This window comes from Thamnophis sirtalis, unplaced genomic scaffold, assembly GCF_051295495.1.
Source record: "Thamnophis sirtalis isolate CommonGarterSnake01/CBP01778 unplaced genomic scaffold, rThaSir2_p1.2 scaffold_4, whole genome shotgun sequence".
In the NCBI taxonomy this organism is placed as follows: Eukaryota; Metazoa; Chordata; class Lepidosauria; order Squamata; family Natricidae; genus Thamnophis; species Thamnophis sirtalis.
Genome location: NW_028261384.1, coordinates 81,066,575 through 81,207,106, shown reverse-complemented (window position 1 = coordinate 81,207,106; position 140,532 = coordinate 81,066,575). Strand labels below are relative to the sequence as shown.

General features: G+C 37.8%; 2 protein-coding genes across 3 annotated transcripts; one reads left to right on the top strand and one right to left on the bottom strand.

Moving 5' to 3' along the window:
• Positions 1 to 2,028: 2,028 nt before the first annotated feature.
• On the bottom strand, positions 2,029 to 35,699 carry EXOC3 (exocyst complex component 3). Of its 2 annotated transcripts, none has more exons than XM_014052424.2 (13): positions 35,566 to 35,699; positions 31,910 to 32,066; positions 23,397 to 23,616; positions 22,527 to 23,208; positions 20,117 to 20,234; positions 18,731 to 18,856; positions 16,418 to 16,518; positions 15,837 to 15,947; positions 11,978 to 12,128; positions 10,243 to 10,365; positions 6,322 to 6,483; positions 4,488 to 4,615; positions 2,029 to 2,586 (listed from the first exon to the last, which is right to left on the bottom strand). In XM_014052424.2, the coding sequence occupies exons 2-13, from the start codon at positions 32,051 to 32,053 to the stop codon at positions 2,415 to 2,417; spliced, it is 2,238 nt and encodes a 745-aa protein (XP_013907899.1). In that variant the 5' UTR covers positions 32,054 to 32,066; positions 35,566 to 35,699; the 3' UTR covers positions 2,029 to 2,414. The 2 variants fall into 2 exon arrangements, with proteins under 2 accessions (XP_013907899.1, XP_013907900.1); XM_014052425.2 differs by lacking the exon at positions 35,566 to 35,699 and adding an exon at positions 35,249 to 35,384.
• A 16,096-nt stretch (positions 35,700 to 51,795) lies between these two features.
• Positions 51,796 to 140,117, top strand: COBL (cordon-bleu WH2 repeat protein). Its single transcript, XM_014052405.2, has 16 exons — positions 51,796 to 52,037; positions 75,457 to 75,660; positions 79,403 to 79,616; positions 81,048 to 81,276; positions 83,923 to 83,967; positions 85,322 to 85,407; positions 88,591 to 88,677; positions 90,018 to 90,203; positions 102,758 to 102,872; positions 106,957 to 107,130; positions 125,131 to 125,392; positions 126,986 to 127,086; positions 128,045 to 129,768; positions 130,536 to 130,655; positions 136,578 to 136,826; positions 138,975 to 140,117. Exons 1-16 carry the CDS (start codon positions 51,991 to 51,993, stop codon positions 138,993 to 138,995), a joined length of 3,864 nt encoding a protein of 1,287 aa, XP_013907880.2. The 5' UTR covers positions 51,796 to 51,990; the 3' UTR covers positions 138,996 to 140,117.
• The last annotated feature ends 415 nt before the right edge of the window (positions 140,118 to 140,532 follow it).

Sequence of the window (140,532 nt, the reverse complement as noted above, 5' to 3'; positions counted from 1 at the left end):
CTCCTCCGAATCCCATCTACCGGCCAATGCCGATTGGCTACCACCCGGAGGAGGGCCTTCTCTGTGGCTGCTCCGGCCCTCTGGAACGAGCTCCCTGTGGAGATTCGGACCCTCACCACCCTTCAGGCCTTCTGCAAAGCCCTTAAAACCTGGCTGTTCCGACAGGCCTGGGGTTGACGAGTTCCCGTCCCCGCTCGAACTGTGTGGTTGTTGATTGTTTTTAAATTCTTTTGTAGTTGCTTGTTTGTCACTTTTCCCCTTGTCTGTATTCCCTCCCTTTGATTTGCTAGCTGCCCTGAGTCCCTCCGGGAATAGGGCGGCATATAAATGCAATCAAATCAAATATAGAATATATTATATAGTTAATGTATACAAATAACAAATTTAATTGTTTTATATTTTTTATTACTTTTTTGTGTTAAAATGTTTTTATTTTCCATTTTCCATTTTCATACAGTCACATATATACTGTGCCTAACCGGGGCCATACAACATTAAACAATAATCACAGCAATTCCTCTTGTCAACAATACCCCCAGAAATATAAATAAAATAAAACTCAAACTCAAACAGAAACCCAATATACCTCTTCCACTCTCCATACACCTCTTTCTTCCGCCCCCGTCCAACTTACTATCTTCCCTCCATCATTCCCCTCTACCCTACTTCCCCTCCCCCTCTACCACTCCTCTCTCCCAGTCCACTCCCTCCCTTCCTTCTCACCCTCTCTCCCATCCTCTCTCCCGCCCTCTCTACCCCTCTTTCTTCTATCCCACTCCTCCTCCCCTTGGTGTATTTCTACTATATGTCAATGTATTCAGTTTGTCCTATTTTTACGGAGATATTAAAGAGAAACAGTATACATGTGAAATCGCATTACGTTGAAATCTAACACATAGTATATGTCCATAGTATATTGTTTTTTTGTTGTTTCTTGAAAAACTAATTGACTATGCTTTTGCTAAGCCAAAAATAATAAACCATATTATGATTTAATATGCTAAATTCTCTTTATTTTCACTGAAAAGAAAATTTTATGAGACTTCAAAAATATAAACATAACCCTGGGTCATATTCTGTTGAATCAGAAAATTTTGGGTTAAGACTTATTAATGCATTTTTGTGTAACGATAACCTTTCAACAGCTGAAGACTGCACCTTTAATTTTTAAAAATGTTTAATCACTATGGATAAAGCATTGATCTCATGAGAATGTGTTTTTAGGGGCACTCTGAAGTATTTTAAATTAGTTTTAGGACATTAATTCAACTATTTTATTTCTTGGTAAAAATGAGGGTGAAGAGAGAGAAAATACATATATTGTCCAGATTGCTACTCAATTTTATTACACAAGTTATAGTATTCCAGTTTCCATAGTTTATATCTAATCTTGAATTTGGGGACTGCCTATCCCCACAATGAGTGTCATTTTAGTAAGAGCAGTTCGTCCATTACAAACTATCTAAACAGGTAGTATGCTTCCCTTTGCTGGATACCGTATGTTGAAGCAGAAACTGAGTGGAAATTGATTGGGGGGGGGGGAATTGAGCAAGATTTTGGATTGATATCCTAAATTGTCCCCTCTAATTCTAAACAATAGCATAATATTTATAATTATAGGTAGTCTTCACTTGATTTGCTTAATTTACAATAGTAAAAAGAGAATTTGGGGACCGAAGTTGTATTCACAGCCTTTTGCAGTTATCTCTCTCCCCTTACTTTTACTTGCTTATTTACCTCATACTAAGATCTGAAATAAAAAGTACCTCTGTTCAACTGAAGGAAGTAGCAAGCAAAGGAAAATTGAAGTAAAATAGTAAGTACAGTCATGGTCATGTAATTTTCACTTAGCAACTGTTATGCCTAATCATTGAATTTCTGGACCAAATTGTGATTGCTAAACAAGGATTATCTGTATTACAGTTTTGCACTCTTCTGTTCATTTCTCCTTTCTTTACAGAAATTTTTGTAATAAGTATTTAAATGTTTCACAAAAGACACCCAAATAATCTGCGCACAATTCAAAAATGCAACACCAGTGCTATTCATTTATTAAGCAAACACCTAACAAAATCTTTTTTCAATCCTAATGATAATTTATGTACCCACAAATATTTCTGCTTTCAATTTTTTATCCAAATCAGACGTAAGTCGACTCCTTATTTTTCCTGAAATACACACAAAAATGCAAGTGAGGAGGGATTCGCTAATAATGATAAAAATGCAATTCTAAAACATTATTGGACATCATATTATATATTTTTTCAGTGATTGATATAGATATTCTTATATCTTGTTACAAGTGTTAACATAGGAGAAAAAAAGCTTTGCAAGAAATTCATATTTTCTTTATATGCATTGTAAGCTAAAACATTGCAAATTTTGACATGAAAAGTGTTACAGAATTATTGTTATTACTTAAGAAGCTTTGGAACAGTTAGTGTTGGAACTATAATTTCTTTAAAAAGTGGCACATAGTTTGGATTTGGCTGGCTTGGGCCTTTGTCCAAAGTTTCAATGATCGTCTGCTTCATCTCTCTACTGGCATCTCCTCTCATTGTTAATAAAGCCGCAATATGATCATCTCTGCCAATCAGAATAAAGTAGTGTTAGTAAAAATCCTACTTATTGAAATCAGCAATTAGCATCTTTTCATACCACACATGCTGCATTAAATAATTCTTGTCATCTCATAAAATGAGTTCACCGATCAATTTTTTAAAATCAGTTATATTTAAGAAAGCCTTCATTGAGACAGATACAATGATTAGACTTTTATTAATTAGCCACCAGTTAATCTGTTTATTTCTATACTTATCTTGTATTTCAGGCCAATAGGAACAAGGAAGAATTTCAATCATAGGCACTTAATATTTATTCAATCTTTACAGTTACTCCTCAACCTATGACCATTCATTCAATGAAAACTTAAAGTTATGACAGGGATGAACAAATGATGGCTACAACTGGTTTCAGAGTTTTGGATATCAAAGCACTCCTGCTGTCATTAGATTGCCAGCTGGGAATTTGGCAAATGGTTCATACATTATCGACTCCTGTTAAGGAGTTTCACAATCATGTCATTGCTGGTTTTGCCCTCCAATCAACCTTCTCTGGTCCAATCTTTCCTGAGCCAATTATGTGCTTTTATGTGCCCATTTTCAGCAATGCAAGATTAAATGGCAATGTCCCAAAGTGCTTTTTCAAGAGGCAACTGGGCTTTCTTGCTTTTCTTTGAATACATTTCATTTCTCATCCAAAAAGCTTCAGCTCTGACTGGATAGTGCAGAATAGAAGGATTTATATTCCTTGCAGAGAGCTGATCATCTGCATTCTTTTTAGATAGTCATTGAGTCCATCTGGAGGTTTATCTGTGTCATCAGGGTCACCTGAGTAGTGCAAACAGGTGAGGAGCCTTCTTGGATCTGGTGGAGGGATTGTGTGGTAGACTGGAGATAGATGATGTCGTATCCCTCCTCCTCTGTTGAGAGAAGTCTGTTCAAATTTTGACATGGATGACTTCTTTGATGGGTGGTTTCAAACGAGTGATCCTTTGTCCAAAATATGGACTTTTCTATCTTCAAAAGAGTGGCCTTTGTCTTTTAAATGTAGATGGACTGCTGAATCTTGTCCTGATGGGTTTGTTCTCCTGTTGTACCCTGCATTTATGAATGACCAGCTATCTGCAAGGAGTAAAAATCCTTATATTTCCCCACCATTCAATCATAGCTGAAGAAGCTTCTTGGATAAGAAGCGAAAGGTCTTCAAAGAAAAACCAGAAAGTCCAGTTGGCTCTTGAAAAGCACCTTTGCGACAACTATGGCCTAGATGACTGAGAATCTCTATAGATGTTTAAATGGCAGTGAAGCACATTCCCCAGAGAAGGATAAATATTGTTTATAGGAAAATAATAAACCATTCAGCTACCCATCATACATCTTTCTAAATTTAAATACTAAAAGCATATATACATACATACATACATACACACACACACACACACACACACACACACACACACTTACTTTTTAAAACAAATATTATTTACATGTGGTTACATTTGATTTTATCCAGAAATTTAAATAATGAAAACTGTATTAAACCTCTTTTAGTTTGGGACCTCTTTTAGTTAAAAACTTTATGTAAGAAGAAAAAAAATTAAAGCTAAAGATTTTGTTCAAGGTTTTGTAAAATGTTCTTACAACTGTGAAATTGCAGTTCTAGAAATAGAATAGAATAGAATAACAGAGTTGGAAGGGACCTTTGAGGTCTTTTAGTCCAACCCCCTGCCTAGGCAGGAAACCCTATACCACTTCAGGCAAATGGTTATCCAACATCTTCTTAAAAACTTACAGTGTTGGAACATTCACAACTCTGGGAATAAGTTGTTCCACCGATTAATTGTTCTAACTGTCAGGAAATTTCTCCTCAGTTCTAAGTTGCTTTTCTCCTTGAGTATAATATTGTATAATAATGTATAATATTACCTGATATCAGGATGTTTGCTAACTAAAGTTGAGATTTCTAAATAAAGTAGTGAAGGATCAGTTAGCTTGAAAACTTCTGCAATAGCTTCAATGACATCACAAAGCCCCTCTGTGTCTTCTCCAGATCCCTATTAATCAAACAAATTATTGTTTCACTGTTTCATCAAGGTTGACATTATTTTATTCCAGCACACTAAATATACTTGATTACTATATGGCTATCTTAATAACAATGAGTGACAATAAATATTTATAAGAAAATATTATGTTTATATTAAATGCACAATCAAATATCAGTATTAATTCTGGTTTTCAAGGAAGGAAGGAAGGAAGGAAGGAAGGAAGGAAGGAAGGAAGGAAGGAAGGAAGGAAGGAAGGAAGGAAGGAATCCAGTAAAAGAATAACGCCTTTTCATTTATTTCAATTCATATTATGCACTTTTATTAAGGGGTATAAGATATATCTAAATGTAATGACACAACTTTTAAGCTAAAAAGCTTAAAATTACCCTACCATAACATATTTTGAGATTCATTATTTGGCAAAGTTATATTCCAGATTTGAGAACATGTATTTAACATATGACTAATTATATTTGTTTAATCATCTTTTTAGAACAAGGTGTTTATCTAGAGAAATAAATGATTAAATGTTATTGTGAACCATTGTGAAATACTGAATTCTGGGGCTTAAAATGCTTTGAAAATGTTGTCAAAAATGCTTATCTTTAAGGCACTTGCAATGTTTTTTTTCAGATTCATGTACAAAACTGAAAAGACATATAAACTTCAGAGAATAATACATGCTTTACTTACATAAAATCCAAAGCACTTTCTTTGAATCATATTTGAATTGTGCATAGCCCTATTAGTTTTTTTAATTACATGAAATTGAATTACATTGAAAATAAACTGAAATTGATACATTATAATCTGTAGTACATGAATTAGTACTGCAGTCAGCAGCTCTTCCAATAGTTCAGAAGGCTAGAAAGTAGCCTCCCAAAGAATTGTGCTTGCTAGCTTTCTATGTTTTCTAGACTAGAAAGAACTTGACTAAAGAACTAATAAAAGTGATTCTTCTTGGGAATATAAAGAGGCTCTTTCTAGCCTTCTAAATGATCACAAGAGTTGCCTCCATTCTTGAGATTTCTTGGAAGGAATGCAAGGCACAGCCTTCATATAAAGACCACCTCTCTCCATTTTGCAAGCTGGAGCCCTTCTAATGATCATTTGGAAGCTGCTTTTCCAAATCATGCAATGGTTTGAAATGAGCCTTCCAAACAATCCCAAAAATGATGCAAGGCAGACTTTGTAAGAAGACCATGCTTTGCATCAGATGAGTGCATCTGTCAGCAGCGCAGAAAATATGAAAGTAAGTGGAACAATTTATGTGCACTGCTGGATCTGTAACCAGTTGGGAATGGTGGAGTAGGAAGAATTCCTGGCCCTCTGGCCTATGATAGGCATTTGCCCACTAGTGGGCTCTGTAGCTTGCACCAGACCTCCCCAAACCTCTGAGGCACTTCTTGTGCTCGCCTTAACAAGCTGCACAATTGCTTAGCACAGCTACTGAGAGAGCTGGGATTGCAATTTAAACAAAGTGGTCATATAATGTCTCACTTAATAACTCAGCAAGTGAAGATTCCAGACTAAATTTTGGTTGTAACCAGACATTATCTATAATGAATTTATCTATAGAAATCACACTATTTGTCAACCAATAAAAAATAAAATATTGATATCTATGTATCATTATATTGATGTGGAAAATAATATTTTAAAATGCCAATTATACACATTTCCTTTTTTAGCATTCTACTGATGATACTTACTGCTGCAAGTTTTTTAAATAGAAACCTGAACTGTTTGGCTTCCCTGTTCATCCTTTCAGCACCTTCTTTTCTTTCTTCTGCATTTTTAAAAGTAATACGCTTTAACATTATAGCCTTGATATATTCCATAACAACTCTACGATGGCACTCAACAGTCATTTTCTGGAAAAAAATAGAAAAGAAATCTAGTTATCTAGACAGGATGTTCATATTAAATAACAAAAGTAACAGAAACAAACAAAAATTACCAAAACATCCACATTAGGCACATATGGGAGGCAAAAATAAACATTAATTTAATGACATAAATTAGAGAGATGAAGCTTGCAGACATGTGGGCCCCTAGATAGATAGACCAGATACAATCACTGAGAGTCATTTGGCGGGATGAAATTTCACTAAATAAATATTTATGGGCCAACATTTTAGGTACCACTGCCATTCTTTCATTTAATTTAGCACAGAGGAATTCAGAAGACTAAAAAAGAACAGAGGTGGTTTCAATCTACAAAAAGGGAAAACCTGGATCCAGGAAATTATAGGCCAACTAGCTTGAAAGCAACACCTGAAAAAACATCCTGGAAAAAGTAATCAAGGAGAAAATTTGTGAGCACCTAGAAGCAAACTAGGCAATTACTAGTAGCCAGCATAGGTTTGTCAAAAACAGATTCACTCCAGACAATATTATTACCTTCTTTAATAAAGTGACTAAATTAGTGGATCAGGAAAATGCTGTGGACATAGTATACTTGGACTTTTGTAAGTAAGGCATCTGACAAATAGAGGGCAGTCTATATCTTGATAAGATAGAGCAATATGGGATAGACATATCACAACCAGATGGGATTTGCAGTTGCTGACCAAGCACACCCAGCACATAGTCCTCAATGATACTACATCAACCTGGTGGGGTAACATGCAGTGGGTCACCTCAAAGTTGTCTTAGGCCCAGTACTCTAACTCTTCATCAATCATCAAGATGAAAGAACTGAAGGAGCACTCATTACATTTGCAGATGACATCAAGTTGGGGAGAATTGCTAATATTATGGAAGATAGATTTAGAAGGATCTTGACAGACTTGAACACTGGGCCATAGTAAAAGAAGAAGCAGTTTAATGTAAGAAAAGTAAAGTCCTGCACTTAGGCAGGAAAAACCAAACGTATAGATACAGGTGATACCTGGCTTAGCAGTAGTAACTATGAGAGGGATCTGGATATCCTAATAGACTGCCAGTGTGCAGTGGCTACCAAAAACATTGATGCAATCCTAGGCTGCATCAACAGAAGATAAATATCAAGAAGTTAATATGAAGGTTAGCATCAAGCTCACAGAAGTGATAAGCAAGGCCATATTTGGAATACTAAGTCTAGATCTGGTCATCACAAAACAAAAAATGCTGAGATCCTAGAAAATGTGCAAGAAGAGCAACAAAGATGATAAGAGGTCTGGGCACTAAATCATATGATGAAGTGTTTAGGAGCTAGGTATATCTAGCCTATCAAAGAGAAGGATTAGGGGTGATATGGTATCTATCTTCTGGTATTTGAAAGGATGCCCCAGAGAAGAAGGGATCAACTTATTCTCCCAAGTACCAGTAGGTAGAACAAAAAACAATGGGTGGAAGATTGTTAAAGAGAAATCTAACTAGAAGTAAAGAGAAAATTTATGACAGTGAGAACAATTAATTAATGGAATAGCTTGCTTCCATCCTGGAGGTTTTCAAGAATAAACCACAACTACTTGACTGGGATGTTCATCTGCCTTGAGCAAGAAGTTTGAGAGAAGACTTCTGAGGTCACTTCCTGCTCTATGATTCTATAGCAATTAAATGTCTATCTCATTAATATTTTTGTCATTTGCACATCCAATAAGCATTATTTATACCTCCTTATACAAGTCATTAAAATGTCTAGGAATTGGGAATGGTTCTTGTAGCATCACCTTGTGGCATTTGTCACTTCAATGTGATGAAAATGGTTCCACCACAAAATCGCGGAGGACAAAATCGCGCTCGACGAAAGCGCGCATTTGACGTCATCACAGCGCGACGAAAACATTGCGCTGTGATCGAAAAATGTAAAAATAAAGCTAAAACCTTCCCCTAACCCCCCCAAACCTAACCCTAAACCTAACCCTAAACCTAACCCTTAACCTAACCCTAAATCTAACCCTAAACCTAACCGTTAACGTAACGAAAAACCTAACGCTAACCCTTAACCTAACGCTAAACCTAACGCTAACGCTCTAAACCTGACCCTAACCCTTAACCTAACCCTAACCCTTAACCTAACCCTTACCTTTATGTGAATCGGCTTGCTTTAATTTTAATTTTATTTCAATTTTTAATTTTTTTCGTCGCGCTGTGATGACGTCACATGCGCGCTTTCGTCGAGCGCGATTTTGTCCTCCGCGCTTTTGACGGGTCACGGATGAAAATGATTAATGAACATTCTTTGATTTTTTTGATTCTGCTTTGTAGCAATGTAAAGCTAATGCCATCTTGTTCATTAATCAATTATTCATCAAGTTCTGATGAATGTTCTGTCAAATACTTTACTGAAATTGATTCATTCCTAAAATAGTATTCCTACAATCAAGTAAGATAATTGCTCATGAAAAATGAGATAAAGTGAATTTCACAAGAATAGTCCCTGAAAAAATTATGCTTCCAGTAATTATAGCATTGTTTTGAAGGTACTTTTATTTAATCTGTAGTTTAACCTGCTCACTAAAACAGGGCATGTTATAAGTGCCACAAAATACCTCTGGTGGGAGCTACAAAAAGGGCCTTCTCTGTTGTGGCTCCATCCCTTTGGAGCATCATTCCGTTAGAGAAAAGACTTGTCCCATCGTGTTCTTTTTCCACAAGGAATTGAAAACAGTTTTGTCAGCGTGTTTGGGGAGCTTATTCAGAGTTGACGAAGTGGCTTGTCTGATTCTGTTGTCACTTCCACAGATAAAGATGTGGGATGGGTATACATTGTGGACTTTTAAAGTGTATAAGTTGGGCATCTATATAAATTTGTTAAACAAGCATTATGTTCCGTTCTAGACTCTTCCAGATGGCCGGATTCTATGGATCCCTTTTCTCACCCTTTTTGAAAATAGGGACAAATTTGGATTGTTTTAACATCAGTCAAGCTTTCTCAAATATCACATATGTTGGTTAGACTATCAGGAAGTTCCTTCCCTATCCTAGAACCAATAGACTTAGTGGGATACACATTTCAATTCTTTCAAATAAACAGGTATCTGACAAACATTTTGACAATGTCAAGCTTCAGTATTGTTTCTTCCACCTGCTTTTTTATGAACATAGGCCTTTCTCAGAGAAGACTGAGCTAAAATAGGAGCTGAGTAATTCTGACTTTTCTTTACTGCATATACACAGTCTGGTATTTTCACTGAGCAGATAGTACCATATTTTTCGCACTATAAGAAGCACTCCCCCCCCCCCCAAAAAAAAGTGGGTGGAAATGTCTGTGTGTCTTATAGAGCGAATATTGCAGCCAGGAGAGGGAGGTTGGTGCGGTGGCGGTGTTCACTGCTGCTGCTTGTCACCACCACTGCTTGTCACCGCCCCTACTGTTTGCCGCTGGTGGGGAATGCTGGAGCCTTCACTGCTGATCGGTGGTTGGATTGGCCTCCCGGAATACCACCAACCAGCTGTTCTAGGCAGCGGGGATTGCCACTGCCAATTCCCACTGAAGGCGGGGTGGTGGTGGTTTGCAGTGCATTTTAGGAAAGTATATGAAGGTTTATTTCTGGTAATTATTTTGCTAATTTTAGGGATTCTTTTATTGCAAGATAGAAATTACACAGTTTTATTATTTTACTTGAACATAAAATCAAAGCAATAATAATGTTTACACATTATACTGCAATATTTAAATAGTCTACATTAGACTTAATAAATACCTTCTTACAGGGTTTCTTTATTCTTGCAAAATCATTAAAATAATCTTCAACAGTTACACAGATTGTATCCACAGCATTGGATGCACCAAGCCATTTTTTGGTCATCAATTCACTAAGATGGGGCTTAAAAAAAATAAGAAAACATAAATGTTAATTAGAATAATTTTTAACAGTATTATTCAGCATCATGCCATTTTATACCATCTCAGCAAAGCTAAAATTGTATACTTTGAATTTTTTTAAAAAAACAACTGCATTAAATACAAAAATCTTTATATTTACACTTGGTATACTTATAAAGGAATGTACCAAAATTATGGAGGAAGATCAGTAAATGTTCACAGCCAACATGGAGCCGATGATTTAGTATTTAATATAAAGAACATAGAGTCTCCATCTCATCTTATAACTCTGTACAAATTATTCCACAAAATTTTACCGTCTAGTATAATTGCACTTCCCATATTTAGTTTTCGGCACAAGTCATCCATCAAAGCACTGTATCTTGCACAAAACCCAACAAAAATAAGTCCAGATAACCAGCACTTGGAGTTGCAAAGTCACTACATTCTTCTTCACCTAACTGAAGAGTAAGAATGGCATTTAATTTTAAATATCTTCAGAATCCAAGCAAAGTACTTTTTCAGGATCCAATCTGAGTCAGTCACAGGGACCAGAGATTTAGTCTTCCGAGTTTTCATACTCATGCTGGAGCACATTCTCAGGAAACTTCTTTCTGTCCAGTTCCCTGAGAATGGACTCAGGGATGGGCTCCAGCATGAATCCGAAAACTTGAAAGACTAAACTAGTTCCAATGGCCAACTCAAATTGGATCCTGCAACATTATCCTGGGACACATATTGCCTTCATTCATGAGTACTTTTGATAATGGTCTTCTAGTTTCTTCTTCAACTAAGTGGGAACACCTTTCTTACTTAAGGAGACATTAAGCACCTTACATAATTATGCTGCCTATCACAACTTGGGTGATTTAATCAGCTTTGAAGACCAAGGATGAAGCAAACTAGTAATGGTCTTTATTTTGCCTCCCTCCCTAGGACTAGCTTTGAACAGTGAGTCCATGGTGAGGTAAATCTAAGGCTGTCATCTACAAATTGCAAGGAAAATTATTCATCACAAACCTCCAACCATTAAGTTTCTTCTCTCCCAGTTCTCTGAGGAAGAACATACTGCATGGTTAGAAAACTGTTGTCAGGAAGAATGGTATATTAAACATCCCTATGTTCTCCTGGGTACTGAAACAATATACATTCAAAATGATTGTACTGCCAGATAAGGTTTTTGCTCAAAGGGATGTGATATCTATAGAACATTATCTATTCTGAGTATGCTGTAATTCATATAAATCAGGTATAGCTAATCTCATATGTGATTAGATGGACACCAGGTTGATTTCTTTTAAATCAAGACATTTGTCTCTATCCCATTACAGAAAGCCTCCCCAACCCAAAGCTTTAATCTGAGAAGCAGAAGGGGGGAAGCATGTTATATGATTTAGAAGGGGCAAATCATTTTAAGATATCTATAAGTGCTGTGAAAATTGGAATTTGCTTCTTTAAATATTATTTTTCTTTTTGTCTATTGTTTTTAATTCTTATATCTTTATCTTTTTTACTTTTTCAGTATTTTTTCATAATTACCTTTTAACTTGTAAAACATTTTTAATAAAAAAATTAAAAAGGAAAGTGGGGGAGTGGAGAAGAAAAAAAATAACCTCTAAATCAATGAAGACTTCATCTAGCAGGCTTGAGCATCCTTCTTTTGCAATTTCATCTAAAACTGCATCAATGCATGCATGACTGCTTATCAGCATCTCTTCCATCATAGGGGGCAAATATTTCTTCTTCAAACTGATGATCGACTCCCTTGGATAAGCAAGGAAAAAATATTTCAGAATCTTGTTAAATGTATATAAAAGTTAAATCAAAATATTCTGTGATATTGTCCAATTATAGCCTCATTAAAGTATTATTGTCATCTTCATGATAAAGCTTCACTAAACTATTAATAGTTTCTCAAGAATCAAGCTGATATTACAATATGTAAAACATGATTGTTCAATTCAGCAGAATATATGTGGAACTTGTGGTCTTCAAATTGTGTAACAAGGCATCTTCAATTATTATTGAAGTTTTTCAAAAAATCTTCATCAAGAAAATTAGTAATGATTTTATTGAAATGGGAAATGCAGAGCAAATCTACTCATCACTCCCAGTTTAAAGACATAAGACACTATTTGGTTTATTCTATTTTTGGTTGATTTTAATGTTTTTAACTCTTAATGTTGAAACGTTTAATATTTTTAATATTTCTATTGTTTTATACTATATTTTTATATTGTTGAAAGTGGCCCAAAGCAACTTCACAATGAGATGGGCAGCATATAAATGTAATAAATAAAATTTAAAAAATAAAACAAAAACTAAGAGTTACTCTCACTCAATTACAGCAAGCAGGAGCACCTCATGAACTTCGATTTAAAAAAGGGTAAGATAGGTCAGACTTGGTTAATATTTGAAAAAAAGACCCCTAAGAAATCATAAGACTGTAGAGGATACAATCACCATGATAGTTTAAAGTCATGATGGCCTTTGGAAAAGTGATTTACAATATGTGTAAGTATACAAAAAGTGTCCTCACACTTACGACATTCACATTACCTCCATAGTCGCAAGATTACAATTTAGATACTTGGCAACAAGCTCAAATTTATAACTAATTGCAATGACCTACAGTCATGTGATCATGATTGTGAAATTGGTTTCTAATAATAAATGTCAATTGGAGAAGCTGGATTCGCTTAATCACATGTGATTCATATAATGATCATGTAATTTGCTTAACAACCATAGTAAAAAAAAATCATAAAATTAGGTCCAGTCACATGATGACTTGTTTTACCACCACTTTATGATGCGAATTCTGAATCCTGTGGTCATAAGTCAAGAACTATCTGTACTGTACTCTGTTTTGTTCATTGATTTTCTCCCAGAAGACAGTGACAAACTATTTCCATTTTGTTGCCAAGAAAATAACATGGATGTGTACATGAAATCATAAAAATCAGATTTTATTCCAGGAAGACTTTTCTTTAGTATACTCTTTGTATATTCTTACCAGGGCTGTATTGAAATTCAACAGGCCATGCCAGTGTCTTAATAAAAAAAATAAAGGAGGACTTCACAACAGTAATCACACGACTTTAAGCAGCTAAACAAATACTCTCTTCCTCTTCAAAGCATTTTCATGATTAGAAAAGCTTGAAGCTGAGAACAGTAAAACAAGTTTGAGATGAAGTATGATGAGTACTTTGCAAAATTCTATGAAGGAGGAAGGGCAATGGAAAATTCATGTAAAAGTAATGAAATACATGACTTAAATATGATCCAAAAGGCTCTGCAATGTGTTTTATAGATGATATAGATTTATAGGGGGATCTACATTACACAATATATTGAAAAGTTATAGAAGCTATTATGGGCATAACTTACTATGTTGTTCAATATTTAATAAATATTCCAACAGGTATTATAAAAATTAACTACATAATTAAACTTTGACAGTTTAAAATCACTTGTTAAAATAAATTTTGCATTTGAAAAATTCAAGATCTGCTACTTGCATTTACTTGCATTCATTCTTCCCCCAATTTGTTTTTCCTTTTGTGTAGTCCATTTATTTGTTTACTTTTGTCAAATTTAGGTACCACATCTCACTCTCAGAGCGACTGAGATATGTATTAGATTATTTCCGAACAGTTTTAGTGTATTATTAGCACAGCAACAAAATAATCTAGTTAGTGTTATCAAAACATATTTGTCGACTATGTATATTTTTCTGTCTTCTGGACCCGTGTCCCTCCTGGCTGGTTGCCAACAGCAGTGAGGTGACACATGGCTGGATCCAGGCGGTCGTGACCGCCTCCCTTTGGGAGGGGCACTTCCCCGCCGCACTTAAAACGGCGGTGGTGAGACCCCTCCTGAAGAAACCATCCTTGGATCCAGCCATTTTAAACAACTATCGTCCTGTCTCCAACCTCCCCTTTATTGGGAAGGTTGTTGAGAAGGTGGTGGCCTTCCAGCTTCAACGGGCCTTGGAGGAAGCTAGTTATCTTGACCCCTTCCAGTCCGGCTTCAGACCTGGTTACAGCACAGAAACCGCTTTGGTCGCATTGACCGATGATCTCTGGAGGGCCAGAGATGGAGGCCATGCGTCCATCCTGGTTCTCCTTGACCTCTCAGCGGCTTTCGATACCATCGACCATGGTATCCTTCTGCGGCGACTGCGGGAGGTGGGGGTGGGAGGCACTGTTTTGCAGTGGTTCTCCTCCTACCTCTCGGACAGGTCGCAGTCGGTGTTGGTCGGGGGGCAGAGATCGTCCCTGAGTCCCCTAACATACGGGGTGCCGCAGGGTTCGGTCTTATCCCCCCTACTATTTAACATACACATGAAACCGCTGGGCGAGATCATTCGGAGGCACGGGATAAAATACCATCAATACGCGGACGATACGCAACTGTATCTGTCCGCCCCGTGCCAACTCAATGAAGCGGTGGACGTGATGAACCAGGGTCTTGAGGCCGTTAAGAACTGGATGAGCGCTAACAAACTGGTACTCAACCCGGACAAGACCGAGTGGCTGTTGTGTTTCCCTCCCAACAATTTGGCTGATATTCCAACACTCAGGCTGGGGGGTCAAATTTTATACCCCTCAGATAGGGTCCGTAACTTAGGAGTCCTCCTGGATCCACAGCTGACTTTTGACCATCAGTTGTCGGCTGTGACCAGGGGGGCATTTGCCCAGGTTCGCCTGGTCCGTCAGTTACGGCCCTACCTGAACCGGGAGGCTCTCGCAACAGTCACTCGAGCCCTTGTGATCTCTAGGCTGGAATACTGCAATGGGCTCTACATGGGGTTGCCCTTGAAGTGCATCCGGCGACTGCAGTTAGTCCAGAATGCAGCCGCGCGAGTGATAGTGGGCGCACCTCGGTTCGCCCACATTACACCCATCCTCCGCGAGCTGTACTGGCTACCTGTCGATCTCCGGGTGCGCTTCAGGGTACTGATGACCACCTTTAAAGCACTCCATGGTAGTGGATCTGGGTACTTGAGAGACCGCCTTCTGCCGATTACCTCCCTTCGACCGATTAGATCGCACAGACTGGGCCTCCTCCGAATCCCATCTGCCAGTCAATGTCGACTGGCGACTACACGGAGGAGAGCCTTTTCTGTTGCAGCTCCGACCCTGTGGAACGATCTCCCCATCGAGATTCGTACCCTCACCACCATCCAGACCTTCCGCACAGCCCTTAAGATCTGGCTGTCCCAGCAGGCCTGGGGATAGGTTCCCAATTTACCCGCCCGAGTGTTGACTGTGGAATGCAAGTTGTGTTTTATTATTTTATTTTGTTCACTTACTGTTTGTCTTCTGGTATTGCACCCCCTTCCTTGTGATTGTAAGCCGCCCTGAGTCCCCTCAGGGAGAAGGGCGGCCTATAAATCTTAATAAAATGTCCAAAAAAAAAAAAAGTGGATTTTTTTCAGTTAAAAAAATTTCAGTTAGCAAAACTTACTTAAAAGTCTGACAGTTGTTGATGATAGCAACCATGTATTGAACATAGCATGGATGATACTGACGATTTCTTAAATGCTCTTCTTTATATAAATGTGCTTCCTCTTTATACCTGAATAAGAGAAAGGGAACAAACTCAATGAGAAAAGAAAGTGAAATCTTCAAACTGTTCTCGTTCCTGAGTAATGGAACAACCATTACTCAGAACAGGTAGATTAAGCTTTAGAGATCTCCTGAGGGTTACGTTTCTAGTGTATAGTTTCTGTAAAATTATTTCAAAGATTAAAAGTAAGCAAATTCAGTGGGTTCAGTCATAATTCACAATGAGCTGGAAAACCGTAAGACTGCATTACAATTTGCAGAAAAATCTATACAGGTAGTCCTTGACTTTTGACTGATGGACCACCTCAGGCTTACTTACAACTTGGTTCTGAAGTTCCAATGGCCACTCCTGTCCCCATTGTTATATGACTGCATGTCGGATGCTTAGCAACCAACCCATATTTACAGTTGTTTGTAGTGTCTGTGGTCACGTCACTATGTTTTTACAAGGTTTCTGCAAAAATGTAATAGTAATTTTACCTGTTAAGAAAGGAACTCATTTGTTGAAGGCACAAATGCAGGACTTTTATTTTTAAATCTTCACTTATCTGAGTAGCCACCTGAAGATTCTGTTCAAACATCTAAAATCAGAAAACAATTAGCTAACATTTCAATTAGAATTAAGCATGTTTCCTGGACATTCAGATGAACAATACATTGTTATCCTACCACTATAATTTGAGTTACAAATTTTTGTTTGTGCTACATGAACACATTATCTCCATTTGTAAGTTGAATATGCTGGTATATGAACAATGAAATAGCAATGCCATTTAGAGTTATACTCTGCTTTATAGGGCTTTATAGCTCTCTGTAAGAATCTCTCCAAGAATCTTTAGTAAAACAAATTTAAAAGTTCCAATCTATTTTATGATATTTTATATCAGAATTCATTTCATTTCATTTCATTTATTGAATTTCTATGCCGCCCAATCCCGAGGGACTCTGGGCAGCTTACAGAAATGAAAAAAAAAATTTAAAAAGAATTTTTAAAAACAATGGGACACAACAAAGTTAAAAAAGGAACTCAACTAACACCCAGTCGAAAGGGAGCTGGACCTCAATCAAGGGGTCAACAGCCCCAGGCCTGCCGGAAAAGCCAGGTTTTAATGGCTTTGCGAAAGGCCATGAGAGTGGGCAGGGCCCGGATCTCTGGGGGCAGCTCATTCCATAGGGCCAGAGCGGCAACAGAGAAGGCTCTACTCCTAGGCGTCGCCAGCTGGTATTGTCCCGCTGAAGGCACCTGGAGAAGGTCCATCCTGTGCGATCTTATTGGTCTAAGGGAGGTATGTGGCAGAAGACGGTCTCGCAGGTATCCGGGTCTTAGGCCATGTAGGGCTTTAAAGGTGATAACCAGCACCTTGAATCGTGCTCGGAGACCAATGAGCAGCCAGTGCAGCTTGCGGAGGATAGGTGTGATATGGGTATACCTTGGCACACCCAGTATCACTCGCACGGCTGCATTCTGGACTAATTGCAGTCTTTGAACACTTTTCAGAGGCAGCCCCAAGTAGAGCGCATTACAGTAATCCGGTCTTGAGATGACAAGGGCATGAGTGACTGTCTGAAGTGCCTCCCGGTCCAGATAGGGCTGCAACTGGTGCACCAGCCGAACCTGGGCAAAGGCCCCCCTGGTCACAGCCGACAAATGGTGTTCTAAAGTCAGCTGCGGGTCCAGGAGGACCCCCAAGTTGCAAACCCTCTCTGAGGGGGGCAATTTTTCTCCCCCCAGGGTTAAGGACTGACTAGATGGACTGTCCTTAGGGGGCAACATCCACAGCCATTCGGTCTTGTCAGGATTGAGTGCGAGTTGGTTCACTCCCATCCAGACCCTAACAGTTTCCAGGCACTGGCACATCACTTCCACCGCTTCACTGAGTTGGCATGGGGCGGACAGATACAACTGAGTGTTGTCCGCGTACTGGTGGTATTTAATCCCGTGCCAGCGGATGATCTCGCCCAGTGGCTTCATGTAGATGTTAAATAGGAAGGGGGGACAGGACAGACCCCTGCGGCACCCCATAATTGAGGGGCCTAGGAGTCGACTTCTGTCCTCCGACCAACACCGACTGCGACCTGTCGGAGAGGTAAGAGGAGAACCACCGTAAAACGGTGCCTCCCACTCCCACCTCTTCCAGCCGTCGCAGAAGGATACCATGGTCGATGGTATTGAAGGCCGCTGAGAGGTCAAGGAGTACAAGGACAAAGGAATGCCCTCTGTCCCTGGCCCGCCAGAGATCATCGGTCAGTGCGACCAAAGCGGTTTCAGTGGAGTAACCAGGCCTGAAACCAGACTGAAAAGGGTCTAGATAATCTGCTTCATCCAAGGTCCATCGGAGTTGGAGGGCCACCACCTTCTCAACAACCTTCCCTAAGAAAGGGAGGTTGGAGACTGGATGATAGTTTTTAAAAATAGCTGGGTCCAGAGAGGGCATCTTGAGGAGGGGTCTCACCACCGCCTCCTTAAGAGGCCGTGGAAAGGATCCCTCCAACAAGGAGGCTTTCATGATTCTCTGGAGCCAGCCTCATGTTACCTCCTTGCTGGTCGAAACCAGCCAGGAGGGGCACGGATCCAGTAAACAGGTGGAGGCACTCATCGCTCCCATGGCCTTGTCCACTTCATCAGGGGTGACAAGCTGGAACTCATTCCAGAAAGTCTGAGCAAGACCCTCTCTCGGCATCTCTGCTGGTTCTGTCCAAATGGAGTCCAAGAATATAACTCGCATCAATATCATGCATTTTTTAAAGTTCTTAAACATGACTTAAATTATTTATATGAAAATATTGTTATACCTGAAATACAATAGCTGGGAGTGTTGTTTGATAATATCCATCCTGATCTGCTTCTGGTTCATTTTCTTTTAGCCAGTCTTTTTTATCTGTCTCCAGTGCTTTTCTTAGCCAGCCTATAATGTTGGACTAGGGAATCAAAAGAATGTTAAATCATGACAAAATAAAATTTTGTTAGTACTGAATTGATGTTAGAAATGGTCCATCTGGAAGTTCCCCAGTCCATATGGAGCACAATTCTAATTTTCCGTATCTTCATTTATCTTGTAACCATTTTTATTTGTAAATAGTTTTTACTTGCTATTGAAGGTTATTCTGTTTGAAAGTCCTAATAAGCTCATTTTCTGAGATTTTTCTTTCTGTATAGCTGTATAGCCCTAGCTGAAGCCAGTCCTCTTTCCAATTGTGTATTTGACTTGTTGGCTTATTCCAAATCAAATTTAGCCTCTTTCTGTCCATTTTAGAGAAATATCATGTTGACAAATAGAAGAATAGAATAGAAATTCTAATGGGCCTGAAGAAAAACAGGTTTATCTAAAAGACAAGACAACAGGATAGGGAGCTATATTTCCTGAGCAGAATTTCTAACTAGAACACTGCCAAAGAAATCCTGCTCCTGATCATCTGCAGTATCAGCTAATTTCATTGGACAGATTATGAGCAAGTGCTCTGAGCTCACTAACACAAAACAACGATCACTCATGATTAGGAAGGATGTCAGAGTCACCCAAAAAACCTTTTTCTTTGTCTAAATTCTGATGATCTCTGAAGCTGACTCAAAAGAAACCTCCATCAACACTTGCAGAACTACCATTAAGCCTGATAAGACAAAATAATGGACTGGTAGCAGACCAAAATGCTTAGATATTTGGAGGAATCTAAGTATAACTGGTAAGTGACTAGAAATATATTATTACTTACCAAAGCCATTCCATTTACGACTACTATGCAACATTGCAATGCAAACCAAAACGGGCCAACTTTTGCATTGTGACATATATTTTATCCCATCCAACCCAAATGCCGATGTTTTTTATTATTTTTTACTTTTATTTACTGCTGCAGAAGCCTAGAATCATCTTTCTCCAGAAGGGAGAGCCAATACTAAGAACTAGTTCTCTTCTGAGAGAATAGGAAGTCTATAATAAATCCTGCCTTCTAACAACAGACAAGAATTTCTATTGGTTCACTTATTTGTTGAATGAGAACAGTATTTATTTTTTGTTTGATGTGGAAAAATGTATTTAAGTTTATCTTATAGTTGGGAATATTAGTCTTCCAATCAATCAGGATTTCTTTTTGTTTGTAAGTATATGCAGTTTTCTCTTTTTGTCTGTAAGTTACTGAAATGTCAAGCTGGATGGCATTGAAATTAGATGAATAAATTACCGTAAGAGTTGACATATATGTGCTGAGAAGTTCATTCACGACCTCCTGAGAAAGAAGAGGTTGCAGGAAATTTACCTCCAGTTCTGGTGCCAGTTCCAAATTTCCCATCATTTCTTCACTAAAGTAAAGAGAAAAGATAAATGACAAGTACAATTTTAGGATCAATTTTTCTTTAGTTGCAAAAATGCAACACACACACACACACAGAGAGAGAGAGAGACAGAGAGAGAGAGAGAGAGAGAGAGAGAGAGAGAGAGAGAGAAGGCAAATAATGAAATACTTTTTAAAAGATCTAAATAGCAAGCCTTAAGTACAAATAGTGTAACAAAGCAATTTAATCATCTTTTTTGTGGAAGAGTTAAATAGACAATTGATGCTTATTTTTAATATTTGAATTTTTAATTCTGCAAAGTATAAGTGGGCTTTTCTGAACAATTATTTGTGTATGTGTTTTGTACACGTACTTGGGGGATACCTAATTACATAAATGGAAATTCACAATTAAGATCTCCTTAACTACAGTTAAGATTTAAGAATTTGAAGCCTAGCTGTGTGCATATTAGCAATAAGATGCAAGTTGAATTTGGAAGATCTATTAGATGTGGATTGTAAATAAGTTCTATATTTAGTAATTGAAGAAAGACATAGGAGATGAGTTGGGATTAAAAGAGATTAGGAGGTGGTTTAGGCGAAAAGAAGGAGGAATAGAAGAGACTCAATATGGTTTTATTTCTTTTTGTTTACTTTGGATGTTTTAGTTTTTGAACTATTTTGAACAATAGAAAATATATTAGAATTCCTTTTTTATTTAACAGATAGAATTACCAGTTCTTTGAACGTTTGTAATATTCTATCTCATGGAAAGAAAAAGCAAAGAGCATCCAGTTTTCAAGATCTTATTATGCAGCATTACTGCACATTCTCCAACCTACTGCTTTTTAACACTTGAATGTCTAAAAAAAGAAAACTCATTCTTGTAAATATAAATTCCTTAGAAACAAAATAAACTAAGTACAGATAGTTGTCAACTTACAATATTAATTTAGTGAACATTCAAAATTACAATTACACTGAAAAATGTGACTTTTTACCATTTTTCATATGATCGTTGCAGCATCCCCATGGTTATATGATCAAAATTTGATTGCTTGGCAACTAGATCATATTTTCGACAGTTGTGGTGTCCTGGGGTCACATGATCACCTTTTGTGACTTTTTGACAAGCAAAGTCAATGGGGAAGTCAGATTCAATTAACAACTAGGCTACTGACTTAATAACAGCAATGATTCACTTAACAACTGTGGCAAGCAAGGTTGTAAAACCTAACAACTGAGTTACTTAGCAATGGAAATTTTGGTTGTATAAGATATAATGTATCACTACTCTTAATGTTCCATAAACAGTGAAGAATAACCAAATGATTCTGATTGCATGACTTTATGACTGAACTTAAACAAATCTATTTATGAGAATTATCTTTATTCTCTCAAAATGGGTAAAAAACAATTATTATTTTCATTTTATACTCATCTAAGATAGGCAAGATGATTTGTACTTTACAAAGAATACCTTTCTATGGTATAGTGATTGCTTTGCATGCCAAAGATCCCTTCTTCAGTTCTTAGCATCTTTAATTAAAGAATTATTTATTTGTTTGTTTGTTTATTTGTTTATTAAATTTGTTTGCCACCCATCTAGCTTTGAAGTAATCCTGGGCATCTTACAAGTTTAAAAGCAATAAAACTATTTTAAAAATATGTCTAAAATAATAATAAAATTACAATCCAAAATAAATGTACAATTAAAAGATGGGGAGGGAATGATCAGGATGTGGGGTGAGGGGAAGATAGATTTTCTCTTAATTCATCAATTATCTCTATCTATTGGGGCTCCAAGGCATCTGGCAGAGTCCTTTTTTCAGACCCTTATAGAGAGTTTACCTGGATAAGATGTTCCAAAGGGCAGGAGTCATGACAGAGAAAGTTCTTCTCCCAGAACCCACCAGCCAAAATTTGCTTACCAACGGGCCATTGCATGCCCCCTCTACCTGTGTAGCTGGGCTAGGCCAATCCCATTGGGATGAGACATGGACTGATGACATATAAGGCCAACATCTTGAATTGCACCCAGAAGTAAACCAGCAGCATTGCAACTCGCAGTGATGTAACACGGGCCATTCTAGGGCTGTAGCTTCTGAATGTTCTTCAAAGATAGTCTCAATTTAGTCACTACAAAACTTTCTTACTTTTTAAAAGATTCTGTACTGACCTCAACCTATAATTAAAGATAGCTTTTTAAAAATCTTGTCATTCTTGCTACTTTGGCCTTTGCTGGATATATGGGGCTTGACAAAATTTATTAAAATTATGTAGTTCCTACTAATACTAGCTTAAATAATAACATCCGTACCTTTTATATGTATTTAAAACCCAAGTCAAAAGGCTGACAATTTCATTTGCCTCTAAATCTTCTGAAGCCAGGTCCTGCATGCGTAAAGACAATGCCTGGTGATACATACATAGCAATCTCTTGAAAATGTCATAATGTGGGGGAAAACATTGATCCATAAGATTTTTAGCCACCAACAGATCATCAAGAACGTATTTACGAATTATTTCCAGATGGCGAACAAGCCACATTTTGTCAGACTCTCGGGTGTCTGCTTGAGTGCCTTCAATCCTGGTAACAACAGTTCGATCCAGGGCTTTAAACATTTTTTCTTTCCACTTTTTAGGTCTCCCAGGGGGGATGAATCCAGTTTGCTTTTTCCGATCTAACATACGCCGATCTATCTTTTCTTCTCTCTCAATTATTCTTACAACTGAAACAAGCAAGGTTGGATCTCTACGGACAGTGCCTAGAGACCTTTGAATGACCATCCAGAGTTGCTTAGCCAGTTCTTCAGAAAGTTTTTGCATATCTCCAAAATAAGTATCAATTAGGTTCATATCATGGGTATTCTTGCTATCCATGCGGTACTGTTCATACATAAGATCATCTCGGGAGCACTCCAAATCCATCAATTTTCGATGGGCTTGCAATAATTGTCCTTGCTCAATCAAGTCTTGAGTCTCCTGGACTATCTCTGGAACTGAAAAGAAAAAGAGAAACCATAGATTTAAGTTACATTATATCCCACAAACTTCAGAATTGTAGCTGCATGACAATAGCTGCATTATTATTGTACATTAAAACTTAACATTATTTATATAAATTCAAAGTAATATTGCACAACTCCTTTGTATTTAGTCAGAATATAAGACATTTTAGAAGTCATACCTGAGAATATATTTTTGAGGTTTTCTACAGCAGCTGCCAGCTGACTATGTTGAACTACAGCATCTTTAACATCTTTGAGATTTTCTATGGTGTTGATACTCTGCCGCCAATCTTTGTTGACATCAACTAAAGAGTGCTGTATGTCCTTGACATCATGCAATGCAGTGTGCAGCTGGCTTAAACCAGTTCGAACACCATCAAGTTGTGACTGAATTGCAGCCTAAAAAAACCCAAGCTTGATAGTTAATTTACTCCATTATAGCGATAAATACCTAACTTGCTCTCTAATTATCTTTTTAAAATATTAGTTTTTACATAAAAGACAATTTTATCAATAAAACACTGTTTAATAAAACTGAGGCAGATTCTATTTAAATATAGAAACATAGAGTCCTTGATACTCTACGAACTTGGTTTTTTGCAGTGCATCAGTGCAATTGAAGTTGGGCAATGAAATGTCTGCAAAAAAGCAACCAAGCCCAGAGAGCATCAAGGATTCCACAACCTGTGCTGTGCATATTTTGTTCTACTGAAATATAAAATGCCTCAATGTCCAACACAAATACCATTACTATTTTAATGAAATAATATTAAAGGAGAAGTTGTTATAAAAAATTATTTGAATTTTTCTTTCTGGGGAAGGTTGTTGAGAAGTTGGTTGCAAAGCAGCCCCAGAAGTTTCTGAAATAAATAGATTATTTTTCCAGGCAGAGTTCAGGCCTGGTTATGGGACAGAAACAGCATTAATGGTGTTTTTTGAGGTTCTCTGGCAGGAGTACATGCATCCTCACTCTACTTGATCTCTCAGCAACCTTCAATATCATTGATCATGGTATCCTTCTGAATCCACTTTGGGGGTTGAAAGTGGGGCCACTGGGTTGTCCTGAGTCACTTCCTTCCTCTGTGGTTGCTCACAGTTGGTGTTGATAGGAAGCGAGAGATCTGGCTTTCATTTTCTGTTTTGTGGTGTCCTGCATGGTTCAGTACTTTCTCCACTTCTGTTTAACAGCTACATTAAACTGCTGAGTAAAATCATCTGCCACCATGGGCTGAGATATTCTCAATATACTGATGACACCCAGCTATATGTCTTGACCCATGGGCTTTAAGTAACACTGTGATCTTCCTCTTGCAGTGCTTGGAAGCGGTTAAGGGCTGGATGGGGAGCAGTGGGCTGAAACTGAATCCTAGCAAGACTCAATGGCTTTGGGTTTTTTGGTCCTTGGAGAATTGTCATCTCTGGTGTTAAATGGTTTATACACTGGCACTGCACCAGACAAACCCAGTGTATAAACTGGGAGTTCTCCTGGATTCAAGACTCCTGCTCAAAACCTTTGCACAAGAGTGGGTTGAACACCAGTTATGTCCTTTCTTGGATCAATAATCCCTGTTCACAGTCCTTCATGCCCTAGTCACCTTCCCGCTTGACTAATTCAATGTGTTTTACATGGGACTGCCCCTGAAAAATATTTAGAAGCTTCAATTGGTTCAAAATGCAGTGGCCTTTGTGGTTTTGTGCAGGCCTAAATGTGCACAAGCAAGAGCTACATTGGCTACTGATTTGCTTCACCTTTAAAGCCCTACCTACATGGCTTGGAACTAGGCAGTGGTGGTATTCACGGTCCGTACCGGTTTGGGAGAACCAGTTGCTAACTTTCTGAGCAGTTCAGTGAACCCACCTTAAAGGGGTTAATCCTGTCAGGAAGGAAGGAAGGAAACCTTGTACTGTGCTTCTATGTGTTGTTTCTAGCCTAATCCTGTTTATCTTTATTGCCTTGCTTGAGTGTTTTCAGAAACTACCTCTTCAGTTAAGCCTTCTTACATGTTAATGGTTCTTGGCAGTATGTCCACACTTTCTATAGTGTTAGCGGCTTCTCTGGAGTTCTTTTTTCCCCCTTTTGCTGGTACTTTTATTCCAGGGCTTGACTTTTTAAAAGGGGAAGGTTGTTTTAAGCTTTTTACACTACTTTAGTGATTCCTGGAACTGTCCTTTTGGGGTGTACTTCCAATATGGCTGAATTCCCACTCAACCACTCCTTGCCTCCTCCGTCCCCAATTAAGGGTGGGAGGGGGTGATCATGAGCCTCTTTCTTCCCTGGATCCTTAATCTTCTCTAAATAGCAATAGCATCTAGACTTATATACCACTTCACAATGCTTGACAGCCCTCTATAAGCAGTTTACAAAGTCAGCATATTGCCCCCAACAATCTGGGTCCTCAGATGGAGGGGTCGGTCTAGTCTTTGCCTTCTTTTTTGTTTGTTATCTACATGGCTGAATCACCTCCCAGACACTCGTTGCCTTCTCTGTCCCCAATTAAGGGTGGGAGGGGATGATTGTGGGCCTCTTTCCTGGATCCTTAATATTCTCTAAATAACAATAGCACTTAGATTTATATACTGCTTCTCAGTGCTTTACAGGCCTCTCTGAGCAGTTTACCAAGTCAGCATGTTGTCCCCAACAATCTGGGTCCACAGATGGAGTGGTCTGGCTAGACCTTGGATTCTTTGTTTGTTTGTTAAAAAGGGGGGGGGGATTTGGGAGGCCTCCCCCCACACTGATGGAAAAGCGATGAGGTAATCTTTTTGGACCACCACTGCCTGTCTGATCAAGTTAAGCAATGATGCCTAGAAAAAAAATCTTTTTTAAGCTACAGCTTTCCCTTTTTCCTCCAACACAATTTTTCCTTAAATATGGATGATTTCCTTAGGATATCTTGTGAGGTGAGTGAGACCAACTGTATTTTTTAGTGGTGCAAATTGATCTAAGGATTGCTTCCCCTGGGTAGAAAAGGATGCTTTGTCAGGTCACTGAGAACAGGAATCTCTTGTCTATGAGTATTCTCTAGTCATCCAGGTCATGGCTGTTCCAAAGGTGATTTTTTCAAGAGGCAAATGGACTTTTTTGGTTTACAGAAGTCCAGTTGCCTCTTGAAAAAGCACCTTTGGGATAGGAGTATCTTGCATTGCTTTGGAGTGGCCAAAGCACATGATTGCTCACTGATAGTAAGATTTTTTTTTAAAGGAAGTAGAGGTGCAAATCCTCTCTCCAATTCATTTTAGTTTTCTCTCATGATAACAAGACTTCGTGACATGGCACTAGGCTTGAAGTTTATTTAGATATCTGTGGCATGTATTAATTTTTTTGTGATCCTGACAAGCTTGAAAGGGCAGAGACTTGAACTGGGTCTCCTATGTACTTTGTTAATTTGTCTCTTTAGCTTGGCATTTTGTAGCTCAAATATGCCCTCTCACTTTCTGGAGAGCTTAAATGACCTCTCTGCTAAAGAATTTCACTTTATGAGCAAGAGTTGTCTGCTGATAGTTGTCATTACATTTTAACTATTTTAATTCCTCAAGGTGCTCTGGTACCCTGATGATTTATAACTCCGGGTCACAGGTAATGCTGATGAAAAGGAAAGTATTTAGGCAGAATGGTTTAGGTTACCGTGATGGCTATGACTCATTGATCTTCAGTGTGTATTCCCCCTTTCTAATCTAATGATTGGTATTGAGGGAAGCTTTTTGCAAGCAAAGAAGCTATTTGTATTTTTGTACAAGTAAGAATCCTTGAATAACAACAGTTCATTTAGTGACCATTCAAAGTTACAATGGCACTGAAAAAAGTGAGTTATGACCATTTTTCAAACTTACATCTCCACGATCACATGATAAAAATTCTGAGTTGACTGTCCCACATTTATGACGGTTGTAGTCTTCCAGGGTCACGTGACCCCCTTTTGCAACCTTCTGACAAGCAAAGTCAATGGGGAGGCCAGATTCACTTAACAGCTGTGTTATTAACTTAACACTTGTAGTGATTTATTTAACAAATGTAGCAAGAAAAGTTGTGAAATGAGGCAAAATTCACTTAATAAATTTCTCACTTAGCAACATAGGTTTTGTGGTCAATTTTGGTTGACCACAACCAATTTTTGGTTGTAAGTTAAGAAGAGGTGAGGCCAGGCATGACAAGGAGTGGCATGACAGGGAGGAGAGGGGTGGGGCAGGGCTGGTGAGGAGAGGAGAGGCTGGGTGAGGCAAGGCACCCCACAACGTGAGTGACGTTGTGTTGGCCAGGCACATGACCACCCAGCCACTCCTATCCAGTCAGTCATTAGGGAAGAGACAGTTTGTTAAATTATTTGAATCCCACCACTGGAACCAGGTTATTTCAAGGACCGTCTTTTCCTGGTCACATCTATATGACACACCAGAGCAGGGATGCAGGGTAGGTCCCTTCTACTAAGGAGGTACTTCTATCGGGACTAAGAACAATGGCTTTCCCCATGGTGGCTCTCTCCATAAAGAACAATAGGCATTGTCACAGTGGCACAGTGGTTAGAATGCAGTACTGCAAGCTACCTCTGCTGGCTGCTTGCAATTTGGCAGCTAAAATCTTACCAGGCTCAAGGTTCACTCAGCCTTCCATCCTTCCGAGGTAAGTAAAATAAGGACCCAGATTGTCGGGAGCAATATACTGACTGTAAACTGCTTAGGCATGGCTGTAAAGCACTGTGAAGCGATAAGTAAGTATGCTACTGCTAAGTGCTGTTTGATTCTCTAATTATTGTCACCGGGTCTGTGGGGGATTTATTGCCTTTATTATTTTTTATATTAGGATTTTGCCTTTGTAAGCGACCTGGAGTCTGAGCGAATTGGCAGCCACATAAATTTTCATTCATAAAGTTTTTAATATTATATTTAAGGATTATCATTAAAATATAAAATAAAATATCACATATTACTGATGGACTATAAGATTTATAGTTCAGGATTGAATTGTGGCATCCTTTGTGGTTTCTGAGTGTTGTGATTTTCTTGCCAAAGTTTCATCACCAAACTAGGTAACATCATCAGTGCTAGAAGGAAGTGGGGTTTGCTCTTATTTTTATATATTATTGGCTTGATCTATCAGTGTTGGTGGGAGTAATCAGTATTCAATTAGGGGGATATGTGTATAGGTATTATCATTTTTTTTCTTTTTGATGTACTTTTTAATGTTTTGCTTGGTGTGTGTGTTTGTGTGTGTTGCTTTTTGTCCTTTTTTGGAATCTTGTATTTTATCTCTCTTTTCAATAAAAAAATATAGAATGAAATAAAAGAAGTCTACTAATCACTAACAGGAAGTAAATACACAAATAGAATTTTTCATGTAGAAAAAGTTCATTTAAATTGGATTATTTCATTTACTTTATCAAACTTGTTTTTCTATATTTTTCTGTATATTTGGAAAATATATTTGAAAATACATTTTCAAAATATATTACAATACTTCAAAAGCCCTTAATACATAGATATTTTTCCATATAAATGCTACTTCATTATAGGTTTATTAAAATGTATGTGAATAGACATGCAAGATTTTCTAGCATTCTGCATTTTAAATATGCCACAGAAATTAAATATAAATTGGCATGTTTGTACATTTTGTTTTGTATTTAATTTTCATTTCAGTTAATATCTGAATACTTTTTTCCCTAAAATGAAAAGATATATACTGTATATACTCAAGTATAAGCCTAGTTTTTCAGCCCACTTTTTGAGCTGAAAAAAGCCGCCTCGGCTTATACTTGAGTCAGTGAAAAATTTGCCCGAAATGGAGGAGAAAAAGGGGCGGGGCCATGCCGCTGGGTGACGCTTGTGAATGGCCCAGCGCCCCTGAGTTTCCCCTCCCTCTGTGTCAGTTTGCCGCGCAGCGTGCACCGCACCATCCCCCCTCCTCACGTTCTAATGTAATGCAGGGCTATCTTACGATTCCCCTTCCTCCCCCTCCTGCCGCTCTGCAACGATGTCCCACCTCCTCCTTGTTATGTCAAGCAGCCACATAGCGATGTCCCACCTCCTCTGGTACAGTGATCCAATGATAGGAATCACTGTGCCGTGTGTCATAGGAGGCGGGACATCATCATCACAGCGGGACATCAGCATCATGAGGTGAGTGAAGTATTTCATTGAATACACCGGTATTGTGTGATAATAATTTGTTATGCAGAGCAAATTTTTACAATGGCTACTGTATATTTAATGGGCACAGGCAGGCTGTATATGTTATTCAATGGGCAATGGCATTATTGGTATCTATTTTTATTTTTGAAATTTATCGGTAGCTGCTGCATTTCCCACCCTAGGCTTATACTCGAGTCAATAACTTTTCCAGTTTTTTGTGGTAAAATTAGGTGCCTCGGCTTATATTCGGGTCGGCCTATACTCGAGTATATACGGTAAGTATGAGGGAGATCAGTGTGAATGCTATGTGATTAGAAAAATACTTGCAGCACAATACTATATGGGGAGAGCAGGAATTGATTAAAGGAGTTCAAATTTTTAACAAAATCAGAAATACTAAAGTCTAGGTTCCTCCATTGCAAAAAGAAATTGAATTATAATATCTTAAATAATAATTTATTATGTCTTAATAAACTAGAATCAATTTGTATCCAGATGTATTTTAAAATATAATCTTATTGTCATTAACCTAAGCAAAGTCTCCTTTAATTTCAATTTTTAGATTTTCTCCATCTTTCAAAATTATTTTTATTTCATTTAAATAAATCAATTATTAAATAAACAGTTAATATTACCTGAACTTGCAATTTAATTATTTCTTTTATTTTTAATTTTTTAATTTTAATTATAATAATTTGTATCATAACTTTCGTAATTCTAATTTCGAAAGTTATTCTGATACATAACATAACATTTAACCAGGTATTTGAAGGCTGTTTGATAGATTATTTCCTCTTTTTTGAAACTTGGTTATACAACATCTACAGCCCTATCAGAGGTGGGTTGCTCCTGTTCGGACCAGTTCGGGATAAGTGGTAGTAGAAATTGGGTGTGGGTGACCGAACTGGTAGTGACGGCTGGCTGGCCATACCCCCGAACCGGCCCGCTCTGATGCTCGCCCTGCCTCGCCTTCGACACATGCATCCACAGAACTACCTCCTCCTGCTTACACACTGGTAAGCATTTGCATTAGCCTAGCTACCCCCCCTCGGCCATCATCTCCTGAAGCTACTGGTGTTGCAACTGCCCCTTCCCCTTAGAGCTCCAAGCAGCGGGCGTGGCTGCGTGGGTGAGCTCTCAGCACTTTTTCCACTGGTGTGAAAAATGCTGAGGGCAATCCTTGTTCACCTTTTGCCAGCTGCCTGGAGCTCCAAGTGGCGGGGGGTGGGAAGCAGTGGTAAGTTCCAAGGGTGGTTGGCAAACAAGGTGCAAAGCGGCTCTCAAAGAGAATGAAGCAGACGTGGCGCACCCAGAGCTGCTGTTTCTTCGTAACAGCCCAGGACAGAATAGGGGCCTCTTCCATCCTCGGCTGTTGCAAAGAAGCGCCAGCTCTGGGTGTGCCACACCCACTTCGTTCTCCAGCCCCTTTCCTTTCCTTTGTCAGCTGCTACCGCAAGGGTGCTGCCAGGGCAAGCGATGAGTGTGGGTGGGGCATGGACCGTTCAGAAATAAGGTAAAAGCAGAGACCCTACTGCAGTTGGCAGGCGGGCATTACTAATGCCCCCCAACACCTGGGGATTCTGTGCTTGGTGTGCGCCAGACCAACCGACCACGTCACCTTCTCACTCCCGGGAACCTTTGGTGAATCCACATGACTCAATGGACTGACGCCATAGGAGGGCAGGAAAGAAGCCAGTCTTGGGAAAGACCTTCCCTCCCCCTCCAGAGAGCCCGTGTGGGGAGAAAGGAGATAAGCTGGTTTGAACATGAGTAGGCGGTTTGTGGCCAGTATCTCCTTCCCTCGTTGCGATGGGCGCAGCAAGACATATGTTGTAGCAGCACCTGCGCCATCTGCCTGGGTAAAGACAGTGCATGGGCAGGCAAGTTTTTCTTCCCTCTTTCTCTCTCTCTCTCTTTTCACCCATCCATCTCCTGCTGCTTTTCCTCCCGCTCCTCCCCTGCGTTTCCTGGTCACAAGTGCCGAAGAAACCACGGGGGGTGGTTAAGCAGAGACAAGAGGATGCTTGGAGGGGCTCTCCCCTTCACTCTTGGTGGCAGGGGCTGCTTTATCGCATGCCTCCTTTCTCTGGCCCCTCTTCTTCCTTCGCTTGCCCTGGCAGCACCCCAGCGATAGCAGTCGAGAGAGCAAAGGCGGCGCCAGCCACAAATCACTCGCCCATGTTCAAACAAGCCAACCTCCTAGCTCCCTGCATGGGCTCTCTGGACTGGGAGGGAAGATCTTTTCCAAGACCGGCTTCTTTCCTGCCCTCCTGCTCTATCAGTCTGTAGGGGGAGGGCAAGGACCATTCATAGTTGGTAGGGAAAGCAAGGCTTCTTTGCCAGCCTCCCAACTGGCAAAACAGAAATTTTGGCTGGCATGGCTAAGTGAGGGGGGACATGTGACTGAGTGGGTGTGAGCATGAGTGACATCAAGTTGGCTATGCCCACTCAGTCACATGTCCCCCCCCATAGCCATGCCCACTAAACCTGTAGTAAAAAAATTTGAAACCACCCCTGAGCACTATAGACATAGAAATTCAAGACTATCAATAATATGATTCTATACCTTCAGTCGTGCTTCTACTGAAGCTTTCTTACGGCCTTCTCTTCTGCGATATTGTTCTACTTTATCTAACTGGTCTGGTCGTTGAAGCATCCCTGCTACCCTTTGTACAGCTGTTGCAACTGCTTCTCTGTCAGTCTCCTCCATCTTACAGCAAAGCCTGAAAATGCAGATGCATACATAACTTAAAAATAATGGACAATTGATTCATAAAATCTTTACAAATAACTATATACCAACATACAGGAAATGAAATAATGAAATTAAAATATGGGCTTCAAAACATTGATATTTAAGGTGAATTGCAGGAGTATTTTATTTCAATGACAACTAATGGCACTTCCAAAACAGATTCTAAGACATTGTCAAAAAATTAAAAGAAAAGAAAGGAAAGCCTCTTCTTTTAAGTGAAAGAACGGAGAATGAACAAAATAACTTTTTATATACATAGACGTCAGAAACAGAGAGGGTGGGGATGCCCAATTTATCAATATAATCAAACAGCACAATTAGGGCATATGATTTCATTTATTATGAAGACTTTTCTAAAACAATTGTTTCAAACTGAACCTATGTCAGAGTCGAATAAATTTAAAAAGCTGTGATTTGATGCTAATGCCTTATTATATTGTAACAGAGAGAATCAGAAGTCAATGTTTCTTTTTGTTTCTTTTTCCCTATGATTCCTCACTTCTCCCTTTCCCCTGACTTCTATTTACTTTTGTATTTTATATTTTATAATGCTCTGTAATTTAATTTTAAAAATTTTTTTTAAAAGGTCCCAGGAACATCCCCTCCTACAGTGAAGAATTTATCATTGCCTGAACTCGTCTGACAGTTACCATCCAGGAGGTTTTCACTAAGCAGGAGGGACAAAGATCTAAATAATTGGTTGTTGCATTAATACTAATGAAGACCCTGTCTACTTCCTTGGGACTAAAAGAACCAAATTATTCCCAGATAAGTGAGAGAGACCTTTCCCCATGCATATCACATGGACCTGCACCATACACGGGTTCCAACTGAATGACTTTGTCTATAATTTGCTATATTTCTAATATTCTCAAGCAAAATAAACATGCTACTGTGGCATTCTAAATAGAGGAATTAGCATGCAAGGTACTGATAGAAAAGCACCAGAACAAATATGTCAATGAAGAGTCAATCATCCAGGCCAAAGGTGTCTAAAAGTTGAATTGTGGCAATAGGACCAACTTCAGAGAGCTGATTTGGTATAGCAAGAGTTGGTACATTCTCTGACTCTCTGCCTAACTAATTTTGCTGATGAAGTTGCTTGGATGAGCAACGAAACATCTCAAATTAATGAAGTTTGTTCCAGTTGCCATGATTCATCTTTTACACACCTTTGGACTGAATAATTGACTCTTAATTGACATATTGCAATGCATTCTGGGGATACCGCCCTCCGCCCACTCTTTTATGGCATATTGCAGGGCTCAGTATTCTCTCCACTCCCGTTTAACATTTAACGAAGCTGATAAATGAGATCATAGGTTGAAATATCATAAAAATGCTGCTGAAACTCAACTTCATATATCCACATTTGAGTGATCTGAGTGATGGTGTTGCTAACTTCCCACAGTGCCTGGCGGCTGTAGAGGCTTGCATGTAGGACAATGGGCTATGACAAAACCATGGTAAGACTAAGGGCTCATGGCGATTCAAAATCTGGGTCTTTGACATCTTTAGTTCTATTGCACTACTCCATTCAGAACCAGTTTGCAACTTGGGGATTCTCCTGAACTTACGATTTCTGCTTGAAAATCAGGTCACAATCATGTCTTGGAGAGCCTTTGCATAGCTTCAGTTATGCACCAACTGTGGCTTTTCCTGGATCGGGACCCTTACACTTGGTGACTCATACCCTAGTTATTACTCAACTGCACATCACTGCAATGTGCTTTATGTGGGATTACCCTTGAAGTACGTTTAGAAGCTTTAACTAGTACAAGCAGCATGAGCAATCTTGGGGGCCTATAGAATAGCACATGTTATACTACTGCTTTGTGAGCTGCACTGGCTACTGATACAGTTCAAGCTATTGGTTATAGCCTTTAAAGTCCTCCAAGGCATAGGTTCAAACTACTTGATGAACCATCTCATCCCGCTTAAGATAAGTCTGTCATACTCATCCCAGCAAAGAAGCCTACTGAGGATCCCATTGGTCAAGGAATTCTGACTGAGCCTTCTTTATTGTAGTATCACTCTGCAACATCTTGCTCTCTGGGTTAAGGTTTGCCCCCACCCTTCTATCTTTCCATGAGGCCATGAAGACCTGAATCTGCCATCTAGACAAGGGGAGCCAATGGAGGGAGTACATCATTAGAGATGGCTGCAGACTAATTAGCTGACACCATCTCTCCCCCTGCGCTTTCTGTTCCTTTCTGATCAACTTTTGAATTTCATATTATTGTACTTCCACTGTTTATTCATATGATTTTATTTCTTTACTTTTTTATATTTTATATCTTTTCTTTCCCCATTTTATTTATAAGATGCCCAGTTTATCCCCACAGCAAATAAATTTACCAAACAAAAAATGAACAATGGCAATCAACATAAACTAACATCCTTTAGATATTTTACCAGTACTGTACAATATATAAAGTATCAGCTTTAAAATATATTAATTTGTAAACTGTAGTAACATGTGTTATAAAGTGTGCTTTATTAACAGGTCAAATCCTCCTCCTTGTGCAATCATTTTTCAATATATTCCCTTATTTTGAAATCGTACAAAATGAATTATAATAAATGTGAATGAACAAGCATAAAATAGACCATGTGCAGGAAAAAGCACTGAGGACCAAATTTCAATTAAGTAAGTTGTATAGGAGCTCAGAAAAAGAAATGTAATGCCTTTTAAATTACTGTACTTCCAACAATATTTATACACAATCATATATTTCCTTAAATGTTTATTTAATGTTAATTGGATCTTCCAAATGATCTAAATCTGGTAAATTCTAAATATCAAAACCTATTGAGAGATCCAGAAAAATTAAAGAGGAACCTGATGCTGTAAATTTGTCGGACTATGCTTGGATAGCTTAATATTGCACAACCTATTATTTCATGTTTGCATAAACGCTTTTACTCAATCTAATTTTTTGGGTTTACACATACTGAATGATAAACTCACCATACTGGCAAAACTGCCAGAGCGAGCTAAACTAAAGGATGGTTGGCTTGTTTAAGATTGCATGAACATAGAGTCATCCTAAGACCATAAAAATAAATAAAATAAAAATCCCACGATAAATATACGTGCAATATGTACGCCAGTAATTATTATTTTCGCTGCTGATGGATTGTCCTTACCCTTTTTCTAGCCACTGAGCCAAAAAATAAAAATAAAAAAATATTCGGACCACATCTCACTCTTGACTGAGTATTAAAGCAGCAAAGAAAGAGCTATCGTAAATAGAATAATCGTTTTCTCCCTTTTCTACCCCGCTTTATCTGCTAAAGAAATCTATTTTGTACACAAAAATTGGATTCGGCTCTGATCATTGATCTTACTATAACCTTGAGAACGTTTCTCTATCAAGACCTCAAACAATCCAGGTCCTGAACTTTCAAACGCCAAGATCCATCTCCTTCTCGGTATTACGAGATCAAATCGTAAATGCACTTACCCTGTCAAATAAAAACAGCGAGAATCAAATGAAAGCAACCTCCGAAAGCTCGTATTTGGCTCACCCGGATCACTATTAACTCCCGGAACCCTCTGAAAGACAATTGAAGTGCGCTTGCGCCTCAGTCCTTCAAAGATACTAACAATATTTTTTTTTCACCAACCAGAGGCTCATACGCATGCGTAGGCAAATAGGCAAGTTCAGTACTTAAATACGCCTGCGCAGAATGTTTCAGGCGGCTGTCAAAATTTTGTAATTTTCCTTGGTATTGGAGTGGCAATCTGCAGAGCGGCATTACATGGATGGAAGCAGTGAATGAGTTGAGAGCGCGTTAAGGTCGACTTTAGTGGCCGATGCTGAAAGTTTCCAAAGGTGCAAAGCATTTAAGGATGGTGGGAGCAGACATTGCGCGCGTGACTTTCTCTTGAATTTTTTTTTTAAGCAAAAGTCTCTTGTACGGCAAGAGATCTCCAACCATGATTCAAGAAAAATAAAACACAAAAGGGGGAGGGGTATTTGTAAACAATGCTTATGTTCCATATCCTTACCTGGAAAATATATAACCTCCCTCTTTTACTAAGCACTGACATATAGTGTACAGTCTGGCTGCTATTTGTTTTCAGGATGGGGGTGTGAGCAAAAATCTCAAAACCAATAACAAATGCTAACACAAATTACAAGGCATGAAATAAGAAAAGGCAATATGCCTAAAACTAGTTTTACTTGTTTATAATTTTCTATCTTTTCAAAAGATTTTTATCTCTTATATAGGCTAATGCAGATTCCATCATTGCCTTTTAAAGGTTTGATGTTTTTGAACATCCCACTTCTCATCTTCATATATTTTTGTGATTTGACCTCTTTCATCTTCTCTTTATCATCAAACTCCCCGGGTTCCTTATATTACTGATAATTCACTTTTGAACTGTATTCATCATTCATTCATTATCTTTGCTGCCTTTCTAGGAACATTCATTTTTTAAACCTGCACACAAGAGTTAAGTGATAAGAATAAGTAAATATGGATTATAAAGTGTTAAAATATGTATTATTAGTGATCTGCATACATTCATTCCAGTTATTTTGAACAGAGACTGAAAAAGCTAAAATGGTTTAAAATCATGCAAGTCTGAATTCTGCTAACAAGGCTGTTGATCAAATTGATCTCACTCCAAATATTTAAGTGAGATTCCCCAACTCACCTTCAAAAAGCAAATAAACTCTATAATTAGCAAATAGATATTATGCCTCAATGCATTATGCTTTGCTTTGAAATTTATTATTGATAGGATTTTAGATGAATGATTGGTAGAATATAATTCCACAGCCAACTTTCAGCAATTAAAGGTTGACTCTGAGACTTGAGTAATGTGAATATTGACAAAATAATGATTAAGAGTTACTGGTTGTTCCTTTGTTTTTTGTGTCCATAGTTTAATGTGATCTTCACCTATTTCTTTTTATAAATTCCTAATACCCAGCTCCATCCCAGAGCCTGAGAAAGATCCAGTATGTGAAGGGGTTAGTCCAGGGATCTGCAAACTTAAACATTCAAAGAGCCATTTGCCCCATTTCCCACAAAAAAACCCAAAACACTGGGAGCCACAAAACCTGGGAGGGTGTGACCAACAACATCACTCCCACTCAGTCACATGAACCCCCCGCCACGCTTACCCATGTTTCATGGCTGTGTTCTCTGTAGGAATGGGTCTCTCTCTCTCTCTCTCTCTCTCTCTCTCTCTCTCTCTCTCTCTCTCTCTCTCTCTCTCTCTCTCTCTCTCTCTCTCTCCCTCCCTCCCTCCCTCCCTCCCTCCCTCCCTCCCTCCCTCTCATTTCTGTTTTTCTTTTTCCTCTCCCTCTCGCTTTTCTTCCTTTATTGCCTTTCTTCCCTTTCCCTCTTTCTTTTTCTTTCTCATTGAATACGATATCAAATCCAAAATAAAGTTATTAATTGTGGAAATTGCTTCTCTGTAATCTTGCAATAGCATGTATTTTGATTTCTTTTGTGTTTAACCATATAATACATTATCCAAAATTATAAAATAATTTTATTTTTAGATGCATTTTTTGCCATTTTTCCAATTTGTGACTTCTGGAAAATTGCAGTTTTATTGGCAAGAGATCTAGCTTGCCATTGCTTTCATCATAGGTCTAGAGAGTTTTCTTTCTTTCTCTCTCTCCCCCTTCTCTCTCATTTGCTTCCCCCTTTTTTCACTCTCTCATTCTCTCCTTCCAGCTCGCTCTCTTTTTCTCTCTCCCCCTTCTCTCTCTCTCAGTTGTTTCTCTTTTTCCTCTCTCTCATTCTTTCCCTCCATCCTTTTCTCATTTTCTCTGCCTCTTTCTCCCCTTTTCTCTTCCTCATCTCTCTCTCTCACACACCTGTGCACACAACCTGGATATCCTCCTGTGCCAGGATCCTGGCGGAAACAGCGACTCCTCCTCCCACTGCCACAATGGCGCAGTGAAATGAATAGCTGGCTGTGCTGTGCTGTGCTGCACTGTAGTCACACTGCACAGGAAAGCAGCACAGTGCAGGAGAGTTGGAGCTCTTCCCTCCCTGTATCCAGTGACGGCTGCTCCTCCACATTCCCCTCCTCCCTGAGCTGACATGAAGGGGACCACGGCTGGCACTGAGATGCCCAGGAAGGACTCTGAATGGCAAAAAGCAGCCATTTGACAGCATTGCGGAGAAAATGCTAGGGGTGCTTCAGCATATCTTCTTGGGAGGGAGGGCAGTTTGCAACAGGGAGCTGCAGGAGAGGGCTCTATGGCTGCAAATTGCTGACACCCGGGTTAACCAGGCAGAAGAATCTCCTCCAGAGGGTATGGGGCTTAATAAAGGAAAGCAGGTAGGTATTTGTAATCATCTAGATCTGTGATGACAAACCTATGGCATCAAACGGTTTGTGTTGGGGAACTGGATTGTGTGAACTGAAATTTCCAGGTTTCAAGAGGATTTGCTTTAGTTATAATTAAGTTGCTAGTACAGATAGTCCTTGAGTTACGAATGGAACCTGCCCATTCCATTCGTAACCCGAGGATTTTTGGGAGTGAATCTCATACCTTGAACAAGATTGCTCCCTGCTTTTTCAAATGTGTTGGATTCGTAGTTAATTGAAGAGGCGTGAGGCAGCTGAGGTAAATAGAACAGCTATTTATTCAATAGAACAAGCAACAACAACTATGTACAAAGATTCAGCACCTCGTCCTGCTTGACAGCTATTTATACTAGAGCTGTCAAGCAGGGCGACCAATAAAAATGCTTTGAGAGCCCACGCTCAGCCAGCCGCGCCTTAGCCAATCAGGCATGGCTGAACTGTTGCCGGCTGCCAGTTGCGCTCAGCTGCCCAGCTCTGCCCCCTTGCCCTCATCTGCCTGGCCGCTGATGGGCTCCGCGTCGACGGGGCGGCTACTGGGAGCGGCCATGCCTCTCACCCGACTGCCGGTGCCGGGAATGTGAGCGGGCTTCCCAACTGCCGCAGCGCTGGAACGATCTTAACCAATACATTTTAATGTTTGTTTATTAGTCATATGCATAGAATTTCTCCTTATTTTCGGTTCAGTGTTTTAGTGTTCACTGTTTTTAGAATAGTGTAATTTTAGTTTTGCTAACAATTTGAATGTAGGTCCCTCTTGATCTTGAGTCCCTAGGCTGAAGCCTAGTTAGCCTATAGGAAAATCTGGCCCTGGCTGGCATGGACATGTTGACCAATCAGAGGACACAACACCTGCAAGCTTAGGAAAGTAAATGACAAATGAAGGGAACGACTAAAGGACCACAGCTTTCCCTCCATTTGCAAACGTCAAGGTCTCAATTCACAGAGAAAATAGTCCTAAACTGCGAGATCACATGAGATCAGTAGCACAAGATCTCTTGCTAATGATCTTGCCGTACAGTAGGCCTCTGTTTTCTGCAAATGCACGGAAGCCTGAAGCAATGAAGCAAGCAGAGAATGCATGACAGAGAGAGATCTTCACAAGGTAAGCGAAGTGTCTGTGAAGACCCAACAAGCCTTCACCAAATAGCATCCCTGTGAAGAAAACTGTGTCCCATCCTGACAAGCAAGTGCTTAACTTTGATGTTATCTCTGTCCTGAGGACCCTGCGGAAAGTTAGCATTCACAGGTCTGGATAATATCCCTGGGTGCCTTAGGGAATGTACAGATGAGTTGGCTTGTGTTCTTACAGATATTTCAATCTTTCATTGTAGCAGGCAGTAGTCCCATCATGTTTTAAGCTGCCATTATTTGGCCAGTGCCAAAAAGTCTTCAATTACAGGTCTCAATTATTATCATCCAGTTGTACTTACATCCATAATGATGAAATGTTCTGAAAAGCTGAAAAAGGACATTATTGTATCCAGCATTCCTCCAGCATTTGACTCACTTCAGTTTGCTTACCATACAAATTGCTCTACAGAGGATGCTACTTCTTCTGTTCTCCATCTGAGCTTGGCACTTAGAAGAAATGTGTGAATGCTCTTTGTCTACTTCAGTTCATCATTTAATACAATAATTCCTCAGCATTTAGTAGACAAACTGGGCATTTTAGGTTTTAACACTACTTTGTGCAACTAAATTCTTTATTTTCTTACTGATAGGCCCCAGTATGTGCGAGTTGGGATTAACATTTCTAACACCATTTTCTTGATCTCAGATTCTCCTCAGGGCTGTACCCTAAGTCCAATCCTGTTTACCCATGACTGTCGTGCAAGATTTGCCACCAACCTTATTGTGAAATATGCGGATTACACAACAGTAATGCGTCTTATTCAGGAAGACAATGAGGGAGCTTACCACGAGGAGGAAGAGGGTTTGGTGAACTGGTGTAATAAAAGTCTCATTTTAAATGTAAGAAAAACAAAAAAGATCATTGACAATTTCAGAAAAGGCAAGTACAGCTATACACCTCTATGTTTTAATGATTCAATTGTGGAGGTGGAAGTTTCTGAGTGTGTAGCTAACGAGCAGGTTAGCTTGGTCGCTCAACTGTGAAACACTGGGAAAGTGGGCGCAGCAGTGTTTGCACTTTCTGCATTGCATGGGAACAATACATCTTCCTTCCCCTGTCCTTACCACTTTCTATAGAGGGATGATTGAGAATATCCTGTCGCATTGCATTACTGCCTGAAGCATTACTGCTTCAGGCAGGAAGACGGTGCAGAGATGATGAATGTGGCAGAAAAGATTACTGGAAGTTCACTTTTTTCTATCTAAGGACATAGCTTACAAGCATTGCTTGATCTGGGTCCGCAGTGTTGTCCTCTTCACAACCTATTTTCCTTGTTATCTTCTTTGGAGGAGGCTTTGAAGTTTCCAAAGTAGAACTAGATTCAGTCACAGTTTTGTTCCATATAGTATCAAGCTTATGAACTTCAAGTTTTCTCTTTCCGCTATGTATTCAAAAAATTTATGTCTATAAAATTTCATTTTTAATGGATAACAGGGCATATCTCATCAAATGAGTCCTGGGACTGTGGAAAGCTTGAGACAAAAGCTCAAAAAAAATCCTGCCTTGGATTTAAGGAAGAAATTCTGATATACTTTCAAGTCTCTGTTGTTATATTGCATAACAATAAAGCAGCATTCCTAAAATCCTGATGGCCTGTTTCCTAATCAGCTCAGCCTTGAAGGACTCAGAGTTTCTAAAGAGAAGTTATTCTACACAAGTTCAGTACATTCATACGGGAAAATATATAGAGCTCACTAAAGTTTTTTACAAAAAAAAATCTTATAGTATTTTATGTATCATGAATCTCACTGAAATGAAACATGTCACTAATAAAAGAAGTTTTCTAAAAGGCAAACCAAAGAATCTATTAAAAACTGTATTTTATTAACTGCATGTCAAACTTTAAAGTGTGAACATGCTGGTTTTTTAATAAATCCACGAGCTGAAAAAAAATACAGCTACTTTAAGAATTATATTGATTTTAATTAGTTGACTTCTCCAAACCTTTGTGTGTATTTTTAGGATCTTGCAAAAGATTTTAAAAAGAGGCTGCTTTAATTAATATCAGGCCAAGAAGAAGAAACAAAGAATGTATGTTTACTAACCTGTATATCCTGCATGTTGAGGCAATGCTCTCTTCTATTTTTCCTTTGAAGATGCTATTCTCATAAGCAACTTTTTTTTTATTGTATAATTTTGTGGCCTGGCCTGTCTGACTGGCAAATTCAGAAACTTCTTTAGAACATTTGCAATTAAGTTTGTTTTCACCTGTTTTGATGTGTAAAAGGTTTATTTCAAAAACATAACTGTCCTCTTTGGTCTACGTTCTAGTCACTGTCTGGAAACCAGGAGACTGTGAATTCTAGTCCCACTGTAGCCATGAAAGCCAGCTGAATGACCTTGTAAGTTGTACCAGTCAGTCTCTTTCAGTCCAACTCATCTCACAGGTTGCTGTTATGGGTGAAATAAGAGGAGGAGGCTATCTTATAAGGAAGATGGGTGGCATAAAATTTTAATAATAAATTAAAAAATAAATGTTTGCTACCTTGAGTTATTTGAAAAAACAATAAAGGTTGATACAAATAAGATTTAAATGTTTGCCCAGATCTTCCCTATTACATCAAATTCTCGGTAGATGAAATTCTGTTGTACTTTTAAAAGGAGGTACAATATTTTTCCAAGTATAGTATTTATCATCTTCACATCAGCATATAGAATAAAACATAAAACATGATGTTTTTGAATTATTTTCATGTTTTACAAAAGATTAAAAAAAACAGGTTTAAAATGAAAAAAAAATCGATTTAAATAAAAATTACTATCTTAAAAGAATTATTCAGTATACACAAATGACTATATTATTCCTTTTTGATTAAGCAACATTATGCTGGGTGCAGAAATACTAAAATAAATTAAAGGAGTGAAATAATAAAAAGGAAAGGCAATGTAGGTGAAACGAACCTACCTCCATACTTTTCAGTCTTTTCCATTTTTTCCATTCAGTGTTTGCCCTTGAAACTATCTTGACTTCTACTAGGATATTCATAGTAAATTGTCCTTTGCTTTTCTTATGTGGTTCTCATCTTGAGGATCTCATCCACGCCATCCAACCACAACATCCTTGGCCTTCTCTTCCAAGACTATTCTTCTATAATATACTGTATCTGTTTTATAGGTTAATTCCTCACTTATTTTCTTTGACCAAATAATCCCAATGTACTTCTTTATAGTAACCACTAACTGGTATTCAATCCATTTTAATTCAGGAACCATTCATTTTTAACCCTCTTTAGTTTACACACACAAAAAGCAAAAATGGAGGCTCAACAAGTGATGTCGAGCTAGACTGTCCCCCTCCAAGATCAAACACTACCCTGATGCGGCCATCAATGAAATCGAGTTTGACACCTCTATGTTAAAGCAACAGCGTTCAACTTATTTTTATATTTTTCCTGATATATTCAGTTCTAATTTCCATCTAATAGAATAAATACACTCTGATTTCTATCGTGCACCCTGCACATCTTTCCAGACCCAAGCAACACCTCTTGCACACCCGGGCCATTTCTTTATTATTTGCATACCTCTTTTAATTATTAAGATATTAGCCAGTTTCATTGATAATCAGTGAAGCACTTTTTCTGAAAGATTCTTTTACCAGTTATTTTAAAAATCTACTTCCAAATAAAGCTAAGCCTTGTCCTGTAATATTTGTTTTTCTTTAATAATATTTATACACAGTCTATTACAGCAAAACAGTTTTGTTCCATTCTGTATTAGTAGTTCAGTTTAAGTGTTATTCTCTGTGGAAAGTTATCACCCAGCCCTCTCCCAGAAAAATGAAATATCCTAGGAAATATTGAAATGGCAGAATATTATATTTCCCTGAATGTGAAAAGGAAGAAACATGTTTTAAAGAGAGAATTGCTCCCTGCAGCTTCCTGCCCCCACCCCCTTTGTCAATGGGCCATTAAGAAAGCCAAGCCAGTCCCTTTACATGATAAAGAGTTCTCCCCTTCAGCTCCAGGGGGATGGGATTAAGGCATGATAATATTGGTCCTTTACCCAACTCACCGCATGACAAAAGAGAACTCAACCAAACCAAGCCTCCGTTCTCTTCTTCTCCACCAACATTGAAGCATGTGATCACCTTTTCTGTTCAGGACTCAACCATGTGATCCTGTCCACCATTAAAACCATCTTTCCAAGCAGCCTCCATGTCTCCAGTGTCTTTTTCCCCACTTGGAGTCGAGCCCAGAAGGACATTTCTTTTATTTCTCTGGCACTCCAGAGATGGGACTCCAAGCTAGCCTAACCAATGGATATGGCCCAGGTAAGCTTCCCATGCTGGCACAGACCCCATTGAGTCTGTGGGTGGGCTTTATCTTGGCCTTAGCCATTTGGATCTAGGTTTTAAAGGGGTTTTGAGTTTGAGCTCAAAGGCTGCCTGGAAAGAAGGTGAGTACCTCTAAATTTTAATTCTGTAAAATTTAATTTTAAAGCATGGCAAAGCATGGAAATGTGTGTATGCCTGCATGTGTGTGAGTGATGATGAAATCTTTCTCCCAATCACAGCAGGATCTTGGTTCCTCTGTGTGTTTTACCAAGAGAGCCTGGAAAGTATTAGGGTCAGGCCAGAGCATAGGACCTTCTATTAGCGAAAGGACTGTGTGTGTGAAAATGGATGGAAAAGTGAATGACTTTTTGTTGTTGCTGCTGCTTTTGTCCTCTGAAAGCAAAAAAAGCAAAGGCCCATTGTGCGTAAAGAGAGGAGATGCTGGTACTCACTGCCGAGGGGCAGAGGTCCTTCCTGGATCACCTTTTTGGATCCGGAAAACCTTAGCGGAATTCCTTACGGGGAAAGGGGCTGAATACTTTGTTGAGGGAATTGAGGTCCTTCCCAGAATTTCCACCCCCCAAAAAAAACTTACAGTGGGTCACCTGGCTAGGCCAAAGTGAGTCCTACACGTAAAGGGTCATAGGAAGCGTTAGCTCATAGGTGACAGGAATTTTCCTTGGACAGTTCCTTGAAGCCTGGGATGCCAGGCACATACCTATCTTGGTTGACATGGAGAACCAGGAAACTGTGTGGCAAATGGGCTTTGCTGAAAGATGATACAGGAAAACTAATTTGGCTACATAAAGGTACTTAAAAGAAAAGGGAAAATTTTGGGTTTTCTTTTTTTTCTCTTGTCTGTTTGTCTCTTTCTCTGTCTTCTATGCAACCACGTGGTTTGTTTGTTAAAATTTGTGACTTCCCTCATTTAACAGATTTGTGCTGAGAATGACTAGGATATGTAAACCTGAGAGTTATATTTTCCTCCCTCTTATTTTCTCCTTGTCCTTGTATATATGTGTGTCTGTCTTTGTGCACCCTCAAGATAATTGTAACTATAAAATGTCTCCAATCCAAAAAGACAAGAATTTTAAATTGTTCAAAGAAAGAAAAGAGTAAACTGGCAGAAATTGCCTTCACTCAGTTTGTCGGGCTCAGAAAACTGAGTGAAGGTGGGGGGGAGTCTTTACTTTGTGTTTATTTGGCCAACAAAAACAGAGTAAAGAGAAGTATTTTTTCTTCCTTCCCTCCCTGTACCTTAAAGTAAAAACCCAGAGAATGTTTTAAGTTCATTTACAATAGGTCTCATCCCTGCATGTATTGTGTGTTTAAATGATTTTACCTGTTCATCTCTTTCCTGAAGCATATGAATCCAGACCCCATTTTTCATCTGTGATATCCCAATAATGTTACCAGCAATACTGGTGGGGTTTTGGTTTTTTTTTTCAAACTCTGCCTGCAAGCTATCTACCCTCCCCCTTACCTCTAATCCTCCAACAATGCCTTTTCTGTGGGAGAGGGGACCTTGTTTTCATGTCTTTCTGCCCTGGAAGATTGTACTCTTTGAGGTGAGTGTAGATTTTTCTATACTTTTTTCTTTCCTTTTGGGGGGAGGAGGAGAGTGTTGCTTTGTGTGTGCATGTATGAGATGAGGGAAATTCCTACTAGAGGTTTGCCTTCAACCTGAGTAAAAACCCTCTGCACATCTATTTGGCCAACCTACTCTATTGGTCCTAAAGTAGGAACCTGGCCTCCAATAGGCAGCTTTGATTTAGATTTTGTCAACAAATTTGCTGATTTTCTGGCCACTATCAGATGAACTAAAGAGGAGCTCTACCTGAGTTTCTTCCTCAAGGTGATTGAGGAGTTCACAGAGATACATTTAAAAAAAAGCTGTTGCAGCAGTAATAGTTTTCTTTACAAAAAGAAAAGTAGAACTCAAGAGCCCCACCCAGATGCAAACGATGTGTTAATGAAGGTCTCCATACATCTTGATCTTTGATCTTTAAAAATATGCCAGCGCCTGCTGGGGGGATCCAACCTAGAACCTGGCCAAATGCAAACAATGTGTGAACAAACATCTCTATACATTGACTCTATACATCTTGATCTTTAAAATTATGTCAGCGCTTGCTTGGAGATCAAGATAGAAGAGTATGGATCTTTAAAAATTAGCCAGCGTCTGCTGGCAGGTCCAACTTAGAAAGCGGACACAGAACACCCTAGAGCAGAGACACGTATTAACAATCTAGTGCTTAAGGAGATAGAACAATGGGCATAACTTTGAGCAAAAGTAAGAAATTTAGCAGGTAATAAAAAGGTAAAGCCTGTCTGAATGGGAAGACCTAGGTAATTGGACTTGATTAATTTGATGTAATGTCTATTAAAATTCTTAGATGTGCATCTATACTAATAATATGTAGAATTAAATGGCATTGGATTGATTGTGATAAGTTTGATCAGCTAGCAAATAAGTTTCTCAGCTTGGGCTTGAAGTTGTGGGGAAGGTGAGAGTAGTTAGGATTTAAACTGTGCTCTGAGTTTTCCCATGTTTGGAGAATGAGCCACCTGTTCCCAAGGAAAGAAAATTGAAGATTTAAAGGGACAGGACCTCTCCCAGGCCTGAAAGTGTTGTTCCATGATATTTGTGAATGTATGTGTGTGTGTAATCATTTCCAGACCTGGAGGGAAGTTGAGATCCTTTAATAATAGAAAATGGAGCTCATTAACTTATGTACAGCTATAATTGTAATAACTGCTTTGCATGAAGAAAAAAAGAAATGAGATTTTTGTATGAGAAATTAATTTACACAAGCAGTCTGATTACAGTGCAAATGTGAGTATATTGATGGTAAAAGTTGGTGTGAATGTACTTTGATTCCCTTTCATATAAACAGTAAGTTGCAAGGTTGTTTAATGGTATGTGTGTGTATGCATATGTGTTACCATTTCCAAATCTGAAGGTGAGAGATCCTCTAATAATAGTACAAAATGGAGCTCATTGGCTTATGAAAAAGCTTCCTGAAATACCTATGATTGGTTGGCATGAGCAAGCATGAAGGTCTGATTGCAGTATGAATGTGTGTGTCCCCAATGCCCCAGGGAATGATAAGTGAAGGGATCCAGAGACCTGTGATTGTCTGTGTGTATTTTCCCCCTCTTCCTTATGAGTCATTCTTTGGGGGGAAGCAGGAAAGGGCGGAGGGAGTGTGAGTGTCTGCTTATTTTTATCGTGAGTGTGTGTATGAGATGCCCCCAGTGATACCTATGAAGGCTGTATATCCCCCTCCTTCTTTCCCTCTTTCCTTTTTGGGTCATTAAAGGGGGCTGCTGTTTTTCTGCTCACTTTAATACCCTCTCTCTCTCCCTCTCTCTCTCTCTCTCTCTCTCTCTCTCTCTCTCTCTCTCTCTCCCTCCCTCCCTCCCTCCCTCCCTCTCTCATGATTTCGAGATATTTTGCTGACATTTGTAAATGTTTTAACATACTTAATGAGAATTTGCTTCCATCTGAATGGAATCTGATATTTTGGAGTATTGACTCAAAGTACCTCTTTTTTTAATTGCAATTTTTGGTTTTTTTTTTAAGCTGTTCTTCTTCCCTCCCTCTTTTATGCCTGATTGCATTTTTAAATGCTTATGAGTCAAGGTGCTCTATCCTATGATATTTTGCTTGTTTCTTTGTTTGCAACATAAGTTGTCCCTCTTAGAAATTTACTCATCATTGCAAAAGTGTTTCAATTATAGAGGCAGTGGGAATGTCATGTTCCATAAAATTTACATTGTTTGCCTTCTGAAATAATGTTTGGATTTCCACACTTGGACAGAATGGGGGAAATTCCATAAGAGATTAAAGATGTGTCTGTAAAGAACTATATACTTGGCTTCTCCTCTTCTTCACCTCAGAAACAAAGGACTGCTAACTCAAACCATAACTCTCAAATTGGCTGCTAGTGATTGCATCCTGATAAAACCTGACATGAGGGGAAAAAATTAGCCAAACCTGGGACAGACTCTACCAAGCCTGACTGATTACACTTGCCAGCAAACTAAGCCTAGTACCATCCACCAGATATGAAAGAAAGGACCCTGAGATGGACAAGTAAAGACCTAAAGATTCTTTTCAATCCCCAGAAGACTAAAGACTACGGGAAGGGTGGAAATTGATTATAAAGTTCTCTTTCTTTGTTTCCTTTAAAGAAATTCATTGTAAGGTTTTCTTTCTTATCTCATTTATATTGTAATCAGTTTAATGTATTCATGTAAGAATTGTATTTGAGAATGGCTAACACAGCAAGTTCTGAACACCTTAGATTTCTGTCTAGTGAGAGGGAAATTTTGTCCAAAATGTCTATATTTTCTGTATTGCAGAAGCAGCTACAAACAGAGAGAGGGGGGGGGAGGGAGGGAGGGAGAGACAGAGAGAGAGCTCATTCAGAATTAGATTGAAACTATCTCCTCCACACAAAGCTTCTCCTAGGTTGATTTTTGCCCTAGCAGAAAAACCTAAGCAGTGATATCTCCCTGTTAATCCCATGGAGGTGGGTCAATTCCCCTCAGGTAATTCCCCCACTTAAAGTGTAGCAGAAAGGATCTTCAAAACCATGACTGACTCAAAAATGATGCTGCCCCATCCCTTCGAAATGGGCAGCCTGTAACTTAAAGGAAAAGCATGGCTGTGAGGAATTTTGGGACTTCTGCTTGCTTGAAACCTGTCTGGAAGCTCATAGAAAATGATATCTGATACTAATTGGCATGGAAAATTGGACACTGTAAATTTCTTTCCAGAAATTGTGCCCTGGCTACTAGACCTTCATGGTTGAAAGCTCTCTGGGAGCCACTGAAGATATCCTTCTGCTGTCTCTTTCAATGGCTTTCCACCAGGAAAAAAAAATTAAGTCTCCCTGACCTGACCAGTTTTATTTTTTTCCAAGAACGTGTATGTCCCACTCACATTTTTTTTAAGTAGGGATTATGGGAAGTTATCATCCAGCCCTCTCCCAGAAAAATGAAATATCCTAGGAAATATTGAAATGGCAGAATATTATGTTTCCCTAGATGTGAAAAGGAAGAAACATGTTTTAAAGAGAGAATAGCTCCCTGCAGCTTCCTGCCCCCACCCCAGGGGTGGGTTTCGACCGGTTCGCACCGGTCCCTGCGATCCGGTTGGTCGCCGAACCCGGAGGTAAGTAACTTCTGGGAACGGCGAAGCCCCCCCGCGCCCCCGCACACCCGCGCGCCCGCACACCCGCGCCCGCTCCTTACCCGGTTTTTACGAATTCTGCGCTTTCCATGCATGCGCAGAACGCCTGTGCGATCCTCCAGGAGCAGCTGGAGCATCGCGCAGACGCTAGTACGCATGCGCACGCCATGTGCATGCACATGCGCGCCGTGTGCATGCGCGAGGACGCCGTGTGCGTGCGCGAGGATGCCGCCGGCCTCGTTCCAACCGATCCGGTTGGAACGGGGCGAGAAACCCACCCCTGCCCCACCCCCTTTGTCAATGGGCCATTAAGAAGGCCAAGCCAGTTCCTTTACATAATAAAGAGTTCTCCCCTTCAGCTCCAGGGGATGGGATTAAGGCATGATAATATTGGCCCTTTACCCAACTCACCACATGGCATCTGAGAACTCAACCAAACCTGGATTCAAAGCAGAGCCTAGAGAGCTCAATATCAAAGGCCAGAGAGGGCATAAAACCAGGGACCCAGCATCTCAGCCTCCCTTCTCTTCTCCACCAACGTTGAAGCATGCAACCACCTTTTTCTGTTCAGAACTCAAGCCATGTGGTCCTGTCCACCATTAAAACCATCTTTCCAAGCAGCCTCCATGTCTCCAGTGTCTTTTTCCCCACTTGGAGCCAAACTCAGAAGGACATTTCTTTCAACAATCCATCTGAACCTTTAGTTAGTTTTGTAATTTTCCAAAGTAAATAATCTAATCCAGAGGTGAGTTGCTCCCGGTTCGGTCAAACCGGTAGTGGTGGTGGTGGGAGGCTCCGCCCACCAGAAGCATTGTGTGCATGCATGTATGAACCGGTAGTAAAGCGGTTAGCAACCCACCACTGATCTAATCATTCTTTTGCTGTTTACTCCCTCCCCATCCCTCTATATTTTTAAGTCTTTAAACTTGGATTTAAAACTTATTTTGCTAAGGATTAAAGGAAACTTTCTTGGTACAATAAAACTTGTTGTCCAAAGGTTCCTAATAGTTGAAAAGCAGTTAACAATTCCAAAAATTATTGGAAAAAGAAATATACAAATATAGTGCCCTTTTAAAAGTTTGAACAAGATGGCTTTTGTCTCATCTTCCAGGGCTCTAATGCAGATGACATTGTTGTCTTACAGTCTGCTCACAAGAAACAACTTTTTGGAGTACTTGAGGACAATCTTAGTAATTCCTCTCCTTGTCTGGAGAGGAAGTACAAAGAACTGGTCTAATGGCCAGCTCTTCATTCTGCTGCAGTGATTGCCATTTGTACACAAAGACATTATGGAGGCAATATCAGATGCATCACTACAAACTGGACATTCCTTTATATTATCTTATTTTTCTTAAATATTAGTTTAACTTTATTGATATCCATCCTTAAAAGCTAGAAGCTCAAGAGTTAAAATATGTGCATTTAACTTTACACAGAATTAAATAATGAACTGATTGAGATATTTGCAAAAGATGACCATTATGAGAATATAAGCAATTTTAATGGGGCTACTACCTCTGAGGGTCTTTTATAGCAGCGAAATAACCCCCAAACACCATCACCTTTGTTTATAAAATCATTTTGTAACAAAGACTGTGGCTGTATAAAGACAAGCTTTGATCTTGTTTACATTAGAGGAGGACTCTGAATTTATATATTCATCCCTCCAAAAAAAAAAGAAGAAGAAAGAAAACTCCCCTCCCTCAAGTTTTCATTACAGTAGTTCACTACAGGAATTTAAAACTGCCCTCCTCTTTTAAGGGATGCAGCATTTACGAAGGGAATGGGGCTTCTTTTCAGAAACACACCCTAGGCAGGAATCGAGTTTTGGGATTCTTGATTATGCAATCTAAATCCTTTCTCTGACGGTGGCAGGTGTGCGATCTGCATTTGTTCGCAAGCCCGCTTTTGCTCATAACCACTGACAAAAATGTGGTGCGTCGCCGCTTGCCTTTCTCACTTGACCTTGTAGTCATTCTTCAGTTGCTGTATTCGCTGCTCCACGTCCCCAGCCTTGGTCTAAATTTTCTATATTATAGCATGGTGAGGAACCTGCCCTTTGCACGAGCCAAAGTGGTATTGGAGCTTGAAGCGAGCTTTGTATTGTCGGCGAGTAACTGTAACCATTTCACTACAGCGTGTATTATTCCCAAAGCTTAGCTTCTCTAACAGGTGCTACAGCTCAATTCTCCATTTCAGATCCAAGATTATGAATGCCGGTTCGGCATTATTTAACAGGTCTGACTTTAGAAAAGAATTGATACCCAGCGGAATGGGAGAGTCTGTTACACTACACTACTGCAGCCTAAGGGCTATTATACAAACCATTTGTGAACGTTTTAATGTCACGCACCCAACCTTGTGCTTACTCTTATCTCTAACCGGTTTAGGAATAATTTGGTCGGTACCTACATACGGGGATATGTTCTGGTCCTTTAATAATCAGCAATTGCTCCCGATACGCTAATTAGTTTAGATAACACATCCGGTTCGCTGGGCCTCCGAAAGAAAACACCTGCCTATAAATATTGCATAGCTTCCCTATCTGCCTTCCTAGCAAACGCAACAACAAAAAGTCGTTGTTATCCTGCAAGACATTCAGCTCCCCAACGGGACAGCAAGCTAAGAGATTGCCCTTGTCTGTGCCTCTCTCTCTCTTGGCCTCGGGACGGAAGTTGCCTTTCTAGTTGCTCCCTGGATGCCAGTCGAGAGCCAGCAATAACTTTCCTCTCGGCGCTTATCCTCTTTTTAGACGCCCCGCGTTCCCACATAGGAGAAGGCAGAAAGCTCGGGGCTCAGCTAGAGTGAGAGCCCGGCGTGAATGAAACGCCGCGCGTCAACCAATTGGCCCAGCAGACGCCCACCACCGCCAGCTGCAATTTAATTGAGTTGAGCAGTTTCATTCAAGGCAGCGCAAGAACTCGTTTTCAAACTAACTATGGAGACCGGGGCTACTCAGTCCGGGAACTACAAACCCGCCAGCGGGTAAGGCTATTCGAGGGGAAACATTGTAGACGTAGTTTTAAATAGGAGAAGAGCTGGAGATATGAGAAAGAGCAAAGGGGAGAGGCTTGTCCCGGTTTTTATTCCTCTCGGCTGCAAGTTGCTCAGGGCGGGGTAGAACAAGCAGTGTGTATTAGGGACATTTCGCAGACGGCGTTTTGACGGAGAAAAGCTGCCTTCGGGTCTTGCATTTTCAACAGACACTACTATTTTAAAGGTTAACAAACTTAGGTTCTTAGTTACTCTGTTCTTAATTATCCTCGCAAAAACCACGCGCGTAGGCACGCGAGCCCTTTCCTGACCACAGTACTTCCAACCCGTTCTGGGTTTGTACAACCTAAGCTAACTAGATGGTTAACAAAAGATAGCAATAGGCGACGTTCTCCAAAACGAAGGCGCCAGCGCTCTTCAGCACAGTCAAATCTGGACTCGGGAGGGTCTCTCTCCTGTATTCCTTTACCCCGCCTCTTCAGCTGTTGACAGTTGAAGGTGGAGTTGGAGCCTGGCCGGCGACTGGAAGGGAGCAAGTGGGAGGCGAGTCTCTTGCTTAGTTAAGGCGGCAGGATAAAGTGAAGGGTAGCTCCTTGGGGGCGACGGCTGGGTCCCGGCAAGCTGCTGGGCTTCGCATGCCACGGGGAGCAGAAGGAGCTTTTTGGCCCAGAAGCCGTTTAGCCTCGCCCCTCTATCGCACAGACTAACCAGTGATTGGGGAATTATTCCAAGTTTAGTGTTACCATGAAACCATAGTTTAAAAGATTCCAGGAGCTGCAGTGCAATGTGGCATATTGATTATTGGTGGACTAGGAAGAAGGGAGACTCATGTTTAAATTCATTCTTAACCATGGAAATTTACTAGGTGATTCTGGATTAGCCACTTTGCCTAATTAACTTTACAGGGTTCTTTTGGTGGGGATAACGTTAGAGATTTCCATGCCAAGCTACCTTGACCTCTAAGAGGAAAGATGAAATATAAATATAAAATATAAATACTGTACAGTAGTAGTGCTGGATGGGGTTGATATGGCAGCTGGAGAAGAGTGTAGTAATTATGTTCCTCTGGTGTTTCATAGTTGGAAACATTCCTAAAACTATTAACTCTGTTTAACTTTAAAATAGACATGCTCCATATATTTGGTTTAGTTCTTTTGAAAGGAACTCTGATACTTAAGTCATACAACTATGAGAGAACAGTTGACTTATATTGTTTTATTACAATAAGGTAACAAAAATACATGATTTGATATTGTATAAATGTTAACTATATTGTTTAAATTGTTATACGAGGGCATAAACTTATAATAGAAAATTTTTAAAAGTATGCACTAAATATTTTTAATAAACAGAAATAAATTAGCCAAGCTGAAAGCTCTTTTCCTTAGTTAAGTAAATGAAAGAGTATCACCCATCTACTGTTCCAAACCATAAGTATTTATTCATGGTTTAAAGAAGACATGCCTTTTAATAACCAGGTGTTTAAATGTGAATAGTATTTATTACCTTCCATGTAAAACCATACAAATATGTGACAATGTGAGCTTTGGAATGACTATTTTTAAAACCATAGATACAAGTACTTAGAATAACACCCAGTTTTCAACAATGTGTAGGCTTTCAATCTCTCTGATTTGCCTGTGAACTAAATATTTGTAGTATAAAATTCTAATTAGAATTATAAATTTTAATTCTCAGTTTCTAATTCAGAGTGAAATAAATTATTTCCCCATCTCAGTCTGGTTTATGTACTGTAAAAAAAACTCAAGAAGAAACTAATTTATTACAGTGTTTGTATATGAATTTTAAAGATTTTGGAGACGATTATGAGGCTTGTCTTCTGCTAAGTTAGCTTGTTAACTGTGTCTCTGTAGTAATTACAGTGCCTCAATTCACACATATTAGGTTATGAGCCACAGTTTGCAAAATATTTTGACAAAGGTTTACAAACCACATTATTGCCTACTGTAATTTGTCATGTTCTAGGCTTCTTTTCTATTGCTATAGTTAAATGAATGTTCTAGCTCAATTTATATCAAAACTTAACAAAAATTAACTTTTTGTTTGCTGTTGTGTAGACTTAGATCTTTAAATACACTTGTAAATATATAGTGGTACATAAAGATCTAGAGGTACACAACAGCAGAACAAAAAGTTTTCAGAACGAAAAAAGAGATTTTAAAAGGTTGAAAATTTAAATGGAATAAGATAATCTGTAGCATTTAGCCAAGATCTGAATTGCTGGGCCCTTAAAGCTTTTTTTAATTGGAAATCAATAGAGCCTGAGGATATGTTTTTGTGATTTAAACCTCTGGCCTGTATGTTTAGAGTGTCACTCAACAAGATATTTGCAATATTTCGAGACCTAGGACCCGATTTTTATCCAACACTCATTGTGAAAGCTGTTACAGTTGTGGATTATGAAAGTTAAATTGTATGTAAATCAAATATAGCTGTTTATGAGTGTTTACACAGAAAAATGTTTGTTTTATGAATCTGTTAGAGATTTGTGATAGCTAAAATGATGAGCTAGATAGTTTTGAAGTTATCTATGAGCAATGTTTCTATTTTTCTTTCCTGATGATAAATCCCATCTAGTTTTGTCTCTGCATTATAAAATATTCTGAAATTAGATGTGCAATTTGAAAACAGTTGCACTCCTTACCCTCTAGTGACCAGGGGATGCATTTATAGAAAGATAAGTTATGTGTGCCATTGGTGTTAAAAGATGTATCATTTTAGAAAGTTGTTTATATGCAGAAGGTACTTTTAAAAACTTTTTATCATACTGTTTTTCTTGTGGCATTCATCAGGTTGTTAAAATGGTTAATTACTAGGGGTCTAAAAATTTTTAGAGAGATGTTTTATAAGGTGTATTTTTGTAAACAAAAGCATCTCTGAATTTTTAAAGCAGCTGCATGTTTTGCAAAGTTCAGATGGCTGCCTCAGTTCATGCAACATTTCTGCCAGTATCAGCAGAAAACCAGCTATTCATTCATACAGATATGTAGTTACAGGTAGTCCTCGATTTAACAACAGTTCATTTAGTATCTGGCAAGGGAAAAAAACCCAAGAGTTAGATATAAATTACTTCAAGATGCTAAGGAAAGAGGAGGTTTGGGTTTATCAGACTTGAAATTGTACTTTGATGCTTGTTGTTTAGTTGGCTAAAAGAGTGGATTAATCTTTAGAATAAGAGGTTACTCAATTTCGTGGGCCACAAATTAAAATTTGGATGGCATGACTATTTATGGTATAATGAAGTTATAGTTACACTATAATCTAAAAGAAAATTTCTATAAGATAATGTATCATTGGTATTTATGTAAATCGGTGATGGCGAACCTATGGCACACATGCCACAAGTGGCACATAGAGCCCTCTTTGCAGGCGCTCAAGCTGTACCCAACTCAGCTCCACTGTACATGCGCATGCGCCTCCTGCTGGCCAGCTGATTTTCAGGTCCCTACTGTGCATGCAGGAGATGCACGGGCATGCACAAGGGGATGGAGTGCATTGCACTATGGGTGTGGGCACTGGTGCGCACTGGTGCGCGCATGATTTTGGCACGTGAGGAGAAAAAAGGTTAGCCATCACTGATATAAGTTGTTAAGAATGTATAAAGATGTTTCAAATGAATATTGGAAAGATAAATGTAAAGAAGACACCTTTTATCATTTATGGTGGTTTGTGATAAGCAAAGAAATATTGGAGTAGGATTCATATCTTAATACAGAAAATTCTCAAAGTGAATATAAAGATAAAACCAGAAACTTCTCCAGTTGATGGCGCAGGAGGGTCCAGGAATGAATTGTTCAATCCTTATTTGCCCAAGAGACTAAGTCAGAATTGAAGCCACGTCTCCAGCTTCCCCTGCTGATATCCAATTCCGACTCAGTCTTGCCCGAAAAGAGATGTAAAATTTTTGACTGTGAGTGAAAATTGGTTTCTTTCTTAGAATAGTTTTTCATTTATTTATTTTTCTTTTGCTTATCTTTAATGTTATTAGTGGAAGGAAGATGTTTGAACTTGGCTCACAAGTTCTTTCCCACCTATTTGTGTTAGAATAGTGAATTGTGCGGGCTGGATCCTCCTTGAGGTTCTCAGGTTCCTTGCAAGTAAGCAGCCGGCTGTGCCGGCCATTGGAGTCTATTGCGGCTCCGTTTGGCTTTATTCCGATTACTGGCTCATAAGGTTTCCCTGCGTTGCCACTGGTTCACGGGCTGCAGCGAAGCTGCTGGTGCAGGAGCACCAGTGTGGTGCGCCGGCATTTCTGCGTAGCCGGACAGATGACAAGAGGGCGCGATTGGCGTCGCCTGGACTTACGGGAGAGCTGCACAGCTGACCGGACGTTCTTGGGGCCGTTTGCTCACCGGCACTGCTGGTTTTCCCCAAAGGCTTCTCCCTTGTGAGGGAGGCCCTGGGGTGGCCAGTTTTGGGGAGACCTTATTGGGCGGTGGCCATCTTGGGGACGTCTTTGTAGCAATGGCCATTTTGTTAGTGACCATGAGGCGGCAGCCATTTTTGAGCATCCAGTGGGTCACATTTTCACCGGCCATTTTGTTTCTGTTTTCTTGCTATCACGAGTGCCGGCTCCGGTGAGAATAGTCACAGATTACTGTGCTGGTTCCTGAACTAGGTAGAGTGAGGCCTTGGGGCACGGAGATCGCTACAGTGCCATGGCTGATTCCCTTGGTGAAAGTAGCTCTGGAGTTACTTCAGCAGCTCCCTCTAAGAGCTCCAAGAAGAGGAAGGGTTTTCCCCAGGATCCTCCTCCACTGGTGAAGCACGCTCCGCCCAGGCAAGGGGGTTCAGGGGATAGGGAGAAGTCCAGGCATGGAGGCAGAGATAAGGCTCCTCTTTCTTTGGTGAGGTCCCCCCCTTCCAAAGGGCGGCTCCACTTTCTCCATCCCCTTCTCCTTCAAGGATTTCTGGATCCCCAAGGGCCAGTTCCATCTCACCCCCACTTTTGGAGGTTGAGGACGAGAAAGGCGAGTACCATCCACTTCCACCCATTATGCCTGCTCCTGAACCAGCACACAGGGACTCGCTGGCCCCCAGGCCTGGGCCCAGTCATGACATTGGGGAATTTGAGGACTTGCCTGATAACATTCAATCTCTTATTCATTGAGCCATTGAACATGGCATAGCCCTCCAGGGTTGCCCACCTGACCAAGCCAATAGAGAGCTGTTGGAGGCCAAGTGCAGACGTATCCAGACGTATTTCTTGCCCAGTCAGAACACAGAGAGAGGTCTCTCCTTCGCTGAGGAGCGAGGTTTCACTCCAGGAAGAGGAGGAACAAAAGGAGATGGAGCTTTCTGATGATGAAGGTTTGGCACCGTATTCCCCTGCCTTTGCAGATTTGTTTCCTCCTAATTTGTTCCGTTCCTTGCTGTTTAAAGCCAGGAGCACTGCAGCCGCTGAGACGGAGGAGGACAAACAGAAGGAGAAGGAGGCCGGGACTGAGGCTTCGACTTCTAAGGCAGCGGCAAAGAAAACATGTTTCTTTGTGGAACCCGCGGCGCGAAAAGAGGTGATCCCTGCACCGAAACTGTTTCTGGATTTCATCCAGAAGCAGTGGACCAAGCCAGATACTTTCCCCACCCCAGGTGGGAATGACAGACGGTTCTATAATATGGAGCCTGATTTCTCCCAGGCATTACAGGTTCCAGAGGTGGACGCCAAAGAAAACATGTTTCTTTGTGGAACCCGCGGCGCGGGACTGGTGTTGCATAAGACCTTCCTGGCGGGCAACATGGGCGATTAAGGCTGCTTCCTCTACCTCCTTCTTCAATCATGCCACGCTGATGTGGCTTGAGCAAATGCAGGAGTGTGTCCCAGTGCACGATGTGACGCTGCTTCAGGACATCAGCAAGGTCATGGCTGCGACTCAGTTTTCGGCGGATGCGACCTTGAACACTGCTAAGTTTGCCTCCAAGGCTCTTCCTCTGTTTCAGTTAGGCAGATGGTGTGGCTTTGAAACTGGCAGGCAGAGGCCAAAGCGAAGTGGAAGCTGGTGGCCGGCCCATTTGTGAGAAAAAAGCTATTTGGTGAGGTTCTAGACCTAATCCTCATTGAGGATAAGAACAAATGTAAAGTTTTGCCTGCCACAACTAAAAAGCAAGAACACAAGTACACACCATATAAATGTAGGGTACCCTATAGGGGTATGGACCCAGCTTATCATTACCAGCCTAGAAACTTTCAGCCACATCAGGACAGGAGGCAGGATAGGTCTTCCTACAGGGATAAGTCACGTTTCCAACCCCAGGGTAAGTGGCCACCCCGTCCCCCGCCGGAATAAGTGAGTGGGTCTGGCGTTGTTTGCCGATTGATGGGAGAATATTACTTCGGATCACTGGGTCCTCAATATGGTAAAGTTTGGCCTGCGACTGGAATTCCTATCCGTCCCCCTGAATTCCTTTCGTACGTTTACGTCCTCCAAATGCGCACTTAAGAGATAGCTCATGCGCCAGGCGATAGACAATCTGATGGAGATTCAGGCGGTAGAGGTGGTTCCCCAGGAGGAGCAGGACAGGGGTTTTTATTCCAACCTCTTTGTGGTTCCAAAGTCCTCTGGGGGTTGGAGGGTGATCCTTGACCTGAAAAAGTCAAACTACTTAGTTTACGAACGGTTTAAGATGGCCTCCCTTTGTTCCATTCTGGAAGGTGTCAGGGAAGGTGACTACCTTACTTCCATTGATTTGACGGAGGTTTACCTTCACGTATCTATCCTCCCTGAGCACAGGAAGTTCCTTAGGTTTTCCTACGCTGGTAACCACTACCAGTATAGGGCTCTTCCTTTCAGTCTTGCCTCAGCTCCCAAAACTTTCACCTCAGAATGGTTCCCATCAGACTTCATTATTATTTAGATGATATCCTCCTCCAGGCAGAGTCACCGGAGCGGTCCCTTCAGGATCTAGGCCTGACAGTGAAGACCCTGCAGAGGTATGGGTTCTCCGTAAACTTCCAGAAGAGCCACATGCGACCTTCTACCAGACTGTTGCATTTGGGAGTGATTATAGATTCCTCCTCCAGCATGGTGTTCCTGTCTCAGGATTGCAGGGCTAGTCTAGTGAAACTGGTCAACCAGGTGCAGAGAGAACGGTGTGTGCCCATAGTCAGTTGTTGGGAAAGATGATTTCATATATAGATCTTGTCCCCTGGGCGAGGCTCCATGCTAGAACTCTCCAGTGGTTCTTGCTCCCGTACCAAAGGAGCAAGCGCAGTGCCTCATCTTTTCAAGTTCGAGTAAACTCCCACGTGAGACTCTCAGGTGGTGGGTTTCCCCAGCGCTAGCCAAAGGGTGTGTGTTCAGGGAGCCAGAAAGACTACTCTGACCATGGACGCGAGCCTTTATGACTGGGGGGCGTTGCTGGGGACACAGCTTGCCCAGGGTCGCTGGTCCCCTTTGGATCTTGCACATAACATAAACTGGCTGAAGCTGCGTGCAGCTCATCTGGCCCGTTGACACTTTCATGTCCTTGTAGAGCAAAGACACATCCTACTTCTGACAACAACATGACCATGAAGGTGCATGTAAACAGGCAAGGAGGGACTCACTCCAGAGCCCACTGGGTGAAATATCAGTGCCTGGGCCATTGGGCAGAGAGGCACCTGTCATCCATCAAGGTGGAGCACATATCTGGAGATGCCAATCACCAAGCGGATTGGCTAAGCAGGGCCACGGTAAACCAGACGGAGTGGCAGCTGGAACCAGAACTGTTCAAAGAGATTTGCAGAACTTCTTCACGTCCCCGGAAAACGCCCAGTTCCCCAGGTTTTTCACGCAGTTCCCGACTCGGGGAGTGGAGGGGAGCAGTGCCCTACGCAGCAGGTGGTCCCCGGGTCTGCTTTATGCATTTCCCCCACTTCCACTGATTCCAGGGATGTTGGGGAAGATAGTGAAGGAAGGGGCAGAGGTAATCATGGTCGCCTCGTACTGGCCATGCAGACCTTGGTTCGCGGACCTCTTAGGTCTGTCCATTGTCAAACCCTGGAGAATCCCGCAGAAGAAGATCTCCCTACGCCAAGGGGGGTTCTGGTCCATCTGGAGCCTCAACAGTTCCAGTTGACCGCCTGGTATTTGAGAGGGAGATCTTAAGGGAGGCAAGGTTCTCCTTGTGGGTGATACGAATCATCGTGGCTTCCAGATGCCCAGCCATGACCAGGATTTATAATGCCACATGGTCCACTTTTTGTACTTGTTGCCGTAAGGCGCGTGTGGACCCCAAACGTCCCTCGCTCCCTAATATCCTGGAATTCCTCCAGGATTGGCTTGATAGGGGGTTGGCCCATAACACACTTCGGAGACAAGTCTCGGCCCTGGCGACTGTCTTGGTCTTGGATGGGAGAGCCTGGGCTATCATCCGGTGGTGAAGAGATTTCGACGGGGGTGGTGGTGGCTAACCTTCGGCCACCGGTAATTCACAGGTTCCCATCTTGGGAGTTGTCCACAGTCCTCCTGGCCCCAGTGGATCCCCACTTTGAATCGCTGAGGACTGTGTCCTTGCAGTTCCTCACTTTAAAGTGTCGGCTAGGAGGATTTCAGGGCTAGGTGCCTTCTCTGTCAGGTAGGACCTTTCCAACCTAACGGTTATACTGAGGCTTGATCCCACCTTTATCCCCAAGATAAATTCTTATTTTCATAGGACCCAGGAGTTAATTTTGCCCTAACCCCTCTCATAGAAGGGAGAAGTCGTGGCACAAGCTGGATGTACGGAGAGCCCTCCGTATTTATATAAAGAGAATGGTGCCCTCCAGGAAAATGGAGGTGTTGTTTGTTTCTTTCCAGCCTTCTGCCATGGGGTCACAGGTGTCCTCCTCTACTATTGGATGCTGGTTGCGAGCTTGTATTGCCAGGGCTTATGAGGCGAGAGGCAAACTGGTGCCACTGGGGATGACGGCTCATTCGACTAGGAGTGCGGCCACCACGGCCGTGTGGAACACTCTGCCCCAATTGGAGTTGTTTGTAGAGCTGCGACGTGGGTTTCCCTTCACCTTTTATTAAGCATTATAGATTGGATGCGTTTGCATCTGCAGAGGCATCATTTGGGCATAGCGTGCTGCAGGGAGTACATGTTCCCTTGGATGCCACGAACCAGTGAGTTCCCGCCCTAAGGACTGCCACTTTGGTATGTCCCATTCCTGGACCCTCCTGCGCCATCAGCTGGAGAAGGAATGTTGGTCCTACCTGAACGTTCTTCTCAGTGTGGCCCAGGACGGTCCAGGTCCCATCCTAGTTGTTGTTTTTGGTTAGGTCCATGGCCCCGGGGCTACTAATGCTGTGGGCAGAGCCTGCTCTTCTTTTGTTTCTCTAGTTGGAGCTGCGCCTCATCGGAATTGGATATCAGCAGGGGAAGCTGGAGGCGTGGCTTCAATTCTGACTCAGTCTCTTGGGCAAATAAGGATTGAACAACTCATTCCTGGACCGTCCTGCACCATGCTGGGAAGAACGTTCAAGTAGGACCAATGTTCCTTTTCTTCTGGGTCTAACGAAAAAAGACTTGCTTTGATTAAAGGAAAAAATGAAATTACTTGGAATTAACTACTTGGAAATCGCTTTAGAACTTTGTGCTTGAGGTGGGGAAAAATGGTTTTTATCAATTGATAATTCGTTATGTAAAAGTAAAATGTTGAGGTTTGATATTATTAACTTATTCTATTGCACGAAAGAAAGTCGAAAGTCAATGTCTTTTCTTTTTTCCCATTGCCCCACACTTTTCCTCTCCCTTTTTCATCTCCTATTTTCCTCCTATTTTCTTTTGAATTTTCATGTTATGTATTATAAAAAACAATAACAATAATAGAAAATTTATCAAACATAACCACAAACAGCTTATAAGAAAGCAGAAAACAAAAGTCTTGAAAGGAGAAAAGTTGTTAATGGTTTGTGCCTACAACAAGAATCAGTCATTCTTTTTTAGAAATTTTTACATGATTCTGTGTATGCACAAATAACCTCACCTTATTGAAATCTGGAGATTTTTAAATCACTGCAAATGAATTTTTAAACAAAGTGTGTGTCCTTTAACAAAGAGATTCTTTAAATAAATCACTGAATCCTAACAATTCATTTAGTAACCATTCAAATTACAACTGCACTGAAAAAAGTTACATGACCGTTTTTTAGAGATACAACTTTGCAGCATCATTTTGATCATGTGATCAAAATTCAGATGCTTGGCAACTGGTTCATATTTATAACCATTGCAGTGTCCCAGAATCATGTGAACACTTTTTCCGACTTTCTGATAAGCAAAGTCAATGGGGTAGCCAGATTTACTTAACAACCAGGTTAGTAGCTTATCAACAGCAATGATTCACTTACAACGTGACAAGAAAGATCGTAAAATGGATCAAAACTCAACTAATGTCTCAATAGCAGAAATTTTGGGCTCAATTGTGATCTTAAATCGAGGATTACCTGTATTAAGATTGAGTTTGCAAACTAAAAGATTGAAGGTTTCAAACCTCCCCTCCCAAAAGTCGTCTGGGTTTATGTACCTCGGCCTAGGTTCCTTCCTTATTGTAGCTTTCTGGTAATTATTATTGTATTATTGAAGAGGAATAATTATAGCTGACATTCTGGAATATGGTAATCAAGAGACAGCTTTCCAAGCAAATCCTTGCATGACTGGAGGAAATAAATCAGAAACCAAAGACAAAGTTAGAGGAATGCCAGATTTCTTGGGAGAGTGTCTTCTGAGTATTTGACAATGTACTTAAAAGTTGACTATTACTTTTCAGTAGCTACCGGTAACTGTATAAATTTGGATCAGTTTAGACGAAGACTTGGAATTTGATTGAGATAAACGTTTCTGACAATCTAAATTCATGTCTTAACTCCAAGCCTTGTTTGAGTTCCTGAAACCCATTTTGGCAGAGCGTTAACAATTTGCTGCTCAATCTCCTAACATTTTATCCTATTTCCAGATTGCATTATATAAGTAGTTCTCACTTAGGTTTTTGATTGTTCAACATTACAATGGGGCTTATGCCTGGGCCTCCACTTATGGCTGTTGTAGTGCCCCACAATTATGTGATCAAAATTAGGGCACTTGACAACCTGCCCACTTTTACAATCAAACAGTGTCTCCCCCATCTATCTCTCTTAAATGTGTTATGTACTCATAACATATGAGTACATGTTGTTGCTGTGGTATGTTGGTAAGAATAGAAGTTTGGATCACAAGTATTCCTCAACTTACACAATTCATTTAGCAATTATTTGAAGTTACAATAATGCTGAAAACAGTGATATGACTTGCACTTACAACTATAGCAATAGCAATAGCAACTATCACAGTGTCTCCACAGTCATATGATTGTGATTTGGAAGCTTGGCAACTGTTCCACATGTACAAAAATTGCAGCATCCTCCAGTCATGGGATCGCCATTTGCAAACTTCTCAGCCCGTTTCCGACAAGCAAAATCAATAGGGAAGCTGCCTGGAGGTTGCAAGTTGTGGTTATATGATGTCTTGCTTAATGAGCATTGGTGATTTGCTTAACAATCACGTAAAAATGTCATAAAAATTGGGTGTGATCCTCATCATTAATGCGTCACTTAATAATGCATGCTTATTGATGAATTTTCTATTGTGGAAAATAGAAATTCCATTCTATTGTGCTCATAAATCAAGAACTATCTGTATAACACCCTTTTTCTATGTTAGCACCTAACTAAATATAGGTAGTCCTCAACTTATAATCACAATTGGGACCAGAATTTCTGTTGCTAGGCAAGGCAGTTGTTAAGTGAGTTGTGCCTGAATTTCTTACCTTTTTTGCCATGGATGTTAAAAAATTCACTGTAGTTAAGTGAATCACATTGTCATTAAGCAAGTCCAGTTTCCATCCTTGAGTTTACTTGCTAAAAGCACTCTTGAAAGGTCGCAAGTGATGATCACACGAGCTATTGCAACCATTGTAAATATATGCAGGTTGCCAAGTGCCTGAATTTTGATCCTGTGACCGTGGGATATGCAGTAGTCATAAGTAGGAGGACCAGTCATAAGTCACTTTTTTCGATTCCATTGTAACTTTCCATTGTAACTAAATAAATAGTTGTAAATAGAAGATTGCCTGTATATGCTGAATTATTTTTATATTACTCAAGTTTAAACAAATTGTTACTTTATTCATCAACTGAAAACAGCCCGATTAAATTACTTTCTTTAATTATTTAACAATGTAATTCAATTAGGAAGAATCATTTGTGTGAGAAAGAATGAATGAAAAGGTTTTTATGAAGTGTCTGATGTTTATTTACATTGTTATTTTTAATTACTTTCCCTTATCTTTAGGTATTTAATGAAATATTATCTAATTTAGAAATTAACAATACCTCTATAGATGAAAAAATGGTTTTATCAGCATATTTGTGTTTTAGCTACAATTATTTATTACTTTAAAGCTTTTTAAATGAAGTTTGCTCAATAAGCCATTTAACTACATAGAATTGTTTGACTGTGATTATTCTTGATCTATTGATTTCTATAGTATTTGCACTGTTTAAAAATATAAATTAGTTATAAAATATCTAATTAAGTACTCCTAAGAAATTCTAAATTATGGCTATTTGGAAATTCAATAGCTCATGAATTAACTATTTCTTTTACACCTAATAGGTCATTTTCATAGTATTAACTGAAAGAAATTGGATAATACATTGATACATTATGTCTATTGCTTTTGACAGAGGTACTTTTTTTCTCCTGAATATTAAGTGAATATATTAAATTCTATGTAAAATATAATATAAACTACAATGTAAAAAGTAAGTGTTGTAAATGGGGATGTTGTAGGGTCTCCTGCTTGGGCTTGGATTAGATGACCTACAAAGTCTCTTCCTGCTTTGTTAATCTATCAAAATGTTTATCTTTTCAGATCAGGGTTTCTTTTGATACAATAAACATAAAAGTATATATTAAATTGTCTTTAAATTATTAATAACAAGAATTGGAGATAACATTTGGAAAGAAATTACTCATTTTTCGTGTGTGTGTGTGTGTGTGTGCGCACGCGCAAATAATGTTAAACAGTAAAACATTGAAATAGAAACTAAGTGTTCTCTAGCTTCAATTTCTTAAGCCATAGTTAATCTGCATTTTCTTCTTTACTAATTTCAATTTTGACATCTGTTTACTGAGTGTAATTCTAAATTTCACTTTTTTACATATATAGTTACACTTGTATTTTTATTAGCTTCTTGCCTTTTTCATTTTTTAAAAAAAATTCTTACAATAAGATGACTAATTATTGTATTTTTCGGAGTATAAGACGCACCAGAGTATAAGTCACACCAAGCTTTTGAAGAGGCAAATTTTTTAAAAAAGTTTTGAACTCTGCAGACCTCCCCAAAATGGCCCGTTTTTCCGAAAATTGGCCCATTTTTGTCCAAAAAAAAAGGGTATGGATAGCATTTAGGAGGCTTATCGAATGTTCCTGGGGGCTGGGGGGGAACAGCCTGTTTTTCATTCATTTTTGTCCTCCCCAGCCCCCAGGAGCACTCTGGAAGCCTTCTAAAGGCTATGCATGGCCATTTTTGCAAAGGGGGCGGGGTTTCAGGAGGCCAAAAATTGCTGTATTCAGTGTATGACACACCCAGATTTTCAGCCTCTTTTTTGAGAGGGAGGGAGGTGGGGAGAAAGATGCTTTTTATGTTTGCCATCTCCAATTCAGGAAATGTCAGAAGTTGTTCATAATCTATGAAAAAATTGTTACAGAATTTAAGAACTCCCCCCCCAAAAAAACCTGTTGTGCCTATCCTGGCATTGTGATATTGCTGTTTTAAATCTTAATATTTTTATCTTTAAAACATTCATCTTATTTATAACTTATTCTGAAATTAATGTAATTGTTGGTGAGCTTTAAATATCCAAATAGATAAATAAATGATTATACTCTCTTTGCCCACTTCATTATTCCATGATTTCCAGCAAACCTTAATGGTGGAGTGACAGTTATATGCACTTGGCTGCTAATATACTTTTCTAGCACTGTTGGTGTAATCTTTCTTGGTCTCAATTGAGCCCTTCAGGTGTTGGCTGTCATTTCTTGAACTTAAGAGTTCTTCTGAGATATCTCTAAAGAACAAGATTGTATTTCTTTGATCTGTGGGTAAGATTATTATGTCACGGAGCGTCTCTGTTCCTGTGATTCTGGATCTGGAAAGAAGAGCAGCTTCAGCAATTACAATATAACAAAAGTTGTTCAAGTAGATATTTTGTTATAATCACTTTCCTATCATTTGCGGTAACAGTTGAGGAGCAAAGGTCAAGCCCCAATTCATGTATGCTATATGTAGCTTGAGGCCTAAAATTTTTTTAAAAAAATTCCCTTCAATTCTTTTTATTTGCCTGTTTACATATTTTCTGTGAAATATTTACAATATATATTTAAAAATAAAACCAGCTAAATAATTAAAAGAGGATTACTAAAGAATATTACTTGACAAGGAACACCTCAGATATTATTAGACCAGGGATAGCGAACCTTTTTTGGCTCGTGTGCCATAAAGAGAGAGCGCACAGGGGTTGTGTGCAGGCGTGCCGCACCCATAATGCAACATGCAACCCCCCCCAGTACACATGCGAGCATGAGAGGCACTCCCCTCCATTTTTTGCAGGAGCCTGGGGAGGGTGAAAACAGTCCCCCTGAGCCCTCCGGGGGCTTCAGGGACCTTCAGGGAAGCTCCTGAAGCTTCTAGAAGGCCTTCAGGGGGGCTCTTTTCACCCTCCCCAGGCTCCTATAAAGCCTCTGGAGCCTGGGGAGGGCAAAAAATGGCTTTAAAAAAGGCTGAACTCAGCTGGCCAGCGTGCATATGCCCTGACAAATGGCTCTGCATGCCACCTGTGGCGCACGTGCCATATATTCGCCGTCCTGGTACTAGACACGCTGACATATGCCAATGGAGATTCTCAGTCATCCAGGTCATGGTTGTCCCAAAGGTGCTTTTTTGAAGTGGTAACTGGACTTTCTGGTTTTTCTTTGAATGACAAGCCAGAGCTGAAGAAACTACTTGGATGAGAAGCGAAACATCTTCAAAGAAAAACCAGAAAGTCCAGTTGCCTCTCGAAAATAGCACCTTTGGGACTCTGACACATACCATTTCTAGTTAATGGCTTTGGCTTCACAATTACCCATCTGAAAACATACTGAAATGAACTAATCAAAACCAAACATTGGGTTCAAGATTTCTTTTCTCCTTTCCTTCTAAATGTTTGATATAACATTGGTAGCTTTGCAGGTGGACAGTTTGAATATGTACATACATATGCATGTATTTCCCGCCTTTATTATTTTTACAAGTAACTCAAGATGGCAAACATATTGAATAGACCTTCTCTTCCTATTATTATATAATGGCTATCTCTAGCTTGGTCTCTGATTCACCAGCCTCAGCCTTTATACCTTGTGCTTTTATATTTTTCTTTTCCTTCCATATTGAATCAGGAGTTTCTCTTTCTCTTACTAGTCATAAGCAGCTGGAGTGGATTCTCTTCTTCCTTCAATCTCCATTTCACCTTGGCAGAAACCTAACTTAGCAAAACCCAACCTTCATGCAAAGTATTTTTAAACTTTCTCATTAAGAGTGCTATCTTAAAGCTGTAATTCTAATTAAGATCACTTTAATTTTTAATTTTTTTCCATCTGGAATTATCTGCTGTGGTATATGACCTTTTTTGCAATAGTGCTAAACCCTATTATTAGTGTAGGGCACGGGTGTCAAACTCCATTTTGTTGAGGGCCACATCAAGGTTGTGTTTGACCTCAGGGAGCTGGAGTGAGTATGGCTGGGGTGGGCATGGCCAGCTCAGTATCACTCATTTTGAGGGTGCCTTGGTGGTCTGAGCATTCTGCTAGTGAAAATGAGCCCCAGAACTCAGTTTTCAGCTGGGATGTCTTCCTACAACCCTCTGCCTGCGAACATGGAGCCTGAGATGGCCCGCACACAGCCCTCACAAGCTCTACTTTCGACTGCAATGGCCTCCTGCAACCCTCTGCCAGCCAACACGGAGGTCTGTTTTTGCTGGCAGAGGCACTGCAGGCCAGTCCTTTGCTGTTTCCAGGGCGGCCCCATAGGTCAGATCTAAGGATCCTGCTGGCTGGTTGTGGCCCTTGGGGCCTTGTGTTTCACACTCCTGGTGTAGGAGATGAGGGAATAGCCTTGAAGGACAGGAAGAACAGATGCAACTAAGGTAATGTTCAAATAAAAGGAGCCTGATCCCAGGATAAGAACATAAGTTTCTCAGAAAGTCCTGCTTTGCTCACATTAAGATAGAGGAAGGGGAACATATTCAGATTTGCAATATATTGTTACTATAATTTTACAGTATATGTAGTTCTGACCTACATGGCATTGGTTCATAGTCTGATCTATTTTGTGTAGCTAACAATTATATAAAACAGTATTTTCTTCCTCTATTAAATTCCAGGTGAACATTTGAATTTTATCTTTATTGAACCAGTAACTGACCTAAATCCACATTCTTTGGATCATTTTCCTCAATAAGTAAATGAACATCCTATCTATCTATCTATCTATCTATCTATCTATCTATCTATCTATCTATCTATCTATCTATCTATCTATCTATCTATCTATCTATCTATCTATCTATCTAAGTTCTCATTATGTAAATTTAGGATTTGTCATATTTGTGCAGAAATACTGAAAATTCAAACTTTTAAACATCACTCTATATATCTCATTAATACTAGGCCCTCATGTACCATGTTTGCGCCCCCTTACATCCTTCCTGATCTTTGCCGTACTGTTCAGCATCCCCATGCACCTTTCTTGATCATCGCCATGCTTCCTTTACATACCCTCCCTACACGTGCCATGCCTCCTTTGTATCTTGTGCAGCCTCCCCAACCTTTGCTGTGTCTTCTTATCACACTTGTCCACTGTCATGCATCCTCCCCAAACCTTACCATGCCTCCTTTGCATCCCTGCACAGCCTCCCCAAATTTTATCACATTCCCTCCTGCACTTTTCTCCACCCCTGTGCAACGTCCTTGAACATCACTGCACCTCCTTCATACTCTGCTTGAATGTCATTGTGTCTCCTTCACATTCCTGCATACCTTCTCCAACCCTTGCCATTCTTCTCTCATGCATCTTTTGTTGGCTCCTTCACCAGGCAGCAGCCATTTACCTCCCTGCAAGCCTTGTAACATTTGCAACTTTCTGTTGGGTTTCTCCACTGATTTATAGGTGCGAAGCCAGCAGAAAGTTGCTTCACCTAATGAACATGGGATTCACTAGGCGAAGCAACACATTAACATTAACAAACAAGACTGCAGGTATTGTTACTGTTAATAGTGTATGGTCAAGCTTTGCAATTATATTGCATAGTGTCATATAGAAATTCAAGTCCCATTTACCATTGTAAGTCAAGAACTACCTATAATTTCAATTTGTTTTTTGGAAATGGCAGTTTAATTCCTAAATGTTATTTTTTCAATATATATACTTTGCCAATGGCTCTAATGCTAGTAAAAATGAAGAAGCCGAGATGGACAATCTTGTCTTGTTCTCTTCAGCATGTGTTAACCTTTTGAGGTAGATCAAACTAGAAAACCAAATTTTGAATACAATTGCTACCTTTATCATAAACTTACAGTAACAGAACATTGCAAGTCTGAATACATTTTCTCCTCTCTACCTTTATCTTTATGAGAACTAGGGATGGTCAAGTCTGAGAGAGTTTCTCAAGTTATCTTTTTGCCTGGGGCTCAGATTTCTCTTATCTGAATATAGCTTTAATTGAGACTCTTCCTCATGTTTTTCAAGGTTACCCCTACTGCCTATTGCAGCATAGCAGAGAACCATTAACTTGATTTCTTGTTTTTTTTTTAAATAATACTTTGTATCCATATGGGGAAAAATTAGAGTCGTCCTTCCTCTTTTTAGAATTGCAAATATAAAGTAATATTCTAAACTGTCAAAGGCTATTTCTCATGAAAAAAAATTATAGCTACTTTGTGTTTTTTGTTGTTTTAATTTATTTTACTAATCACATTAAAATATATTTGATATTGTGTCTGTAATGGGATGGGTGGATAATCTTGAAGGATGAGGGGAACAGATGTTGCCTAGGAAGCACTCAGATAATAGAGATAGGTGCTCAAAATGGCTTTACAGTCAGAAGTAGAAACTTAGGAAGAACCTACCTTAATTGTTTAGGCAATTAGAAATACATATGTACTTGCATATAGCCTTACTATATTCAAACTTACATATAGCCTTACTATAAGACTTGCATATTTAGGGGTCAACAGGAAGTTCTTCAGCTGGACAGATGGGGGGGGGCTCTCAAGAGCCTCACATGAACCCTGTCTGATAATCCAATTCCAAGGTCTGTTTGGACCAGACATTTCCCCACCCCCGGAGGGGGGCAAAGAAGACAGCATCTCATCAGACCCAGGGGGAAGCAACAGAACCCTCACAGGTCGGAGTTTTGTCTTTTGAATCAGAGTCGGGGTGACAGCCTATAAATATGGCTGAACTACTTGTCAAAGCAAAAGGAACAGGAGGGTTCGGAAGAGATGAAAGGCCAGTAAGATAATTTATGTAACCCACATCCATAAATCAAACCTGCAAAAGGCAAAGAAATCTTAGGAACATTAATAATATTGATGGTCAGATCGGAACTTTTCCAGAAAGGAAGGAAGGAAGGAAGGAAGGAAGGAAGGAAGGAAGGAAGGAAGGAAGGAAGGAAGGAAGGAAAAATGGAGGGTTAAAACACCAGTACTCCCAAACTTTATTTACTCAAAATAATTTTGGACAGAAAGGAGAAAGCAGAGAAATGACAAACTCACTCAAATATAAACTTTAAACTTGGTTTTGGATTTGAAAAGAAACCAAACACTTTCAAAGATTTATTCTGTTTGAATTTCTTCCATTGATAAATCTTAACTCCCCCCCCCCCAAAGAAGCACTTCTTCTTACTGATAACTGATAACCTAACTGCGCGGGAAGTTTTTATTAACCAACTGCCATAAATCAGAACTGAAAGTAGGAGGCAAAAGAAGAATACCCGAATCTAGCGGATTGCAAGCCTGTTTCAAGTAATATATTATGAGCAGCTATAAGAGACTGGACCCGGTAAGGGAAAGAATAGCAACAGAATATTAACGGAATTCAAACTTGTTTTGCTTTGTTTTGCTTTCTTCTTCTTTATTTTTTTCCACTTGGCAAAAGAGAAAGATAGCCCCAGCTTCTCTTCCATTTTGAATTTAATGTGTGAAATAAGTTTGAAATAAGATTTGTATAACTAACTGCAATTTTGGATCTGGACATTATGGTAGAACGAAAGACTAAGGTTGTCACCTTCGTTTTTTCCCACAGCAATTGAAGCAGATAAATGTAAGGTGGAACAGAACTTTGAAATAAGAACTGCATAACTGTATAATTAACTGTAACTTTGGAACTGGACATTATGGAAAACTGGGAATTTGAATAACTGTGAAATTTTATAAAAATATACGTATATAAAACAGTAAAATCAAGTCTAATTAGAATTTTGAATCCATTGAAGCAGATAGCTATAGAAGAACTCAAAGAGGAAGGGGAGTGAGACATTGAAGGGGGGAGGAAAATAAAAAGCAGACAAAAAACTCCTTTGGTCCCGGCAATGGTATAGGGAAAATTGTGAAAAGGGGAGGTGTCCCAACAAAAGGGAAAAGAAAGCTGACAAAAGTGGTCTTGGAGGCTGTTAGTGGCATAAGGAAAATTGAAGCAGGAGGTTATGCCCCAACAAAGAGGAATATAAACTATTCTTTTGGTCACTTGGGGAAATTTGAAGGGAGTGGATGTGTCAAAATAAAGAAAAGGGAGAAGACAGGAACAGAGAAATGGGACAAAAGACTTACCAGGAAAAAATCAGATAATTAGAAACTACTATATGGGAAAATATAAAGTTAAGATAAGGGCTTTATTCCTAAATATGATAATAAAATGGAGTTGCTAACTGGTTGAACAAGATAATGGAAAGATAACTAAATAAAAGTTAAAATATATGGAATATGGATAAATATGAAACTGATATGGGGAGCTTGTAAGAGGTTTGTGATTTACCTATTTGGCATGATAATTAAATTAAGTTGTGAATTGAGTGAATATGACAATAGAAGGACAACTAAGCATGGGTCAAAATCTATGAAACATGGACATATATAGAACCTTTAAGATAGTGAACAAAGTGAGATGTTTACCGCCTGTTACTCCATATAATACATTAAGGGAAGTGCAATCAATACTGAATAACAAAAATTGTCATCTAGAGATAATTAAGGGTAATTTAATCCAAGGTATAGAAGAATGGAGAGGGAACATGAAATATACCTACAATGGGAAACTATTCTGATAAAAAGACAGAATCACAAATTGGGAGCAAGTAAGGGTGTATAATTATATAAAGATAATGATGAGAATAGCTGGGAATTGTAACCAGGTATACTGCTCGACCAAAATTAGGTTGGGGTGGGGAGTTAAACGGACAGTGACTATATATGTATACTTTTCTGTTATACCACTTTTTTCTATTAAAAAGGAGGAGAAAAATTAACTATGTATATTGAAAAAAATTTATAAATACCATCAACATAAAAGGGAGCTTGCTCAGAAGCTGAAATACACCAAGTAAATGAGATGAATAGTGGGAAGTAGAGGAAAAAGGTAAGGGAAGGAGGGAAATGAGGAGTGGTAAGGGGAGGGAGAGAAGGAGAGAGGAAGTTGAGAAGAGAAGAATGACAGAGGGAAGAAAGGAGGTAGGGAGGGGGAGGAGAGAGGGAGACAAAAGTGATGGACAAAGTACAAATAGGGTGTATGGAGAGTAGAAGAGCCAATAATTGGTTTTTGGGAGTTGGTAAGATGAATTGATATAAACATTTAATAATACAATATGATGTTGGTTATGTAATAGTATACATGTAAATTATATGTTATGAAAATGGAAAAATAAAAAAAAACTTTAATTAAAAAAGACTTGCATATTTAGTTTTACATATAGCCTTACAATACTGTGAAGTGTTAGTACTACTTTATAATGCCTTGGTAAGAAAACACCTGGAATAGTTTATCTAGTTTTTGTTGTTACATTATAAAAAAGATGTTGAGATTAGGAAAATCCTGGAGAAGATAATCAGTAACAAATCTGCAAACACCTAGAAGCAAGCCAAGTTATAACCAGAAGCCAACTTGGGTTTGTCAAAAACAAATCTTATTTCATTTTTTGACAAAGTGACTAAAGTAGTGAACCAGCAAATTGCTGTGGACATAGTATACTTGGATCTCAATAAAACATTCGACAAAGTAGATCACAATTTACATACTTCTTAAGAAGCTTGAAAAATATGGGATAGCCTGCATTACCACGAGATAGATTTGTAACTGGTTTCCAAACCACACTCCACATGTAGTCTTTAATGAAACTACATCTACATGGAAGTTAGGAAGTAGGGGGATATCCCCCAAGATTCTGTTTTAGACCTAGTATTCTTCAATTTCTCATAAACGATCTAGAGGAAATAGAAGGGGAACTCATCAAATTGGCAGATAACATCAAGCCAGCAGAACTGGACAATATCCCAGAAGTTAGCTTAAGATCCAGATGTATCTCGACTGACTCAAACACTGTTCCCTATCTAACAAAATGAAATTCAATGTAGAGGAAACTAAGATTCTATATTTAGGCAAGAAAAACCAAATGTACAGGTACAGATTAGGTGAAACTTTGCTGAATACCAGTAATGTGAGAAGAATATTGGAGTTCTAGTGGACAGTCACTTAAATATGAGCCAGCAGTGTGTGACAACATAAAAAAACCCTAATATAATCCTATGCTGTTTGCTGTTACATCAGTGACTACTTCTTGGATAATCAAACGCATTATTGTTCTAAATGACTCTTTTAGTCTGAAGCTTGCTTGCATGCTTGCTTGGTTTATTGCACTGCTCACTAATACTTCTTGAATGGAATGCAATTCCAGAAGATTATGGTCTGCTACGAGGTGTAGCAGGAAAATCATTATGGGAGGAAAATGATTGTGGGGGGAAAAGGAATCGTGGTAGAATTCATCCTCTCTGGGAAAAAAATGAGTTTGATGAGTTTAAAGATATAAAGACTTGTATAGGAACTTTGTGACAAAAGCTGAGATTGGTTATCTTGTTAATTATGTATTATTTCAGAAGCAAATTAATCTACTTTATTTGGATAAAACCCTCACCAGCAGGTTGAGAGTGGCATGTGATGAATAGTTGCAAGATCACAAGAGGAACATGAAAAAAAAATGCAGGTTGTAAATTGAGAGTATGAAATTACTCTCAATTTCAGGGAGTATTGCAACTTTTATAAGGCAACCCATATGTAAGAAACTTGGATTTGTATACAAGCTGACAATAGCACTAAGCAATGAATAAAGCCAGCTAGTTTGAAAATAGATCTAGAGTAACTGAAAGGACATCCTATATGTTAAATTCTATTGGCTGGCTTGTATTTTCAAAGTTAATGCAAGTATTCAGGATTCCCTCATTCTCTGTAGGACTATAAAGTTATTGTTTGCATTATTATATTGTGGGCTTCCCCCTCCTTTTTTTAACCAAAATTGAATACGAGTAGTCCTCACTTAACAAAGGTAATTGGGGCTGGAATTTTTGTTGCTAAGCAACACAGTTAAAAAGTATATTACATGACCATTCCGCTTAGCAATAGAAATTTTGGAATTTCCAGTTGCCATTGTTAAGGGAATTACTATGGGTCATTAAGCAGGACATCATATAATCACCATATGTAACCTCCTACTAGCATCCCCATTGACTTTACTTGTATGAATCCAGCAAAGATGATTGAGAATTGTAATCACATCAGTGCATAAGATGCTATGATATTGTAACTACAAGGACTAGTCATAACTAGCACTCCTTCAGCACCTTTGTTAGTTTGAATTATGGTTGCTGAACAATTGGTTTAACAGGTTTAACAACCACCTGTAAGAGCCTTTCATCCCAACTGCAAACTCTCATTTTCATAAACAACATTTAGGAACTTCATAACAGAGTTCTCAAAACTGTTTCTTTGCCAAAGTTAACACTATTAAAATTGCTGAAAAATTATCTAAACATTTTATATATATGCACATACATGCACACAATCTAATATCTATTCTTTTTATAGGTATCATATTACAAACCAGTACTAAAATTTTTGGAAGCTGGGGTGTGGGGATTCTGAGACATAAAAAAGACTTCTAATTAATAATAGTTCTGGCCACCAAAGTTTATTTTTAAGTAGCCATGCCAGAACAGGTGATCTTTTCACTTGGAAAGAGGATAGTGTCTTAGGAACATAAATAAGGCAAATCTGGTCACTATTGTCTTTTTTTTTCCTTTTTTCAGGCAAAAAATTAAGGGTCGTGCTCCCCAACCACCAAAGCAACCTCCCATTGCTCGTGATGTTAAGGAACATAAAGTAATCCCAACCCTAGGAATGTGGTCAAATCAGAATATCTTAACTGTGAAGGGAAATCAGATTAAAACCACAGTGGAAATTCTGGTAGTTTTTCCAAATGGAGAAGAACAGAAACATACTATACATGGGAGGTAAGATTTTTAATATCTGAAACAAATAATACTGTCCACAACTTTTAAAATACATGATAAAGGTATATGTAATCACACATATGTAACACCTAGAAGCAAACAACCAGTAGCTAACATGGGTTTGTCAAAAACAGATAATTCCAAACAAATCTTATTTCATTCTTCGACAAAATGACCAAATTAGTAGATCAGTAAACTGCTGTGGACATAGAATACACAGATTTCAGTAAAGCATTTGATAAAGTAGACCTCAAATACATCTTGGCAAGCTAGTAAAATGTAGGATAGAGAGCACCACCATCAGATTCTTTTGTAACTGGCTGACAAACTGCACTCAACCTGTAGTCTTCAATGGAACATTCACATGGATGGAAGTAAGCAGTGAGATACACCAAGGTTCCATTTTAGGCCCAGCACTCTTCAATATCTTTATAAATAATCTAGATGAAGGAATTGAAGTGGAATTCATCACATTTGCAGATGATACTAAGCTAATAGGAATAGCCAACAGCCCAGAAGATAAGCTCAAGATCCAAAAAGATCTTGACATAATTAAACAGTAGGCCCTAGCTAACAAAATAAAATTCAGCATAGATAAAAATAAGGTTTTACATTTAGGCAAGAAAAACCAACTGTATAGGTATAGACTACATGAAAATTGGCTTAATCCAGTAACTACAAGAGAGGTCTGGGAGTCCTAATAGGCAACCACATAAGTACGAGCCAACAGTGTGTGGCAGCAGCCAAAAAAGCAAATATAATCTTAGGTTGCATTATTAGAGGGATAGAATCAAGATCACATTAATTTCTAGTAGCCCTTTACTAAGCCTTAATAAGACCACATTTGGAATACCTCATCCAGTTCTGGTTACCACAATATAAAAAAGATGTTGAGGCTCTGAAAAGAGTGCAAAGAAGAGCAACAAAAATAATTTGGGAGCTGAAGGTTATAACATACAAAGAATGACTACAGGAATTAGATATGTCTAGTTTAATGACAAGAAGGACTATGGGTAGCATCATAGCACTGTTACAATATTTGAGGAGCTCCTACAAAGATGAGGGGTCAAGCTATTTTCAAAGCACCAAAAATGAAGACAAGAAACAATGGTCTTGGAAACTAACCAAGGAGAAAAGCAACTTATAATTAAGGAGAGATTATCTAATAGTCAGAGCAATAAACCAATGAAATAGCTTGCCTTCAGAAGTTGGGGGTGCTCTATCACTATTACTACTTGAGAGACCGCCTCCTGCCAATTACCTCCTCGCGACCGATTAGATCACACAGATTAGGCCTCCTCCGAGTTCCATCTGCCAGCCAGTGCCGACTGGCAACTACGCGGAGGAGAGCCTTTTCAGTAGTAGCTCCGACCCTTTGGAACGTCCTCCCCGTGGAGATTCGTACCCTCACCACCCTCCAGACCTTCCGCACAGCCCTTAAGATCTGGCTATCCCACCAGGCCTGGGGTTAAAGATTGGGATCCGTCCCCACCCGAATGATGAATGAATGTTGCTTCTATTTTTAATTGTGTATTGTCTGTATATGTCATTACGTGTATCCCCTCCCTATAGGTTGTAAGCCGCCCTGAGTCCCCTCAGGGAAAAGGGCGGCCTATAAATAAAAGCAATCTAAATCTAAATCTACTACTTGTGCCGTATCCATCATCGGGCATTGCCGATCATGTTGGCAATTCTACTTTTATCAACAGCCGTACGAAAAAGTGCTGCTGAATTTTGTCCAAACCAGTTCCTTAGATTTTGATGTTGTTCTTCTGTCTGAACTTCATTTGCCTTCAATCTTTCCCTGGAGGATTAAGTGAAGTATGTCATATTTTTCTGGGTGTCACATCACATGTACAAAATATTCTAACTTTCACTTTTTAATGGTTTTTAAGATTATCCCTTGGCTTTCCCAGCCGGTTTATCACTTCCTCATTTCTGATTTTGTCAATCCAGCTTATAATAATAATTGCCTGTAAATCCACATTTCAAATGCTTCTAGTCTCTTTAAGTGGCTTTCTGTCAGAGAACAACTACTTACTCCGTAGAGCAGGATAGAAAAGATGTAACATCTGACAAGCCTGATTTTCAATCTTAGCCAGTGACTGCAGAAGACCTTTTTCATTTTGAAGGATGTTGTTCGAGCTTTCGCTATCCTTGTTTTTACCTGGGTCATGTTGCAGCTGGAGACTTTTAAACTGAGTTTATGGAGACTTTCAAAAAGAGACTGGACAATCCTTTGTCTTAAATGATATAGGGTGTCATGCTTGAGCAGGCGGTTGGACTACAAAGCCTCTGAGGTCCCTTCCAACTCTTATTATGTTCTGAGTAAATTTGCTGGGGGAATAGCTAACATTTTAGATAAGATTCAGAAGGTTCTTGACAGCTGTAAGCATTGAACCCTATCTAACAAGATTCAATGGTGAGAAAAGTAAAGTCCTGCTTTTAGGCAGCAAAAACCAATTGCGCAGCTACATAATAGTCAGTACCTGGCTCTACAGTAGAACCCATTGAGGATTTAAGTGTCCTGTTGAAGGATCTAAGTGTCCATATAGACCTCTGGTTAACTTTGGTTCAGCCATGAGTTGAAACAGCCAGTGCAGTCCTGAGCTCCATAAACTCAGGTGTTTAGCATCCAGTTCACAAGAAATGATAGTACAGGTCTACACTGCATTAGTAAGGCCACACATTGAATATTATATCCAGTACTAGTCATTACAATGTACAAAGATATTGAGGCTCTAGAAAGAGTGTAAAGAAAAGCAACAAATATGATAAAGGGACTGGAGGCATAATCATATGATTTAGGGAGCTAACAAGAGAAGGCACTCACTCCCATACTTGAAAGGCTAAAGGAAGAGGGGAATTGATTTATACTGAGGATAGTATAAGAAACAATGAATAGAAGCTTGTCAGAGAAAGATCCAACCTGGAATTAAGGAGAAATTTTCTGACAATGAAAATATTACTCAATGGAAAAGTTGTTTCACAAAGTTGTGCTCCATTACTGGAGTTTTTCAAAAGGAAATTGGATAATTCATCTGGAATGGAATAAGAAGGCAAGGCAATTTACCAGGGCAAGTGGGCATGGGGTTGGACTAGAAGACCTCCAGTGTCTTTTCAAGCTGTATGATTCTATGAGAGAATCATAGAATCAATTATAGAACTGACTTGCAGTAAGTATAAGTAATGTAAAAAGTTGAGGTCATAATTATATTAGTATTTTATTGTGTTGGAAAGAGTTGGAACACATTTTTCTTCTATCCTTTTTTAACCATCCTGCACTCCCCCTATTAAAAAAATATTGTAATTTATGCTATAATGAATTTTTAAAATCAAAAGAAATTTAATTTGATCCCCTATTATATTTCCTGAAGATTTTATTTAGAGAAGCAATAATATTTAATGATAATTGATAAGCCATCTCCTTGGTTAATAAAATGACAATTACTAACTATACTAATAAAAATATTTCCTATTGATTAAGGCCTCCACAACAGTCCCCATTTCTCATGTGCTCTTGGAAAAATTGCCCACTCCTCTGTAAAATGCAGATATATAAAAGATTTTGAACATTTATATTTTTCATGTTTTTAAAGTGTTTTCAAAATAATGACTTGATATCTTTTGTTGTGATGTATGTTGTATAGGTATTTATTGTAAAATCTTCAAGAAAAGCCTATAGTTAATCCTAGTTCATAATTGGTCTTTTCATGAATAACCTTCAGCATTTTTCCCCCAGCAAACCTGTGATGGATCTGTTTGTAGAGTTGTGCAGCCAGTACCACTTAAACCCAGCAATTTATACTTTTGAATTGAAGTCTGGGGAGACCCAACAATCTTTGAGTTACAAGCCAAATACTTTGATAGGGACATTAGAGGTACAGAAGATACTTCTAAAATTGAAGGTTCCTGAAGAAAAAAAATTCAAGCGGCCTCCACCAAAGATTCCTGAGGTAAAAGAATTTTCTTATGATGCATTTTCTTGCATTATGGCCAGGAATAGAGAAGGGGACACTGTGTTGGATTATTTTAATATTACTGATACAATCTTTTAATCCACCGAGTATCACAAGAATAGGCATCATTGGCCAAATTCACAAGTTTCAAGTGATTCCACTGTTCCGATTGAATTTACAGTTAGAGGTTCTTTTGAGTAGGCTGTCAAACCTGAAAATGTGGTTGCTTTATGAACTGCATTCAGTTTAATAAATTATCATCTTAAATAATTTGATGTTTTTAAATAAGCAGTATATGAATATTTATTAAAATAAAAAGTGAAAATATGAATTAACTAATTGAAGCATACAAAAAGCTTGTGGCTTGGATATCTAGGTTTGACTTAAAAGTGAGGGAAATTCATTTCAGGAATGAAACATGCAAAATGTGTAGTATAACAGGCATACAGGTAGTCCTCAGTTACTGTTATTGAACAGTCCAATAACTGTTCAAGTTATAATGACATTGAATAAATGGTGGTTATGAGTCCTCAAAATTCTGGCTGCCTCAGCATCTCCACAGATACATAATCTTAATCTGGGTCTTGACAACTAGCTTACATGTAGGACAATTGCAGTATCCCATGGTGATGATTTACAACCTTCCCTGCTGGCTTTCCACAAGCAAAATTAATTACCCTCTGTGCACCCTCCTTTAGGCCCTCTGCACTCACACTGCTCCTCACTGGCCACCTGTACATTCTTGCATATCTCTTTGAGCCCCACTACACTTGTCACTGCCTCTCCTACTACCCACACATTCTTTTCCCTATCTGAGCTTTGCTGCTCTCACACCATTCCTCACTCGTGCAGCTCCTCAAACTTCTTTATGTGTTTCCCGACCACCTGCGCATTCTTCTCAAGCTTCAGTGTGCTTATGCCATGTCTCACATCCCATTCATATTCGTGCATCCTCCCTAAGCCTCAATGTACTTGTTGTGTGTCTCTCCAATAACTCACACACCTTTCTCAGCCACTTGTACACCCTCTCAGGCCAAATAAATTCTCCATGGTTCTCATTTGCAGGTTTTGAAACTAATTTATGAGGAATAATTTAGGGAATCAGGAGACCTTATAGTGTGCATCCTTGTTTTCTAAGACCACTAAATCTGTTTGGTGTTTTTTTAGTAAATGTGATTTCTCTTCAGTTACCTTTCTTTTCATTATTTTTTTGAGTGTTATGTATGATTATTGCATATATAACATTATTGATTACTGTTTATTCATATATCTCTGCAGAATGTTATAGTGTTAAAATGAAGGTATAGTGCACATTTATATTTTAGTTTCCTCATTCAGTTTAAATGATCTATTTTAATTCTATTTTAATTCTATTGATGAAGTATTGTGCTTGGACATCTTGGTTGTTTTTTAATTGCTTTCCCCTAGAAAACTGTGAGACTGGTAGTAAATTATCTGAAGACACAAAAGACAGTAGTTCGAGTGAATCCTGAAGTTCCTCTTCAGAATATAATCCCAATCATTTGCGAAAAGTGTGAAGTTAGTCAGGAATGCATTGTTCTCTTAAAAGATAATTTCACTGGAGAAAAACTGGAATTGACAAAGTCATTGAATGACCTAGGGATAAAGGAGCTTTATGTCTGCGACAATACACAAGGTAAATCACGATCTATGTTAAATTATCATAGGAAACCTCTGTAAATATTAATGTGTATAAATGGGGACGTCCACTTTGAGGTGGCTAGTAGATCAGTAAAACTCACTTTGTCTTTCTATACATTGGTTCTTTTTATCCACGTTTAATATTAATTTTAAAGTTTTAATTTTTAATACCCTAAGTTTTTATGTTTTAATCTTGTAATTGTTGTATATATATGGTATTGGAAGCTGCCTAGAGTTGCTTGATAGTCAGATGGGCAGTATACATATTGAATTAATTAATTAATTAATTAATTAATTAATTAATGATGTGGTTACATACTCTCTTGATCTAATCTCCATGCTATTTAAAAACAACATGAAGTTGCTGGGGCAGATCATCTCTTGGTTCAGGATGCATAATCCTCAGTATGCTAATGACATCCAATTGTATATAATATAACAGAATTTTTATTATGGTCAGTGACTAATGGTCAGTGACTAATCCAGAAAACCTGAACTCAACTTTGTATTGCTAGCTTGAGTTAGAACAGGGATGCTATTGAAGTCCTGTCCTGGTAGATCTAAATAAAATCAAATGAAATCTCAATAAGATAGAGTAGCTAATTGTCCATGATGAATCTTGCTCAGTTTTGTTTCTCTTTATATTTTAATCATATATTTTTAAAGAATAAAGGAAATAGATAAAAAGCCTTATTGGAATGAATCTGGGTAGTTCTTAAAAGAAAGGATAAAACAATACAAAACCAAGTGATCAGCTGCTTTTTTCCCTTCCTGCACACAGGAAGGCTACGCTTCTGTAATGAAAGGGCCCTTTTAATATCAACTCTCTAGTACAGTTGAACAAAGCACATTGATACAAGCCATTATAAATGCTCTGTAATGCTTTAGCTTTGCTACATTAGTTAAATAATTAGCTGGGTGCTTTTTGATTACAGGAGTTCTTAAATCTGGATATTTGTAAACCAGGCATCTGTCCATATCACTTATTTCAGAAATACTTTTCAATTACACAATTTACTTTTCATATCCCATTGAAATCAGACCGGTGTATATCCTATTCCTAAGTTTCATATAAGATCTTTATTCCATTTAAGCCAGTGGTATGCAAAACTATTAAAATTAATCTTGATGAAAAATAAATTGATTTCAGTATAAAAGAAAAGAAAAGAAGTGAATCAGATTTATATTTCCACTAACATGTTTCTAATATTAAAGCTATATGTAAAATAAGCAGGGAAAATCTTAAAATATATATAAAATATCATTTCTGTATAATTTATAAAGAGTAATTATCCCAATAAATACAAACTTAAGAATCATATACCAGATGAGCAGTGGTTTTGCCTTGGAAGTTTTAATTGCTGCTGCAACATAATATGTGCCAGGGTTTTGCTACATTGACATGTCTTTCAATTTTGTATTATATTGAATTTATCTTTTTTAGATTCAAGAACTCTTGAAAAAAATGCCAAGGCATTTACATAATTGTAACTTGTTCACTGTAAATTTTAGCTATTTTCCACTTATGATTATCTGATCTGGTTAAAAAAAATAAACTAGTTTTTGTTTTATGATAATTAACAATCTCTCAGTAATCTGCCATAAAATATAGTGAGCAACAAAAACTTCTTGTTGCTTCCAGTGACATAACAGTTACATCATCAAGACACAGAGCACCCATCAAAAGCTTATTAACTAATTTCAAGGTGAAATTTCTTTGTAAGCATTTGAATTGAATTGACATGACATTACTTAATCACTGAACAAATTGAATCAACTACATTAATAGGAGCAGCAACAAGCATTTATCTATTCAAATGTCTTCAGGTTTATTCCACAAAGTGTTTAAAATCAATGAAAACTATATATAACCCTTAATATAAAACAATAGTGCCATATAGAGCAATGTATTGTTGAGGCAGGTACTGATCAATCTCTATTAACCTTTATGAAATTTGTTGGAATCCTAACATAACTTGGATCCTTTCCTGCCCTTTATTTGGCCATTTAAGCATTTAACTTCTGAAGTAGTTATTTGGATCTATCATTGATGATGTTCCTACGTCCCCTATAAGTACACAAGTATTGGGGATAGGGTAAGAAGGCCAATAGCTGGAAACTGGAACGCGACACCCCCCCAAAATAGAGTAAACTCGGTAAAGTTTTTTTTCTCCTAAAAACTCAGCTCAAATATGTTTCAGATTACTGAATCAGTAATTAATGGTGTAAAGGCATAGTTACCAGAAAGGAGCCTGTTCTTATCTTATGAAATTCGACTTTCCCAATAAGATCTGGCCTACCCTGTATTGTCTTTGAAGGAGGGAATGCTTAAGACTTTTACCTCACAAAGAGGCAGGAATCTGACGATATATCTTCTTAGTAGTTGCCTGGTACTCTGGAATAGGTGTCTTTTAAGATATGGAATAGCCAAACCATTTGTTCTTGTCTAAGATGTTTCAGCTCTTATTATTATTCAGTATGTTTAGGCATTGATGGTAGAAAGACTGTCTTTACCTTTTTGGCTGCTAGTGGTGGTATTTTTATAGTAAACCTAGAAAAAAGGCAATATATTAAAATCTTGTATAAGTAAATAAATCAATATATTGCATAATTTCATAGTGTAACTTTCCTGTTGTTGCAGCTCCTCCATCAAAAACTCACTCTGAACCTACTGTGAATTATAGAGGTACTGTAAAATGCATTTGGAGATAAATTTTCTCTTTAGGTTTTGCTTTTGTATGTTTTGATATTAATATTTTTATATTTTCTGTTATCTCTGGAATCATAATGAATTTTAGCAAACAATAAAAAACTTTTTGTTTTGAATTAAAAAAAAGTTTTATTAGCATGAAAGTAAACTGTGTGTGTCAGCTGTGATCTGTAACATGCATGGTATCATAGTTATTTTTAAGCCTTTAAGACCAAAGCTTTCATTAACTATATAAAATGGGCAATCCACAGCTGTGCATTACCTTTCCCTCCTAGCACTCTGTTGCATCCAAGTCACTTGTGGAAATAATGGAGACAAATATTTTGGCCTTTATGGGAACTTTAAGGAGTGAAATAGGTGCCTTAACTTCTTTAAAGGTTAAACAGACTTTTCTTGACTAGTTAGGCAAGAAACTGCAAGAATTGACTTCTAAGGACACAAATTCTCAAATATGTTGGCTTATTGTAGAAAACCTAGGAAAGCCATTTGTGAGAATCCGACCAATTGATATGAATTATCAAACACAACTTTTATTTTATTGTGTAATCAATTTTTTGCTTTGGCAGTGTATTAATCTGATATCAGGCTTTTTGATCAACATTTATAACATTTTGATTTTTCACTCCTTCATATATTAGTGAATATATTTCAACATTCTAGTCTCTAATCTATGTCTGTCTGTCTGTCTATCCAATATAGTATTTTAGCCTAAAACACCCCATTTGTGATTTTTTTCATAGAATATGTCAGCTACAAACAATATAAATTATTCTTGTTACCTGTTTGCAGGTACTAGCTAAATTTTAATGTGTTATTTTGTGTAAAAGGATACAGATTCCAGATAATAGTATGTATTATAATTATTTGTATATAAAATAAGGAGGGATTTATTAGACAATTTATGACTAGGCAAGAATGGGCAGTTGATAGTAGAGAAGCAATAATAAAAGGAGTGATAACAATTGTCTATACAAAATTGCCAAGTGGTATTCTTTGATGATAAACTGTATGAGATAACAAATTGAATTTATTATTCCATGTTTAAAGGTATAGATATGAATCTATACCCACACAGATACAAAGAGAGAAAGTTTTAATATAAAACTTGGACTGAAGTCTAAAATCTAAAATAAGTGACTTGAGTGAATGCCATATGACTTTTTTTCCTCTCATGAGTAACTCAAAACAATAATAAACATTATTTTAAATATATATCTGTATCCTCTATGCAGTAGAGGTTTATGATTTCAATTTTCAAATAATAAGCTATTCTATTAAAATGTTATTTGAACTGGGTTGGAATAGTCATTGTGACTTGTGCATTTAACAGAAACAAGCCTATCATCTGGTTATGACATATCAGTAAAAGAAAAGAAAGGATTTCTTGGATTTTTTAGGACAAGTAAGAAAAACAAGGTAAATGCTATATTTGTTCATTCGGCTAGTGATTCCTACTTATCTTGTAAGTTTTGTCTTGTAGCTTGTACTTAGGCTTGTCCTGTAGCTTGTACTTGTTGCTAAAATGACTCTTATTGCATCTCAATTAAATATTGATCAGATAGATAGATAGATAGATAGATATAGATAATAGATAATAGATAATAGATATGCTGATCTTGTTGTATTTGGGTCTTTTTCCGTGTAAGATTGAGATTGTCTTGGCAACATTTCGGTGAGACATCAGCCTGAAGATGGCGAGTGAGACCTCACCAAAACGTTGCCAAGACAATCTCAATCTTACACGGGAAAAGATACAAATACAACAAGACCAGCATACCTACACTCGTGAAAATCTATGAAAGCGCGCGCGCACACACACACACACACACCTACCTACTTCACAGTTGTAACCCAGAATCCAATGCTGCAGATAGGTATAGATTCATGGTTTATAGTCATTCTTTCACCTATCCCTTAGCTATTCCTCGTGCCATGGTGGTGCAGTGGTTGGAATGTAGTATTGCAGGCAAACTCTGCCTGCAGCTTGTAATTTGATCCTGATGCAATTTAAGCTTGACTCATCTTACCATCTTCCGGAGTCGGTAAAATGAGGCCTGGATTGCTGGAGGCAATATGCTGACATTGTAAACCAGAGAATATTGTAAGGCATTATGGAGTGGTATATAAGTCTAAATGCTATTGCTATTGCTTGATAAAGCCATAGTTTTTACTGTTCCTAATAAATTCCATTTACTGGGACTAAATTAGATTTTTTTAAAATCAAAGTAGTTTTGGCAAATGATCCTATGAATATCAAAGTATGGCAGCTATAGGACAGTCTAAGTTCATGTTTCAGCTCCTGAACTACATATTCAACAGCAAACAATCTAAACCCCTTCTGAACATTTTACATTATGTAAAATAACATCTCCTGATTTCCAAAAACAGGACAGTTAATCTTATTATTCCTAATATTGCTTTATATTTTCTACTAAAACTAATATATATATTTCATCTACTTCTTTTTATGGTTTTTTAACTAACTTGTAAAGATCAAGTCTCAGTGGCAAATGAATAAACAGAGCACGAGCTGCTACCCCTCCAAAGAACTACATAAAATGAAAATCTGTGTCTTTCATTTTGAGAAATGTAGATGTGATTTTAAGAACATTTGTTAAAATATTAGTTGTTTCTGCATTGTGCATATAATGTATATTATGCAGGTCAGGTATATATATGCAAGTCATTTACAGTACACTTAGTCCTTGACTTGCAACCATTTATTTAGTGACCATTCAGAGTTACAATGGCAATGGAAAAAAGTGATTTATGATCATTTTTCACATGACTAGTGCAGCATTCCTATGGTCACATGATCAAAATTTGGACACTTGGCATCTGGCTTACCCTTATCACAGTGGCAGTGTTCTGGGGTCATGTGGTCACTTTTTGTGACTTTCTGACAGACGAAGTCAATAGGGAAGCCCGATTCCGTATTGACTGTTAAATGGTGGTTAAATTATGTTATTAACAACTAAGACAATTCATTTAAACAATTGTGCCAACAAAAGTAATAAAACATACTTAACAACTGTCTTGCTTAGCAATAGAAATGTTGGGCTCAATTGTTCCAGTAAGTTAAGGATTGCCTGAATATCAATTGAGAAATGTACAATTCTTCTATATGCATTTTCTATGATTTACACACATTAATGACTTAGCTCATATCAATCTAAATATCTATATCTATCTATATAGATGAGAGAGATAGAGAGAGATAGAGAGATAGATATAGATATATGGATAAATGTTGTCAGGTAAGACTGCTCAGACAATTAAATGTTAAAAACAGTGTTTAAAAAAAAATGCAGTCATAGATATAAATTATAATACTATGTTATGTAAGATATATTCATATTTCTAGAATAAAATATTTTATTCTTTAAAAACTAGAATAAAAGAATAACACCTTGGAGGTCTTCTAATCCCACCTCCTGCTCAAGCAGGAGAGAGACCCTATACCAGTTATGGCTAACTTTTTTGTTGTTGGGTACAAAAATGTGAGGGCGTGTGGACGGTAGCGCACATGTGTGCTGGCACCCATAATGCAAAGCACCTCTCCCCACATGTTTAGCATGCACAACCTCCCCACATGCACCGCACTACTTGCTTCCAAGCTGAGCTTGGCATTTCCCCCAGGGGGCTGGCGGAGACCGTTTTGGCTCTCCCCAGGCTCAAGGAGTCTGAGGAGGGTGAAAAATGGGCCAGATGAGTCAACCAGAAGTTCTGTTGGCTTGTTGGGCCCATGTTTCGCTCTCCTCAGGCTCCAGAGGCTTTCCTGAAGCCTGGGGAGGGCGGAAATGGCTTCCCCTGGCCCTCCAGAAGGCCTAAAACCAGCTGGCCGGCATGCACATGCATGCTGGATATGACAGCTCATGTGCCAGCGGATATGGCTCTGCATGCCACATGTGGCATCCATGCCATATGTTCGCCACCACGGCCCTATACCATTCCAGATGTTTGTCCAGTCTTTTTTAAAGCCTCCACAACTTTTGAGAGGTACAGCAGCATAGTAAGAGAGCATATTTTTGCTTTATCTTCTGGATTACAGCTGATTTCTCTTAGATATAAGCTTCCTAATATAAATTTGTCAGTTCTTTTCTAACTGAAACACAGGAGAGATGGGGATAATGACTTTGTTCCTCACCAGAGACAAAGAATCATTCCAGGACTGGCTTCTGACTCCTACAAACATGCTTTTTTGGGGTGGGAATTCTGGGTATCTTTTCCAGTAGGCTTCCCTACTGTATTCTGTGGAGTTTGACAGGGCAAATCTATTCATCTCTCTGTGCATTAAAATTGACATACACTTTCTATGTAATAATACTATAGATTATCTCCAGTCAAAGCTACAACTTAGATGAATCTGTAATATTCCATTTTCTAATTGTTCCTAAGGAAAAAATATAATTCAAAGAATGCAGAATCTGCAGACTAACTACTTTTCAGAATATTATCAGTTTGCCAAATAATGACCAAGCAGCAGTTGAATCTGTGGTTAATTATACAATGTTTTTACAGACTTTTCTACTGAGTTTGTTCATAGTTAAGTGTGTAATATATTTATTAAAAAAATATAATGTAGGATTTTTATTTAAGTTTCAGGCAGAGAAATCCTCAAGAAGAAGCCTAGATCTGGGTAGTGGAGAATTTTTAAAATCCACATTTCGTAAACAAAGCCTTGATGTAAGTCCTAATTTAGTCATTAGATAGTGCTACTATGATATTAAATAATTCATTATAGTCTATCTATTTGTGGAAAAGTCCTTTGGGGTTATACCATTGTACCAGTGGTGAAATTTACCACTGTTCTGTGGGCGTGGCTTGGTGGGTGGGGCAGGGGGAGGATACTGCAAAATCTCCATTTCCACCACACTCTAGGGGAAGGATATTGCAAAATCTCCATTCCAACCCCACTCTGGGGCCAGCAAGAGGTGGTATTTTCCAGTTCTCCGAACTACTCAAAATTTCTGTTACCGGTTCTCCAGAATCTGTCAGAACCTGCTGAATTTCACCCCTGGATTGTACTCTTTCCAGTGGAATTAAATTCTATATTAATTATATTAACATGTAGGGTTGAAAGACAAAACAAAACAGGTCATGTACATTGACCAACAGAAAAAGTGGAAAAGGATGCTCAATTAGGCTGTTGCTATTGTTCTTAAGGCTGAAGCAAAACATATATGCCATGCTTCACTCCTGTAAAAGAACAAGCAGTTTTCTTTGGTTCTCCAAGATAATTTAATGGTAGTGTTGTTTTGAAAGTTTCAAGGTCTTCTGTGAAGTGAAGTTGAAGGATTTTTGTGTGCATTTGTCTTGCACTTGTTTCTTTTAAATTATTGATATTTTTCATGCTAATTTATACAATGACAAACACTGCTCCAGTCTCTGCTATTATGAAGCTTTACTAGATGGGGTAATGCATGGATATCATTGATGGAATGCTAGTGGTAGTAAGCATTCATATAGCCTATGACCTAGTGAAGAACAGTTCTGGTCTTAATTCTGCTGTTGGAAAGAGAGGATTAACACTGTTGCTACTGCCTGACCAACTTTGCTGGCATATCTGGCAGCTTAACTCAGGTTCATCCTTCCTCTTCATTTATAGCCTCTCATTTTAATAATATGAAGTTATTTGTATTTGCTTTATTTTTAAATTAATATGATTAGTTAGAAATAAGAAAAATAATTTGATTGATCAAATTTATATAGTCATCCATCTCATGTAGTTACTCTGGATGGTATATAAAATAAAACAATCCATATTGATAAAAACCAATTAAAAAACAACCGAATTACATTAAAAAGGTGAAAACAGAATAGTAGAAAAACATACAAAATGCATTTAATCAGTCACTATGCAACCATCTAGCAGGGTATAAAATAGTCAGACAGTTAACAAATGCCTTCTGAAGGGCCAACATAAATATCAGGCAGCATTTTGTTATTGTTTCAGGTAAATTTATAATAAATGGCTTTGAAACGTCACAATAAATTTTGATGGTGGCTTGTTCATCTGATTACAGGAAACAATGATCGCAGATTCTTCACGAAATTTATGTTCTGTAATGGTGACACCGTCATTATCGCATGGAAGTTCACAAGGGGCAACTGCAAAAGTTGAAATGAAGAAGCGGAGAGCACCACCCGTACCAGTAATACCACCCTTTTCTGGTGGGAAAGCCGAGAGAGAAGAAAAAATGCCAAGTCCGGTAAGAAACCTACATTAGAAATATAAATTGAATAAATAGTCATAATCTGAAATTACTACGGCATGGTCAGTATTCAGCTCATGCAACTCCTTTTAAAAGTTTTATTCCTGCTCAGAAAGCCTAAATTAAGTATCAGGTTCAGAGACTAAGTATGGTAGGTTGTTCAGGACTTGGAATTGTTGTTTTGCATGAACTCGTATGATAGGTATTGGTCTCACATTGTTTCAGGAATTTTTCCCTGTGTGGGAGAAGGCTTTGTAATAGGCTCTTTTGCATAATTTTATTGATTCTCAAGGAGAATTGAAGTAACATTGGCATACATACTGGTAGGAAATTCACTCTGGGGGGTTTCTTATGTGACCTGGATTTTCCAAAATGAGGTGGCACATATCACTTTGATGACCCTGTAAGGAAATTGAAACAGAACTTCTGGATAGTTTTGTAGTGATACACATTAAAAAGAGAAGAAAATGGAAAAATCAAGAATCAACAGAAATATGGGGTTATATTGCTCTTTGTTTTCCTAATGAAATGTTTTGTTCAAGATAATTTATAAAATAACATTGCTCTATAGGATTTTTAGGCTGACATAATTTAATTTCCTGTTGACAATATACAGAATATTTCACATTCTTTCCAAGTTGATTTTATGGGTGTGTAGCAAAGAAGATATAGAACAAAATGTATAGCTCTGTCTTTGGAGACTCAGAAATGGAATTGTTGATATTTCTAATGTGTCAGATATTATGCTTTCTTTTTAGAAACAATATTAGGTTGTTTTTTTTTACTTATCTTTTAATAGATTCAATAATATTTAAAAGACAATGCTTTTCTTTCTGTAGAACATTCCAAAAAGTAATTGTATGAGTCGGGATTCAGGAGTAGATATCTATTTTGATTTATTATAGAAAAATATTTAAAAATGAAGGCCATAAGCATAGAAGACATTAATTTAAATTCTTTTTCATCAAATGCAGGCAGTAATATCTTAAGTTGGTAGCTAATCAATGTAATGCTGAAGCATCAAAATGGCAACAGTTTACATTATTGGGATATTTAATTCTAGAATTGAAATTCCTTGACTGTTAAATTTTATTTTTTATTAGAAGACGTATTTCCTGAAGAAGAGGTGGGGGAATAGTCTGCTATCTGGGTAGAATTTTGGAGAAACATCTGGTTATCATTTGAGAAAAGAACAGAATAGAATAGCTGGAATGGACTTTGGTCTTCTAGTCCAATCCCCTGCTCAAGTAGGAGACCCTGTACCATATCAGACAAGTGGCTTTCCAGTCTCTTCTTTAAAACTGATGAAGTTCCCACAACTTCTGAACCACTTGTTCAGGTTCATTGTTTTCACTGTTAGGAAGTTATCTCATGCACGCATGTACAATGGGGGTGTGTGTCACATGTTACATTATGGATGCCCACACATGACCCCCATGCACTCCCCCCCTTATGGCACACGAGCCAAAAAAGGTTAGCTATTGCTCCTCTAGAGTCTAGGCTTTTAATCATCTTAGTTGCATTTGTCTGTACTTTATCCAAAGTCTCAACATCTTTTTTGTGGTGTGGTGCGACCCAAACTGAATGCAGTATTCCAGGTGGTTTTACTAAGGTTTTATAAAGCGGTAATAATACTTCATGTGATTTTGATTCGATGCGTCTGTTTATACAAGCAAGGATTGTATTAGCATTTTTAGTTGCTGCCGCCCATTGTTGTTGGATAGAGCCCATTGTTCATGTCTGTCAAGATCTTTTTTGTATCCTGTGTTTGTCTTCTGGGGTTTTGGCTATTCCTGTCATCTGCAAATTAGGATGATTTGAAATTATGAGTTTATCAAATGTTTAATCTATTTTTTATCTAAAACGTTTAGAAAAACTAATAAAATAAAAAATTATTAGAATAAAAAGTGGTCATACTGTAATCAGGGACTGCCTATATTGATGTTATAATTATGTTGTTTTTATAATACACAACTATGAAATGTGTATATTCTGTATATACAGTATGTCTCTATGTCTTATATGTATTGTATCTGCCTGCCTGCTTGCCTGCCTGCCTGCCTGCCTGCCTGCCTGCCTGCCTGCCTGCCAGTCCTGGAAGATAGCAGAAATCTCCTCCCCACTTCCAAGTATAGAACATTTAATCATTGATTTATTTATGCAATTAGAATTCTATATTTAAGTATGAAGGGAAAGAGGAATACCTACTATCATTAGACACACATGCTTCCTATTTTAAAATGATCCCTCGATTGAAATTTATATTTACATTAAGTAGTTAAGCAGCAAGGTTGTTTCACTATTTTAAAGAATATTAATAAAGTTGTCAGTAGAGATAGGAGGTTAAGTTTCTCCAATCTAACAAAGGCAGGCATTGCTTCTTTTATTAATTTATATTATATAATGTAACAACTATTCTATAATGTAACAACTATTCTACTAAGACATTGGTATAGTTTATAGCATAATAATAAATATAAATGCAATGCAAATTTTAATCAACAATATAAAAATACCACAATAAAGTGACAACAATGCAATAATAACATAGAGTAACTATTAAATTATAGCAAAATGAGTGCTGAATTTGTACTGACAGACACATGATGAAATTTGAAAACAGAACATTTTAGTTTCTTCTCTTCAGAAAAGAAACAATTGTACTTCCTGCTCTCTAATAGAAAGATCTGTGACAATGATATTAAATTCCTAGCAGTCTTTCATCTTATTTGCATATAATGTTACATAAATTCATACATTGTTCATGAAACCTAGAGTATTTTTTAAAAAAAATCATTGACACTGTGCATTCATGACAGTGTGCTTAAAGTATTATCAATATAAAGTTAAGTTTCAGATATTAAAAAGTATTTCTCAATACAAATGTACCAAAGAAAATTTTTTATAACACTGAACAGGCTTAGTTGCTAAGCATAGAAAATAGTAGAAATAAAAGTGCAATTTTTATATTATTTAGATTTATATATTATTTTATATTAGAAGGAAGTGCAGAAAGAGGTCAAGATTGGGACCATACTTTTTCATTATAAGTTATATGGAGTCAGTGAGAACTGAAATGATTGAGTTAGTTTGGTTACTCAGACTTCTGTTCTGTTCAGGATAGTAAAATTAAAAACAAAAGAATTGAGAGGACTTTCAAAAGGATCTCTCCAAACAAGTAAATGGCTTTTAAAATGTGCAATTGCAGCTAGAAAGCAATGTGTTATATATATATATATATATATATATATATATATATATATATATATATATATATATATATATATATATATATATATATATATATATATATATATATATATATATATATATATATATATATATATATGCAGTCATTAAGAGAAGTGATTGCTAGATGAAATCATAACTGTCCTTATGATCTTGCTTCCGTTTTTCTTTGATTGTACCAGATCTTTATATGTAAGGATTGTTCTCAAAGTTCCTTTTTCATTGCCATCATAACTGTTAAATGGTCACCAAAAAAGGGAATTGCTAAATCAACGTTATTAATATCTGAACTGGAAAAAACTGATCAGGAAATGATATTGTAATAACAGTGGATATGAAAATCTCAGAATAATCTAAGGATGCTGTGAAAAGCATAAATTCCAGGCTTGGAAGCATTAGGAAAGAAATTGAAAATTTTGTAATTTTTTTCATATAAATATATAAGATTATAAACAGTTCTAATCATTACCACCTCAACATGTATTAAAGGAAATTCTTTATGTGCATGCATGCATGCATGTATGTATAATATGAACTTGCATGTAGATATATAAAAGCAAAATTTATAAGAATTCTCTATGAGATTAATTATGGTAAAAACAAGAAAGACAGACATAAAATCTGCATGGCATGGAAAAGTTAAGATTTTTTGCCTCTCTTCCATTGAAATTAAACAGGGAGATTCAGAAAAAAATATCTGCACACATGCATAATCAAGATATGGAATTTGCTTTTCTTAAGTGTTACAATGGTTATCATTGTACCGTTCACACACACACCCCAAATAAGACAGGGTTTATTTTCTTTTGACTCCTGAAATAAGCACTTGGTATTATTTTCAGGGAGGTCTTTTTATTTTTGAGATGCAGGAGGCGGCAAACGTGGTCACTTCATGGCTGCTGCTGCGTTGCAATATTTTCTGAGAGGGCTTATTTTCAGGGGAGGGCTTATTTTAGCGCATGCGCTCAAAAGCCCAATTGGGCTTATTATCTGGGGAGATCTTATTTTTGGGGAAATGGGGTAAACAGTTTGAAAAAAATTAAATGGCTTATAACAGTATAGGATAGCTTCCTAGTTTCATTTTACTCATACTCCTTTATCACTAGCTAAACAGACTAAAATTGTCAGGAAATACCGTAATATCCATTAAAAATACCCAAGTTCAATTACTGAAATTGTTGAAATTTTCTCTGTACAATCTAATTATTAAATCTCAGGATTATTTCCACTTACGGAAGTCAGTTTGCATCACCAAATATTTTCTCAGGCATTGAAATGTAGAGACTTCACTGGTCTGAGGATGTTTGTTTTGGCAGAAAAAATCCCCATCTTCTTTTTTCCCTTAAATAGAATCCAATTTTCTCTTTTGCCAACTTCCTGTAAGAAAAACAGAGAAAACACTCCAAACATGTTCAGAAACCTCCAATATGTAATATGTGGATTCAGGATTCCTATAATTTCCCACTACTGTCAAGGGCAGGCATAGGATGGGCAGAGAAATCTTATTTTCCTTAAATGGAACTCATCCATCTCTTCTCTGGTAAATTAGAACATATAGATTGTGTTCTAATAACTGCAGTACTTGCAATTATTAGAAATGAATATTGTTTGTGCTTTCCACAGTTAAAATTTCACACACTGTGCTCATACTGGCAATGGTTGGCACAAGACTGTAATGCAGGGACAGATACAAGGAAAAAGAAGATGGCAATCAGCAGGGTGGATGATTTACAGTGGTGATGAGGACATTGTTGAAATAATAGGGTTGGGATAGAGTAAAAAATGACGATGTCCCATATATATAATTATAATCAGTCAGCCAACTATAATTACAATCCATGGATATTTTACTATGGATATTGTATATGTGTTGCAATACATAATCTTCCTGAGAAATATACTTTGCCTTAAGGAACCCTTCATATTTCACAGTAGTTGTGAATTCTCAGGTAAATTAGTTGCCACTCTATTTTCTTAATCTTCCTAATTATTTAATTGATTTATGAAATTTAACTGTCCTTTCTCTCCTTGAAAATATATCAAACAAAGCTAAAGCCCTGTGCCATTGTTGTATAACCTTTTTGTGTTAGTGATATTTTTAAGGTTTCTGCTGAGCTAGAATTCCATCATCTATCCCTTATTCATTGCCCTTCATTACACTGATGATGCAACTGCTTTGTTCGTATATGGAGATTCTCAGTCATCGAGTTCCTGGTTCTCCAAAAGGTGTTTTTTCAAGAGGCAACTGGACTTTCTGGTTTTTCTTTGAAGACATTTTGCTTCTCACCCAAGAAGTTTCTTCAGCTCTTCTTCAGCTTCTTGGATGAGAAGCAAAATGTTTTCAAAGAAAAACCAGAAAGTCCAGTTATCTCTTGAAAAAGCACCTTTGGGACAACTGCTTTGTCAGTTTCATGACAATGCCTCAGAGTTTTATTGTTTCATTTTGCTAGTGGGTTACTCTGAATTAACCAAATCAATATTTGTGATGTTCTCCTTAAGTCACCAATTAGATTGTTTTATCTTTTGCTTTAAGTCTTCAAATTAGATGGGTGACTAATGAGAAATTTATTGAATAAGTTAAATCTTTTGAGTATTTGGGTCTCAGACCTGAACAATTAGGCCACATGATAATTTAATTAGCTGATTTATTGCTCAAGCCTATATTGTGTCTGGTTGAGACTAGATAAAGTTCGTGTGTGTGTGTGTTTGTGTGTGTGTGTGTGTGTGAGAGAGAGAGAGAGAGAGAGAGAGAGACTGACTTTGCTCTCCTGTCAGGTTCGCTGTGATGTAGGGCCCTTGTAGAGATTTTAGACTAAGTCCCTGTTTGACCTCTCCCTTGGCTTGATCAGTCTTTCTCCTCTGTTGGGTATTTAGATTTTGTCTTCCAGCTGTTGGTCAATTTCAAGTGAGAATAATAGCATTTCATGCCTGATCTAGGGGCATTATTCTGGGAGGCAGGGAAATGATGCTGTACAAAAGCTAGGAAATATTGGATTGATTAATTTAAATATTTTAGTCAAAATCCTGTTTTGATTTAGCCTGAGTTTTATCTAGATGAAAAGCAGAAGGTGCAAGCAACAAAAGTTCAGAATAAGCCAAGTTAATATTAATTTGTCCCTTTAGAGCCAAATTTATCTAGCAAGATGAGATGGACCAGGGAAGCCCTTCCCCCAAATACACGCTTCAACCAGATTTTGAGTCAGTAGAGTCTTATTCAAAACCCCAAGCCTAAGTCTATCCACACTGAAGCATTAGAAGTCATGAGGAATGACTGTTTCGCTGTCACGGACTTCTAGCCTTGGGGTTTCCTTATAAATACACAGCTGAATTCATATAGCATTATACTCAGAATCTTGGCTTTAAATATCTTATTTTCAAACTAATTTACAAATGTAAAAATGCAACACTTGTTTTTCGTATGAAGCATTTTTGCTACCGGTTCGGAACTGGGTGCGCGTGCAGGGTGCTTCTGTGCATGTAGAGAGCATCCCTGATGATGTCTAGGCGAGTGGGTGGAGCCGCCACCACTACCTGTTCACTCAAACTGGGGAGAACCAGCAGAATACCACCTCAGCCCTAGTTTCATTTTTAATGTATCCTATATTGTGGCATTAGCTGGGGTACTACTTCTTTGAATAACGATTGAGAGATATGCATATCATCCATATAACAGCCATCTTATCTGTGTGATTTATGGACATTGTATCTACAACATACATTAGAATTACATTTACATATCCAAACCAGACAACTGGGTGTTCTAATTAAGGTTAGAAAATGGGAAGCCATGAGTTCTAGTCCCACCTTAGACACAAATCACATTTTTTTAACCCTGGGAAGCAGACAGTGGCAAATCACTTCTTAAAAACTTTGCCAAAAAAACTATAGTGACTTGTCCTGGCAGTTGTCAAATGTTAGGTATTGCAGGTACCAAAACAAGTATCCAAAGTTGATTAAATTCATAGTTTCAATAGTCAATTTTAATTGTTGTTGTAATAAATGACATTTTGTTTCTGTTCAATTGTCAGAAACTTCTAAAAAGTTTAGAAAATTCATATTAATAGCTATTTGTAGCAGAAATTTCCTTGAAAATCTAGTTTAATAAAAACCAAGAATTAAGAGATGCTATTTTAATCAAAGTCTTTTTAGATTAGATTTGGATTCATATCACAACTCATTGTAGCTGAAAGTATCTGACAAAAATTTGAAAAAATTACACAATGGGTTTTAATAATTAGTTTTAATGTTTCATTGGTCATTTTCCTCAGGTAATATAAAGTGATACAAAACAATTCCTTTATTGTTTTTAAATATTAAATTTAATATAAGAACTGCTAATACTAGTATATACTTATATATATGCTATATATACGTTTTACATACTAGTATTAGTATTGAACTTGAAGTTCTTTACTTTATAGCAAGAATATTTAAAAGCATTGGGAAACAACACTGGCTGGAAAAAATAACCCAACTGCAAAGAGTTTTGAAAAATATCTTCCACTGGATTTTATTCACATATGTTTTCATTTTTTTAGTTGCAGCATTTATTTCTAATAGATAACTTTCCTCATGAAATGCCTTTTTTATAGAATAATTGATTGTAGGCATTTATAACCTGCCATTTTATGAATGTACTTATACAGTATATCTCCACTGTGCATGCTTTAAAAAAATGTTTTATATGATTCATTTTTATTGGTTTCTTGTTTTTGTTTTCTTCTTCTAGCTGCATTGTTTTGCTGATCAATGTCTGCTTAAATAAAATGAAGTTTGCTAATGAGTTATCAAAAATACTGAAAGTGCTGAGAACAGTGAGGAATTTGTTGCATTTGGCAAGAGGTGTTTATAACAAAGTTGGGTGGGCAATTGCTTCAAATGATGATGTTAAAGCTTGATTTTTTATAAAAGAAGCAGCCAACCATAACAAATTGTTTTCAACTTCTATTGTTTTGCTTTCTATCAATATGCAAAAGAAACACAATGTTCTTTGTGTTTTGCTACTTCCATTAAGCCTTCTGTAACTATAAAGTCTTGCAAATTGTGTTCCACAAATTTTATGAGCAAGCTTTTACTATATACTCATTTTGAAACTTTTAAGGAAGCATTTTAACTCATTTCACATGATCATGACTACATAGCTCTTCATTATAGAATAGCTATTTGCCAAATCTCCATTGCCGAAAATGGGGCACACTGCTTTATACCTTTCTATAAAAGTGGGTTTTTTACCTAAATACTATTCATGCTCTACTTTAGATATAAATTTATAAAATTATAAATGTTTGTGCATGTGTGTATGTGTTTGTGTGTGTATATGTAGACATACTTTTTAGGAGATTGTATTCTGGTAATCAGAGACATGGGATATAGAAGAGAATAACAGATTTGGAAGGGACCCTGGAGGTCTTCTAATCCAATCCCCTGCTTAGGCAGGAAATCCTACACCACTTCAAACAAATGGTTATCTAATCTCTTCTTTAAAACTTCGATTAGAGATTAGAGATTCTAGATAGGTAATCTGTCCATGTAGACTAGTAATTTCTTTATAAATAGGACAATATCCAAGTTTGAAAAAAGTGTTACGAAAGACAGCTGCAAGACAAGTATTTTACTGAACTAAGCCTGAAATAAAATATGTTCGCCATCTCCGATGCACTTACCTTAAATGTATTATTGCTGTTTTGGATTTTTACATAATTTGTGTGCCATTAGGGCCGCTGTCCACTACCTTTGTCCTCTCTACTCCCTCTCAGTATTCCCTACTCACAACCAGTAGCTCCTCCCACCAGCCTCTGGAAGTTGAAATATCTTAGAGAATTATGCCAGTCTGTTTGTGAATACCAAAGAGAATTCCGAGGAGAGAAATCGTATTTTCACAAGTATTTATTATATCTTGATTTTCTAAATTTTTTAAATTTACAAAATAAAGATACAATATTACTTGTCAGAGTATCTTTCAAATGGTAGTTATCACCAACTGATTGTGAATCAGCAAGGTAAGGCTGCAAGAAAAGCAAAAACAATTTTAAGCTTTACCAACATAAATATTGCACTTGTTCAACAAGGATCCATCTTAAGAAGGATTCAAATAAAAAGAGATTGAAGGAACTGGCAATACCACTGAGAAGAAGTGGTATTGCTACATTTTCAAGTACCTGAGGAAACTCAAGACTTACATTTATTATGTTAAAAGATAAGACATTGATTAATCACTTTACGTTATAGGAATATAGCTGCACGTTCAGTGAGTCATAGAAAACAAGCAATTGAATGAAAGATAAACTAAAGCAATTCAGTTTTCAAACCATGTTTATTAAAACACTCCAAAAGAGTAACCAATGGATTCCAGCATCCAGGCCAAGAGCCCTATATATAATTTGTAAAGGATTATGTAGGAAAAGATAGATTATCAATCATGAATAAGTCCTCCGGGATTGGGCGGCCTATAAATAAATAAATAAATAAATAAATAAATAAATAAATAAATAAATAAATAATAATAAATAATAATAAATAATAAATAAATAAATAAATAATAAACAAACAAACAAACAAACAAACAAACAAGCACTTATATTTTCATAGATGGGGGAAAAAGAACTCTGTATTAGCAATAAGTAAAGTAATTATCCAATTCCTATCCTGGAATTAATATCTTAATTTTGTCTTAATATCATCCCTGATTTACATTCCTTCACTCCTATATTATAAAATTACTGCATTTATATTACTATTATCTGATATTTTATCTGACATTTTTATACCTTACTCAGGGCCCCATCAAATTGAGTTACAATGCTAAATTTAAAATTAACTAAAAAAACTTAAAATATCCATCTTTACACTTATCTTTTCAACTTTCAAAGGGAGGAAAAAAACCCACATTGTAAGAGCTGCTCAGTAGTGTAATCAATAATCCAATGAAATGTATTGATAATACATTTAATACATAATTAATACATAATAATGGGGGACTTTGTCTCCCTGTTAGGGTAGTCTCTGCATCAAGCAAAGGATCAAACAGGTTCCTGACAATGCCTAGCTGATCAAAAACAGTACTGGTCATTTTCTGGCCATTCCCTCACTGTTGACAAGTAGAGACAGATATTAGTCAGAAGCATCTCACATTGTGTATCTGCTCATTCTAGAAGAGTTTAATCCTTCCAAAAAAGAAAAACTGTCTATCTGCAATTGTGATAGTAAATACCACTGTCTTCTCTGGATTCAGTTTCAACTTATCCCTCACCTAATTGATTATCACATATAGGCAACCATTTAGGGAGACAGACTAAAGATGTTGCCCCCCAAAATGAATTGATTATCATCAACATACCCTGCCAAATTCTCTAGATCATTTTTTCTCTATGATACCACAAAGTCATTGGAAGGCAGAAAACTGGTCAGGGAAGCAATTGGGCCATGAGATAACAAAGGAATGAAAGCATTGTTCAAGGATGATACAGAGATTGCAGAAAAAATGAACACATTCTTTGCATATATCTAAAAGATAACTGTTTCTATGTACTATGTACTGACTTTTCCAGGGAGCATATTGGAGAAACTAGTAACAAGAAAACTCAGTGTGAATTAGTGAAACAGATGTTAAATTAGCATCAGGGATACTGTTTAATTGTAGCTTCAACCATAGAAATTCACTGGATCTCTTAGCATGCTGTATCGCAAAGGGAGGTTGGAAAGAAATACTGGAAGAGGGAAAGCCATGTTCATCACTCTGAACTCCTGAAAGGAAAGTGGGATAAAATATAATACTATAAATATCTTTTATTTCTTAGGAAATGATCAGATCTTAAACAACAAATTGAGTGAATTTTCAGGTAGTACCAGCTATTAAAGTTGGTAAACATGAAGAGATTGTAAAACTTCAGAAGGATGTTGATAAACTGAATGAAGGCTTATCCTTATGGCAAATGTGATTCAGGGGTCATTGGTGCTCTCTGAGTTTGCTTGTTTTCTTACAAAGGTTTCATTACCCTAACTAGGTAATATCATGCAAATCACTAATTATATTACCTAGTTAGGGTAATAGCAATAACTTTTAGATTTATATACTGCTTCCTAGTGCTTCTACAGCCCTCTCTAAGTGGTTTACAAAGACAGCATATTGCCCACAACTACTGGGTCCTCATTTTACCCACATTGGAAGGATGGAAGGCTGAGTCAACCTTGAACCAGTGAGATTTGAACTGCGAAACTGCAGCTAGCAGTCAGCTGAAGTAGCAATAGCAATAGCAATAGCAGTAGACTTATATACCGCTTCATAGGCCTTTCAGGCCTCTCTAAGCGGTTTACAGAGAGTCAGCATATTGCCCCCAACAATCTGGGTCCTCAGTAGCCTGCAGTGGTGCACTCTGACCACTGCGCCACCTCAGCTCCTAATGTAATGTAATGTAACATCCTCAAGAAAACAAACAAGCTCAGAGAATACCAAGGACCTCTTATTTCAACCTTGTACTACAAATATTTTCCTTTAAATGTGATTCAATTTAAACAAATGTAAAAGTCATGCACTTGGGGACAAAAACCCCTAATTTTACATATACCCTGATGAGATTTGAGATGTCTGTAACTGATTGGGGGTGGGGGAATCTTGGTGTTATAATTGATGATTTGATGAATATTTTGACTCACTGCAGATGTTGTAAAAAAGACAATTCCAAACTAGGAAGGAAAAGGACTAAAAATAAATTGGTCAACCTGGTAAATCCCATATATGCATATATGTATGGGTACATTTGCCCAGGAAATACTGGATGCACTTCTGATTATCACAACTGAAAAACCAAAAAATGTGCAAGAAGCCAAATAAAATGATAGTGGAATTAACACTATCTCTTCTATGTGGGAAAATGCTGGTGGAGAGTTTTCCACTAAAAAAATCACTAGGTCACTATGATCAAGGTTTATAAAACATGTACACGTGGAAAATGTGGATGGTTAATCCAGGGGAGATGATTACAGTTTAGAATATACAAAATACATTTCTTTTTTTACATATTTTATAATAAATGAGGCTAATAGGTTTAGATGGGGAGTGATGATATTCACAGCAGACAGTCTATTGAGGGTAATTAATCCTGGGAATGTAATTTTATTGCCAGTTTAGAGAAGAATATTTTCAAGTACTAGCTGCTTGAGTAAAGGATTCCTTAATGCCTTTGTCTTTAGTCTAGTGGAACATGGCACTGAAAACAAAGGCCTCAAATATTGGTCTATTAATATTTCTTCAAATATACAAAATATGTAATATATGTCCACATAATTTTTTTCTGTCTTTATAGTTGCCTCAAAGTTCATTGCAACATGAAATAAAAAAGAAAAAGAGACCTGCTCCTCCTCCACCAACTTATAAAACGTTGAACAGATTTGAAGAAAATAAAAGACAAAGTACAATTGGTAAGGACGATTAGTTTTGACACTAGTGCATGTGATCTTTGCTGCTTTGCAGGTTGTGTGATGCATCAACAATAATCCTAAAATATATCCCAGTTTACAAAATATTACTATTAACATAACAGAATGAAAGTCTGGAAACAATGAAGTATTTGATCATTTATTTTTTCTTTCTTTAATAATAATGTTACTAAAAATTTAATTCAAAATATTTTTAAATATTTAATTCAAAAAAGAAAAACAAGAAAGTGCAGAAAATTAGAAAGAAAACAAGGATATAGCCTCCTTCTTCCTTCATCACAAGTATAAGCAATTTTAATAACTTATCACCTTTCCTTAAAATATAACCAGTCATCGCTTCTCATAATTCACTTCTTACACTTCTTATCTATAAAGAGATATTTCCAGCTTTCACTCCTGATCAGCAAAAGTCCCCCAAGGGTTATTACTATTTGAATAGATAATGATCAGATGAACTACCATTTACTTTTAACAATCTTGATTTTTAGTGCTTTCAAATAATATCCTAGAACTTGATTTAAAAAAAAAATCCTCTGTCTTTCTTCACTAAGTTCTTCAAAGCTTTAACATGTCTTTCTTGCAAATTGATTTAATGCATAAACATTTAAAAGTATGTGCAAATTTTTATGATGTACAGTATGTTAATACTTAAGGTGCGGTAAGCACATTTTTGCACATTTGAATATATTTTTGAAATATATTATCTGTTAATATAATACTTCAGTACAAGACTTATTCTCAACAAAGATGACAAATGATTTTTCATTCTTTGAGTGTATAATTAACTAAGTAGGAATTGACAATCTTTAATTAGCTAGATAAAGCCATAGCATTTGAACAGTATTTATTGAATAGTATTTATTGATTGGAAAGTTCTTAGTTAACACTAATATTAATATATTAAGATCCATGAATATGAATAAAGTTAACTGATTTTAACATTTTGTGATCTTTTCTCATTCACCAAAATATAGGAAACAACATAAAAAAATTTGCACATTTGTGCAGCTATCTGAAACTCCCATTGTTAGGCAGTTTATACAACTGGTAGAAAAAAGTAAAATAAATAATTCTGACACAAATGTTGCATTTGGCTATAAAAATTTAACAAACTTAATGAAGCTGAAAAATTTCTTATGATTATATAGTTTTATGTTTGATGAACTTTCTATCTTTTTTATGGTTTTAAAATTTGAGATATGATTTCAGTCAATCAATCAGAGTAGAGATGGAGGTTGAGATATTCTGGTCCAACCCCCTGCTCAAGCAGGAGATCCTATACTATTTCAGACAAGTGATTGTCCCGTCTCTTCTTAAAAACCTCCAGTGATTAAAAAAAACCCATAACTTCTGAGGTCAAGCTGTTCCACCAATTAATTGTTCTCACTGTTAGGAAGTTTCTCCTTAATTCCAGGTTGCTTCTCTCCTTATTTAGTTTCCATCCATTGTTTCTTGTCCTGTCCTCTGGTGCATGGAAAAGTAAGTTGATGCCCTTTTGTAAAGAATCTGATGCAGTTTTTTTCTCTCTGCTGCCTGTTACTTCCTTGCCATCTTCTCTTTTAATTTGATTCAAATCAAATCTTTATTGTCAGAGTACAACGTGTATACAATGAGATTGGCTGAGCCTTTCTTCGTGCACCTCCCCAACACAATACAACTCACCGTGAAAGACAAAAAATCCCTAGCCCAGTGAATCCTGCTAATAAACAACTACTCCTATTGCACTAGGTGAACTTATTACACATCTTGCACTGGCTCGCAAATCAATCGTACTATGCTGTTGAAGAGTTATTTTTCATTCAGGAGTCTGACAGCCCACAGATAAGAACTGTACTTCAGCCTGTTTGTGTGGCTGCCTATGCTTCTATATCTCCTTCCAGATGGTAGGAGAATAAAGAAAGGCTGACCAGGGTGTAAGTTGCCTTACTGCTTTCTTGTTATTTATATGTTGAAAGAATCTTTTTTTATTATCTTTGACTTTTATTGCAAGTCTTTGTTCATTCTGATCCTTTGCTTTTCTGACTTAATCTTTGCAGATTCGGGCTATCTGCTATTCTGCCTTAGTTATATATCCTTATTTCCATTATTTATACTTGTCCTTTTTGCTTTCAGTTTATTAGAGAGACCATTGTGCAATCAGGCTGCTTTCTCCTTGGATTTACTGTTTTTCTGTTTCAGTGTTATTGTGCTGGACTGGGATTTTATGATCATATTTTTCAGTTTCCCATGTTTCTTAAGTTGTTTTCTCCTTTAGAATTCTCATCCATGGAATTTTTCTTAGGCTCTCTCTGAGTTTAAAACACTGGCTGGATTATGTTCTGTTGCATTATTGTGTTTGCCTTATATTGAATTTCAATATAATGTCATCACTCACACCTAAAGTTCTGGCAAGTTAAACTTCCTCTATCACTTCTTCTCTATTAGTAACAATTAAGTCTAGGATAGCTTTTCCTCTAATTCTCTCCTCTACCTTTTGGATGACAAAGTTGTCAGCTAGGTTGGTTAGGAATCTGTTTGATCTCCCATTTGCTCCAGAATTTGTCTCCCAGTTGAAATCAGAATAGTTAAAGTCTCTCATTACTACTGTGCTATATTTTCTACATACATTTGTTAATATAAATTGCTTGATGACCTGTCCTGGTTCTCAAATCTTTCATTATCATCAACCATGGTATCTTTTTGCACCAGTTGCGGGAATTGAAGTCACCGTTCTGCAGTGGTTCCATTCTTTCCTCAGTGGTCAATTCAGTAGGTAGCAGTCAAAGGGCATAGATTCTCCCATGGGGTATCTCAGGAATCAGCACTTCCCTTTCTCTCTATGTACATGAAGCCACTGAGGGAGGTAATCCAGCACTTTGTAGTCTGATATAAATATGCTGATGATACACCCAATCATATATTGCAACTCCAAACTCTGGGCCAGAGATGCTATCAAAGTCTTGTTTCTATGTTTGGAGGCTATATGAGCCTGGCTGGGCGAGAATAAGTTTAAAGCAAACCTATTAAGTTGACAGTTCTGTTTATAAAACAGTGGTACCCTGAGCCTACTGCTTGGATATAGAGAGTATAGCCCTTGGAAGAGCAGGAGGCTTCAGATCCTCCTGAACTTGTGGCTCTTGCTAGATTAGCATATAAAGCCATGGCTGGAAGATGGTGAGAAAACGTCACTGCAGTGGTTCACCCCCTCATCACCACCCATGTAGACTATTGCAACATACTCTACATTTAATGATGATCTAGAAACTTTACTTTGTATAAAATGAGATTGCCCAAGTGCTCATGTTGGTTGACCATTTAATACATATTGCACTTGTTTTCAGATGCTGAACTGACTTCCTATTTTTTCCAAGTGCAATTAAAAGTGCTGACACTAACCTATAAAGCACTTTATTTATGGCTTGATGTTTGATTATCTGGTAGATCACCTCTCTTCATTAGAGGTGGCCTGTGCACTCTGCCTATGCCAGATGAAGCAGCTGGTTGCCTCACATTTTTGGAAACTTGGGAGGCTAAAGCCCAGAAACACTAGCAGCTAATCTTGTTAGCAGCTGATCTTGGTGGCATACAATTAAATAAATAAAGAGAAATGCAAGTTGGTTTGTACATTTTTTGGTTATGTTGGCAGTAACATTTTAATGAAATTGTATGAGCTATACATAATTTTTAAGATTATATGACAGTTCTAGATATATGACTGGCTCTGTGTTTTGTGTGTATGCTAATTACAAAGGTCAGGTAGAGAATAATACATGTTAAAAAAAGATTAACAATGGATTATTTCAAATGACTCACAACCAAACATTTCATTTTGAGGAAGCAATGGTAAATGGCACACTAACTATTTATGTTGTGATATGATTATGCTGCTTTGGAGTTTCAGATTTCCTTGAAAAATACATTAAAACTGACAAGCAGCTAATACTTTGGAGTAGTAATTTCCAAACACTAATCAGAAGGTGATTGTGATGTAAATTACTGCAAAAAGCATTGTACAGTAGAGCAAATGTGATAGGCATCTGATTTGATGGTAATAGTAACTAGTGAATTCCAATTGATTCCCCTATAGGTAATGAACAGCAAGTGCCTCAAAAGCCTCCTAGAGGCAATATACGAGATCCACCCCAGTTAGTGATCCCCCCACCCCCATCATACCCTCCTCCTCCTGACAAAGATACCTTGGACCCAGCTGCATTGTACAATGAAGCAGATGTTACAGACCCAACCCAGTTGGTATCTAAAAGTATGTTTGAAAAATTGTCTATTTCTCTTTCTTTTCCAGACTTTCCTCTGTTCTGTTTCCAGTCATATATGTGCTTTCCTTATCAATATGTTTCCTTTTAAAATCTTAAATGTATGATATGAACTTGACTAATATATTGAGTCAATCATGCCAAACCTTTTTTGGAAGTAGTCATTTAAGTTCATGATTTCAGATATGACAATTTTGGCATTTGGATGGTAACACTTGAGTTTGATGTTACATTTTACTTAACTATTTTTGTTTTGTTTTTACTTTTATGGAATTTTATAGTCCATTTCCCATGAAAATAATAGTTTGGTCTTACGGTGCTTAATGACCCTTATACCGCTTAAGAACTTGAATTACAGAGCCACTAAATCTTTTTCCAAATCTTGATTTTTCATAGAGTATAACAATATTTATTTCAAAAATAATGTTGAATCAATGTAAGGAGCATATAAGAAAAAAGAGGGGTTCTCCCAAGCAACAATTAATCTAAAAAAAATAGTAAGAAATGTATATTTGAATTATTTGTAATTGAAATGTTAAAACATAATTACATTTGCAGTTTGGAATAGTGAATGGGAAAAGGAAAGAGAAAGAGATTAAAAACAGGCTATTACTGGGTTTCTTGGAGTTTCTGGATAATTTTATAATATGTGATCAGGACCCACAATGACTATTTGTTTCCAGAGACTTGTTTCTGCTAACTAGGGCCAGCATTCCCCAATATTAGCAGCTTTTAAGATGCATGAAGTTCAAATCCCAGAATATGCACCAGCTAACCATGCTGGCTATGGAATTCTGAATATTAAAATTGGAGAAGGGCTTATTGGTTACCTTCAGTTCTTGGGTAACCTTATCTGCCACCAAGTTCCTATTGTCTCTCTGAATGCAGCAGCACCTGAAAAATACACATAACTGCCATGGGTTAGAGCTGTGTTATTAACCAGTGCATAACTGCTTTATTTTGCCTTTCTCAGGTTTATGTCCACATTTTTCACATCTTCAAAAAATTAAAAGGAAATAAATATGTTCTGTTCAAGTACAATTCTGTCTTGTTAACATTTGGTCCTTTAAATATTTTGCACACAAATCTCATATTATCCATCCATAGTAGATTTTTCTGTTTTAGTTTACTAATATGATTTCTTATATTCTTCTAGCCTAAAATCTGATTTTGATTAAACTTTCACTTTGTGAAGATTTGTTATGATTCATACATTTATTGCATGTATAGTTGCTGAGGCTTTAATTAATTAACAGCTCCATAAAGGCCTACTAATTGGTATATCATATTAAATTTAGTAGAATTTATCTTAAGACAAATATAATTAGGATATAGCATAACATTATTTGTGTCTGCTGAGGAGTAAACTGATACAGGATTGTAGATAGTGAGTTATCACTATAAATTAGGACCATTTGAAATATTTCAAAACATGATTCTATTTGGCCACAAGAACCCTATTTGTAGAAATATACCTGAGATTGTATGTGCTTGAATTATGTTCTTGCTGGCAGCAATAACCCCAGAGAATGAGTCACACTGTCAATTATGCTGTTGTTGTTATTTGATTTTTATAGTTTATATATGTTGTGTATGTGTATACACACAGTATACACACAGTAAGGTATATAACAACTGCATGCTCCAATTATGTATATTGATTTTGTCCAAGAATGTTACATTTCGAATTGCTAGTCTTTTGTGATCAAAGATTCTAAAAATATCTTTCACCCCTTTTTGAATATGCATTATATTCAAAGGTAACATATAACATCTGTGAGTTTTAAAAAGCTTATTTGGACAAAATATGTTATTCCTCAAGGATGCTTCCCCACTTTTACTATTATTTTCATTAGTAGCTCTTGAACGTCTAAAAATATACTTGATTATAGTAGTATGTATTTCTAGATTAATAAATTAGGAGAGTGCCTTAAAGTATTTTCAATTTTCAATTTTTAATGCATTATTTGCTTTTTTCCCCAACAGTTTATTGTTGTGCATCATTTCCTTCACCTTCCAAGCCCATCTGATACAGTTTGGCTCTTGCTATGGTCTCCATCTTTCTGAAAACTGTTGCCTCTGCTGCCTTACCTATCTTTATGTTGCCTTTTCCCTTCATATGGAAAAACATTCTTCTTACATGAATGACATTTTCAATTTTTTTTTCCATATATGTTATTATTTTGCGGTGACACATGTTTTCAGCTGAGTGACTATTTGTATGCTTTTTAAAAAAAATGACAGATAGAGGACATTTCTCAGTTTTGTTGTTGAAGTTGAAAAACTACATTTATGCTATTTTTTTCCTTATCTTTCCCTTTTCAAGAATACATTTACTACTATACATTTACTACTATACATTGTGCTATATTCATATATATATTTTATTTCTATTGTTCCATGCAATTGGGCACGCCTTAATGAAGCAAGGTAATGAATGATACACAATGGGGCCTTGTGTTAGTTTTCCAATGAGCTCAGAAAAGTTTTAATAGTATAAAGATAAAGCAATGTAGGCATCTAACGCTTTGAGGATTAATTCTAAGGAGGCAATAGACAACCCATGGGTCACCACTTAAGAAATATTACCAGATTCCTCAGTGCCATCAACAGTGGCAGAGCTTTTAATGTACTGAAAAGTTCTTAAAATTCAGTGAGATACTCTTGACATGTATCTGTCTTGAAAGTAGCCCATATTGAACTTTATGTCACAGACAAATATCAGAGATTGACCACAGGATATGTTTGATGATATTTTGTATTTACATTATGCTCTTAAGATCATTTTTATATCATAAATTGGTTTATAAAAATTGCTAAATTTCAATTTCATGGGACTCTGGGATCCTCTAATTTGAATCCATTCTGTAAGTTTTGCAATTTGAGTCACACTCGTTTGAGAGATTTTGCTTTATGGTGAACTGTTTCACCCAGTTAAAGTTTACAAACACAAAGAGTTTTAATAGTATATAAATAAATGCTTACACTGTTCCATCACTTGGTTCAAGCAAGATATGTTTGTTTAGGATTACATTCCGGCCTGTTTATATAGGAATCGAGCTCATTGATTCCAGTGGATTTATCTCAGAATTTTACTAAGACACCATTCAGAATGGCAAGATTTATTTCTGAATAGAGTTGCAGGGTTAATATTATGTTGAACATAGCAGTTATGTCTTCAGGTCACATGAATAAGTTCAATTTGCTTGGTTTCTGCCAGTCAGAACAGACAATTAACAGTACAATTCAATCATAAAAATGCTTCAAAATGTTGCCTGATAAAGTAAATCACAGGATTTAATAGTATGTGGGAATGTCCTTAGAGATTGAGTAAAATGATCCTATCCAAGGAAAAGTCCCAAGTTTCAACTGTAAAAGTGATGGTAGGAGAATTGTACTTTCTGAATTGCAAGATTGATGTCAGCCTTATGAGATAGACCAGAACAAACATGGCCAGATAAACTAATTCTACTTTATTTAAAGGTACATTAACAGAATCTTGAAATCTGAAATTACAGTTCCCCCACCATCACCTTTATAGCAGAATAACTTAGGGTGGGTCCCTCTTGAGCCTGTTGCTCTGTCCATAGCTATAGGCTCCCTCTTATCTGACCATTCCCTAGGCAGCATCTTTCAGCAAAAATCCCACATACCACTACATAGGAAGATATGCAGAAGATATAATAAATGTAGACTAATTCATTACCTTTCCTACTTTGCATACTCTTAACTGCATTTCAATATCTTGTTGTAGTTCTATTACCATATGCTAAATTAAGTGTGTTTTTGAATTAAATACTTTCTCAACTGTTTGATGGCAAATCTAATCCAATAGAGTTCTTTTTGTATTAGTTTGAGAAATAATGTTCATTGCTTTTTGTGTGTATTTCTGATAGCATTTTTTATTTAGTAGAACTGTCCATTTTAAGCACCGATATTTATATAAAAAGCTATAAATGTGAACTTTATATATACTAAATGAACAGAAATAATATTCAAACACAAAACTATTTTGCATTCAAAAGGTTATGATTTTTTCTGATTACTTAATATGCTGCATTGATTGAAAAACTTGCTCTTTTTTAAAAGTCACATTTATCTTTGTTAATTTCTAAACATCTAGCAAGTATTAATTACCATTAATGCTCAAATCAAAATTTGCTCTCTATATCAGTTGGGATATTATTAAAGCCATAGCAGTTTTAATTTATTATACAAATATCTTTACTACTGGCATTTTATGTACTATTTCCAATATGTTAAAGAAGTATATCAACAGTTTTCAAAGTAGTGTCAAGTCAAAACCTTTTACTGAGATCAGTACATTGAGAAAGCATCTGTTTTCAGCATTAGACTGGAAGATAATTCTCATGTTAACTAAGGAGAAATATATATGTAAGACTTCTACTTTTTCTTCATTTTCTTCTGTTATATATGTATTTACTCAGAGCTGTGCAAAGGAGATAATTCTGAGCTAAGAATAGATACAGTTTGTATACTCTTACATGTATCAAAGAAGAAAGAAAAGTTTTTATTATTTGGGTAAGAATTTAAATTTACACGGTCTTTCTTCCTAAGATTGTAACTCAATGGTATCTCATATCTTCTAAGATGAATCTTATCAAGAGGCAAATTTAGCAGTTAACCAAATCTCAGGGTCAGAGGACAAGATGCTTTAAGTGAAAGTAATTTTGTTTATTAAAGGAACAGGCCAATAGTTTTGTTCTCTTGTTCTCTAATTTTCTATCACCAGAAAAATTAATCATCTACACAGTACTGTATGTAGACATTGGGTTTACACATCTGAACTGCAAAATCTAGAGCCACAGCAAAGAGACATAGAAAACATTAACTCTGTGATGCTATGTTGTGCTTTGGATTTTCCAGGCCAGATGTGATGGGCATGCAGAATCAAACCCCTTATGGCAACCCAGAAATAACCTATGTCCTAATTGTTGTTTATTACAAATTATTTAATTACCATTTGTATATTAAAATTAACAAATTTTAGTTTTTGGTTTGGTCCCAATCACATTCTTATGCTTGATCCCACTGTTTTACTCAAATAGCATGTGAGAAATAGGTTAATTAATTTTTGAATAGAATACCTATTTATTGAGAGCTTAATGAATTACTTACTTAAGGTAGCAGACTAAAAATTGGGAGTTTGTGAGTCCTAATACAATCATAGACACTAAGCCACTTGGGGGACCTACTTCCAGTTTTGCCTATCAAATGTTTATTTACTCAGAGTTGTGCAAAAGAGTTATAGCAAAAATGCTGTTCTTTTTGTATTTAAGTTTTAATAACAACATTATCAGTTATTACCTAATTTCATCATTAGCCTTCAGATGGAAAGTTGAGGTTAGGCCATTTTTACCCAGGACACTAATATTTGTTTTTATTCTTTTTTGTTTATTTCGTTTTAATAAGAAAAAGAAAAGTAATTCAACAGAGCAAAGGGGGTATATATGCTAACAATAAAAAGGAAAGGTGGGAAATTTACTTCGCTAAACCTGAAGATTATCCTAAAAGAGTTTTATTTGTTGATTTGAAAGCATGTGGGTATTATAATTTTGTTTATTTGTAGCTGATCATGTACTTTTCTTAATATATAATCAAATAAATGCATTCTAAAGAGAAAAATATTCCTCAATATTTTCTTTATCTAATGCAATAAATATGAATTTTACTTTAAATGTTCAAAAATACCATTGCAAATCTTTTAATGTGGCTGAGAGAAAATGGTATACAAATGCTAATTAGTAGGGAATTATTTTGAAATTAATCTGTGACTTGCAAGAAATTTTATATTAAGGACAGGCAACTTGTCAAAAATGCATTTGTAAGATAAAAGCATTGATGAACACACTCACAAAATTACTTGCTCTTCACAGAAAGTGGTTATCAATTTTATGTTGAAGCATTTGTAAGATGAAAAAATGTGAGGAATACACTTAGAAAATGACTTGCTTTGCACATAAAGTGGTTATTGTCTCAGGCATACATAAAAGACTCATTATGGGCATAGTTTGATAGGTACCTACTTTGGAAAATGCAGCAGATGAGGGAGATAAAATAATTACTTGCAAATATACTTGATGGCTTTATTGCAGGTTATAGGAAATCTTATAGCTCAGATATGGGCATGCCTAAGACCTTTCAATGAGTGCTTTACTGTCCAAAGTGCATGCTGAAGAGGCTAGTTAGGAGATCAGTTGACACACTCAATGGCCAAGGACTTGAGGCTGCTTTCTCCTTCTGAAAAGACTGAAATTCTTTGGGTACTATCTGCTTAAACTACCAGATCTGTCTTTCCTATGTTAAGAAATTAGAATTTGCTGATGGATATGATGCTGTGCATAATGGAGGTACTATTATTTATTATCACTAGGGATTTCCAGAATAGAAAGCAGGAGTATTGGTGGAGGACTGTCTTTCCATGCCAGTTGCCTTTTAATTGCTGTAACAGAGTAATAGAGAAAACCTTGTAGTATGCAGATGATCATTTCATGCTACTTGACAGTCTGAACTGTCAGCTAATGAATTGTTGAGAGAGTGCAGGGGCTTGACTTTGGCTTAGGAAAGATCACCTTTTAAAATTGCTTACCTCTTCTTTATAGGAAGTCCATGATGTTAAATGTCAAAAAGATCTTCAGGAAATCTTGCAAAAAAGAGAAGGCTCCTTTCCTTTGCAGTGCTGGTCAAAGAGTTCGTTTACTGAGTAATTTTGGCAAATGCTGTGGAGATTGTTTTCAGGATCTTTCACTCTAGATAGCTTAGCAAATGCTGCAGGCAATCATTAAGTTACCCATTTTGGAAACGTCTTAGACATAAAATAATAGGATTGGAAGGGAACTTGGAAGTCTTCTAATCCCATCTTCTGCTCAAGCAGAGCTTATGCCATTCCAGACAAATGGTTGCCCAATCACTTCTTGAAAACCTCCAGTGATGGAGCAGCTCAATTTCTGTTCTACTCATTTATTGTTCTCACTGTCAAGAAATTTCTCCTTGGTTCTAGATTGGAGAAATTTCCTTGACAATTAGAACAACTAAACATTAGACAGGCATCCTCTTTCACAGCATTAACAGCAAGAATTAATTTACATAAATTAATTTAGAGAACAATTAATTTAACTTCAGACAGTGGATCTCTTTCACAATAGTAGCTAAACCAATTCATGCAAATCTGTTTCTTCCTTTCAAGAAAGTAAATCAGTTTTCTTTGTGACACAACTTGTTTTACCAAATGGCTTTGCAGTTTATTTTTAAATTTAAAAATATTTTTTAAAACCAGTGGATTGCTTCTGGAGATAATGGATTGTTGCCCATTGGTACTATAATGTTTGATAAATAATTTATGTAAATGAATTTGGTAAACATGAAACAAAACAAAAATTAATGAATTAATGCCATTCTTAAGTCTTAAGGTATGTATTATATTTCATAAAATTTAGACCTATTGGATATTCCCCGCCCACCCTTACATTTCTCATTTTTTGTTAATCTTATTAATCTTTATGCTATTCCTTAATTTCATGTAAAACTGATCATTGGTTTCATTTCACAATACAATGCCTCTTAGATGTTTATGTATTTGTCAATTTATATAGCAACCCATTCAATGTGCAACTCAAGGCAGCTTACAAGTATGGTAGACAATACTAAATAAATGGTTAAAACATAAGTAAATCAGTTATGGCAAAGGCAATTTGACCAGGTTTTTAGGGCTTCACAAAACAAGATATGGATTTAAAAGGATTGAGCCTGGCTCTGTTCCTTACTCATCAGATCTTCGTGGGTTTCAGACATCGTATCAGAACAGTGAGCAATCACTTGAATAATCATGGATGAGATATATAATTGGGCATCCTCAGCATTCTGAAGATTCTTAATCCCATCCTGATGAATGACTTCCCCCTGCAGCCTTATATACCGTAGTTGTGAAAAAGAAGTGGAGAGAGAATCAAGCTATGAGACACTATACAAAACAAATGTTGGGATTTGCATCACCACCTCCTATTACTGCCAACTACAACCAACTCTGGAAGAAGGAGAATTGCTGTCATGCCAGGTCCTCATTAATTAATATATCAATGGCCACTGATAGATTAAGGAGGTCCAAGATGGATGCACCATCTCATCCTGATCCCACCTTAGGTATTTAAATAATCTGTCAATTCCAGAGCCTTCTGACGCTGCAGCCCAACTGCATTTTCCACAATTTTTTTTCTTTGGAAAAGGAAAGGTTGGAAACTGGTCAGAAATTATCCAGTATTGTTAGGTCCTCATATGGGAAGGATTACTGCTTCCTTAAGCATAGGGGAACCAACCCTTATCTCAAGAATTCCTGAACCCAATCCAGGGAATGTGACCAATTTGGAAGAGCAAGGTTTTAATAAAGTGGTTGTCTCACTAACAACTGAGGATTCTTAAACTTTCTCAGAAGCAAAAACATAAGCAACAAAAAGCAGAATGAAACACTCCCCATATAACCTCTGCTGGAATGCTACATAGCTGGAATCTAGTTCAGAGCAAATCTTATTTGACAGATACCAGAAAATTCCTCACATCAGGCCTACAGATGATGACCTGACCTATCACAGAAGAGAATAAGTTGCCTTAAATAGGATAGCTAGATAATAGTCAACAGATGCAAGCAACATGATAAAATACACATTTTTTGCCATTTTTATTATCATACAATCCTTAAAAAATGCCCTTGCTCATGTGTTGTGGATTTGTTCCTTGTCTTCCTCCAGTAGCATTGTAGGCATCTCTTCTCTTATTTCATCTTCTGAAGTTCTTATGAAAGTCAGAACCTTTAGGATCTGCATTCATAGAGAAGCTGTGCAGATGCTGCTGATATAAGGGCATAGTCATCTTTACATTCCAAGAAGAAATTAAAACTTTAATTGGATGGTTCTCAGAAATACCAGTGGGTATGTCAGTTACCTGGGATAGACCAATTAAATGGATCATATTTTCCCAGCAGAATAAAGAGCTCCAGACAATCAAAGGGTGATCTATCAATGACACGGGATAATTTGATATTTCCTCCAACTCCAGATCATGTGCTTGAGATTAAACCCCTTACTGTTTGTTGGATTCCTGATAATCTGATCGGAGCTGATGTTGCATCTAGGGAAGAATTTGAAGCAGGTTGTAGTATCCAATTGTATAAATCCAGTTCTCATTTTAAAGAAATTGCTTCTTGGATCCCCCTCTAATGGGCTCCCACTCATTGCTTCTTGTCCTACCCTCAGGTGCTTGGAGAGTATAAGTATAATCTTTATTGTCATTGTACTTAAATACAATGAAAGTGGTTTTAACCTCACTGGTGCAAAATTATAACAGAAACGAAAAAAGAAAGGAAAAGAAAAAAAAACTTGCATGTGCATGCAGTGATTGTGGTTGTATTTAAAAGTTTCACAGCTGAAGGATAGAAACTATCCTTAAATCTTTAAACCTGTTTGTTCGGCTAGCTATTCTTCTGCCTGATAGTAGAAGTGCAAAGAGACACTGACCAGGGTGTGAATTACCTCTTGAGTATCTTCTTTACTCTGCTAAAGCAGTGAGATCTGGCGATGTCATCCAGTGGTGTCAGGGGGCAACCAATGGTTTCTTGTGCCGAATTGATCATTCTCTGTAGTGCCTTCCTGTCTGCAGCTGTTAAACCAGTATACCATACTGTAATAGAATATGTGAGGACACTTTCTATGGTGGACCGATAGAAAGAGGTCATCAGCCGTTGTTCCACCTGATTTTTTCGCAGGACTCGAAGGAAATGAAGTCTCTGTTGGGCCTTTCAATCACCAAAGATGTGTTGTTTTTCCAGGTGAGATCTTGACTATTAAGCAGTCCCAAGAATTTAAAAGAGGAAACCCTCTCCACACAGCCCCCCTCGATATACAGTGGGGCAGGTTCCTCTCTGTGCTTCCGGAAATCTTGTCCTACTAGTATTTAGATATAAGTTGTTTCTTGAGCACCATGTGGATACCTTCTGGACTTCTTCCTGTATGCTGATTTGTCCCTCCAGTTATGAGACCCAGCACTGTTGTGTTGTCTGCAAACTTTATTATGATGTTGGATGGATCAGAGGATATGCAGTCATATGTATACAGCAAGTACAGGTAGGGGCTGAGCACACAGCCCTGAAGGGATCCTGTGCTGAGCTTCAGCGTGGAAGATGTAAAGGATCCAAACCTTACTATTTATGGACGATCCGTCAGGAAGTCTTTGATCCATTCACAAGTGAGGGAAGGGAAATTCAGATCGGTCAACTTTTCAATGAGAATTCCTGGTAAGATGGTGTTAAAGGCCGAGCTGTAGTCTATAAAAAGCATTCTGACATAATCCCCAGATTTGTCAAGGTGGCTCAATGCAATATGTAGAGCAGTGGTGATGGTGTCCCCTGTCAAACTGTTGCTTCTATAAGCAAACTGGTGTTGATCAAAATTTGGTGGAAGACGGGACCTGAGGTGTTGTAGGAGCAGTCTCTCAAAGCACTTCATCACTATAGATGTCAGGGCAATGGGTCTATAGTCATTCAAGCTTTTTATGGCTGCTTTCTTTGGAACTGGGATAATTGTGGCTGTTTTCAAGCATGATGGGACTCTAGCCTGATGCAGGGAGAGGTTAAAAATCCTTGTTAATTGGTCAGCACAGGTTTTTACCACTTTCCCCAACAACCTGTCTGGACCTGCAGCTCTGTTGAGATTTACAGCCTTCAGCTCAGCTCTCACTTGATGTTCATCCAGGGTGAGTGGCTGGAGGTCAGAGGGCCTTTGGGCTAGAGCCACAGAGACTGATCTTTTGACCTCAATGCGGGTGAAGAAGCTATTTAGCTTCTTTACTAGCAGGACATTAGCATTGGCTATTTTTTTCTATTTGCCCTTATAGTTGGTTAGGTGTTGTAGCCCCTGCCGCACCTGTCTTGAGTTATTATCTTCCAGATACTTCTCTACCTTTTGTTTGTATTTCTGTTTAGCCACCTTAATGCCTCTTCTCACGTTTGCCCTGGCTTCATTGTATTTGTCTTCGTTTCCTGCCTTGAAGGTTGAGTTTTGGGCTCTCAGAAATGATTGTACTTCTGCTGACATCCAGGGTTTACGATTACTGTAAACTCTGATGTGCTTATTCACTGTAACATTGTCTGTGCATGTTTTAATGTATGAGAGTACAGTGTCAGTGAATTCTTGCAGCTCCCAATGTTCAAATATACTCCACTCGGTAGTCTCAAAGCAGTCCTGCAACTGGCAGAGTGCTCTCTCTGGCCAGATTTTGACAGTTTTCAAGACTGGTCGTATCCTTTTCCTAAAGGAGATATGTTGAGGATTCAGAAAATCCTCCACTTACGACCGGGAGGCCAACAACAGTCTAGGCTGCACCCTGATTGGCTGAGGCGCAGCATAGCCTGTTGCTAGCCAGCCGAGCCAACCTGATTGGCCAGGGTATTGTGTCAGCAGTTGCTAGATGCTCCTAGGCCTCCCATTGGTTCCCCTGTTTAAACTACTGTGTATAAATACCTTGGCACGGAAATGTTACTTTTGAATCGCTGTCATCTTCTTGTTGTGTTGTGAAGTCCTGGCTCTCGCGTCGTCTCTGCCCTCGATCCATTAAACTGGCGACGAAGGTGGGATTCAGCAATTCCTGACTGCAGAGCCTAGGACAGAGCGAGAAGGAATTCAGCAGAAGCCGCTCAAGCTGCGTCAACCCGCTGGTGTGGCGAACCGCTGATATATTTTTTCCTCTCTCTACGCCCTTCTATCACTCTCTCGCATACCACACCGAGAGATCTCTTACAGCTACCATGGCATACACCTTACCACCTTTTGCTCCCTTCGGAGCCGCTGGTGAAACCTGGGAAGGTTTCATGGAGCGCTTCGAGTGCTACCTTATGGCATCGAAGAATCACAATCAGCCAGAGGCAGAAAAATGCAGCTTCTTTTTGAGTTGTTGCGGACCTGCGATGTTCGCGTCCACCAGAGCCTTAGCCTCTCCACGACCGGTGTACCAGCTCAGCTGAGACACGTTAATGTCCAAACTGAAGCATCACTACGCCCTGGCAGCGTTCCGCATCTCTCGCTGTTACGCATTACGCCGATGTGTCCAGAAACCGGCGGAAAGCATCAGCCAATTCCTAGAGTCGCTCCGCGTAACGGCGGTCCGGTGTGACTTCCGCGATTTGGACGAAAACCTCGTCGAGCAATTTGTATGCGGGATGAAGGACATTCACCTATGAAGCCGCCTCCTGTGGTACCCCGACATCACAATTCAGCAGGCTGTGGAAGCTGCCAGAGCAGCTGAGCTCTCTGAGCAGTCCACGGCCGATATGCAACACCTGCAGCCCTTTCTGCCGCCTCCTCCGGCGCTTCCTGTGTGCCCTCCACCTGCCGCTCAAGCCTGCCTCGTTGACAAGCTGGTGCCACCCGAAGATCCCAGCTCTGAACTAGTTGGCTAGCTCCGGGCACAGCCCAGGTGCCCACCACCACTGCCAGATGCCCCTGCCTCGTCTGGATGTGTGGGTTGCGGCAGCCGCCACGCCCGCACAGCTTGCCTCTTCAAGGGCACAGTCTGCCGCCGTTGCAACAAGAAGGGCCACATTGCCCAGGTTTGTCGCGCCTCCCTGCTTGCACCATCCTTCCTACAGCGGCCTGCCACATCTCAACCATAGCCGTGCTGCCAACCGACATGGCCCGCTAGGTGGGCTGAAGACTGCCACACCATTTACCAGCCGGATGCCGTTGGGGAGACGGTCAGCCAGGCGTCAGCCGGGGCCCGCAAAGTTTCCGCCGCACTCCAGCTCGAAGGGTCGGACTGGCCGATGGATCCGAGTGGAAGTGCCATTTGGATCAACTAAGGAGGTGCCTCCCTGCGGAGACCAGCGGCCCGAAGGATCCAGGGCCCAATGACATAGCTGCCTGCCAGCCAGTCCCAATGTTCCAGGCCTTCCCCAGGCAGGCCTCTCCTATCCTATGTTTCCAGAGTTTCAAGCTACAGTTGCTCCACCTCAATCCGACCAGGCGCAGTACGACAGGGCCTTTCCCAGTTCAGGCCCTACCTACCCAGACGCCCCCCTGTTGGCAGGCGTCAGCAAACTCAACCTGAAACGGTTTTACCGCCAAGTTCCAGCTACAATCTTTCGCTGGTTGCCGCCTCCCGGCAACGCAAAATTCCCTCTGTAGCCGCGCCCCCTTGGCCCGGCCTACCTGTTTTGTTGAGCCCGCCTTCTCAGCCATTCCAAAATGGCATCGTTCGGAGCTCCACTCCCTTTGGGGAGGAGCTACCACGAGCAGGTCTCACCCCTCCGACGACTGCAGGCAAACTGCGAAGATCTGGGCAGGTCCGGCGCCGCCCCGCCTACCTAGAGGACTACGCATCCTCCAATCAGGGGCATGTGCTCTAAGCCAGGGGGAAGGGGTGTTGAGGATTCAGAAAATCCTCCACTTACAACCGGGAGGCCAGCAACAGTCTAGAATGCGCCCTGATTGGCTGAGGCGCAGCATAGCCTGTTGCTAGCCAGCCGAGGCGACCTGATTGGCCAGGGTGCAGTTGCTAGATGCTCCTAGGCCTCCCATTGGTTCCCCTGTTTAAACTACTGCGTATAAATACCTTGGCGCGGAAATGTTACTTTTGAATTGCTGTCATCTTCTTGCTTGAATAAATCTGTTGTGTTGTGAAGTCCTGGCTCTCGCGTCGTCTCTACCTTCGATCGATTAAAAGATATACTTTGGGCACAATAGCAGAGAGATGTGGTCAGACGTACCCAGATGGGAGAGGGGGATTGCTCTATATGCCTGTCTTAAGTTTGAGTACATATGGTCTAGAGTATTCTTACCTCTGGTGGTACACTGCACATACTGCACAAACCTAGGGAGAACAGACTTTATACTGGCTTGATTAAAATCCCCAGACACGATAAAAGCGCCCTCAGGGTAAGTTTGCTGCTGCCTCTTGATGGCATTATCTAACTTAGAGAGCGCTGCGCTATTATTTGCATCAGGTGGAATATAGACAGCAGTGATAACTATAACAGAAATCTCACTAGGTAAATAAAATGGCCGACAAATGACAGTTAAGAATTCCACATCTGCAGAACAGTGAGTATAAGCAACTCTACTGTTAGTGCACCAGTTATTATGTGTGTAAATACAAAGCCCTCCACCTTTGCTTTTACCAGAGTTGCTGTTCCTGTCAAAGCGGTGTGTGGTGCCATTAGTTAGCTCCACTGTTACATCCGGTACAAGTGGATGAAGCCCGGTCTCTGTGATGATCATCACACAGCAATCATGAATGAGCTTATTCGCTGCCATCCATACCTCTACTTCATCAGTTTTGTGGACAAAGGATCTAGAATTGGTTAGAAAAATGCTTGGTAATGCTGATCTGTGAGGCTGCTTCCATACCCGAACTAGCAAATGAGTTCTACATCCCTGCTTCTGTTTTCGCTCTCTTCGCTGCCTCCTAGGGCCAACAACAATCCATGGAGAGCCTAGCAGTCTTACTATGTCACTCAGTATATTATGAGACTGCTGGAAGTCGCTGGTAATAACTCCCTGCGGATATAGACTAGTTTTTGCCTAACTCTACTGTGGCACCAGGAGCTCAAAGCCGCAGCATCTAAGTGTGCTGCCATTGGGAGGGGGGGAACCCGATTCTTTTCTCTGTGACAGCTTTTTAAGTATTGAAAGAGACTATCATCACCCCTCAGTCTTCCCTTTGTTAAGCTAAACATACCTGGTTCCTTTTGCCATTCCTTATACAATTCAGCCTCCAAACCCTTATCTTCTTTGTTGCTGTTCTCTTTGCTGCTGTAATCTTTCTTGAGCCTGAGCATTTTTTTTTGTATTTTGATTATAACTGGACACAATATTCCAAGTGTGGTTTCTAATTATTGCATACTAATAAGTTATAGGTACTATCTCTTTTCATGATTTTGGTGCGACCCCTCTTAATGCATCCTAGGACTTCATTGCTTATTTTGACAGCCGCATCACATTGCTGGCTCAAACTTAAATGGTGGCTGAAGAGGACATCTAGATACCTCTCATAGTAATTACCATTAAGTCAGGTACTGCCTACTCTGTATCTATGCATTTGGTTTTTCTTGTATAAGTGCAAGACCTTACTTTTTTTTAACTTTTTGAACAGCATCTTGTTGGATAAGGCCCAATGCTCAAGTCTCTCAAGATCCTTCTGAATCTTAAGTATATCTTCCAAAGTGTCAGCAATTACACCAATCAGCTTGGTGTTATTTGCAAATTTGATGATTTCCTCTTCTATCCCTTCATCTAAACCATTTATGAAGATGTTGAACACTGAGCCCAGGGTAGAACCTTGAAATATCTTATTGGATGCTTCCTTTTATGTAGGTATAGTTCCATTGAGGACCACATGCTGAGTGTGGTTGATCAGCCAACTGTATATCCATCTGGTAGTGGTACGGTTTATTCCGCATTGTTCTATTTTATCTAGAAGTAGGTTGTGGCTTATTTTTCAAATAACTTATGGAAATGTATACTATGTATACTATATTTATAGCATTTTCTTGCTCCACTAATTTAGCCATTTTATCAAAAAAGGCAAAATTTGTTTGAAATGACCTTCTTTTAACAAATCCATGCTGGTTTCCAGCGATTATGTTTTTTCACTGTGGTCTTTGGTTTTCAATACTTGTAAATCATTGCATTTTCAACTTATCAATATAATATAATATAATAAGCATAGTGCATAGTGCTGGTTTTTTTCTTCCAGTTTTCCCAGTTTCATCTTCTTCCAATCTAGCTTCCTTTAATATATATTCAGCATCTAGACTGAAATTAGATCCTAAGCATTCTTTTGCTAGCATGTGAAATTAAGGTCATTGTACAATATGTTAAGTTGCTGTTTATAGGTACAGGTAGTTCCTTACCTATAACTGAGCATAAAATTTTACATTGCTATGTAAGACAGTTGTTAGTTTTGTCCCACTTTATGACCTGTCTTGCCACAGTTTTAAGTGTATCGCACTGCAGTTATTAAAGTACTAACATTGTTCTTAAGTAAATCTGGCTTTCCCATTGACTTTGCTTGTCAGAAGGTTGCAAAAAGTGATTACATGGCCCTTGGACACTGCAGCCATCATACATGTCAGTTGCCAAGTGTCCAAATTTTGATCATGCATGTCCATGGGATGCTGCAACGTCATAAGTGTGAAGACAGTTATAAGTTACTTTTTTCAGTGCCATTATAACTTTGTTCACTAAACAAATGGTTGTAAGTTGAGGACTATCTGTATTGTAAGGTAGATTGACCCCTTCCAATCTGTTGGCCCCTCTAGTTTTCATAAGTATTTCATAAGATTTAATTGTAGAGATTTTGTTTTAAGACAAGTAAATTTTAATCGCCTTCTCCAATCAATGTACAGTTAAAAATCTCTTATCTTTTTGCACAAGCAAAAGGTATATGCCTTAAACAAACCTCCAAGCATCAATATAGCTAGAATTATTATTTGTTTTAAATCTTTCTTGATATATTATAAAAAGAAAGATGTCCCAGTAATGAAATATCTAAATTGTAGCATTTAAGTTTCTGTGTGAATTACTGGAGCATAGTTTCATATTGTGATACAAGAAGGATCTTCTTATCCAAAAAGAAACTTAGTTTTCTTCAGTGGGTATAAAATCTGGGGTGAAGAATATCGGTTAGGATAATGGGTCAGAAATGTTTTGTAGGGAAAAAATTGAAGTTACAAGACAAAAACAAAAAACCAAAATGAACAACTTCAAATTCATCAATAGGTTTTTCAAATAGAAAGAAAAAAGTGACAACCACCATTCAAAGCAATGACTGACCTTCCCAAAGCTACCAGAACTTGCCACCTTTTTTGGAAGTTCTGATAGTCGCGCATGTATCACTGCAGTCACATAAATGCACTTTTGCACTTTTGCACTTTGGCAACTGACTCATATTTAGAGCTGTTTTCAGCATCCCAACATCACATGATTACAATATTTGCAGTTTTTTGGTTTAGCATTTAATTCTGGTTTCTAGCAAAAAAAATCCCACCCATTTTTAAAATTGATTCCCTTAACAACCGCAGTGTTTTCTTAATGAACAGTATTTGCTTAATAACTGCCACAAAAAAGGTTGTAAAACCATGCAACTTTCAGATAGGCATATGTTACACTTTCAAATAATTCTGCTGAGAAAGTGTGATCTTGAAGAATATGAGATTATAAACATGATCTACACATAAAAAAAATAAAAGTTCACAGTTAGATTTGTGTGTGTGTGTGTGTAGGTGTAAAGTTGTCATGTTACTATTTGATAAGACTATAGAGTTTCTGCAGTAAAAAGGAAAGTTTTTCTAAAGACTACCTACCTACCTATCTATTATCATCATCTATAGTATGTCTCTAGAAATATATATATATATTAATATATAATATATAATATATTATATATATATATATATATATATATATATATATAAAATTATAATTATAATTTTTATAATAATAAATATAATAATTATATTATATAATTATAATTATATAATTATCTGTGTGTGTGTGCGCGCATTGGAAGATGAATTGGGTTTTATATGTCTGAAGATGATAACATACTATAGTGAAGGTGATTTAATCTGTATTTACTAGTAAATATTTTGGGTTTCTGAAAGAAATTGCTTTTCAGAATTACCAAATAGAGGAGTAGTTCTGTTAGCTAAAAACTACTTTGAGTAAGATGTTGTTACTTTAAACTATTCATCTTGACAATTTTTGATGGATTTATATATAACTATAGGCCTTTTCAAAGAAGAAGGAAAAAAAGGAAAGGAAAAAGGAAAGTTGTTCTGAGCTGAGTTGGACTAAGAGAGAATGGACCAAGATCACTAAACTGGTTTGCATGGTGAAGGCAAGACTTGAAGACAGCAATGAATTAGGCAATATGATTCCAAACAATGAAAGCTTCATTGTTCACTTTTTTTCCTGTGTTTTCTTTAGGAAATGTTCAACTTTCACATACTTATAAAGAAGACACTATAGAAGAAACCAACTCTTTCAGCAGTTGTCCAAAATGTAATAAAACTACTAATTTATTCCCTGTTATTGTATCACGGGCTTTTCAAAATGATGGCATAAATTCAAGAAACAAATCTATTGTTGAGAAGACCTCGGCTGAAATACATCCCATATTGTTTGCAAAAGGATGTTCTGTAAATAATGCTTCCTTTAAAAATGATAAATCTGAGAATATTAAACAAAGGTAAGTTACATTTTTGAGATGATGTGCAAGTTCATTATTTTGGCATAGCTGGCTGCAGAGAAACAAGTAGTTTATAAATTTTGTCAGGGGCCTAAACATACAATTAACAACATCCAGACTTTACTGCAGCTAGTTCTTTTGCAAAAAAGGCTTGGTTGTCTTAAAGAGCAGACTTGCAGAATTTTGCTTTGTGTTCCACTCCCTTTGTTGAGTTTCTGATCCAAATAAGAAACCCAACTCTGTGTCTCATCCTCTGACTCCTCCCCATCCTCTCACTTAGTACATGATAGCAATTAATAATGGTTCTTTCTGCTCATAGAGTCTAGACTATGCTCCAACCTTAAACAAATTAGAGGAATTCAGGGCAGATTGTTTTACTTGCTTGAGTTGGGGCAAACAGGTCTAATCTGTTATCAAGAGAAATATAATTGTTAATGTTTTAATATTTTTATTGTTACATGTAATTTTAAAGCAATTTGGTTCTGTGGGATTTAATTAAAATATAGGCCATCAATTCAGTGTTGAATCTTAGTCACCACATAAATAGACTTTCTCCAGCATGGTATATCCCCAACCTTCAGGTCTACCAATGGTATATACTTTAATTGAGATCATCCACCTTGCATCTTATTGTCCTCTTCTTTTCTTTCCTTCCATTTTTCCTAGAATTGTAACCTACATCAGAGAGCTAAGTCTTCTCATAATGTATACGTAACTTGTTAATTTGAGTCTGGTCATTTGTACCTTTTATGAAAACTCTGAATTGATTTGTTTGATGATCTGTTTATTTTCTTGGATATCCATGGTATTCTCAAGAGTTTTCTCCAACATCGAAAGCATCACTGTTCTTTCTGTCCTATTCTTTGCTTCTGCAGAGTCCAGTTTTCACTTCCAAAAAGTGTTACAGGGAAAATCATTGCCTACATGATTCTGATCTTTACAGGTATACATGTCGTGTCTTCCAATGCTAGATTATCAAGTTGATTGCTGATTCTTTTACTGTTGAAAGTTGATCCTATAAGGCTGAAGCTATCCAACATTTCAGTACTTTCATTGACAGTTTTAAGGCTGGTTACTATATCTACTACTGTTTTGATCTTTAATTCCATTTTCTTTCTTTCTTACTGTGTTCCTTGACTTACAAGAGCTTGTAGATCATTTGCATTCTCAGTTGTCAGAATAGTGTCATAAGTATAGCTCAGGTTTCTTCCCCCAGTTTTAAAATCACACAATCCAGCCTCCCTTAATATATATTCAATGCATAATCTGAGTAATTAGGAACTGTATACATCCTTGTTTCACTCCTGCCAATCTGGAGTCATTCCAGACTCTGGCTTCCTATTCTGTATATATAGGATTTGTATGAGGACAGTGAAACATTCTGGATTCTTATTTTCCTGAGGACATTCCATAATTTGACATGGTTGAATAGTTGAAGGCCTTTCTATAATCAGTACAATGCATATTGACTTATTTTGACTTACTTTGACTTTCTTGTTCCTTGGCCCAAGTCACTGCTTCACCCAAATTATAGTATTAGTATGATTAGCCCTGCTAGAAATCAGCAATTAACCAAATGTCTTCATAATACAGGGCTGATGGCAGAATGATGGAAACCAAAATTGAGAATACTGATAAGTTTATGGTTGCTGGTGTGCAAAAGGTTCAACTTGCACTAGACAAAAGCCTGGCAGGTAGGTGGAAATTGATCTGCAAACATAATAGAAAGGAGGAGGAAATAATAGTAGAGAATGTACCAGAAAGGTTTAAAAGATTTTTGTAAATCTCCAAATTGGAGAAAGTAGTAATGGTAATATAATCGCCTATCATAACCTAATAGCTTCATTGAATATTATGCCAATAAAATTAGACTTATTTTTCCCTCTTTAGTCATAAGTCTCTTATTATAGTTACATTCAATGATGTGTTGAACCTTGCTCACTCCAGCTTTATAGTTAAATTTCTGGGAACTTTAAGAACAAAGGTGAATCGTAATGGCTAATATGCTGGTCCTTTGTTCCATGGCTAAGGGCTAGGCACAGTACCAGCAATGAAGCCAACAGAGCCAGTTCTTAAAAATAGTATGCCATATTACAAAAAAAAAGTATATCACTGATTATTATATTTATGAGAGCAAGAGAATGAATTTCTAAAAAGTATTATTTACATGCATTGTTAGAAGACTGAGTATTCCATCACAGAAGGAAGGAAATTTTTTTAGAAAATTCTATTGTCTATGTGGTATTCAGCTAAATTATTGAAGATAGATAGATAGATAGATAGATAGATAGATAGATAGATAGATAGATAGATAGATAGATAGATAGATAGATAGATAGGCTGGCCGGCAGGCAGGCACATCAGAGGTGTGTTGCTGCCGGTTTGGCCCGAATTGTAATAGCGGTAGTAGTGGCAGCGGGAGGCTCCACCCACCTGCCCAGACGCTTATGTGCATGCGCAGAAGCGGTGCATGGGAGCACATCCTAACCAGTAGTAAAAAAAATTAGCAACCCACCTCTGATGCACACATGTACACATATGTAGCTTTGATGCACATATGTACACATAGTAGCTTTTGATTATAAAATTTTGCAAAATGTTGCCATTTCATTGTAAATAGTTTTTGAAATAATTTGTTGACAATATTTGCAGTGACGGAAAATATACGTAATGATCCTAAAAGCCAATCGGTTGTCTTTGAGATGAAAGGTGCATCCAGCCCACTGCCACAAAAAGCTGAGAATCCTTCTGATGTTTCATTTCCTGTGCCAGTGACAATTATTGATGAATTTCCAGAAAATAATACCATTACTCATTCCAATAAAGAAGAAGAAAAAGATTTGTTTTCTACGATAGAAACTAGTGAAAATACTCCAGTTAAATTGACTGATCTAGTTAAATTTTTTGACACAAATAAAAATATTGAAACTGTAAGTAAGAAATGTGTAGGAACATCTTCCTATTCACCTAAGAATTTGTCACAAAAATTTTCAACAGGAAATATTTATGAAAATGTCATTGATGAACTTAATAAATCTCATCCAAAATTGAAAGCATTATCAGCAAAAAACTCTGATGAAGAAGAATCTGACCCAACACAATTTCCATGGCGACGTAGTAGTAATAATAGAAGTAAAATCTATCGTTCTAAAACTGGCTTGACAACTTTTACAGTAGTTCCTCCCAAACCCAAAATGAGAGATGTTAATAGAAATCAGTCTCCTTATACTGGTGCCATTAAAATAGACGAGTTAGGTAACCTAGTGAAACCTAATGATGGTCATGCTAGAAAAATTATAGTAGATGCATCCTCCAAAGTAAATGTTTTTGGCGGAGATAAAGAATGCAAGAGGTCAAATACTACGGAAAAGCAAACTGAAGGATTACCGTTAGACCATTCTATTGAAACAGAGATCACCATTAATTCAAAACAACCTAATAAAATGTCCATAACTGAACCTGATTGTATTAGGAAAACAACTTGGCCAATAGTTGGTTCCCATTCTGAAAATATTGTTGGACCAGTTGAAACAAAAGTCCCTAGTAATACCTCCCAGTTTTCAGGAAAAACTGTCTTAGCATCTGTGATAAGCAGGAAAGATTTCGTGCTTCAGATGCCCCCCAAACAATCATCAAAGGACTATTTAACCACAACTGTTGCCAATTCCAATGATCTAACCCAGTTTGAAACCATTCAAGGAAAGCATTATGAAGAACTAAATAAAACAGAAGAAATAAAAACTGAAATGGAGCCATTTTCTAAAGGATGTACTGTTGCGGCCAAATACTGCCCAATGGAAACAGAGCCAGGAAAAACCCAAAAACTGTATTCAAGTACCTTCAGTAAAAATGTGTCAAATACCACTCCATCTTGTGCTGATCCTAGGGTATCAAATATCAAGACACAAAAACAAAACAAATGTACTAACAGCATTAGTGGGACATCTACTATAATAACATCTAACAAAAACAGTATCTCGGAACAGGAACTCATTCATGATTTAGTACAAGATGTAACCGATAGAGAAATTACTTTTGCAGTAATAAAAAAGCCATCTGATCAGGTTAGCTCTCCCTTTTTTCTTAGCAAACCTAATGCTGATTCATCTGCCACAATATTTAGCTCCCATATGAAATCAAGCAATTTACCATCAGCAACAATAGTTAACCAAACAACTTTAGAAAAAGATGAGAATCTTGGCAAGGCAGAAAGTAAACTCTGTTCTAATAGAATAGAGGACAGCATCTACAATATTTTTGGGCCAAAGAAGAAGTTTAAATCAGTTATCCAGAAGCCACTTCCAAAAAATACGTCAGCACATAGTGCTTTAATGGAAGCTATTAAAAACTCAGCAGGAAAAGACAAGCTCCGAAAGGTAAATATTTATTGGGTAAAAGCAGCTTTGGATGAAGCACCATTTCCTATAAGATCAGAAGTGGGCTTGTTTGTTGCTGTTTTTATCAAAGTTATAATTATTTTTTATAACAATCATTATTTCCAGTGACCTATTAAGCTACTATAACACTATAAAACTTGCATATTACCAAGATACAGTAGTAGATTACCATCAGTTCTATACATGCTATTTGGTACTATGCAACAGCCATAACAGCTTAATATATGTAACATTTGCTGCTATGACTATAGATAGTGTAACAGACTAATCCTGTCCTAAAGAGGTGATAATTGTCATGCAATGTATATAAATATATATATGAATGAATATATACTAATATATATAACTATTAAATTTATAGTTTTATAGTAATAGAATAGAACAGAACAGAATTCTTTATTGGCCAAGTGTGATTAGACACAAGGAATTTGTCTTTGGTGCATATGCTCTCAGTTTACATAAAGAAAAAATAAAATATATTCATCAAGAGTCATAAGATACAATACTTAGTGATAGTCATAGGATACTAAAAAGCAATAAAACATACTAAGAAACAAAAAGTATTTTATTATAGTATTTTGCATATTATATTATAGTATTTTGCAAAGCTGCTTTTATACATATATCAGTATATTCAGGTCAGATAAAGGCCAAAATTAGGTAAGTCAAAAAAATAATCAGATATTACTCATGTTTCCAAATTTTAAGTTTAAAAAAATAAATATATATGTTTTATTATATGTCAGATTTCACACAGTACTGTAAGTGGAAGTCCGAAAGAGTCAAAGTTCATGGAAACAGAAGCTGAGCGTTCAGCTCTTTTGGCATCTATTAGAGGGCACAGTGGAGTCTCAGTATTAAGAAAGGTAATTCTAATTGCACTGCTATATTTGTAATTTAACAAGATGTAATTAAAAATCCATTCTAATTTGAAATCCTAACTCTGGTCTTAAACATTTGCTTTAAAATTATCCAAGGAAGGTTGAAGGGATCTCCAACTAACATTCTGGTAAATCTGTCGGGTCAAAGCAGAAGGTACTAAATGACTAAAGATTGTCCTCATCTAGCAAAAATAGTTTGTGCACTTTTAAATCTGCAAATAGAATCAACAAAATATTTAAACTATTGCAACATAGCAGTTGTAGTAAATTTTAATGCATCTCACTTCACTTTCATTGGTTTTTGTATTTTTGCTGCTAGCTTCATGTAGGTTTGGAGCTTTTTTTTAATTTATAATAGTTTGGTACAGCCCTTTGGATTTGAATAGAAAAATTGCTTACATAGTGTTTGTTAGCAACAACTTTTTGGAATTATGGTGCAGCCACAAACAGTGACTGTAAGATTGAGGGAAAAGATACAGCTGCTTTAAGGAATTGTTTGTAGATACTGTATATGTGGTTATGTTTTCAGTAGTCCCATGTAGCAGCACTGCTCCATGAATATTTTGATGCTCAGTGGCCTTCTGGGTGCAATTCTGAGTTCAGGATTTCACCTATAAAACCTGCATAGCATATTTGAGGAACTGCCCATCTACTTTGGTTTCTGCTCTACCCCACCAGGTAGAGCAGGTAAAGCATGTTCTGAGTCCCTGCCATTAAACAACATAATGTTGGGGGAACCAGAATTGCCCTTCTCTGTGGCAGCGCTTGCCTTATAAAGTAGAATTTATCGGAGATCAGCATAGTCCCAACTCTGTTATCCCTTTGTAAAATATTCTGTAACTCCCCCAGCTGTTGCATCAGATAGTTAAGTGAGCTCTGCTGGTTAATGTTGCTTAATACTGGTTTTTAAATAAGATGGATTGTGTTTATGGCCTTGAGCCTAGAAGTTGTTAAATTGTCTTGTTTGCCTTGTCACTTTCACAAAATAGGTGGTCTTATCAATTGTTTAAATAAATAAATTGTAGTTTTCAAGTCGTATTCAGAGGTGGTCCCAATAATCCCCAGAGGTTATAGATGCATGATTAACATTCACTAGAACCAGATCCATAAATAGTCACATCTGACAACTCAGCTGTAACTGGGCAAGCATTGTTTTTCAGCCTCCTGTTCCAGTAGTAGATAAGATGAGATATTTTAGGGGGGAAAAAACCTTTATCTGTATCTATATCTGTCATCCTACTCAGCTAAGGAGGTCCTCACAAGAATTAAATATAGTAGTATACTGGATAAGGTATAAACTTAGATTAAGCTTCTCAATCACCAAATATAGTTAATTTGCAAAATATCTCTATATTCAAAAGACTACTAAAAGTAATACTTGAATAGTTAACATGATAGTCTGAGAGACGTAGCTTCTGGTTTTTTTTCTGGTTCTCATCCTTCTATATACATAATGACAATAGAATAGAAATGGAAAGCAGGATACCAGCTGATCCCTGCCCTATTTTGCACAATAAAGAATACATTCTAATGTGTGGGGATTACATTCTAGTGCATTACTCAGATTACTCAAGGTAATATTGATGGCATTTCACCCAAAACCAATGGAAGATCTCTCAGCAGATTTGTGTTAAATAAAAAGGAAGAAAAGGTTGTCTCTGGGGATTCCATACTGGAGTGGTGAAAGACAGGCTCTCTTGTCTCCAACAATCAACCCAGCCAAGCCAACCACTGAATCAACCAAGCCAAGATAGAATGGAAAGTTTATAAGCTCTATAAACTTCCACTTCCTGCTGAGGCTTGACTTTCGGAGACCAATCCCCCACTGTAGGGAGGAGAAACCGATTAGGTGGTTCCACCGCAGGCGCCTTATGGACCCTCTGGGCTTTCAGATGGCACTTGGTGTTATACCTGATACTCTCGTCCACAGTCCGGTGGAGGCCTTGGTCGCTGCTTGGAACTCAGCGGCATCGGAGGCTCTTAACCGGATTGCGCCTTTACAGCCTCTTTGAGGTTGCGGATCCAGGAGGGTTCCTTGGTTCACTTGAGGAACTCCGGTAGATGAAACACCAAAAGAGACGCCTAGAATGCCGCTGGAGGACCAGTAAGTCTGAGTCAGACCGAGCACTGTTGAAAACCTGCATCAGAGCTTACCTCCTGGCAATTCGGACAACAAAAAATACATACTATGCCGCTCTGATTGCTTCCGCTGAGTCACACCCAGCCGCCTTGTTCAGGATAACCCGCTCCCTCTTGAAAGGGAGAGATGCGGGCAACCCTTTACAAGGTAGAGCTGAGGAATTTGTCCAATTTCTCGCAGATAAAGTTGCTCGGCTTCGGACAGAGCCAGCCGAGGTACCGGGGGAGGGTCTTGAGCGGAATTTATGGATTCATTTTCAACTTGTCACACCTGAGGAAGTGGACAAGGCCATGGGAGCAGTGAGTGCCTCCACTTGCGTGCTCCTGGCTGGTGGCTAACAGCAGGGAGGTGACACGGGGGTGGATCCAGGCGATTGTTACCACCTCTCTTCGGGAGGGGACCTTTCCGCCCCTCTTAAAGGTGGCGGTGGTGAGACCCCTCCTGAAGAAGCCATCTTTGGATCCAGCCATTTTAAGTAACTACCATCCAGTCTCCAACTTCCCCTTCGTTGGGAAGGTTGTTGAGAAAGTGGTGGCCTCTCAGCTCCAGCGGTCCTTGGATGAAACCGATTATCTAGATTCCTTTCAGTCTGGATTCAGGCCTGGCTACAGCATGGAAACCACTTTGGTCGCGCTGATCGATGATCTCTGGAGAGCCAGGGACAGGGGCCATTCCTCTGTCCTAGTGCTCCTTGACCTCTCAGCGGCCTTCGATACCATCGACCATGGTATCCTTCTGCGGCGGTTGCAGGAGGTGGGAGTGGGAGGCACCGTTCTTCGGTGGTTCTCCTCCTACCTCTTGCAGTCGGTGTTGGTTTGAGGACAGAGGCCCTAGGCCTCTTAAGTGTGGGGTGCCGCAGGGTTCGGTCCTGTCCCCCCTCCTGTTTAACATCTACATGAAGCCACTGGGTGAGATCATTCGGCGGTACGGAATAAAATACCACCAATATGCAGACGATACATAGCTGTATCTGTCCACTCCATTCCAAGTCAGTGAAGTGGTTGACGTGATGTGTCAGTGTCTGGAGGATGTTAGGGTCTGGATGGGTGTGAACAAGCTTGTATTCAATCCCGACAAAACTGAGTGGCTTGTGTTTTTCCCTCCCAATAATTGGCCTTGTATTCCAACTCTCAGGCTAGGGGATGAAATTATACGCCCCTCAGACAGGGTTCGCAATTTGGGAACCCTCCTGGATCTACAGCTGACTTTAGAACAACATTTGTCAGCTGTGACCAGGGGGACATTTGGCCAGGTTCACCTGGTGCACCAATTGCGTCCCTACCTGAACTGGGAGGCACTCAGAACAGTCACTCAAGCCCTTGTGACCTCAAGACTGGACTACTGTAATGTGCTCTACATGGGGTAGCCATTGAAGAGCATTTGGAGACTTCAGCTTGTCCAGAATGCAGCAGCGCGAGCGATTGTGGGTGTACCTCGGTTTCAAGGTGCTAGTCGTTATTTTTAAAGCCCTACATGGTATCGTACCTGGGTACTTGAGAGACCGCCTTCTGCCAATTACCTCCCTACGACCAATTAGATCCCACAGATTAGGCCTCCTCCGGATTCCATCAACTTGCCAGTGTTGACTGTCGACCCCCCGGGGGAGGGCCTTCTCTGTGGCTGCTCTGGCCCTCTGGAACGATCACCCCATGGAGATTCGGACCCTCACCACCCTGGCTGTTCCAGCAGGCCTGGGGCTGATGAGTTCCCAGCCCCACTCAAATGGTTATGGCTGTTGAGAAGTTTTTAATTTGTTTTTTTGTACTTGTTTTGTCTTCTTTGTTTTTTGTACTCCCCCTTTCCCTATTTGGTTTGTTATTGTTCCAGAGGGCCCCGAGTCCCCTTGGGGAATAGGGCGGCATACATGTTTAATAAAATAAAATCAAAATCAAATATGTGCCATCATGCTAGTTTCATCTGGAGTCTCTTTATTTCTTTTACTTAGAGATATTGAGTTAGACTGAGCATTTATAACCTCAATTTTCAGGGTTTCCAATGCTGCTTAAGTTATTTTTCTCTCTAAGGTTTCCCTCCATGGAATCCTTCCCAAGATGTTCTGTTTATTGAAATCATCTGTCTTGAGATCTAAGACACTCGTTTGACTTTGTTCTATTGCTTGTGTCTCCATTATGTTGAATTCCAGTACGATATGGACATTCTCCCTTAAAGTTCCTACAACTTCAACCTTCTCTATCATTTTATCTTTGTTAGTAAGGATTCAGTCCAGTATAGCTGGCCTACTAGTTCCCTACTATAGTTTTGGGTGATAAAGTTGTCTGTTGGTTTCATCAGGGACCTGTTTGATTTTTCAGTTGCTGCACAGTTTGTCTTCCACTTTATGTCAGGGTACTTAATATCCTCCATTACTAGTATAGTATACTTTTGTAGTCCTTAGGTTTGCAAAAAGTTCATTTATTTCCTATTTAGTTGGGTGATTTCCTTTTAAATGCGTTCAAAAACATTTTCATCCTTGAAAATCCTTGTTTTACTATTTTTATTATTTCTGATTCTGCATATTCTTTCCAGAATGGGTGTATTAGTTTCAAATATCCTCGTCATGTTGGATTTGATCTGTAATAATAATAATAATAATAATAATAATAATAATAATAATAATAATAATAATAATAATAATAATAATAATATAATAATAATAATTGACAAAATCACCATCAGTCAAATGCAAAAAGCTGCACTGCTTGGATCTGCACGTATATTACGAAAATACGTTACGACGTCCTAGGCCCCTGGGTGGGGCCTGACTAGTAACCAATGCCAAATCCAGCTAAACAACTGGCCGCTGTGATACAATTGTATAATAATAATAATAATAATAATAATAATAATAATAATAATAATAATAATAATAATAATAATAATAATAATAATAGAAGATCATTATTTCTTGTTTCAATTACTGTGTATTTGCGATGGGTAAGCACCATTTCTTCTAGTAGCTATGCATGTTGGTTGATTGCTCAGCCAACAGTCCTGAGTTCTGTAGCCCATTTTTCACCAGATGTCCAGGAATTCCAACATCTAGCATGGTCCTTGTTAATCCATGCAACAATTGAGCTGGTGTGGATTTCTATAACTTACACCTCACTATATTTTTTATAGGGGAGAGACATCATATGAAGTGCTAGTACCATTTTATACTGTAGTATTAAGACCATACTTGAATATTGTGCCTAGTTTTGGACACCTTGGTACCCCAAAAAAAATGTTGACACTCTAGAAAGAGTGCAGAGAAATGTATTCTAAAAAAGATATTTAGAGCTCTGGAGGCTAAAGCATACAATTAATAGTGGTAGGAATCTAAGACTGCATTGGCTCTTTGGCAAGAGCAACACACTGCTGGCTCAGACATATGTGATTGTCCGCTAGGATATCTAGATCCCTCCACAATTACTGCCATTGAGCCAAGTACCATTTATTCTATAAAGCATTGATTACTTTTGATTTAGCCTAGTGGCCAGCTAACCATTTTTCCTTCCTGTGTGAAAAATAATAATAGAATAATAATAAAGCTTGAATTTTCACATCAAATTCACTAATTTCACATCAAAATCACTAATTCCTTAATTGTGATTGTCAGTCCTTTTGGAAGATATGAAAAAACAGGAACAGATGTTCAGTCGTAAAAATAAAATTTCATAGCAGTTTAATAATTGAAAATTCAGATTCATATTAAACTGCCTTATATCAAATTGTTGCTATTTGTGTATCTCTTCTGTGAACATTTTTTTTAATTTTCTAATTTGTAGGTTTCTTCATTTGCTTCTGCTGAGTTGCAGAGATTCCGAAATGCAGAAGAAGTTTCGAAGAATAAGAGCAACTCTACAAAAGAACAACAATATGGTCCTCCACCACCACCTCCCTTGCCATTATCTCATGCACAGTTGAGAATGAAAAAAACCCATTCTCTTCCAAGAATGACAGACAGCCCAGGGAATTCAAGGCAGGCCTTAATGGAAGCAATCCGCTCAGGAGCTGGGAAAGCACATTTAAGAAAGGTAAAAAAAAAAAAGTATTTGTAGGAAGGATATTTATATGAGAGGAGAAATGGTAGGGTAAAAGTGTGTTCCAATTCTTAAGCACCCCAAAAAGTTTAGATGAGTAGCAGCTGTAACCTGAATTGTTGTGGTAAGATTTTTCATACATTTTTCTAACTCTGTAAAAAGCCTGTCAGGAAAATTGACTGAAACACAAAAATACAGTTACCATATTTTTCAGAGTATAAGACACACCTTTTTCTCCCAAAAAAGAGGATGAAAATTTGGGTGTGTCTTATACACCGAATGTAGCTCCACCAGAGGCCAAAAACACGAGGCATGGAGGCAGTGATGGTCTGTGGCAATCCCTGCTGCCTGGAACAACTGATTGGGGGTATTCTGGCAGTCCAATCCATCCGCCAATCAGCTGTGCTGAATCAGGCTGCAATAAGTGCTGAAGCTGACCTGGCTGGTCAGAGTTTGCAGCAGCAATCACATTCAGAAAGCACAGTAACTGATTCAGCAGGATTCAAAACAATAATAATAATATACAATATATTACCAAAAGCAGGGTGTCCAAGGGAGCAGTAAATACAAGCAAAACACAAGCAGTTTCACTTTCAGTTCTGGCTAAGCCAAGCTCTTTCCTGTTTCCTTGTTGCTCGCAAAGCAAATTTCAGAGTCCAAATAGCCCTCATTCGCTGATTTAGTTGCTATGCCTATTCATTGATTGATCTTGTTACCATGTGTCAGCTGAATACCATGGATGCTGGTAAGCAGAGGCAGAATTTTTTTTCTTATTTTCCTCCCTAAAAACTAAGATGTATTTTATACTCCAAAAATACAGTATATTAAGCTTTCATATTCTTATACCAGTTGAAGCAGCTCTTACAAATTAGGTGCTATAGCTTGTAGATCTTTTTATGACAGGAAAGTGAGTGTAAGTTATATGTTAGGGCAGTTCAGTTACCATCTCTTTTAGTGAAAAGACTGATGGTAGAATCATATCCTCTTCATTAAAGGAACATATCAAGCATCATCTCTCCTCCTGCTTCTGACTTGCAATAAGTCCAAAAGAAGTGTTATTACTTCTCCACAGAATAGTTTGACACAGAAGGTATAACATTTAAACATATTATTTGTGTGAAATCACCTTGACAGATTTGCTTTCAGATACAGTTGTAAAACTGTATGTGCATAACTTACATATCATGGCATATATAAGATTTGAGAAGTGAATCCCTAAATCCTTTATAGGTTTGGAAAAAATTTCTCAAGATCTAGAAAGCTCAAGTTTGAAACCTACTGCTAAAGAGACTAAAGTACTGGAATTGTTGGATCAGTAAGTCTCACGCAGACTCATACAGGAAAATATTGAAAGGCATCATTAACAATGCCTGTAATAGGGTTAGTAGAAACAATTTGATATCTCTTGATATCAATGAATTTCCTAGTATATTTGAAGTATACCTTAAGTACATCAACACAGATAAGTATGTTTGTATTGTTATGTGTGTTTTCACAAACAATGGAATTTTTTCATCTCGGGCTGCAAGCCTATAAATATGGCAGTCTAATCTGCTTGGAGAATAACTCATAAAAATACACCTTTCAGGCCATTTTGTAAGGAAATATGCATAGCATAAAGTTATTACATCTAGAAAAACAAAATAGTGATATGGAAATGATAGCATTAAAATAAGTAAAGTCAGAAAGCAATTTCCCAAAACAAGGCACTATCCAAATCAATAATCTTTTATACATTTAGTCTCAGAATTTATATCAAATATGATGCCTGAAAAATTACTTAAAAATGTAAGAATATTGCAGCAAAGGAAAGTTTTTCTTTCTGCTCCATTTAATCTTCTTCACTGTTGAAAAGAAACCTTTGAACACCTTGTCCATAGATGGCAGAAAAGTATCTTGGATCTGAAGGCAGAACATTTTTCCTTGGCATTAAGTTGGGGCAGAAGATCCCAGACTTCCAGTTGTTCCAGAAAAATGCAATCAATTGGAAGAAACAATTAAAATTTTATTTCATATGTATAAATATTAGAAGGCATTTCTAGATACATATGTACATTCAGAAGGAATCTAGGAAAAGACTATAAAAGAATCTCATTTGAAAAGTGCATAACAAGCTATTAATATATGCTTATTTTATTTCAGGTGCCTCTGTGTGAAAATTAGATGCACTTGTCGTTCAACTCTGAAGCATTGTGATAGATTAAAATGGTCATCCCTAATAGAAAGAATGAAAATCTCTCCCCAGTTTGTTTACAAGCAACATTAAATATCTATGTAGTCCTCTAGATTCAGTTTATGTGCCAAGGGTCTAGGAACAACCTATTTTCAGAATTATATCAAGCCAAAATAGCAAGTTACCAAATTCATGAACTTGGAATGAATAGTCACTGAGAACACTTTTTAGTTCTTTAAGACTATTTAAATATATTTATGGAGAAAGTTGATTACCTTTATAGATGTACCTGAAACACATCCCTCTTTTTTTCATTAAGTGAATTTAAACCATCTAGCTGTTCCAAACCATTTATTTTTATTTTCAAATATAAAAATATTTACAATATTGCAGGTGATTCTTTTGCAGCTTCAAGATCTTACAAAAGGAACAAAGGCCAAATTTCACACATTCTCTTTTTGGTGGTTTTTCTTGTTTGTTTGTTTGTTTTTTGTATATGTTCTTTTTTACTATTGGGATTAAAGGAAAAATGGGTCCCTTATTCTTCGTTGTGACTTAAGTTACCTGTTTCATCTCTAAAAAGAATCTGAAACCCTTCCCTAAAGCAAGTTTGGGTTCATTTATTTTGGAATGAGACTTTCAACATACTACACAAGCCTGATGTAACCCATGAGCCAAGAGTTTACACAATTCTGCAATAAATGCTTTAAAATAAACTAAAAAGTGATTATGGTAGAAAATGAATAGCTTAGAATGCCATATGTTGAAATTGCCACTTTTTAGTTAATTAAGTTGCAATATTTGAGCTAGGCAACTTATTATTATCAAAATAGAGAAGAATCTATTTGATAGACTACCTTAGGGACATGAAATAGTAATATCTACAAATTTGCTAAACTGGGATGAAAAATAATGCTCACCTATATGCTTGTGTCAGAGTCTACTAACAGCAATTTCTGCAAGCATGTCTATTGTATTTAATGAGAACATGGCAGTGCCCTTTCACAATTCCCAACAGTATGACTCGCAAAATGAGAATATGTTGGTGAATAATGCTCCAATTAAGAAATCTAATCTGTTGCTACCCAGATGGTTTATGGTTCAAAATAGTCCTGACTAGGTTAATCTAGATATGTTACAACTACTCCATTCCCTTAACATGTTTCAGTGATACGGAAAAAAACCCAACTGTAGATCATGTATAACTTGAGGAAATCTGCCATTAAATAAAATTAATGTATGAATGATTTTTGTTTTTCATGGTATTGAAGATAATGAACTATGTTCATTGTATTAAGTTTAATAATTATGATGATAGTGCACATGGGAAGCACTGGTTTTTCAGTGTATATTACTGCTAGATTACATAATCTTGCTCTTCTTTCGAAGTGCTACTGCTCATCTGCAGTGACTACATGTAATATACTGTAAAATATTAATTTAATTTAGTGCCAGAGATGAAACAATCACAAAACATATGTGATGTTGGCTTCAATTTTGGATTTGGATTTTCATTTGATTTATGAG

Coding starts and splice junctions, on each gene's coding strand:
- EXOC3 (XM_014052424.2), bottom strand. CDS start 32,053: ATGGAGGAGACTGACAGAGAAGCAGTTGCAACAGCTGTACAAAGGGTA. Junction 16,519..18,730: donor TCCCAGCTATTGTATTTCAG/GTATAACAATAT, acceptor TTCTGATTTTAG/ATGTTTGAACAGAATCTTCA. Junction 6,484..10,242: donor TAAAGAAACCCTGTAAGAAG/GTATTTATTAAG, acceptor ATTTTTTTCCAG/AAAATGACTGTTGAGTGCCA.
- COBL (XM_014052405.2), top strand. CDS start 51,991: ATGGAGACCGGGGCTACTCAGTCCGGGAACTACAAACCCGCCAGCGG. Junction 85,408..88,590: donor GGACAAGTAAGAAAAACAAG/GTAAATGCTATA, acceptor TTTTTATTTAAG/TTTCAGGCAGAGAAATCCTC. Junction 136,827..138,974: donor GGAAAGCACATTTAAGAAAG/GTAAAAAAAAAA, acceptor ATTTTATTTCAG/GTGCCTCTGTGTGAAAATTA.